The sequence below is a fragment of the Bos mutus genome, chromosome 1 (genome assembly GCF_027580195.1).
Source record: "Bos mutus isolate GX-2022 chromosome 1, NWIPB_WYAK_1.1, whole genome shotgun sequence".
In the NCBI taxonomy this organism is placed as follows: domain Eukaryota; kingdom Metazoa; phylum Chordata; class Mammalia; order Artiodactyla; family Bovidae; genus Bos; species Bos mutus.
The window spans coordinates 64,469,613-64,613,791 of record NC_091617.1 but is presented as its reverse complement, the minus strand read 5'-3'; the positions used below and the strand labels follow the sequence as shown (position 1 = coordinate 64,613,791).

Below are 144,179 nucleotides of genomic sequence, written 5' to 3'. Positions count from 1 at the left end.
CTTTTTGGCCAGAGACCTTTGCAAATCCTCCAGAACAGATTGAAAAGCATATGGTGCAATCTTTAGAATTAATAAAACTATCACACACACGCACAAAATGATACACAGACATACAGGTTAAGTAAATGCTTCATGCATGAAACATGTAATTTTTCAGAAAGTACCAGATATGTGTAACAGGATAGTAAGACTGCTTTTGGCCAAAGCCCCTGGGATAATGAATGCCAACCACTCCCACATTCCAATGTGAGGTGCTAGATCCCCTAAGCAGGGCTTGCTGTTTTGTAACCATTGGTTGATCAACCCTTCTCTGCCTAGGAAAATAAGGCTGGGGATGCTGAGAGAGTTCTTGGAAACTGAGAAAAAATTTCTTCTAGAGTGAGTTGTGGAAGTGTGGTAGCATTCTCCTTCCCCATCATGCCTACCTCGCAGCAACATGGAGCCCTGCACCTTACCTCAAGCCCAAGGAGAGGAGAGTCAGGAGAACACCAAAGTTCAGAATGCATCTCCAGATAAACCTTGAGATATCTAAAGGGTCAGATGCTGCTGGAAGTACCCTGAGGCAGTAGAATAGAGCACTGCAGCTGTAGGTAGCTACATCCCCACTGACAGCAGAGCCAAAGTGCTTGCTTGCTATGAGTCAGTTGTGGACAACACAGGAAAGAGGGCGCTGGCCTGGAACTGGTTGGAATAGTGCCCAGCAGGGTTTACTGTGAGCAATAAGACAACCTTCAGCTGAAGAGGCTCACAAGTATCAACAGGTATAGAAGTTACAGAGAGGTACCCAAAGAGGTTATCAGCAGCCAGGAGAAGGGGTTACAGTTGAGTATCCACCAGGGGGATCACTGAGAAGGCCACAAAAGCACCACTGCAGTTTGCCTTGGCTTCCCAGGTGGCGCTAGGGGTAAAGAACCCATCTGCCGATACAGGGGGAGAAGGCAATGGCACCCCACTCCAGTACTCTTGCCTGGAAAATCCCATGGATAGAGGAGCCTGGTAAGCTGTAGTCCATGGTGTCACCAAGAGTCAGACATGACTGAGCAACTTCACTTTCACTTTCATGCATTGAAGAAGGAAATGGCAACCCACTCCAGTGTTCTTGCCTGGAGAATCCCAGGGATGGGGGAGCCTGGTGGGCTTCCGTCTATGGGGTTGCACAGAGTCGGACATGACTGAAGCAACTTAGCAGCAGCAGCAGCCAATACAGGAGACTTAGGAGAAGCAGGTGCAATCCCGGGGTTGGGAAGATCTCCTGTAGGAGGAAATGGCAACCCACTCCAGTATTCTTGCCTGGAGAATCCCATGGAGAGAGAAGTCTGGTGAGCTACAGTCCTTGGGGTCACAGAGAGTCAAACTCTCTGTAGTTTGACTGAAGCACGACTGAAGCAACTTAGCACACACACACAGTTTGTTTGCATCTCTGCCCCAGCCAGAGGAAATTAAGATCACTACAGTGGTGCTGGTCAGATTTCTGGCATCCCGCTGTCCTCCTGTCTCCCCACATTTCACTATTAAAGGAGCCAGAGCAAGCCTAGTGATTGCTTGCAGAAGTAAAGGAAATAACTCACACCCACCTGAACAGCAAGCTTCCAACTGAAGCAGGTCCAAGTTAGGGGGGAAAAGATGATGTAACTTTAAATGAAGTTCAGAATTTTTACTATTACACTGGATGAAGCATATTAATTACTCAGCTAAGACTGTTTTAGGAAGTCAAATGACCAGAGGAGACAAGACTTTATGATCTGATTGTGGGCATGAAAGCTATTCAGTCTGCCCAAGATTTCATCTGGGAGCAAAGGAAATGTAACTGCACAAAACACAGGCAGTGAAGAAGAAGTACAAAGTTGTTTTCTGATGGCATCCTACTTTTTCCTCTATGTCCACAGGTCCTGCTGAAAGGACAAACCCGAGACAACCAAGTTTTACCCCTTGTAACTCCACTTCACTCCCAGTTCCTGGCCAAAGTTGATTAGGGAAGAGTATCTGTCCTCAGTCAGCCAAACAACAGCTCAGCCAGAGACTATAAGATGCTCTTAAGCAACAAGATAAGTAGGGCAATCAGTTTCCTTGGCATTTGAATATAAGAAAAAGAAGATAATGACTATCCTCAATCATGGCAGTTGAAGCTAAAATATTATTCATTGATTCAACAAATATTTTGTGAGGGTACTACCATGCTATAATAAGGAATGAAGTCCCTATTCTTGAGGAGCTAAAGTTCTAGTGGGGAAGCAGACAAAAAGCAGTTAAAATGAATAAATAAATTAGATAATGTCAGTACTAGTATTGCCATGAAGGAAGTAAATAGAACATTTGGATAAGGAATAGAAGAAGAAGGGACCCTAATCTAGGGTATGGGAAGGGCTTGCTAAGGTGTGATTTTTTTTTAACTGAGATGTGAAAAATGATACAGATCCGGATTTGTGAAGATTCAGGGAAATGGAGAAAAGCAAATGCAAAGCCCCTGAGGAAGGAAACTGCTCGGCACACTCCCAGAACTGACAGACGGCCAGGGCAACTAGATCAGAGTGAGGAAAGGGAAAGGTGAGCTCAGAGAGGGAGATAGGAGCCAGACCATGCTGAGATTGGGAGGCCACGGTGAGTACAATGTGACCTAGTGAAACAGAGTTGAAACCTGTGTGGACTATGGAAATAAAACTTAAAAAAAAAGAGCAAAGAAGTGACTATGAGCCATCTAGTAAAAAACTATAGCTAACAGTTATTGAGTTCTTTTGTGTCTTTTAACGTACTGTATCAGAGTTCGGCAAACCTTTCCCCAAAATACCTAGATACTAAGTATTTGAAACTCCGTAGGTCATACAGTCTTGGTCACAACTACTTAACCCTACTGTTTTAGTGCCAAAGCTGCCATAGACAATATGCAAAAAAATTTGCATGTTTATGAACACTGAAATTTGAATTTCATATGTTCATGTGCAGGAAATATTTTTTTGATTTTAAAACCATTTAAAACTTTTAAAAAATTATTCTTAGTTTCAGTTCAGTTCAGTCGCTCAGTCATGTCCAACTCTTTGCGACCCCATGAACCACACCACACCAGGCCTCCCTGTCCATCACCAACTCCCGGAGTCCACCCAAACCCATGTCCATTGAGTCAGTGATGCCATCCAACCATCTCTTCCTCTGTCGTCCCCTTCTCCTCCTGCCCTCAATCTTTCCCAGCGTCAGGGTCTTTTCAAATGAGTCAGCTCTTTGCATCAGGTGGACAAAGTATTGGAGTTTCAGCTTTAGCATCAGTCCTTCCAATGAACACCCAGGACTGATCTCCTTTAGGATGGACGGGTTGGATCTCCTTGCAGTCCAAGGGACTCTCAAGAGTCTTCTCCAACACCACAATTCAAAAGCATCAATTCTTCGGTGCTCAGCTTTCTTTATAATCCAACTCTCACATCCATATATGACTACTGGAAAAACCATAGCCTTGACTAGATGGACCTTTGTTGACAAAGTAATGTGTCTGCTTTTTAATATGCTGTCTAGGTTGGTCATAACTTTCCTTCCAAGGAGGAAGTGTCTTTTAATTTCATGGCTTCAGTCACCATCTGCAGTGATTTTGGAGCCCAGAAAAATAAAATCAGCCACTGTTTCCACTGTTTCCCCATCTATTTGCCATGAAGTGATGGGACCGGATACCATGATCTTAGTTTTCTGAATGTTGAGCTTTAAGCCAACTTTTTCACTTTCCTCTTTGACTTTCATCAAGAGGCTCTTTAGTTCTTCTTCACTTTCTGCCATAAGGGTGGTGTCATCTGCATATCTGAGGTTATTGATATTTCTCCTGGCAATCTTGATTCTAGCTTGTGTTTCTTCCAGCCCAGCGTTTCTCATGATGTACTCTGCATATAAGTTAAATAAGCAGGGTGACAATATACAGCCTTGACGTACTCCTTTCCCTATTTGGAACCAGTCTGTGGTTCCATGTTCAGTTCTAACTGCTGCTTCCTGACCTGCATACAGATTTCTCAGGAGACAGGTCAGGTGGTCTGGTATTCCCATCTCTTGCAGAATTTTCCAGTTTGTTGTGATCCACACAGTCAAAGGCTTTGGCCCAGTTAATAAAGCAGAAGTAGATGTTTTTCTGGAACTCTCTTGCTTTTATGATGATCCAGCAGATGTTGGCAATTTGATCTCTGGTTCCTCTGCCTTTTCTAAAACCAGCTTGAACATCTGGAAGTTCACGGTTCACATATTGCTGAAGCCTGGCTTGGAGAATTTTAAGCATCACTTTACTAGCATGTGAGATGAGTGAAATTGTGTGGTAGTCTGAGCATTCTTTGGCATTGCCTTTCTTTGGGATTGGAATGAAAACTGACCTTTTCCAGTCCTGTGGCCACTGGTGAGTTTTCCAAATTTGCTGGCATATTGAGTGCAGCACTTTCACAGCATCATCTTTTAGTATTTGAAATAGCTCAACTGGTATTCCATCACCTCCACTTGCTTCGTTCATAGTGATGCTTTCTAAGGCCCACTTGACTTCACATTCCAGGATGACTGGCTCTACATGAGTGATCACACCACCGTGATTATCTGGGTCATGAAGATGTTTTTTGTACAGTTCTTCTGTTTTCTTGCCACCTCTTAATATCTTCTGCTTCTGTTAGGTCCCTACCATTTCTGTCCTTTATTGAGCCCATCTTTGCATGAAATGTTTTCTTGGTATCTCTAACTTACTTGAAAAGATCTCTAGTCTTTCCCATTCTGTTGTTTTCCTCTATTTCTTTGTATTGATTGCTGAGGAAGGCTTTCTTATCTCTCCTTGTTATTCTTTGGAACTCTGCATTCAAATGGGTATATCTTTCCTTTTCTCCTTTGCTTTTTGCTTCTCTTCTTTTCACAGCTATTTGTAAGGCCTCCTCAGACAGCCATTTTGCCTCTTTGCATTTCTTTTTCTTGGGGATGGTCTTGATTCCTGTCTCCTGTACAATGTCACGAACCTCCACCCATAGTTCATTAGGCACTCTATCAGATCTAGTCTGTTAAATCTATTTCTCACTCCCACTGTATAGTCATAAGGGATTTGATTTAGGTCATACCTGAATGGTCTAGTGGTTTTCTCCACTTTCTTCAATTTCAGGCTGAATTTGGCAATAAGGAGTTCATGATCTGAGCCACAGTCAGCTCCCGGTATTGTTTCAGCAGAAGCTCTAATCTGTATAGAGTTTCTCCATCTTTGCCTGCAAAGAATATAATCAATCTGATTTTGATGTTGACCATGTGGTGATGTCCATGTGTAGAGTCTTCTCTTGTGTTGTTGGAAGAGGGTGTTTGCTATGACCAGTGTGTTCTCTTGGTAGAACTCTATTAGCCTTTGCCCTGCTTCATTCTGTACTCAAAGGCCAAATTTGCCTGTTACTCCAGGTGTTTCTTGACTTCCTACTTTTGCATTCCAGTCCCCTATAATGAAAAGGACATCTTCTTGGGATGTTAGTTCTAGAAGGTCTTGTAGGTCTTTATAGAACCATTCAACTTCAGCTTCTTCAGCGTTACTGGTTGGGGCATAGACTTGGATTACTGTGATGTTGAATGGTTTGCCTTAGAAATGAACAGAGATCATTCTGTCCTTTTTGAGATTGCATCCAAGTACTGCATTTTGGACTCTTCTGTTGACTATGATGGCTACTCCATTTCTTCTAAAGGAATCCTGCCCACAGTAGTAGATATAATGGGGGCCTTGAAAAACAAAATTGTGTGCAAGATTGGTCTATAAGCCATAGTCAGCCAACCTCTCTTCTACATGCTTTACTTGCAATTAACTCTTGTAATACCTCAACAACTCTATAAGATAGTTACTAATAATATACTCCCTCCTGGGCTTTCCAGGCAGCACTAGTGGTAAAGAACCTGCCTGCCAATGCAGGAGATGTAAGAGACATGGGTTTGATCCCTTGGTTGGGAATATCCCCTGGAAGAGGGCATGGCAACCCACTACAGTATTCTTGCCTGGAGAATTCCACAGACAGAATAGCCTGGTAGGCTACAGTCCATAAAGTTGCACAGAGTTGGACACGACTGAAGAGACTTAGCACACACACACAAGCTGCCTTCATAGAAGAGGAAAGTGAGGCAAAAGTTATCACAGCTAGAAATTAGCAGAACCAAACAAATCTGATTCTAGATTGCATGCTGTTAGTTTTGCAATCTTGTCTTGTGCTAACAAATAATTCAAATTTAACATATTCAGGAGAAGCACTTTTGGAATGGTGGAATAAGAAATGATAGAGTAGAATTCCGTTCCTCCATAAAAGCAAACAGAACACTAGCAAAGAGAATATTTGAAATCAACTTTTTCAGAACTCTGGAAATTAACCATACTTGCTACAATCTAAGAAGCATTTATTTACAAAAGTATACAAATCTTGGTAAGGATAGTGAGTTTTAAGTTGCCCTATTCCCAACTCCCTCTTCCCACTTCCTCAGTAGACTTGAATATTAACAGCCTTGTGAACACAACAGCTGTGAAAGTCAGCCTAATGGCCAATGGTAAAAAATTCAAAATTGATTTGGAATACTCCTATATGAGAGAATTATCATTGTATTACTTGTTTGATATCTCTTTGGAAGCCCCAACTCACAGGTCTTTATTTGATCTGGCCCAGACCCCATTCAGTATATATAGCCTTTTCCCTGGGGCATCTGTCAAAAATAATTCATGGTAATTGTTTAATGAAACAATTTTCTGGAGGGAAGATAATTACTGAGACAAATAAGAGGTTGTCAAAAACCTAAGAAGAAAAGCTGGGGAATAAGATATCCTTAGGGGGCTTTGAAGAGCTGCAACATATTCTTGAAAATCTAAAAAGCTACACACATGTGCAAGGGTCTGTACATGCCCACTGTACATGCCCAGGAAAGGCCTGAGAAGGTTCTAGTATCTTGATTCTGGCTGACATTGAGGTTCTACATAAATAGGAAGTGAGGGATAAAGCAGAGTTGTGAACTGCCAGGGAGTTGAAGGTACACCCCAATACACACACAGTGCTCATTTGCAAAGGCTAGGAGATACATTAATTCAAAGCATTTAAGAAAATCACTGTGCAATCATTAGTTGACCAGTAAGATAACAAAGCAGAGACTTTAATGATGAAACATAGTAAATAATGTAGAATTGACAGAATTAGTTCAGAAAAGTGTCAACTTAAAAAAATGCACAACATGAGATTATGAGTTACATTTTATTTGGGGCATTATGAGGACTACAGCTCAGAAGACAGCACTTCAGAGAGCTCTGAGAAACTATTTCAAAGAGGTAATGGGAAAAGACAGTAAATATGTGATTCTGGCAAAGCAGGAATACGTGCAACCAAGCACATATTTTTTGTAGAAAGCTTCTGCTGGCCTCATGAAGTTTCTGCTAGTTAAGAGAAACAATCATCACCCTGAAGGATTTTAGTGCTTTTCTAGAAATGAGGAAATATAAGAATTGGCCTCATAAAATCAGTTCCTGAGAATATCTATCTATCTAAAGACCTCTCCTGCCAGTTTCCCAAAGCAGAGAGTGCCTCATTTCTGTTCTCCACACTGAACTCCTTCAGGGGATGTTGAGGATCAGCAACTACAGCGGCACATGATTTAATCCTTGTAGAGGCAGATGGCAAGCACCCATGGCAAGTGCCAGTTTGTGACTGCCAAAAGTTACTAAACAAACAAGAAGCAATAACAATAATAAGGGGGAAAACAACAAACCCTGGGAAAGAGGGGCAATCAATGGCCACAATTAACACATTATATTATTTTAAATGCCTAGTTATGAATAAAAAATTAAGATACATGCAAAGAAACAAGAAAAAGCAATCTACAGAAACTGTCCCAAACATTGGACTTTCTAAACAAAGACTTTATATAAGCTATTATAAGTATGTTCAAAGAACTAAAGGAAAATAAGAATGTCTTACAAAATAGGAAACATCAAGAGATAGAAATTATAATTTTTTCAATAGCAAATATAAATTCTAGAGTTGAAAAGTACAATACTTAAATTAAAAATTTAATACTATGGCTCAACAGCTAATTTGAGATGGCAGAAGAAAAAAAATCAATGAACTTGAAGATAGGTCAAGATTATCCAGTTTTCAGAGAAAACAGAATGTATATATGCTTCTAGAAGTAAAGTGTCAGAAGGCTGTCAAAAATATCAACATCAAAAATATCAACATAGGAACATCAAAAATATCAACATAGGAACATCAAAAATATCAACATAGGCATAACAGGAGTTCCAAGGAGGAGGGAGGGATATAGAGGGGGAGGGGGAAAGAGGGAGTGAGAGAGAAAGAGGTCAGAAACAATATTTGAAGAAATAGTTGTCAGAAATTTCCCAAATTTGATGAAAACCATTAATCTGCACATTCATAATCAACACTCAAAAATTTCCAAGAAGGATAAACTTAAAGAGATCCATACTGAAATACATTGTAATAAAAATGTTGGAAGCCAAAGACAATGAATCTTAAAATCAATAAGACAAGCAATTTATTATGTACAAGGGAGCTGTAATAAAATTAACAGATAATTTCTTATCAGAAACTATGGAGGCCAGAAGACACTGAGCTGATATAATCAAAGTAGTAAAAGAAAGTCACAGTCAACCAAGAATTCTACCCCTAGCAAAATTTTCTTTTAAAACCAGTGAAATTAAGATAGTCCCAGATAAACAAAAACAGAGAATCTGTATCATTAACAGATCTGCCTTAAAAGAAATACTAAAAGGAGACCTTCTAGCTAAAATCAAGGATATGAGACAATAATTCAAATCCACATTAAAAAAAAAAAAAAGAGAGAGAGAACCAATAAAGTTAATTACCTAAGTAATTATAAAAGACATTATAAACGTATTTTAAAATTATAACTCTTTTCTTCTTCTATTCGATTACCAGCTGCTACCCGAGGGTCCAGCTTCTAATAAGCCCACATCTATGTATTGACAGATCCTGCCCAGAGCCCAAAAGAGCCAGTGGGCACTTCCCTACCTTCTCTCTCTGGCTCACTCCAACTGTAAAACCAAGTCACCAGGATCTTCCTGAAAGAAACTTGCCCAAAGTTTCTTCATCTAGCACCCCAACTTTTACAGTTGCCATCTAAGGGTGTCCTCTGTCACCAACTAGCAACAACTTTCAAAGTGCATACTAAGTTGCCTCAGGTGTGTCTGACTCTTTGTGACTCCATGGACTGTAGCCTGCCAGGTTCCTCTGTCCATGGGATTTCTCAGGCAAGAATACCAGAGTGGGTTGCCATTTCCTCCTCCATGGGATCTTCCAGACCTAGGACCTAGGGCTCAAACCCTTGTCTCTTATGTCTCCTGTAGCAGCAGGCAGGTTCCAGCAGCACCTGGGGACAGATCCCCAAATCACCTAGCTCTAATAACCAATCTGGCTTGCATTCATCCATGAGTCCCATAGGACTTTAGCAAACAAAGAAGCTGGGATTTTTATTTTGTTTGGGGTTATGCCACATGGTTTGCAGGACTGTAATTCCCCCACCAGGGACTGAACCTGGATCCTTGGCAGTGAACCCACAAAGTCCAAACCACTGGACCACCAGGAAATTCCAAAAGAAGCAGTTTTTCATCAGGCATGTGAGCTCTCCCTGCAGCCATAAGTGCAGGCTTAGTATAGAAGGGGCAGGCAAAATTTCCCATCTCCCAGTTTGCTCCCAGAAGGGGTTTACTGTGAACCTTAGTAACTGGTGCCTGAGAGGCTAACTTTTAATCAGTACACGTCTAGGCAATGACTGGAATCCTCCCAGGCACCCAAAAGAACTAGTGGGCTAGTAAACACTTACCCACATTTTCCCTCTTGCATATTCCAACAACACAACCAAGTTTTCAGCTTCTACCTGGGAAAAAGCATGTCCATATCTAGCACCTCAAATTTTGAGTACTATCTGAGAAATGGGCCTTTAAGTCACCTAGCTCTGATTGCCAACAATGCTTGGTATTCACAAGTCCCACAGAGTTATATTAATTTTTTAAAAGGAGTTTTCAAACAGGCACACAAGCAAAAGCGCCTATCTCCCATTTTTTTCCTGGAAGGGGTCTGACTGCATATTTCACCAGATGCTGCTTGAAGTCCTGGATTCTAACCAGCCTGCCTATGGGAAGCTGACTAGAATCCTTCCAGAAGCCCGAATAGGCATGCTCCTGCTGTAACCCCCTGGCTCACTCCAGTAGTAAACCCCCAGCTTCTCCCTGAGAGAATCTGGTCCACACATCTAGAACCTTAACTTTTACAGTGGCCACCCAAGGGAATGGTCCTCAAACCACTTAGTTCTGAGAGCTATCAGGGCTCAGCATTCACAAGTTCCCCAGAACCACACAAAACAAAGAGGTGATTCTATTTTGTTCATAAGCACTCCCAGAAGGCAATGGCACCCCACTCCAGTACTCTTGCCTGGCAAATCCCATGGACGGAGGAGCCTGCAGTCCATGGGGTCGCTAGGAGTCGAACACGACTGAGCGACTTCCCTTTCACTTTTCACTTTCATGCATTGGAGAAGGAAATGGCAACCCACTCCAGTGTTCTTGCCTGGAGAATCCCAGGGATGGGGGAGCCTGGTGGGCTGCCGTCTATGGGGTGTCACAGAGTCGGACACAACTGAAGCAACTTAGCAGAAGCAGCACTCCCAGAAACTATTCCCTCTGGCTCAGCAGAATTAGTAGCAAAGAAAACAATGTTCCCAGTTTATCTGATACAGCCTAAAGTGCATGTCTAATGTCCTGACTTTCCTGGACATTGCCTGAAGGTCAGGCTTCTTGGACTCTAAAATGTATATGGAATCACAAAAAGCTCCAAATAGCCAATTCCTGATTTCAAACTACATTACAAAGCCATCGTAACCAAAATAGTATAGTATTGGCATAGAAACAGAAACACAGACTAACAGAACAGAATGGGGAGCCCATAAATAAACCCTTGCATATATGGTATCAATTTTCAACAAAGATGTCAAGAACATACAATGGTGAGAGAATAATCTCTTCAATAAATGGTGTTAGAAAACCTGGAAATTCAGTATGGTGGTTCTCTACAAAATTAAAAATAGAACTACCATATGATTCACCAACCCCACTGCTGGGTATATATTCAAGGGAAATGAAAATAGGATATAGAAGAAATACGCACTCTCCGTTCATTGCAGTATTATCCTCCAGAGTAAAGGTATGGAAACAACCTAACTGCCCATCAATGGATGAATGGATTAAAACAAAAATGTGGTGAATATATATATATACACACACACACAATGGAATTTTATTCAGACCCAAAAAAGAAAATACTGCCATTTGCAATAACATGAATTAACCTGGAGGGTATTATAATAAATGAGTTTGACAGATAAAGACAAATACTGCATGCTATCAAATTGCCAACATCCGCTGGATCATGGAAAAAGCAAGAGAGTTCCAGAAAAACATCTATTTCTGCTTTATTGACTATGCCAAAGCCTTTGACTGTGTGGATCACAACAAACTGTGGAAAATTCTGACAGAGATGGGAATACCAGACCACCTGATCTGTCTCTTGAGAAATTTATATGCAGGTCAGGAAGCAACAGTTAGAACTGGACATGAAACAACAGATTGGTTCCAAATAGGAAAAGGAGTACGTCAAGACTGTATATTGTCACCCTGTTTATTTAACTTATATGCAGAGTATATCATGAGAAACTCTGGACTGGATGAAGCACAAGCTGGAATCAAGATTGCCGGGAGAAATATCAATAACCTCAGATATGCAGATGACACCACCCTTATGGCAGAAAGTGAAGAGGAACTCAAAAGCCTCTTAATGAAAGTGAAAGTGGAGAGTGAAAAAGTTGGCTTAAAGCTCACCATTCAGAAAACGAAGATCATGGCATCTGGTCCCACCACTTCATGGGAAATAGATGGGGAAACAGTGTCAGACTTTATTTTTCTGGGCTCCAAAATCACTACAGATGGTGACTGCAGCCATGAAATTAAAAGACGCTTACTCTTTGGAAGGAAAGTTATGACCAACCTAGATAGCATATTCAAAAGCAGAGACATTACTTTGCCTACAAAGGTTCGTCTAGTCAAGGCTATGGTTTTTCCTGTGGTCATGTATGGATGTGAGAGTTGGACTGTGAAGAAGGCTGAGCACCAAAGAATTGATGCTTTTGAACTGTGGTGTTGGAGAAGACTCTTGAGAGTCCCTTGGACTGCAAGGAGATCCAACCAGTCCATTCTGAAGGAGATCAGCCCTGGGATTTCTTTGGAAGGACTGATGCTAAAGCTGAAACTCCAGTACTTTGGCCATCTCATGCAAAGAGTTGACTCATTGGAAAAGACTCTGATGCTGGGAGGGATTAGGGGCAAGAGGAGAAGGGGACGACAGAGGATGAGATAGCTGGATGGCATCACTGACTCGAGGGACGTGAGTCTGAGTGAACTCCGGGAGTTGGTGATGGACAGGGAGGCCTGGCGTGCTGCGATTCATGGGGTCGCAAAGAGTCGGACATGACTGAGCGACTGATCTGATCTGATCTGATCATAATATGCAGTCTTTAAAAAAAAAAAAAAGTTTAACTCATAGTATCAGACAGTAGAGTGAATGTTGCCAAGGGCTTGGGGTCGAAGAAACGGGGAAAGATGGTACAAATTTTAATCTATGGGTACAAATTTTAATCTATAAGATGAATAAGTTCTGAGAATCTAATACATAACATAGTGATTACAATTAATACTGCATTATATAACTGAAATTTGCTAAGAGAGTAGAACTCAAGTGTTCTCACCAAAAAAATCAAGCAGGTGAGGTGATGAATGTGTTAATTAACCTTATAGGGTGAATTATTTGACATTGTATACACACTTGTATCAAATCATCACATTGTACACTTTAAGTATAATACAATTATTTGTCAGTTATACCTTAATAAAGCGGGGGGTGGGGAAGATAAAAGATCACAAATCAATAACCTAAACTTCTATCTTAAGAATCTAAAAAACTCAACCTAAAGCAAGTAGAAGGAAGAAATAATATCAGAGAAGAAATAAGTGAAATGTATAATAGGAAAATACATAAAATCAATAAAATCAAAAGTTGATTCTTTGAAAAATTCAACAAGTTGACAAGTTTTTGGTAAAATTTATCAAGAAAAAAGAGAAAGTATCTACATTTCTAAAATCGGGAATAAAAGAGGGAACATTCCTACTGACTTTATAGAAATAAAAAAGATTATAAGGGAACACTATGAACAATTGTACACCAGTAAAAGTTATTTAATGTTCAGGAAGATAATGAAATGAAGCCCCAGGCGGGTAAGGCTAATCCTAGGATTACAGACTGGACTCCCTGCACACCTGGTGCTTACAGATGTCACTTACCCACAGATACGCTCTCCCTCACCCAGGCTTTGTACTCAGGGGACAAACATTAATGTGTCCTAACATTAATGTCACACCACTCCAGTACTCTTGCCTGGAGAGTCCCATGGATGGAGGAGCCTGGTGGGCTGCAGTCCATGGGGTCGATAGGAGTTGGACATGACTGAGCGACTTCACTTTCACTTTTCACTTTCATGCATTGGAGAAGGAAAGGGCAACCCACTCCAGTGTTCTTGCCTGGAGAATCCCAGGGACAGGGGAGCCTGGTGGGCTGCCGTCTGTGGGGTCGCACAGAGTCGGACACGACTGAAGCGACTTAGCAGCAGCAGCAAAATACACATTACAGATGCAACTGGACAAATTCCTACAAAGACATGAGCTACCAAAATTGATTTAAGAAGTAGAAAATCTGAAAAAAAGAAAGACCTTCTGAGCCACCAGGGAAGCACCAAGAAAATCTGAACAGACCTTTAATAAGTAAAGAAAATGAATTAATAATTGACAAATTCCCCAAAAGCAAAGCCCAGCTTTCCAACACTTCATAAATTCTCCCAAATAATAGAACAGGGGGAAATATCTCCCAACTGATTCTATGAGGCCAGTAATATCAAAAGGAGACAAAAAAAAAAAAAAAAAAACTCAAGAAAGAAAAATAGAGACTAATATCCGTTACGAATACAGAGGCAAAATACAACAAAATACCAGAAAGCAGAATCATACATCACAACCAAATGGGATATATCCCAGGAATGTATAGGTAGTTTGACATATGAAAATCAGTGTATAATGCACCATATCAACAGACTAAAGGACAGAACCACATGAGGTAGTAGAGCAAAATGGCTAAAAGCACTGTCTCTGGAACCAGCTACATAAGTTTCTACACTAGCTCCACACCAGCTCCGTTGTGGGATCCAGGGCAAGTCAGAAATCTCTCTATGCCTATTTCCTCATAGGCTACTTTGAGGATTGAGTTAGTAGACTATAAAGCACTTAGAACAGTGCCTGACACAGAGTGAGTGCTAGTCAAGTACTTTCCTTTGTTATTATTTTATTCTTTTTTTAATTATTAAACTTGTTACAGAGAAGGCAATGGCACCCCACTCTAGTTCTCTTGCCTGGAAAATCCCACGGATGGCGAAGCCTGGTAGGCTGCAGTCCATGGGGTCGCTAGAAGTCGGACACGACTGAGCGACTTCACTTTCACTTTTCACTTTCATGCATTGGAGAAGGAAATGGCAACCTACTCCAGTGTTCTTGCCTGGAGAATCCCAGGGACGGAGAAGCCTGGTGGACTGCTGTCTATGGGGTCGCACAAAGTCAGACACGACTGAAGCGACTTAGCAGCAGCAGCAGCAAACTTGTTAAAGATCATGAAAATTATAACTTCTCTAACTCCAGATTATATTTGCCACTGTGCCCCAAGTATCTCAACTGACATACTCAAATTTACTATCTTTGTATGCTGTAGAAATGATGTTGAAAATTGACAGATGCTTTCAGAGATTAAAATAAACTCACCAGTATAAGAAAAAAAAAGTTTACCATAATCAAAATCTTGGTGTTCCCTACTCAAACCTATTCTTCTTTCATTGTTTTCCTTCTCAGAAAATAACATCACCCAGTTTCTAAGGCCAAAAAAAAAATATTTAAGTCAACTTTGCTTTCATTTTCCCCCTCATAGGCAATATCCAATGGACAAGCAAATTCTTCAAAGTTTATTCCAATTCATCCACTTCCTACCTTCTCAGCAGTAGCAGGTTTAAGCTGTCACCACCCCTTTGTGGATTACTATATTCACCTCCTGGCTGGCTTCTCTGCTTTCACTCCTGCTCCCCTACAGTCTAGCCTCCACATAACACTTGTAAATTGTAAATCAGATCACGACTGTTTATACCATGCCCTACAGGGCCCGACATAATCTGGCTCCAGGACACCTCTTTCCAACCCTGTTATCTGTGAATTTTCCCCCTGCTCTCAGCAACCTAGCCACAGCTAATATCCATGCTGATCCTTTCGCTGGCCAAGAACATTCTTGCCTTAGGATCTTCATACCTGCCATTTCCTCTGCAGGAACACCCTCCCCCACTTGGCTCCTTCTCTCAATTCATTTGGATCTGTGTTTACCTCTGAGAAATGCTTTGTCTGACTATCCTATCTATTATAACACAGCACCCTGCTCCTCTCTATCTTCTTATCTGGATTTATTTTTCTTCATAGTATGTATTGCTACTTGACATTACTCATTTATCTGTGTTTTGCCTGTCTTTTTCCATTCAAGTTGAACTCCATGATTCTGTTTTGTTCACTGCTGTATTCTTGGTGCCTAGAGCAGTACCCAGCATATGGTAAGTGATAAGTATTTGGTGAATGAATGAAGACAAAGCCGTCCAGAGAGCAAAAAGAAAGTCACGTAGGGAAGCCAGATGTCTTTGAGAGAACTGGAGAAAGCAGCCTGTCTCCAGACCTGCTTTGACTCCAGCCAGATTTCTAGCCTCACTGACAACCCAAGTATATCCTTAGAATGGCCACTCCCCTCATTTATCTCTGCTGCTGCTGGTGCTAAGTTGCTTCAGTCGTGTCCGACTCTGTGCGACCCCATAGACGGCAGCCCACCAGGCTCCCCTGTCCCTGGGATTCTCCAGGCAAGAACACTGGAGTGGGTTGCCCTTTCCTTCTCCAATGCATGAAAGTGAAAAGTGAAAGTGAAGTCGCTCAGTCGTGTCCGACTCTTAGCGACCCCATGGACTGCAGCCCACCAGGCTCCTCCATCCATGGGATTTGCCAGGCAAGAGTACTGGAGTGGGGTGCTATTGCCTTCCCTGTCATTTATCTCTGGTTCCTCACAATTGAAAGAACTAAACCTGAAATTGTTACCAGCATTAGGGTGTCAAATACTAGTCCCGAGGAAAGTGTAGCACTGACTAAGGCCTACAATCAGGGTGAGGAACAGTAGCATCTCCCCATTTTTGTATGAAAAGGAGGAAGTGTAGAGTTTGAGAAGGAAAGGCTGGAATTATAAGCCATGGACTGGGATAGCTTGAGCCCCTAAAAGATAAATCTTTCAGGAACCTGAAGGTCCCTGCCTTAGAGCATTTATGAGGAATAAAAGTAAAGAAGAGGGGTTTATTACTTTTCATTTTCTCAAGTAAAGCACAGCAGGAAAGAGGCAATCTTTTTTTCCAGACTGCCCAGCTAGTGGCAGACAAAGAAAAACAGGGCCTGTGTATGACCTTCTAGAGCCATCGTAACCTTCTTGCCTCTGTCCTGTGTCTTACAAATCAACATGTCAGGGAACACCCACACTGAGTGCAAAGAAGGAAAAGACAAATTATACTGCCCAGCACTGGAAAATCCCACGGACGGAGGAGCCTGGTGGGCTGCAGTCCATGGGGTCGATAGGAGTCGGACACGACTGAGCGACTTCACTTTCACTTTTCACTTTCATGCATTGGAGAAGGAAATGGCAACCCACTCCAGTGTTCTTGCCTGGAGAATCCCAGGGACGGGGGAGCCTGGTGGGCTGCTGTCTATGGAGTCGCACAGAGTCGGACACGACTAAAGCGACTTAGCAGCAGCAGCAGCACTGGAGATCAGGCAGAAGAGGACTGCTCTGTGGGGCTTCTGTGCGTAGCGAACTCCTACAAGGCAGAATCAAAACTCAGTCTGCTTGGTGAGCAAAAGATAAGCTTTTCTCCAAACAGTTGAGAGAATCAGCTGACAGCTATGGGGTTTCCTGGTCCTATTTTATATCCTTCCATCCCACAAGAAGCTGTGTTGTTTCTCAAAGTGGCACCTGATTGGGAAGAGCAAAGAGAGACCAAAGAAACAGGTAGATCATTTTGTGAAATGAAGTATTTCCTGCCTTATCAGTAAACAAGGATGTCAGCGATTTGGGGCCTCCAAATGTGAATTTCTGAGCCTGAAGGGCACCCAAAAGGGAGACAATACTTGTGATCCAACAGTTGTAGGCTGGGCTGCTGCCAATCCCTAGGAGGAACTAAGAATGTAAAAAAAAAAAAAAAAATCAAGACGCATGGTGCTGGCCCCCAGAGAGCTGAGATGCATATAAAAGAAATTATTTTAGTGAGCCTAGAGGCTTGTATCTTCCCATACAAAGAAGAGTGCTAAATTCCTTGAGATATCTGGTTTTCCTTAATTAACAATAATCTTTTGATATTCTTGCTGCAAACTTCTATATAACCTGACTCCTCCCCACGCCTCATGGCCTCCTCTGAAAAGTTCTCTCAGGATCACTTGAGATGCTGTCTCCTGGGCTCGAAGTCCTAAGAATTCCTACCAAATAAAACATAACTCTCAATTTCTAGGTTGTGACTATTGTTTTAGTTGACACATTCCAGATTGGTAAGTGGCAGTTTCAATAAGCAAGGGCGCTTACTCATGAGACTTACCTTGAGTAGCCACAAAACAAGTAGATTTCCATGCTCTCCTACCTCTCTGGCCAGAGTCTGAAAGTTCATATAGAGGCTTTAACCTGGTTAGTCATGTATCCAATCCAGATGGCTCAACAACACATTACTCTTTCAAGGCTGTGCCTTTGGAAAAGTTCCCACTGTGGGAATGGTGGGCAGAACCAACATTCCAAGGACAGGGGAGGGAGTGAGGAGCTTCTGATGCCCAGGTCCAGCTCTCAGGTGGGCACATTCTCTTGATTACCTCCTCCAACAAAATTGGCCTTAGAGTGCAAGCTTAGAGTGGGAGGGCAGACCTTGTTGCAGTTTGCAAGCCTGGAGTGCAAGTAGGAACAAGGAATGTAGAAGATGTACACCCTTAGCTCTTCTAAGAGGTACCGCTCTGTTCAGCACTCTGATGGTGTCCATTTAACCTGGTTATATATCAGTAGCATAACCTTTGCCCTGCTGCTTTAACAGTGTTGTTGAGAGAACAAACAGGCTCCAGATTCCAGAATATTAGTAAATGTTTCTCCATTGCCTCTCTTTGTTATTTGAATTCATAAGAAGCAAAACATTTACAAGCTATCATATAAACTTCCAATAAATTCAAAGAGATACCTGTGCTCTCTTCTGCATTTGACAATCACAAATATTCAATGATTTAAGACTAAAAACTTTATTGTTTTTTAAAAATAGTCATTTTAAGACCTACAGTGAAACTCATCTCAAAGTTCATTTCAAAAAAAATTTCCTTATTTAAAAATTTAAAGCAAGGTATTAATTACAGTTAGGTATGGCTGCAAGTAACAGTGACTTAAACAAGGCAAAAGTTTATTTCTGGATCAGGTCAAAGTAAGGTGGCCCGGGGCTGCTATGAGAATCCACAGTCTTCAAGTATTCATACCTTTTCCACATCACTGCTTTGACATTCTGTGACAAAGTCTCTACCCTCATGGACAAAGAGAAGAGCTAGAGTTTGGTCATCACGTCAATTTTCCAGGTGGAATGATGGAGAAAGGATGAAGAAGGGCAGAAGACACCCATCAACTGTTTTGTTTTTTTTTATGCTTAGGAACACAGGGTATTTTTATTTGGGTGATACTTTAAAGCTGAACAGTTGTATTTTTTTTTATTTTATTTAACTTTACAATATTGTATTGGTTTTGCCATATATCAAAATTAAAATGGTTTCCTGAAGGGTGCTGCACAATATTTCTTTTTACCTCACATTAGCAAGATCCTAATCACCTTGTCATGGTCAGCTACAAGGAAACTGGAAAGTGTCTGCATTCTGGGTGGCTAATTGCCTAAGTAATATTGAGGGTTATATTACTAGGGAAAGAAGAATAAACATTGAGGCTAACAACTGGCAATCTATGCCACAGTGCAGGATAGAGCTCTGGAAATTCTGTTTCCAGAGCAGCTTAGCCACAGCTGTTGCTAGGCATGAGAAGATTAATCCATGTAGCTATTAAGACATGCCTGGCTAGAAGTAGAAAAAATGGAGGTGGAAATTTCAGTTAGAAGGTAGAATAGAATGCTTTGATTTTAAAATACAAAAGGATCGCAGCCATTCTGACTGGTGTGAAATGGTACCTCATAGTGGTTTTGATTTGCATTTCTCTGATAAGGAGTGATGTTGAGCATCTTTTCATGTGTTTGTTAGCCATCTGTATGTCTTCTTTGGAGAAATGTCTATTTAGATCTTTGGCCCATTTTTTGATTGGGTCGTTTATTTTTCTGGAGTTGAGCTGTAGGAGTTGCTTGTATATTTTTGAGATTAGTTGTTTGTCGGTTGCTTCATTTGCTATTATTTTCTCCCATTCTGAAGGCTGTCTTTTCACCTTGCTAATAGTTTCCTTTGATGTGCAGAAGCTTTTAAGTTTAATTAGGTCCCATTTGTTTATTTTTGCTTTTATTTCCAATATTCTGGGAGGTGGGTCATAGAGGATCCTGCTGTGATGTATGTCAGAGAGTGTTTTGCCTATGTTCTCCTCTAGGAGTTTTATAGTTTCTGGTCTTACATTGAGATCTTTAATCCATTTTGAGTTTATTTTTGTATATGGTGTTAGAAAGTGTTCTAGTTTCATTCTTTTACAAGTGGTTGACCAGATTTCCCAGCACCACTTGTTAAAGAGATTGTCTTTAATCCACTGTATATTCTTGCCTCCTTTGTCAAAGATAAGCTGTCCATATGTGCAATGGCTGCGATCCAAAAGTCTACGAGCAATAAATGCTGGAGAGGGTGTGGAGAAAAGGGAACCCTCTTACACTGTTGGTGGGAATGCAAACTAGTACAGCCACTATGGAGAACAGTGTGGAGATTCCTTAAAAAACTGGAAATAGAACTGCCTTATGATCCAGCAATCCCACTGCTTGGCATACACACTGAGGAAACCAGAAGGGAAAGAGACACGTGTACCCCAATGTTCATCGCAGCACTGTTTATAATAGCCAGGACATGGAAGCAACCTAGATGTCCATCAGCAGATGAATGGATAAGAAAGCTGTGGTACATATACACAATGGAGTATTACTCAGCCATTAAAAAGAATACATTTGAATCAGTTCTAATGAGGTGGATGAAACTGGAGCCTATTATACAGAGTGAAGTAAGCCAGAAGGAAAAACATAAGTACAGTATACTAACGCATATATATGGAATTTAGAAAGATGGTAACGATAACCCTGTATACGAGACAGCAAAAGAGACACTGATGTATAGAACAGGCTTATGGACTCTGTGGGAGAGGGAGAGGGTGGGAAGATTTGGGAGAATGGCATTGAAACATGTGAAATGTCATGTATGAAACGAGATGCCAGTCCAGGTTCAGTGCACGATGCTGGATGCTTGGGGCTGGTGCGCTGGGACGCCCAGGGGATGGTATGGGGAGGGGGAGGAGGAGGGTTCAGGATGGGGAGCACGTGTATACCTGAAATTTTTTAATTTAAAAAAAAAAATAAATAAATAAATGTTGATAACTAAAAAAATAAAAATAAATAAAATAAAATACAAAAGGAAATTATTCTTCAGAAAATACTGATGAGGGGCTGGAAAGGAGGGCCATGCTCTTAATTGATATCTGCTCTGCCCTTCAGGCTATAGAAGTGGGAGAGTCTGAGGAGAGTCGATTAAACTGATGATTAAAAGCAGAAGTCAATAAACTATGGCCTTAGGATTAAATCCAGCTCACTGTTTTTGTAAATAAAGTTTTATTAGAAAGCAGTCATGCTCATTCATTTATATAACGCCTGTGGTTGTTTCCATGCTTGTAAAGGTAGAAACTGGTAGTTGCAACAGAGACCATGTGGCCTGCAAAGCTGAAAATATTTGCTATCTGGATCTTTAAAGAAAAAATTTGCAGACCTCTGGTTAAAACATCTGAGTGAAACCGTCCAATCTCTAACTTTAAATACTTGTTATGTTCTTAAAGCAATTTCACATGTAAAAATAACAGATTATAAATATGATCTGAGGTATAATAATAAGAATGCAATAGCTGTATATTATTGAGGGAGGGGCAAAATTGCTTTTCTTAAATAATGAGTTGCCCCTTACCCTGGAGAAGTTTCTACTCATTGTAACTAGTTGGGTTCTCTGGACTCTGAATTCTCTTGTTTCCATAAGATCCTTTGCATGGCTATTGGAGCAACTGTGTCTGGACCTCACCTCTGATAGGTAATGAGAAATGGAATATTTCTTGCCATATCAGTAAACAAAGGATGTCACAATCATCAACAATTGCAGCCACAATCAGAAGGTGAGCTGGTGAGAACTGAGGGTACTCGGGAAGGAATGAATACCTGACATCTAGCAGCCATCAAACTGCAGCCACTCCCTATGATGAACCCTGAGGAAGCTCAGGGTGCGAAAGACACAGGATACTGGCCCTACATAGCTGAGGTGTATTATCAAAGGAATGACTTATGTGGGAGGTCTCTTGCATCCTCCCATACACATAAAAGCTCTAAATTTCTTAACTTGGGATATCTGGTTTTCCTTAATTAAAAAAAAAAAAAAACTTTTGACATTCAACCTTCCTGCTCTTTGTTGCAATATTTGTATGTAACCTGGCTCTCCCCCCTGACCCCCATCCTCAAAGAAGGTCTCTCAGGGTTACTTGAGATGCTGCCTCTCAGGCTTAAGTCCTAAAAATTTTCATGGAATAAAACATAACTCTCAACTTTTAGGTAGCATGTACTTTTTCGGTCAACAATAACATATCCAACGAGTCACCTCACATGCTGTCCCTGAAGTTGCTATAATGCAAAATGGAGAGATTTAATTTTCTTAAGCTAATAAATTTACCTTTTCATATAAGGAAAACATCAAAGCACAGTGAAAAGGGAAAAAAAAAAACACCTCATCTTTCATATTCTAGATCAAATGTTACTTCCTCTGTGACAGTTTCTGTGCTCTGCTAGATGGAATTCATGTCAGACTCATCTGTCTTCTGTAGCATGTAGCTTGTACCTCTATTGAATCTGTCACATTATGCCTTATTTTGAGATTGTCTGTGAACAGATCTCTCTTCTCTTCCAGAATCTGAGTTCCTTAGTGGTATAACTCTTATCTTGGAGGCTTCTGAATGCCCAGTATCCAGCACAATGCCTGGCACCTAATTTAGGTGCTCAGTAAATGTTGAATTGAAATGTGAAAATTCACTCCAAACACATATTTTCTTTCCTGTCTATCACAGCAGCTAGCAGACCTGCCTCCAGCAGACCTTGTTCTGGCCATTGCATTGTTTTCCCCTTTCCCTTCTCAGTTTATTTGCTCATTTACAGATCTATGTAAACTGTATCTATGTGAAAAATGTATCTTTCCTGCTAAAAATTTCAAACTATGGATTTTATTCTTTCTTTAAAAATTCTCTTTCTGTGATACTTTTTCTTCCTCTGGACACTATTTTCCCTTGCCTCCTTCTCAACTCTTAAACATTCACCTTTATGTACCCATCAAGCAGTGAAGCAGAAGAGAGAAAAGGAGCTTTATTTTTCTATATTCCCCCACCTCCTTCCTCTTGCTCCATTGATCCAAAACATTTGAACCTGCCTTGGCAAGAACTGATTCTGGAAAGAAGGGCAGCAGCTTTCCTGCCCTGAATTTTAAAACTTATGGTAGAAGAGCCTCTTCCCACCCCCACTCTCATCAAAACATGGTCTTAGCTACAAGGACATAGGATTCCTTTATTTTAAAAACAAACACATGGAAAACCAATTGTGATGAAAATGAGAGCCCACAAGAATGGATACTCCCACAATGCCCTTCATGGGCCATGGAGTGGCTCTGCCTTTATTAGCAAGGGACCCGTGACAAGAGTCAAAGAATGGCTCCTATCTGGCCCCGGCCCTGTATCTGTGGGCCCTTTCACCTTTTGCTCATGCAGCTGCCAGGGCTGTCTCTTAGTGTTCTAGCTTCCTAGGCACCCACCAGATTCAGCTGCCAGGCTGAAAGGAAAGGAGAACTGATTTCAGTTTCCAACTTGAGCATGTCCTCACTGCTCTGACCTTGAACGGGGCTATTTCACTTTCTTGCCAATCTTTAGTCTATAGCCAGAGTTGTGTTCTCAGCATTGTTTTGATGCATTTCCCCAGGATTCTTTTCCTCATTTCTTCTCTGTGGCCTCTCATCTTGGCTGGCCCTGTGCCCTGACCCTCTCCAAACCCAGCAGGGCCTCCTTGCCAACCAGGATAATGATGGGCACTAAGAGAGTTGCGGCACTGGCTCTGGCAGGCTGAGAGGCACCAGAGAGGACCAGCAGCTGGAAGAGAACCAGGGCTACGTGGTCCATCCCTCCTAGGCTGAGCATTCCTTTGTAAATGAAGAGAGACTGGTCCTAACATTGAGGTGGTATGACCTTTGGCAGGATCTATTTTTGCCTCCTTTTTAATTTATAAGATGAAAACAACACCAGAAAGGCACAAATCTTCACACAGAGACACTCAATGTCAGCACAGTGGCAAGAGCTCCTTGAAGGAAAGCAGTGATTGCTCTAGGCCAGAACAATTAAAGATGTGAGGAAGCAGTGCAGGAGAACTCAGATTCGCTCAGACTTTGCAATGATAAGATCCAAACTACATTAGGTAATCTATAGTCAAGCAATTACACTTCTCTTGCCAGTGAGTGTATCTTATTTTCACAAGTCAGGCTTATCTAGAAAATACCGATTCTGGCACAGTACTGCTATTCTAGAACCCCGTATTCATTCCATCCCTTTCTCCCTGGGCCATATCCCAGCAATAGGGGGTTGCATGACTCTCTCTGGAGCAAAGTTTATCCTTCTTGCTAAGAAGCAAAATGAAGATCCATAGATTCTTCTGCAGCTGGCAGTCAGGAATGAAGAAATATGTGATCTAGTTTCAGTTCTACTTCAGCTACTTGGGCAAGTTTCTACACCTCTCTGGGTCTCGATTTCTTCCCCCTGTGAAATAAATTGGCTAAATTTTTCTCAAAGGTTCCTCCCAGGCTCTGCTGCAATCATTCATTCTTAGCTGCGTTAAGTACATCACAACTCAAGGCAAGAGAGAAGTGATTGGTTCTCAGGTGCACTATTTTCTCTTTGCACCTTTAATGGAAACTGCAGGGGACACTGCCTGGGGGGACAAGAATGGTGGTCAAAGAAGATTGTGCTCCAGAATCCTGGACATCGATTCCTCTTGAGAATCCATAGAGTTGACACACTCCTCTACTGGTATCTACAGAGGTGGCAAGAATCATCTTTAAGCATCATCCCTGCCCTCCGCTGCCCATCCAGTTTGCTGCACATGGAGTGAGTACTTCTCAGGGTCAATCACTGTTAGAAATACAAAGATTAATTTGGCAAGATAGCTTTCAAATCAAGCTTACAATATTTGATGGATCAAGAACCCATCAAGGTAAAAACCCAAGGGCCCTAGTTCAAGAATCATTTTGATCCTCGTTTTCACCTGAGCAGAAAAGGAATTAAGCATCAGTTCAGAAGATGTTTGACATCAGACATACCTGTATCCAAATTTGGGCTAATCTCTCAATTAGTTTCCTCATCTTCAAAATGTCACAAAAATAGAACCACTCTCAAAGGATTAGTGAGATAATAATGCATGTAAAAATGCTTTACTTTTTTGTCATAAACAGCTTTTAAGTGCCTTTTTGTACTCTGGAAGATAACTAAGCATATAATTTTGAGTGCAAAACTGGACCTTCCCCTCACGAATTTTTCAGTGTGGTGCAAACATCAGATATCATACAAATAAATATATCAGTTTAAAAAGCTCTAAGTACTATGTGTCATTTGGGTCCTCCAGGGAACAGTTGCAAAGACAGAATTATAAGCATAAGAGATTTGGTAGGGGTGGGGGGGGCGGTTAATGTTTGAGAAACATTAAGGGCAGAGGAAGCAGAATTGGGCAGAAGAGTCTTAGACTGCAATGCAGTCTCTCAAAAGCTTGGCCACGTCGAGAGGGACCTAGGAACAAAGGTTGCCCATTAGAGGAATTCCACGTTGGACAAGAATGACCAGGCAGTAGGACTACGCACTATGTCTAGTCACTAGATTGGGGCTACTGAAGAACGTGGCCTGGCTAGAAAGCTGGGGCAGATCCTTGATGCAATGAAAGAAGATAGTCAGTCAGCTATACTCTTTACAACTGCACAGCAAATTCTTAACAGGAGATCCATTTGGTGTAACTCCATGGCTGTCCATGCTATAAAGGAGAATTCCAAGAGAGATTAAGGCAGAACCTAGCTTAGCCTTCCCTGACAATGTCTCCTTTACATGGAGATGTAGAGGATAAAGCCACATTAACCAGACCAAGAGGTACTGGCAGGAGCCGCCTAAGATAAGCAAGAGCATCTGTGAAAGCACTCTGCCAGGAGAGGGCAGGACTTGGGTTATGGAACCAAAGGAGAATAAGATTTGAAGCTGAAAAGGCTGAAGCCAGATTGGGCAGGACCTAGTCATCCACGAAAAAGATTTTGGTCTTTCTCAGAAGAACGAAGAGAAACCAGTAAGAATTTTAAGAAGGATGAGGGAGGAGTCAACAATATGATCAGATCTGCAGTTTTTAAATATTACTGTGGCTACTCCGTTGACGTAAGAATTAAAACAAGAAGAAATTTACGGAGACCATTTAGGAGGTTCTTGCACCTGAGTTATTACTCAGACATAGTAAGCCCTCCAAAATCAAGACCAATTACCATTATTAATAATTATAAGCCTGAATTACATACTCTTGCTCCATGCATTAAATCTAGACAATTTTGCATTTGCCTTAAGCTCTTGACCAATTAACTCCAGGCTAGTCATTATTCATCACTGATTATACTATTCCATACCCCTCTATTTCATTGCTCTGTTTTTCATACATTTCGCTTTGTTGTAACAACCTTACTATTCCCTGTACACAATTTATACATTTCTGCTCCAAACCACAGTCCATGTCCATATGCATGCCTTTCCCCACCTTCTGCCAAAATTTTCTTCCTCTCTTCTCAAACTCCACTCAAGCCTACTCCTCCTGGCCTGATAGAACCAGAGGGTGAAGGGAGGGAGGAACTACCACCTCTATAAGGCAGGTGCATGTATATGAGGCATGTGGCCTGGCTAGAAAGCTGGGGCAGATCCTAGATGCAGTGAAAGAAGACAGTCATCTATACTCATTAAAACTGCACAGCAAATTCTTGATGGGAGGCCCACTTGGTGTACCTCCATGGCTGTCCATGCTATGAAGGAAAGTTCTTTTCATGGTATTTTTTCTCTTATGATCTTCTAGAAATCAAGAACTTGAGGAGTAATAGGCACTTTGAAAATGAAAATGGATAATTTATATTTCAAAAAACATCGTTTTTAAAAAGTCAGAAATGGTTAGTATAGATAGTTTAGGACGGAGAACAGGAGCAAATGAGGAATTGCTAGAAAAGGAAAAAAATAAATGTGATGTGCCAGGAAAATACAGCTAGTAATAACAGGAACTGAAATGTGTTTAGCACTTACAACATACAGTTACTATTCTAAGAACTTAATGAGCTATATTATATCACTTAATTTTTGCAAGAACTGTATGAGGGTATGATTCTTATCCCTACTGTATAATGTTGAATGATGAGTATCACCCCTGAGCTCTAAAGAGAAAGAACATTTTCTTGGACAGCTAATTTCTGAGCCTTAGTTGTGCCATGTGATCAGGAGGGGAGAGGGAAAAGCTGACAGAAGCCAAATGACTTAGAAGATGAAGCTGATTCCCAGAGGGAAAGACTGGGTAAGTAGACAGAGGAAAGGCAGGTAAGAAGGAAGTGGGATTCGGAAAGGTGAGAAGTTTACAAAATATTTTAAGGAAGTTTTGCATATCTCTTCTCCATGTCTTTAAGAATTAACAAAGACCTACACTGCCCTTTAGACTTTTCTGCCTTAGGCTTTTGTAGTCTTCAATAATGTGCCAAGTCTGGGCTTAACGAGAGCTGGATAGCCCAGCTCCTTCAGATTTACCCAAAGGTATGGTCTCTGGGAACTGTGGAGGAGTATACAGTACAGATATTAACTTTTTCAAGATTTTTTTTTTTGACGTGGACCATTTTTTTTTTCTTTTTTTAATTTATTTATTTTAATTAGAGGCTAATTACTTTACAATATTGTATTGGTTTTGCCATACATCAACATGAATCAGCCATGGGTGTACACGTGTTCCCAATCCTGAACCCCCCTCTCACCTCCCTCCCCATACCATCCCTCTGGGTCATCCCAGTACACCAGCCCCAAGCTTCCTGTATCCTGAATCGAACCTGGACTGGCGATTCATTTCTTATATGATATTATACATGTTTCAATGCCATTCTCCCAAATCATCCCCCTCCCCTCCACAGAGTCCAAAAGACTGTTCTATACATCTGTGTCTCTTTTGCTGTCTCACATACAGGGTTATCGTTACAATCTTTCTAAATTCCATATATATGCATTAGTATACTGTATTGGTGTTTTTCTTTCTGGCTTACTTCATTCTGTATAATCGGCTCCAGTTTCATCCACCTCATTAGAACTGACTCATATGTATTCTTTTTAATGGCGACCATTATTTAACTTTCTTTTTAACTCATAAGAGCTATAGGATTTAAAGCAGAGCAAACTGCTGAGATTGCGTGGTTATACACCCATGTTTCAGGGGCAAGGGCTGAGTAATACTCCATTGTGTATATGTATCACAGCTTTCTTATCCATTCATCTGCTGAGGGACATCTAGGTTGTTTCCATGTCCTGGCTATTATAAACAGTGCTGCAATGAACATTGGGGTATACATGTCTCTTTCCCTTCTGGTTTTCTCGGTGTGTATGCCCAGCAGTGGGATTGCTGGGTCGTATGACATTTCTATTTCCAGTTTTTTAAGGAATCTCCACACTGTTCTCCATAGTGGCTGTACTAGTTTGCATTCCCACCAACAGTGTAAGAGGGTTCCCCTTTCTCCACATCCTCTCCAGTATTTATTGCTTGTAGACTTTTGGATAGCAGCCATTCTGACTGGCGTTAAGTGGTACCTCATTGTGGTTTTGATTTGCATTTCTCTGATAATGAGTAATGTTGAGCATCTTTTCATGTGTTTGTTAGCCATCTGTATGTCTTCTTTGGAGAAATGTCTATTTAGTTCTTCGGCCCATTTTTGATTGGGTGGTTTATTTTTCTGGAATTGAGCTGTAGGAATTGCTTGTGTATTTTTGAGATTAGTTGTTTGTCAGTTGCTTCATTTGCTATTATTTTCTCCCATTCTGACAAACCCACAGCAAACATTATCCTCAATGGTGAAAAATTGAAAGCATTTCCTCTAAAGTCAGGAACAACACAAGGGTGCCCACTTTCACCACTACTATTCAACATAGTTTTGGAAGTTGTGGCCACAGCAATCAGAGCAGAAAAAGAAATAAAAGGAATCCAAATTGGAAAAGAAGAAGTAAAACTCTCACTGTTTGCAGATGACATGATCCTCTACATAGAAAACCCTAAAGACTCCACCAGAAAATTACTAGAGCTAATCAATGAATATAGTAAAGTTGCAGGATATAAAATCAACACACAGAAATCCCTTGCATTCCTATACACTAATAATGAGAAAATAGAAAGAGAAATTAAGGAAACAATTCCATTCACCATTGCAATGAAAAGAATAAAATACTTAGGAATATATATACCTAAAGAAACTAAAGACCTATATATAGAAAACTATAAAACACTGGTGAAAGAAATCAGAGGACACTAATAGATGGAGAAATATACCATGTTCATGGATTGGAAGAATCAATATAGTGAAAATGAGTATACTACCCAAAGCAATCTATAGATTCAATGCAATCCCTATCAAGCTACCAACAGTATTCTTCACAGAGCTAGAACAAATAATTTCACAATTTGTATGGAAATACAAAAAACCTCAAATAGCCAAAGCAATCTTGAGAAAGAAGAATGGAACTGGAGGAATCAACCTGCCTGACTTCAGGCTCTACTACAAAGCCACAGTCATCAAGACAGTATGGTACTGGCACAAAGACAGAAATATAGATCAATGGAACAAAATAGAAAGCCCAGAGATAAACCCATACACCTATGGACACCTTATCTTTGACAAAGGAGGCAAGAATATACAATGGAGAAAAGACAATCTCTTTAACAAGTGGTGCTGGGAAAACTGGTCAACCACTTGTAAAAGAATGAAACTAGAACACTTTCTAACACCATACACAAAAATAAACTCAAAATGGATTAAAGATCTAAACGTAAGACCAGAAACTATAAAACTCCTAGAGGAGAACATAGGCAAAACACTCTCTGACATACATCACAGCAGGATCCTCTATGACCCACCTCCCAGAATATTGGAAATAAAAGCAAAAATAAACAAATGGGACCTAATTAAAACTAAAAGCTTCTGCACAACAAAAGAAACTATAAGCAAGGTGAAAAGACATGGACCATTTTTAAAGTCCACTCAAATTTTTTGAATTTGTTACAATATTGTTATGTTTTGGTGTTTTGGCTCCAAGGACTGTGGGATCTTAGTTCCCCCATGAGGGACTGAACCTGCACCCCCTGCACTGGAAGGCAAAGTCTTAACCACTGGACCACCAGGGAAGGCCCCAGACATTAAATGGAGAGGCACCTCTTTCTCTCCATCTGGAGGGTAGGATGAGGGAACACGGTTGGAAAGCGTTTTTTTCTGTCACAGTGAAGGGCGATTTTGAAAGAGGAGTTTCATGGGATATCAGTGCCAAGGAAATGAAAGCAGGGACTTAGTGCAGAGGGTTTACAATTCCCATGTTGATCCAAGTAATCATGAAGGCTCACAGGGACCAAGGATCGGAGGCTGCACTGAGGCCACAGTGAAGGTGAAGAGGCTTAATTTCCACTAAATTGTGGCTAAATCTGTACTGTTCTGCTTTCTCTCCCTTAACATTTGGCTCACTGACTTCCCCACCCACCCAAGAACCAGAATTTTATGTCCTGATCCCCAAGTTACCAGTGGAAAGAAGAAGGAGCAAAACTTTGCTCAAGGAAGAGCTGTGTTAACAAAATAAGTATAATTAGTGTGGTAGTGCAGGGAGAGAAGCTCCATTTCTTCTGCTGAATTCCGGGCCTCATTTGCATTAGAAAAACAATCTCATTAGAGCAGTATATTAGATTATAAGATATTTTCCAGGACAATCTTTCAGAAGATCCATAGCAATCCCTTGCATATACGCACACAAACAGACACAGATGCAAATCCTAAATTTTCCAATTAAAAGTACATACTTTTTTTTTAATTAAAAATCATCCAGAAAGTAATATAAACTGACCACTGGATGCTTCTAAATTTAAGACAGGAAGACCTGTGGAGCTTTAAAGAGATAAGGACTGGGAGTTTGAAGGAAGAGACATTAAGGAAAACTGTATGGCAAGGTTAAGAGAATTGTGGAATTAATGCTGTTTAAAAAAAATAATTGTGTTAAAATTTTTTCTCAAGGAATTAGTCCATTTTATTGGCTTCAGATCAGATCAGATAAGTCGCTCAGTCATGTCCGACTCTTTGCGACCCCATGAATCGCAGCACGCCAGGCCTCCCGTCCATCACCAACACCCGGAATTCACTGAGACTCACGTCCATTGGGTCAGTGATGCCATCCAGCCATCTCATCCTCTGTCGTCCCCTTCTCCTCCTGCCCCCAGTCCCTCCCAGCATTAGAGTCTTTTCCAATGAGTCAACTCTTTGCATGAGATGGCCAAAGTACTGGAGTTTCAGCTTTGTAATTCCTTTTTTCAGGAATTTTAAATGGATGGCTACAACAAGGTACACCTGGGGAACCCCTCCTAGGGCTAGAATTGCAGTCAGCATGCTAAACCTGTTCCCATGTTAAGACTACTTGCTTACTTTCATTCCTCCTTACCCTTACCTTGCAAAATATTTCTGTTTTCTCTCTCGGTTGCACAATAACATAAAATAAAACTATTTAGGAGTAAAAAAAAATTTAATGATCATCTTGTCCTATTCTCTCATTTTCTAGGTAAGAAAACCAGGACAAGATAGGTTAATTTTCCTAGGATCCTACCACCAGTTAAAGGCAGGGGTGAGGAAAGACCTAGAACCCAGGTCCTCCTTCCAACAGGCCTCTGGCTGTTGCCTCCAGTAACCCTCCTAGGGCAGCTCTCTCATTTTCTAATTTTCCTTCCTGGGGGCTTTTGCTAGCTCTTTATGGAATCTTTACAGATGACATGTAGTCAATATAACACACACACAATATGTTTATGCAAGGGCAATCTCAAATGCCCTGGTCTGGTTTCTGAAACACATTTTTGTGGCCTTTTGGCTTAGTTTGCACACTGGACATATGTTTCATTTTAAGCAGGCTGGCCCAAATGCCTTCCCTCTACAAGAAGTATAACAGTAAAAAAAGAACACAACAGAAAATCCTCTATTTTTCTTTTTAAAAAAGTGGAAAATACAACAAATACATAACAGAAAACTGGGAAAGTCATAATCCCATCACTGTAGCCACCTCTGTAATCACTATGATGTTTTACTACTTCCTCCAGGCCTTCTCACAGGCATCTCTTTTTAATATCATTGTTATCTGTCCTTAATCTGACTTAGTTCTGACTTGTTTTTGGAAGCAGCTGTCTGCAAACTGTCTTGTTCTTCCTCAGAATCAGTGAAAGGACATCTAGAGAACACCTCAGAGCTTCACTCAACACATAGCTGGGAATTAAATAATTTTTCTGTCATATGGTTGGGGTTTGTGGTAGAGCCTGCTAATTGTGTTTAATATCCATAATTTCCTTTTATCTTATGAAGAAAACCCCAATTTTATTAAAAACAACTCAATACCAAGCTTAAAAAAACTCCTATTCCTACAGCCTCTCTTTTAGTTAGGACTGGTCAAGTAAAATAGATGGGGTTAAAAGATGTAAGTAGGGATCACAGTGGGGAATCTTACAGAGAATAGCCTTTAAAGCAGACTGACACTCTGTTGATAAGCGCTTGTTTGGTTCTTCCCCGCTTCCTCCCTCTTCCTACCTGTGTGGTAGATGTGAAGGCTGGAGTTGCAGAAACCCTGACGGTGAAGCAGTCCTGAAGAGGAAAACTGCAGGCCAAGGAATAAGCCCCATCCTTCGCGTTGTGGTGCTGCAGACCGGCTCTGACTACCAAGTTTCCAACTTTAGGTTGTTTGAGAGAAAAGTACATATCCATCTTGTTTAATCTACACTTTTGTCAGATTTTTTTAAACTTGAAACCCAAAACTACTGACGCAGGAGCCAAACAACCCTGAAACGCAATCAGAGAGCGTTTCCCTTGAACGCCTTGTCTGAATGCCCTAAAAGTTCCTCTAAGTCTGGATTCCTCGGTTACTTGCAGTTCTTCAATCCTCTCTTCGCACCTCCATCTCCCACACTGGTGCCCTGGCAAGGCCACAATCTCAACCTCTGGACTCTTTAAACCTGACTCTCTGGACACCCAAGGCTGTGCTCTTTTCCTCTTAACCTTTGCCTGAGTTCCCATTGCATCCGGGCCGTTGCTCCTTCTAAACCCCGCCCCTCCTCACTCCTACCCGCTCAATTAGTGTCTGCACCTGCTGGGGGGGCTTCCTGAACAACTTTCTACTAAATGCCTATAAAAGATTTATATGAGATATTTCTTTTTAGAACATCACCTAAGATGTGCTCAAATTTTATCTGCAATTTCCAGATTGTTTTTCCCCCTTTCCTAAAAGTCTCTATCAAATTAAGGACTAGTTCCCATAGTGCGAGCAAGAGGTAATCATGGCTAACTAGACCCAGCTGAAAAATCTATGCATAGGTGGGTGGAAGAAGAAGCTTTTGGGGGAAATTTTCCCCCAAGGGTTAACCATAGAATTAGAGAGGCCCTTGATCTATTATATTATTTTTACCCCTTAATCTTTCTCATTAAGTTATGATTCTAGCAACACAAAAGATCTGAAATCTTTAAGATATGAATTTACTTGATGGAGGCGATGGCACCCCACTCCAGTACTCTTGCCTGGAAAATCCCATGGACGGAGGAGCCTGGAAGGCTGCAGTCCATGGGGTCACGAAGAGTCGGACACGACTGAGCAACTTCACTTTCACTTTTCACTTTCATGCATTGGAGAAGGAAATGGCAACCCACTCCAGTGTTCTTGCCTGGAGAATCCCAGGGACAGGGGAGCCTGATGGGCTGCCATCTATGGGGTTGCACAGAGTTGGACACGACTGAAGTGACTTAGCTGCAGCAGCAGCAGCAGTAACTTTTAAGCCAATCTAAGATATCCAACTTGTGCATAAAAATAAGCAAAGAAAGTGAATTATTAAATAGTAACCTCAGTGTCTGGATTTTAGTGCTAAGTACAATTCTCCCCTAAACTATCCCTCAGCAACATTAGCTGTGACTATAACTTAGTCTGGTCAGGTATTAATATTTTCTCCTTGGATTCTTGTGGTTGTCCTTAATGCAAACCCTCAGGGAAGCAATCTATCTGGTTCAGATTCACTGCTAATAAAGCATTCACAGGACTGTTGCCTAATATAATTTAACTTGGTTTGTGTGTGCTCCCACTTGTCTAAGAGCCTGACTTTAGATAGAGAAAGACAGAAGAGGCCCCCTTGGCTGGCTCTGGGAGGAACTGTGCAGAAAAGAATGACTTGGAGAAGATGAAAGGCTACATAAGTGTCTCTTGGCATGAGTATCTAAGGCTTGGCTTTTGGAGACTAATTATTACTTTCAACAAATTGAGAACTGCTATAAAAACATTTATATTCCAGGGGAGATATTTCAAATCCTAAAAGATGATGCTGTGAAAGTGCTGCACTCAATATGCCAGTAAATTTATAATACTCAGCAGTGGTTACAGGACTGAAAAAGGTGTTTTCATTCCAATCCCAAAGAAAGGCAATGCCAAAGAATGTTCAAACTACTGCACAATTGCACTCATCTCACACACTAGCAAAGTAATGCTCAAAATTCTCCAAGCTAGGCTTCAACAGGTATATGTCAAGACTGTACATTGTCACCCTGTTTATTTAACTTATATGCAGAGTACATCATGCGAAATGCCGGGCTGAATGAAACACAAGCTGGAATCAAGATTGCCGGGAGAAATATCAATAACCTCAGATATACAGATGACACCACCTTATGGCAGAAAGCCAAGAGGAACTAAACAGCCTCTTGATGAAAGTGAAAGACCAAAGTGAAAAAGCTGGCTTAAAACTCAACATTCAAAAGACCAAGATCATGGCATCCAGTCCCATCACTTCATGGAAAATAGATGGGGAAACAATGGAAACAGCGAGACTTTATTTTCTAGGGCTCCAAAAATCACTGCAGATAGTGACTGTAACCATGAAATTAAAAGACACTTTCTCCTTGGAAGAAAATCTATGACCAACCTAGACAGCATATTAAAAAGGAGAGACATTATTTTGCCAACAAAGGTTCATCTAGTCAAAATTATGGTTTTTCCAGTAGTCATGTATGGATGTGAGAGTTGGACCATAAAGAAGGCTGAGCGCCAAAGAGTTGATGCTTTTGAACTGTGGTGCTGGAGAAGATTCTTGACAGTCCCTTGGACTGCAAGATCAAACCAGTCAATCCCGAAGGAAATCAATGCTGAATATTCATTGGAAGGACTGATGCTCAAGCTGAATCTCCAATACTTTGGCCACCTGATGTGAAGAGCTGACTCATTAGAAAGGACCCTGATGCTGGGAAAGATTAAAGGCTGGAGGAGAAGGGGACAACAGAGTATGAGATGGTTGGATGGCATCATTGACTTGATGGACATGAGTTTGAGCAAGCTCCGAGAGTTGTTTATGGATAGGGAAGCTTGGCATGCTGCAGTCCATGGGATTGCAAAGAGAAGAACACACAAAGAGCGACTGAACTGGACTGAACTGATAAAGACATTTCAAAGGTGGTCCATTCTGACAGGGGTAGTTCTAAATCTTGAGGCCCTCCATGTCTCACTTCTCTATCTTTATCAGGAACTGCTCAGAAGATCTAATCCAGAGATTAAATTATTTGTCCCCTAGGGAGTCTCATTTCGGAGAAGGCGATGGCACCCCACTCCAGTACTCTTCCCTGGAAAATCCCATGGATGGAGGAGCCTGGTGGGCTGCAGTCCATGAGGTCGCTAAGAGTCAGACACGACTGATCGACTTCACTTTCACTTTTCACTTTCATGCACTGGAGAAGGACATGGCAACCCACGCCAGTGTTCTTGCCTGGAGAATCCCAGGGATGGAAGAGCCTGGTGGGCTGCCGTATATGTGGTCACACAGACCCGGACACGACTGAAGCGACTTAGCAGCAGCAGCAGCAGCAGGGAGTCTCATTTACCTCCTGTGTTATGCAGAGTAATTCTGCAAACACATACACCCTAACATATACCTCCAAATTCCCTCTCTACCACCCATCGTGACTTGGCAAACAGCTACCACGACTTCCGCTCAGAAATATAAACAACAAAACATTAATTTCTCTTACACACAGATAAAAGACAAAACGAAAATAGCTCAAAGGGTGGAATTCTGGGTGGTTTAATTTTTTTTCTTCTTTCTACTTTCAGCCTTGCCATACTCTCTTTGATTATAATACATATTAATAAACGCTAACATTTCCTGAGTACTGACTCTAGGCCAGGTACTCTGCTAAGCACATTACATATTTTATCTCACTTAATCCTCTTTAAAAATCTATGGATATACATATAAGGAAACTAAAGAAATTAAGTAACTTATCAGTGAGTAGCCTGCGTCTAAGTTCAGGTCTAGCTGGCATTAAAGTCAGGGCTCTTAGCTACAACAATATTATTTTTATAACAGAGAAAGTACACATTAAATAAAGATTATAAGATGTTGAAACTAGAAATTTAGTCATGACTTTATCTTAAGAAATTGTACTGTTCTAAAAATGAAAGGGTACATGGCATAATAGTATATTTAGTATGGTGGTTAAGAGCCTGGGTTTTGGAGCCAGAACTCATGAGCTCAACTTTCAGTTACATAGTCTTGCTATCTCCACGACCCTAGGCAAGTTACATAACTTCCCCATAACATATTTTCTCCATTGACAAAATGGAGCTAATAGCACCTACTATGGGGTTATTGTGAAAACTATTGTATTACATAAAATGCTTAAATAGCATCTGGCACATAGTAAGTACTACACAAGTATTATTGCTGTTGTCAGTATTGTTGTTCTTATTATTGTTTTTATTCCAAGGTTTTTGAAGCCAAGCTATTATTCTCCTGAAAAGAAATCCGGGCTAAAATTCTCCTAAGCTCCTGCACGGAGGATTTTAAGAATGATTGCCTTCCTTTTCTAGTGGAATAGCAGTGAGGAAAGGAATGAAGGTATTATGGTGGTCAATCTCTTTGGGGGCTGAAAGGATGACTTTACAGTGAAAAGTCTCCTGGTGTCATCTCAACTACACAGTCAAGCCTCAGAGTAGAAACTTCCTGTTCATCTTTTTTTTTCTTTCATGTAACAAATTAAAACTAATCTATTATCAAAGATCTGTTCATCATTTTTAAAAGCAGGGGGAAAGTGTGTAAGAATTACCAAATGAAACTCAAAGAAATGAAAGTATAATATATGAAATAATAAAAATATTTCTCCAGCAGAAACAATTATTGCCTAACATGTTCAAAAAGCAAAGTGAGGATTTCTGTTACTAAGCTAATCGATGAGTACAAGAGCTTAAGTTTCACTGGGGAGAGAATTCCTAAGAGACTCAGGTTTTCCAAAGTGGTGGTCCCTGCTCAGAAAGTCACAGGACTTGAACCCTCAAGCCTGGACTCGCAGCAGATGTCAGTGGCTCCCAAATTAAGGCTGAAGAAAAAAAAAATGAAATATTAGGTGAAATCAGAGAAGTGAATCCAATTGGAGGAAAACAGAGAAAATGGTGGTTCCTTTGGTGTAGGGAATATAAATCAAATAAATAATGTTTCCTCCCTTCTCACCTCCCACTGCCTAATGGTAAGCTCTCCTCAAAGGTAGCCTCAGCAACATGGTACTTCTAGAACCTGGGACCCCCACCACTAGGACAGTGGCCCAGCTATTAAATAGCTCTGAATTCTGACTTTTTAGCTTCTATTCCTTAGCCTTGCTCTACATCTTGACAGGGAAGGACAAATTCATTCTGCCAGTCACATAAGAGCCTTTGAAATATTTGCAATGATCGGGCTGTTCCTTTGGTTGACTTTTTTTTTTCTTCTCTAGGCTAAATATGACCATTTCTATCAACTCTCTGATTTTCTGACTCTCACCATTCTATTTGCCATTGCTCTATTGGTAGGTATCCCACAAGAATTGTGGTACCTACCACGGAACCCAGTACTTCAGTGCGGTCTGACCACAGCTCACTGCAGTAGGACTGGGCTGCCTGTCATCTCCACCTCATTTCCCCTCTTGCAGTCAAAGGTTGGGTTGGTTTTCTTTAGCAGACACATCATAGTGGTGGCAAATATTCAACTTGTGGTTAATTTAAGTTCCCAGTTCTTTTATATGAATGAACACCGTCCAGGTAATCTCCTCCATCCTGCAGAGCTGGTTTTCCCTTTTTAGCCTAAATGTAGAATTCTGCTATTATTTCTGATACACTTTAACTTACTGAGTTAGACAAAACATTCTAGACTGTCTAGACAATTTTACATTCTGATTTGGTTCTGTGCTCTACTTTTCAGCTTTGTGTCACTCATGTTTAGTAAAAAAGGCCATAACTTATTGATATAAAAGTAAAGCAAACTTTTCTGACATTATTGAAAGTGTAGGCTTGAGTACATGTTGCAGAATGACTTCTAAATTAGTTTGAGCAATTTATAGACAGTCTTTTTCAATTCTCACCAACCCACCTGTGTGACATGTAATTCAAGGCACACAAGAGAAAGAGGACCCTTTCCTGTGCGTAGTGAGCAAGACAATGGAAGGAAGTAGGGACACTACCTCCATCTTCCTCCCTATTCTCCTATCTCTGATCCCAGGATTGGACACTCTTGTGGTTTGATTCAGGCATCATCCCTGATGAAGATGAGGCTGATAGGGTGGTTTAGGGTTAGGGTTAGACTGGTGTGTTTATGGCTCTTTCTAGACCACTGCTCAGACTAGCCACCTGACTTCCTGTCTAGGAAGATCAGAGGCAACAGGTAGGTATCAAGGCATCATTTGAAGAGGATGGAAGTCAGATGCATCCACCCCAGTCTGTACAAGACCCAAACCTTTGATAGTTCTCTATTTTCCTGCCAGTAACCATCTCTTCCTCTCTCTTCTTTTCATCTCCACAGGATCAGTAACAGACAGAAAAGGAGTTTTTCCTTCATTGATTTATTTCCTCCTATTTAGACCCAGTCAAAGGAACTGGGGCTAACTTTTATGAGCTTAATATTAGGAAAACAAAGGATACTAATTAAGCTAACAAATAGAACCAATTTTATAGCCAGGGTCTGCTGACCAGTATAATGTTTTCTCTCATACAGTTGAAATGAAAACATACTCTCTAAATCCATATTAAGTCTGACTTTTACAGCCCCTCTCCCAGGGAGAGATAATCATACAATAACAAAAGTCTCCAGGAAAATTCCGTCACAATGGTGTGGGCTGCTTTTTCCTCATACTTCAAGGTCAGGTAATGTCAAATGGAACTTTAAGAAATGTTCTATATAGTCATCATACCATTTATGGGAGCCATAAAACAAGAGAATAGAGGGTAGGAGGACCACATTTGAGAGATAGCTGTAGAATCAGTTCTAGATTTCAGTACTGGCTTCTCTACCCATTGGCCACGCTGTCCTGGGCAAAGTACTTCTCTTCCTGTTCCTCAGAGATGGATAAATAAAAATAGTTGATGTGATAAGAATTAATCAAAAGTCTGTAAATTAGTTATTATAGTCCCTGGCATCTACATAGGTCTTAATAAGTGTGTTATTTTTAAATAATTTTCTAATATATATGTTCCATTGGAAAAAACCCTGATGCTGGGAAAGATTGAAAGCAGGAGGAGAAGGGATGACAGAGGATGAGATGGTTGGATGGCATCATCAACTAACGGACATGAGTTTGAGCAAGCTCTGGGAGATAGTGAAGAACAGGGAAGCCTGGCTTGCTGGAGTCCATGCGGTTGCAAAGAGTCGGACACGAATGAGTGACTGAACAACGATAATATATATGTTCAACTTTCTTTTTTTCTATAATTCAATTGCTATGCTTTGATATAAAAACAATTAAGAAAGATGGTGACTGTTGTCACCAGATTCTTAGAATCCTAGCATGTTAGAGATCTAGTTCAACCCTAGATCTAGTCTCACCTTCATCTGACTAGATGAAAAAATTGAGGCCCAGCTAGGAAAAAGGAGCTTCTCAAGGCACACAGTGAGTACATGACTGAGCCAGGACTATAATCAGGTATCCTGACTCCCAATCCTGTCCCCGGCTATATAGCAGAAAGGAATCAGACTTAGTGCATCACCAAATGCCAACTTGGATGCTACTATATATATCGATATTTAAATTGGTATGGTGCTGTGTTGTTGTGCTCAGTCGTGTCCGACTCTTTGTGACCCCACAAACCATAGCCCACCAGTCTCCTCTGTTCAGGGGATTTTTCCAGCAAGAATACTGGAGTTACCATTTCTTCCTCCAGAGGATCTTCCCGACCCAGGGATCTAACCCGCATCTCCTGTGTCTCCTGCATTGGCAGGTGGATTCTTTACCACTGAACCACCTGGGAGTCCCATAAATTGTTATACATATATACATTATTATGTAGAGAGAAATTTTAAGTATTAGCTATAGCACAATGAATCTTATGCTCAAAACTTCCTAAACACACACACACACACACACACACACACACACAACCCTCTTTACTAAGCACCATGGGGTCATGGGGAAGGGGCATAGAACTTGGAAACTGAGTGGGCCTCGATTTTAATCCCAATTCTACCACTTACTGCTTGTATGATTTTTAGCAACTCATTTAACCGCTTTGAGGCTAAATTTCTTCATCTGGAAAAAGGGAATACTAACCCTTAACAGTAGCTTTTGTGATGCATAAGGCTTATCAACTATGGAGACAAAATGGCTGGTATACTGAGATACTCATCACTTGTTGGCACCCCTCCTTAGATGATGCTCATTTGATTCCCCTGATGTGGGTACTCTTACAGAAGCTAGCCACTGCCAGGTGCTGGTAAGATGAGAACCACGTTTGAAAGGAAAGACGATGACGTGTTTTCTTGGCCATGAGTGGGATGGATACATGGTCCTTAGAGTTTCCATCAGGGCCACTTGTGGGCAAAAGGTTGTTTCCTAGAGGACATCGGCTCAGGAAGTATACCAAGACCCAGCATTACTTACCACAGGGAAATTGTCTCTGGATCGTTTCATGTCAGGCCTTGATTTCATTGGCTGGCCTCAGAGTGGTCTATGCACTGGGATTATATATCCTAATCCTCAAAGTCTATTATCACCTAAAAACAGCTTTTGCTTTTGGCGCTTGAAGTGTTGATTGCCACAATCTTCTCTTGGTAAGCTTCCTTACGTATTGGGTATTTATAAATATTTATGGAAGAAAAGAAAGAAAGAAGACAGGAAGGAAGGAAAGAAGGAAGGTTGGTTCAAGGATGCAACACTGATTGGTCCTTGAGACCTAGGAAATAACATTCTGTTCTCAGAGTTAACCTATACAATCAGTTCAGAACAGATCAGATCAGAATATGCAAAGTCATCTTAAAGGGACAGTATAGATTCTTAGCCAAATAAGTGGTTCCCCAACCTGGCTAATGATCAGAGTCACTCGGAATCCTGTAAACATTCAGATTCCTACGCCCTTCCAGATCCAATAAATTAAGAATTTCTAGTTGAGGAAAAAAAAATCTTTCTTTGTAAATCCTTTAGGTGCTGTTGTGGCAGTAAACCCCAGCCTGGCTAGCAGACTGGCTCTGGGAACCATTGCAGGAGGTCTGAAAAGGATCAACATATATAAATAACAATGTGTAGGTCAGAAGAGGGCTGGTCGAGCAAAGGGAATGCTTGGCACATTCTGACTCATGTAAGCAAAATTCTAGAATTGGGTGCCTGCCAGGGCGTCAGAAACATCAGACTTTCTGGAGAGTGGATTCCTTTTAAGATAGCAAAGCCAAATGAGCAGAGCCTGATGTTACTCCCTTATCAAAGTTCCTTGCTCACTGAGCAACCTTCTGATACTTCCTCTTCCCTTGCAACTGGTCTATAGGGAGCAAAGGTACAGAGCAGGCTAAATGTTCCCCACTGTACATTAATAAACGGCCATTCTGGCTATTTATCATCTCCTGTGAGTGGGCATGAGTCAGCATCTTGAGGCCGATCAACTCAGAGTTTCTGCCAAAACTGAATTCTGATGCTGCAAAGCTGAGGGCCTGACTCTAGGCCCCATTGAATTCATCAGAGTAAAAGCATCCCATGTGGGCCCAGGAAGCCAGCCAGTTAGCCTCTCCTGAGGAGGAGAGTGAGAAGGGGCCCACTTCCCAGGGGAACACACTATGGAAGACTTTTTTTTTTTTTTATGTATGTGTTCCCCAACCAGGAATCAAACCTGGACCCCCTGAAGTGGAAGTGCAGAATCTCAACTACTGGGCCTCTCCTAGACTTTTTTTGATACTGTATGTGTTTTATTGGGTACATGAACTCAGAAGGGGTTAGGTTTTTACAGTAAGAGTCATTTAAAGTGCTTTGTCTCTTTCTCAAAGGACTTTCATATATATTAGCTCATTTGACATTTGAACCAACCTGGGAGGTGAGACAGTCATATATTATTATTATTACTATATCTGAGATGAGGAATCTGAGTACATATTCACTTACCTTAGATCCAAACAAAATGGTCCAGTTGGGACCAGAATCCAGAACATCTGACTTATATTCTTTTCACTTCTCCTCTAATTAAAAAATCACTCTAAACAAAACCCTAAGAAGCAATAGAATAACCCAAATGGGATAGAGTGGGACTGTGTTTCCATGTGTATATGCGCAGCTGGGTTAAGGACATGGGTATGGAGGGGCAAAGTTGACAGTTGAACAGAAGAGAAATCAGATCAGTGGTGATAATAAGAAAGCACATCACATTTTTTTCTTCTTAGCCCAGGAAACTGAGAAATGATTCATGTTAATTGAACAAACTATTTATTGAGCATCTATTGTGCACAAGGCCTCATGTCCTAAGTGTTATCAGAGGAATAGAGCTTCAGAAAGAGTATTTTTTAACATGTATTTTGGTGTGGTGAAGAGTGACCCCAAAAAAACTTTTTCTTTTTTTAATGTAGCACCAGAGAGTATGATCCACATCCAGGGTATATCAGGGGAGGTGGGAAAAGGGAGATAGTGTGGTTGGGAAGCTGACTGTAATTAGGACTCTGGCAGCCAAGACCATTTGGAAATGAGGGCTTGATGACACCTCATCAGGGATGGATGTCTGTGCAAAATCCTTCTTGGGGAATAAAAAGGTAGCTTCCTCAACACTTTTCCATCATTGTATTTTATCTTAGGTCTTTAAGTCCTTGCTGACTTCACCAGTGACAGTTCCCAAAATAAAGCTGTTTTTTAAAATGCTTTTTACAATTGCATGAAAACAAAATCTAGATTCCAGAGGTGCAAGAGTTATGGAAGGGGCAAGTCCCTAGGCTCCTCTTTCTCCTCTGACACACCCTTCAGCATGATCTGCAGCTGGGACGAAGGGCTCCAGCCAGATCTCTGTTGATTAGCCTACAGACACTGCCCTGTGGCATGCTTCAGTCTTCATATTTTGCTAACTGGTTTCTGTTTATAAATCTGTACATTCTGGCATAAGCACTCTGGGGTGGCAGAGGGAGACAGAGCTGCCTGTTCCCCACCCGATTGGTTCATGTCTGGCTGGATCAGCCTCCCACCTCTCTGGCTGATTCATCAGGCTCGGTCTACTCTAACAGATGGGACTTCTATTTAAGTATTTTAATAGCATGCATTTAAGATACCCTATTGAGGATCTGATCTGACAGGGGTTTGATGAAGTGTTGATGTACTGAAAAGCCAGGCTCACTAGGTAAAGAAGTTCTTCCCAAGCCAGATAATTTGAATCAATTCAATCAAGTACTTAACTAAGGTCCGACTGTGCCACAGTATGTGCCCAGCATTGAGTTAAGAGAGCCAGAAGACATGTAGAATGCTTGGCAGACAAGCACTCAGAAACTTCTTTCTCTAGGGAGAAATAGTGCATTAATGGATGTCTGAAATTTTACAAACATCTGTGACTGCTTACTATGTGCAAGGGGTTTGAGCAGGTAAGGAGATAAGTAGTCAGAGTAGTGGCCATAATATCTCTTTTATATCAAGCCTGCATCAAATATTTCAAGGGAAAAATGCTATTGTCTCATGATGAGAAAAAATATCTAACATTTATTGAGCACCTAAATTGAATGTACTGAATGTTCTTCAGTACACCACATTCCTTCTTGACACAATACTCTTGCTTGTTATTACCCTAACTTTAATACCCACCCTCCCACTCTGCTATGCCTATCTGTATCTGCTTTTGTTTTTTTAAAGAAAAAATCTGATTTTCTTCAAAAGCTTTTCATTCCCAATCTTCACCCAATAATGCTATCTTTTCTTCACAGCCTTTAACATGCCTTTTGGAACTTCAGTTTAGCACCTAACAGCATTTATGATGTCTTGTGTTGGTCTCAGTCTTTTAGGTTTGTGAGACCTGGATGGTCAAAATACTATAAGCTCTGTAAGACTAAAACTCAATTTATATTTGTTGAATTATTCAATATTTGGTTAGCATCTGGTTTGTACCACATCAGCACTGTGGGAGAAATAGATATAAATAAGAAAAGAGTTCTCAAGGAGCTCACACATATATTCTCTATTTTGAAATGGAATCAGAATCTGTCTAGAAAGCACTTAGAATAGTGCCAGACACATAAGTCTTCTATAAATGAACTATCGTTAGCTATTATTTCTCTGATACTACATAAATGAGTGAGAAGTAAAGATAAGAACTAAGAAAGGAAGTTACAACTGTTAGGTTACTTTTGCGGAAATATATAAGAAACCCAACTCAAATAGCTTAAACAGTAAAAGGGACTTATTGGCTTATCTAACTGAAAAAATTCCAAAGAGTAATGATCAGTTATGATTCCATCAGGGTTTTGGCACCATTTCTTTGAGATTCTTTTGATACCACTCTCCCTTGTTTTGGCTTTATCCCTATAGCAAGGTAATTATAGTAACTACAGGCTTCACATTCATACATAACATCAAGAGGAAGAGAGAATTTACCTCTTCTGGTAGCTCTCTTGTAAGTCAGGAAACTTCTTTTCTCAAGGCCCCAGCAAATGCCCTTCTCATTTCAGTGTACCAAGTGAGTCACAGCATTTTTCTCAACCAATTTCTTGACCAAGAAATGCCATGACTACTTGGCTTAGACTGGGCTTCCCTGGTGGCTCAGCTCATAAAGAATCTGTCTGCAATGAGGGAGACCTGGGTTCAATCCCTGGGTTGGGAAGATCCCCTGGAGAAGGGAAAGGCTACCCACTCCAGTACTCTGGCCTCAAGAATTCCATGGACTGTATAGCCCATGGGGCCACAAAGAGTTGGACACAACTGAGTAGCTTTCACTTGGCTTGGCTTAGACTAGGTTTTTGACCCAGGCAGTGTTATAAAGATGAGATTACTGTATCAGTTAGAATGTCCTGCTTATACTGCAAATCTCAGTGACATAACAGCACTTACTTCTTGTTCTCACTATATGCTGGTGTATGTCGGCAGGGGGAGCTCTACCATAATAGTCACCCTGGGACCCAGGCTGATGGAGGCTTCATCTCAACACATGCTTTAGCAATCACTCTATCTGGGAGGGGCACCTGGTGAATCGTACACTAGCCCTTAAAGGTTTCTGCCTAGAAATGACATATATCATTTCTATTCACATTTCATTGACCAAAGCAAGTCACATGGCCACACCTACCTTCAACAATCTAGGAAATGCAATTCTATTATGTATATAGTATAACTGGAATATTTGTGAAGAGCTACAATCACTATAAAGAAAGCTGAGTGCCGAAGAATTGATGCTTTTGAACTGTGGTGTTGGAGAAGACTCTTGAGAGTCCCTTGGACTGCAAGGAGATCCAACCAGTCCATCCTAAAAATCAGTCCTGGGTGTTCATTGGAAGGACTGATATTGAAGCTGAAACTCCAATACTTTGTCCACCTGATGCAAAGAGCTGATTCATTTGAAAAGACCCTGATGCTGGGAAAGATTGAGGGCAGGAGGAGAAGGGGATGACAGAGGATGAGATGGTTGGATGGCCTCACCGACTCGATGGACATGGGTTTGGGTAGACTCCGGGAGTTGGTGATGGACAGGGAAGCCTGGCGTGCTGTGGTTCATGGGGTCACAAAGAGTCAGACATGACTGAGCGACTGAACTGAACTGAACTGAACTGAACAATCACTACTGGGCTTCCCAGGTGGCTCAGTGGTAAAGAATCCGCCTGCCAATGCAGGAGACACAGGAGATGCAGGTTCAATCCCTGCATCAGGAAGATACCCTGGAGGAGGAAATGGCAATCCACTCCAGTATTCTTGCCTATAAAATCCCATGGGCAGAGGAGTCTGGTGGGCTAGAGTCCATGGGGTTGGACACAACTAAGCATGCACGCATGCATAATCACTACTACGACTACTCTTGGCCCAAGTAGGACCTGTACAGATGACTACATAGAAGACTATACAGGAACTGTACAGATGACTATAGAATTAGCTTCTCCTGAAGCACATGTACTTCCTTGGGAAAGGGATCTCTTAGCAAAAATTAGGTACTACTAGGAAAGGAGCAATGAATGCTAAACATGCAACTGTTAATGTTTACTATAGAAGTTACATAAAGGCAAAATGATCTCAGACATCAAACAAGTGGAGAAAACAAGATCATGAACAGACTGGCAAAGGCTGAGGGAAAGAGAAGCAACTGCTGTAGGTCTGTAGCCATCTAGAGATCTGCACAGCAGGAAGGGCCCAGATGGAAATAGACAGCAGGGCCAAGGCATGAATTAGCATCTTTGTGGCTACACTCCCCAGCCCCGCCATGGGAGCATAAAATGCATTATCTGGAAGATACGTAGGGATGGTGGATGATTTGAGGGGCTTTGTGTGAGGTCTCAGATTGTCAAAGAAGTTGAAGAGTTGAAACAGTTAAGAGGTTCTCAAATGTGCATGGGGGGCCAAAGTCATAATAGAACCCAGAACCAGTCATATTGGAGTTTCAGCTTCAGCATCAGTCCTTCCAATGAACACCCAGGACTGATCTCCTTTAGGATGGACTGGTTGGATCTCCTTGCAGTCCAAGGGACTCTCAAGAGTCTTCTTCAACACCACAGTTCAAAAGCATCAATTCTTCGGCGCTCAGCCTTCTTCACAGTCCAACTCTCACATCCATACATGACCACTGGAAAAACCATAGCCTTGACTAGATGGACCTTTGTTGGCAAAGTAATGTCTCTGCTTTTGAATATGCTATCTAGATTGGTCATAACTTTCCTTATAACGCTTTCCAAGGAGTAAGCGTTTTTTAATTTCATGGCTGCAATCACCATCTGCAGTGATTTTGGAGCCCAAAAAAATAAAGTCTGACACTGTCTCCACTGTTTCCCCATTTATTTCCCATGAAGTGATGGGACCAGATGCCATGATCTTCGTCTTCTGAATGTTGAGCTTTAAGCAAACTTTTTCACTCTCCTCTTTCACTTTCATCAAGAGGCTCTTTAGTTCCTCTTCACTTTTTGCCATAAGGGTGGTGTCATCTGCATATCTGAGGTTATCGATATTTCTCCCAGCAATCTTGATTCCAGCTTGTGCTTCTTCCAGCCCAGCGTTTCTCATGATGTACTCTGTGTATAAGTTAAATAAGCAGGGTGACAATATACAGCCTTGACGTACTCCTTTTCCTATTTGGAACCAGTCTGTTGTTCCATGTCCAGTTCTAACTGTTGTTTCCTGACCTGCATACAGATTTCTCAAGAGGCAGGTCAGGTGGTTTGGTATTCCCATCTCTTTCAGAATTTTCCACAGTTTACTGTGATCCATGTGGTCAAAGGCTTTGGCATAGTCAATAAAGAAGAAATAGATGTTTTTTAGAACTCTCTTGCTTTTTCAATGACCCAGCAGATGTTGGCAATTTGATCTCTGATTCCTTTGCCTTTTCTAAAACCAGCTTGAACATCTGGAAGTTCACAGTTCACGTATTGCTGAAGCCTAGCTTGGAGAATTTTGAGCATTACTTTACTAGCGTGTGAGATGAGTGCAATTGTGCGATAGTTTGAGCATTCTTTGGCATTGCCTTTCTTCGGGAGCCCCTTGGTAGACTACAAAGCCCTAGATAAATATATGTATGGGATTGTAACAGAGATGGGAAGAGTTGAGAGTGATTAGAATACAGGTGAGACTATCTCCAACTGAATAACAGAGGGAATAACAAAGTGAAGATGAAGTATAGATATCAGTGGGCTGATGGGCACTGTCTAGTAAGTCAAGACTTTTTCAATTACAAGAGATAGAAACCCAACCCCAATTGTATGCTCAGATAGTCAAGTCATGTCTGCCTCTTTGCAACCCCATGGAGTGCAGCCTTCCAGGCTCCTCTGTCCATGGAACTTTCCAGGCAAGAATACTGGAGTTGGTTGCCATTTCCTCCTCCAGGGCATCTTCCCAACCCAGGGATCAAGCCCACATCTCCTAAGTCTCCTGCACTGGCAGGAGGATTCTCTACCACTGCATCACCTGGGAAACCTCAACCCAAACTGGCCAAAGAATAAAACTAAACATACTGACTCACATAATAGAAATAATTACAAAGGTAAAAATGATTCAAGTACGGTAAGATTAAGGTGCTCAAGTGTTGTGATTGGAAATCACTCTTTCTCCATCTCTATAGTGTCTGCCTTCCTCTGTGTTGGTTTTATTTTCAGGCAGATTGCCCTGAAATGGTAACAAGGATTGTCCCCAGCTGCTACCAGCTATGCTCTACCAGTTTAGTAACCCTAGTAAAAAAGGCAGTGCCTTTTTCTCATTTCAACCAAAGTCCTGAAGTAACTCTCATTACCTGGCCTGGATCATATGCTCCTCTCTGAATCAGTCACTATGACTGGCATCAGTCCCAGCTGAATCACATGCAGGGAGAGTGGGGGAGAAATGCACACTGTGGGAGAACAAATGAAAACCTCCCACATCCACCATAGGAAGTAGGCTTAAGAAGCCTGTTCCTGAAGTGATGATTGTGGAGAAGAGGACACAGGAGAGAGGAGGGAAGAACATCAAGGGAGGATTTGAGGCAGAGGGAGAGTAGCATTTATTGCAGAAAGGCAAGTTTAAAAAAAGGGATTTACCAAGTGCACTTTGGGAGATGGGGAAGTAGTGTAATGAGACAGATGGTGATCACAGATATCTGTTGGTCAAAACACTGAGAATATATTTAAGAATTCCCAAAGTGGCCCAATACACTCTTTGAGAAATAGTAGTTTAGGAGGCAAAGCAGACACTGTCACAGACTTTCAATTGATTCTTTGCTTGCTAGGTATTTTTGTTGCTAACTGCTGAAGTGGGGGAGGGAGGGAAAAGGACTGTGTCAGTCTTAAAGGAACTAGACTAACGCAGGAGACATGGGCAGAGGTCTCCATATCATTGACATAATTTGATAGCTTAATGAATCTCAGTGGAAAAAGCAATAAAGAAATTATCCATAAAGTTGCTAAACTTATAGCCTGTCAGAGAGATGTGAAATGTGAGTGACATACACAGCACGCCAAGTCCTCTCCACCCACGCACTAAACATAAAGGCCCACCCTGTCTTGCCTTTTTTCTACCCTCCTACATACACATTATACCTGCACACAGGCACAGAACAGCAGGGAAGGATTCTCTTGGAACATTGTCAGAAATCATTCTTTAGACCTCCCAGGCAGGTCACTACCCTGAAATGAAAAGCTGCCAGCCTCCCATTTTTGAAGCTGGTGGAACAGGGCTGATTAAAGCTGACTTCATACTGAGCAAACACTTGTGAGAGGCAATTTAGTTCTGGATCCATCCTCTGGATCTTAACAATTACCGTCACCACCACCCCTGATACTGGCACACTTCCAAGCATGTTCAAACAAAAGGGCTTCACCTCGTGCTTGACCAAAAGAAGACATTAGCCCGCTATGACCCTGGACTTAAAGGATTGGCTCTGTGACAGAGAACTGGAGCACAGAGATCACAGCCCCAGGTGAGTACTCAGATGGCCAGACTGAGTCTATGTTATGACTTAAAAGTCTGAAACCCAGGAAAGGATATAAAGGGCAATGCAGAGAAGCTACTTCCTTCACAAAAGAAAATCCAGGATGCTTCAATTTTTACTTCATACACACACCTACTAGTACTTGGCCCTCTGTAGCTGTTGCTCTGGTCACCGACCCTAGAGCTCTGAATATTCTGTTGACTCTCACTTCCAAAACAGACATCTTGGTTACAAGGCCCTGTCTACTCCCCAAGGAGTGCCAGTAATTACTGCACACAGTGCTGGGAAGGTGGTATGTTAAAAGAAACAGCACATAGACATTATCACAGACTCAGCAATTTCACTTTTAGGTATAGGCCCCTCAAATTGAAAACAGGTACTCAAATACATGTATATGAATATTCACAGCAGCATTATTCACAATAGCCAAAATGCTGAAACAATTCAAATGCCCATCAACAACTGAATAAATAAACAGATCGTGGCATATACACACAACAGAATACTACTCAGTCATAAAAAGGAGTGAAGGACGGACACATGCTGCAACATGGATGAACCTCTAAAACATTATGCTAAGTGAAGGAGGCCAGATACAAAGGTCACATACTGAATGATTCCATTTATCCAAAATAACCAGAATACGTAAATCCACAGACAGAAAGAAGAATGGTAGTTGCCAAGGGCTGTGGTTTCCCCAGGAGAAAGGAAAACAACTGCTTAATGGGGACGGAGTTTGTTTTGCAGTGATGAAAATGTTTTGGAACTGGATAGTGAATAAACTAAATGCCACTGAATTGTTCAATTTAAAATGATTAATTTTATGTCATATGAATTTCACCACAATTTTTTTAAAAAGGGAGGGGGATACTGACTGATACTGATACTGTTATATACCTTTATCGCCTTACTCCCTCACTTCTACCTGAAGATGTAAGTAGAAAGATGAAGTATTGGCCATTATGGAACCACAAAGCAACAAACACTTGCCTCAAAAAAGAAAGACTAAGTATAAAGATAAAAGGAAGCTGGGTCTTTGATATCATGAAGGAAACCACGGAATCATCAATTTTAATTTATTAAGAGATAAATAAAATCTCCAGTTGAAGAAATAGCACAGTCTTTGCTCCTCACAATTTCTTCTGTAAAGAATGACTTTAACACAGACTAAGTGAACAAATTCCCTTTAGTTAGATGCATCTGTGAGATGTATTTTGGTTAGGTGGCTTCACCAGTTGCTGGGGAAAATGCACTTTGCTGTGTAGATCAGCACTCACCATCTGTAAGCATTCCAAACAGGAAGATAATTAATACAAAATAGCATCACAAACATTAGGTATACAATTAGGTATACAAACGGAAACTAGTCTTTTGTATAAAGGCCATGGATTACTCCTGGCCTGGAGTAAGTAATTACGAAAAAACGTAATTGTTTTTTCATTCAGTATTTATTGATGAGTACCTACTATGTGCCAGGCATATTGAGTCAGGGATATGAGCCAGAACACTGCAGTAAGCAAGAAAGATAAAGCCTTTGCCCTCATGGAGCTTACATTCTAGCAAGGTGAGAGACAGAAATAAACACATGAGCAATCTCACATACACTGACTGTTAAGATCACACATACAGAGCACCACTTTGGGCTTCCAACTCCTCTGACTTAGGACTGGCTCTGAGCTCCTCCGTCTCTGGCTTGGCTTCACAGGATGCTCGGGTTCCTCACTTACCCAGGAGTCAGCAGCACTTTCAACATCACAAAATTGGTTTAGGTAGTCAACAATTCTCAGTTCCTTATCTCTACTGCTGATGTCATCCCCAATATTTCATCCTACTTCAGGAAACACACAAAACAAAACAAAAAACTCCTCACCCCAACCATTTTCACCCATGAAAGGGGAAAAATTAAACCAGAAGCAAAATTCATTATTGTTCCCAAGAGAAAGAGTCTACCAACAAAACAAAGCCTACCTTTCTAGTAGAGGATAGGGAGGAGTGCAGCATGAGCACAGCATTCAGGTCAAAAACTTGTACACGAGGAAAAATGTATATAGTCACTAAGTACAATACATAATTCTAGCACCTGAAGAGAATGTCCTAGACTAGTGCTGTTCAACAGAAATACAATGCAAGCTACAAATGTTAGCAATATAGGCAATTTAAAATTTTCTAATAGCCATATAAAAGAAATAAAAACAAACAAGTAAAATTAACTTTAATAGCATATTTCCTCTAACCTAGCATATCTATAGTACTATCTTTTCAACAAATAATCAATATAAAAGTTATTAATAAGATATTTTACATTCTTTAATCCCACAGAGTCTTCAAAATTTGGTATGTGTTTCATATTTACAGCACATTTCAATTTGGACTAGATACAGTTCAAATACTCAACTGTCACAAGTGGCTAGTGGCTACCTTATTTGACAGGGCGGTTCTAGACAAAATACTCACTAGGTTCTCTTTTCCATGAACAATGAAGCAAATGGCTCCCCAGAACTAAAGCTTCTAGGCGTCTCATTGGTTGCACTAAAGAAGCTATATTCTGCTACCCTGGGGACACAGTCCTAGGTACCATGAGCCACAAGTAAACATAACTAATTGATTAAGAAATATATATATATAAATAAAATTCAGGCAGGAACAAAATGATATGCCTTGGTGGAGAAAAAGAGTATGCTCTCCTAGTGCCAATTCATCTGTCCATTCATCCATTCAACATTTGTTGAGAGCCTATCATGTGCCAGAATTAATTCCACAATGCTAGTATTCTGTCCTTAGTCTTTTGAGGGTGGTGATGGCGGGGGCGGGTAGTTTAGAGACACAAAAAAATAAACAAGTTCATTGTAAACATCAATGTTATTATGAAGAAAATAAAGTAGAAAATATCACCATGAATGGGAGAAGAGATTACTTTAAGAGAAGAGAAGGCTTTTCTGAGAAAGTGCCATTTAAGCTGAGAATGAAATAAAAGTGACAGGAATGGAGAAGAAAGTTCTATGCAGAGAATATAGTTAGGGCAAAGACCTAAGGCAGGAAAAACCTTGGCACATTTGCAAAGCAGAGAATGTCAATGTTGTTAGAGAGCAGTTAACAGGAAGAATAGTAGATGTGCTCATAAAAGTAGTCAGGGGCCAGATCTCTTAGGACCTACGGAAAAGGGTCAGGAGTTTGGTCTAGATGTTATTTAAGAAACAGTCAATAAAGTGTTTTAAGTGCAGGTAGGGGGAGGTATTAATATGGCCTGGGGTAGGCTGGTAGTGGTGAAGTATGAGGTGAGATTTCGAATATATTTTCAATTTATTAGCAAGTCTTATCAGCTCTACCTTCAAACTTAGGTTATATAAATTAGATTATATTTTGAGTCTGACACGACTTGCTGATGAACAGGATGTGATGACCAACTACTAGACTTTTGGTGTGAGGATGTAGGTGAAATGATGGTGCCATTTACGAGATGCGAGCTGAAAAAAGAATAAACTCTGCTCTCCCTCCTGTATTTCCAATCTTGATAAATGGAACAACCATTCAGTCAGAAGACAGCTTCATCCAGGGTAGTGCCACATTCAAACAGTCACCAGGTCCATTAATGCCACCTCTCCAAAGTTTCTTAAACCTGTTCCCTCTTTCCATCCCCACAGACTTGTGTGTGTGTGTGTGTGTGTGTGTTTTAGTCACTTAGTCATGACTCTTTGTGACCCCATGGACTGTAGCCTGCCAGGCTCCTCTGTCCATGGAATTCTCCAGGCAAGAATACTAGAGTGGGTTGCCATTCCCTTCTCCAGGGGATCTTCCGGACCCAGGGATTGAACCTGGGTCTCTTGCATTGCAGGAAGATTCTTTACTATCTGAGCTATGAGGGAAGCCCTCTATTACTAAGACTATTGAAATCACCTTAATAATCTCCAGGTTTCAATTCCAACCCAACGGCAATGCTACAAATTGCTTCCCTGCTTAAAATTCTCCAACAGTTTTTTTGAAAAGTGATTTGGATGACACCACCCTTATGGCAGAAAGTGAAGAGGAACTAAAAAGCCTCTTGATGAAAGTGAAAGAGTGTGAAAAAGTTGGTTTAAAGCTCAACATTCAGAAAACTAAGATCATGGCATCTGGTCCCATCACTTCATGGAAACAGTGTCAGACTTTATTTTGGGGGGCTCCAAAATCACTGCAGATGGTGATTGCAGCCATGAAATTAAAAGACACTTACTCCTTGGAAGGAAAGTTATGACCAACCTAGACAGCATGTTCAAAAGCAGAGACATTACTTTGCCAACAAAGGTCCTAGTCAAGGCTATGGTTTTTCCAGTAGTCATGTATGGATGTGAGAGTTGGACTGTGAAGAAGGCTGAGTTCCGAAGAATTGATGCTTTTGAACTGTGGTATTGGAGAAGACTCTTAAGAGTCCCTTGGACTGCAAGGAGATCCAACCAGTCCATCCTAAAGGAGATCAGTCCTGGGTGTTCATTGGAAGGAATGATGCTAAAGCTGAAACTCCAGTACTTTGGCTACCTCATGAGAAGAGTTGACTCATTGGAAAAGACTCTGATGCTGGGAGGGATTGGGGGCAGGAGGAGAAGGGGACAACAGAGGATGAGATGGCTGGATGGCATCACCGACTTGATGGACATGAGTTTGGGTAAACTCCAGGAGTTGGTGATGGACACGGAGGCCTGGCGTGCTGCAATTCATGGGGTCACAAAGAGTTGGACATGACTGACCGACTGAACTGATCAGTTTAAGATGGACATGTCCTTTGATTTGCTACTTCTCTTTTATGGTTCTATCCTATAGAAATATAGAATAAGGATATATAAGGGTAATTCATTATAGCACTTTAATAGTGAAAAACTGGACACTACCTAAATGCCATTCGAGAAGGGAAGTGTTATACAAACCACCATATAATTATACAATTCAACCTAGTCCTTATTTTAAAAATGAATCAGATTTAAATATACAGATATAGAAAGATCTTCAAGATATTTTAAAAACAAATAGCAATGTATGTATGGGCAATGTGTACATGATTGTATTCACTTAAAAAGCATCGCAGTGTATTTGTGGGTATGAGTGTGAGTACGTTGTTTCTAAAGGTCTAGAAAAGGTCTGGGATGATACACACTGTCAACAAAGGATATGGAGAGATATATATATATATCTTATTGGATGAATTTTTAAATAATATATTTATGTAACAACAACAAATTGTACAACTATTCTACATGCCTTCATGTGATTAAAGGCACTTTAGCACCTGGCACTAGCCTTTGTTTCCACATAAATTTCTCAGACTTATTTACATCAGGTAAGTGATAATGTACTTTCATGTGATGGGAAATGTGGGTTGATTGCTGAAATTGGGTCATGTTAGAGACCTATTTGCTTTGCAACTGGAATAGGAATGGCAGCCTCTAGTACTCAGAAGGACAGCAAGATCTTTCTGAAGAGAGGTTAAGGTGCTTGTTTCTTTCCTTGAGGACCACTAGAATTAGTTCATTCCTTTTAGCTCTTCAAAGGAAGAAGCAAAATTTCAAGGCATTTCCCATTTCAACCCATTCGGCTTTACATGTTTCAAGAATACCTGTACTTATCTTATTCACAGTTTATTTTGCTTTTATAATATAAAAAGCCAATAGAAAGGACAGTAAGTTTAGTGCCATAGTTCTAGTTCCTTTCTGAAAATCTTCCTCATTTCCCCAAGAGATTTAAAATAGAAAAATTTTTAAGTGATAGTAGCATAGCTCTCCTAGAGATAACAATGTGAAACAGCTTTCATGGAAACAAAATGCTTAACAAATAGAAGATGGAATTATACAAATTTCTAAATTCTAAAGATTTTCGTATTTGTTTTTTGATTGTCATCTCCTAGTTACTTTTTTTTTTTTTTTAAACCCAGGAATAAGGAGAACAAGAAACTATACGTGTAAGTTTTTCTACTGTAGTAATGGCTGGGAATCTAGCCAAACAGCCAACTGGTAGAAAGAAGAGGAACTGCTCTTCCCAAACTCATTCCCATTCACTGCCTAATTATCTCAAAATGACACCAAAAAGAGTTATGAAATATTCAATTATTTCTTTCTCAGTTATTGAGGTCAGAAATGAACTACCTTGGCCGGACCAGAAGACAAAAACCGAGTTAGTAATTGCTTATGCTCTGGTTTTCTACATTCTAAATCCTAAAGCTGCTATCTACACCAGCCCTTCCATTAAAATATCCTTCAACTGGCTTGAATTGCTGTAGCACATCAAAAGACTTCTTCTTGTTGTCTTGTTATTATAATTCAGCCTCACTTTAAAACACATTAGCTACCACTTCACAAAATATTAGAGCAGAAAGGAATATTGGTGATCCTACCATAATCCTCTCATTATTGACAACTGAGAAACTAGCCCAGGAAGATGACATCAGGTAATAGAGTCACACTGCAAGTGTCTAGTTAACTGGGACTAGAACCTAGTCTCCTGACTTCCAGGCTATGCCAAATTGGATATTTTCTTTTAATCATTTAAAGTTAATGCTCCTTAAGGTGTTCTGGAAAAAAAGTTGTATCTAAATGAGAAAAAGGCTTCAACTACAAGGGTAGATAGATTGGAAGCAATCTTCCAGCAGATACAAAGCTGTGGATCGATTACCTAGGGCAAAGTTGTTTACTCATCACCTGACTTTGGTCAAGTGTATGAGGAATAGTTATTTAGTGCAGTGAGAGGAAAAAAAAGTGGCAAAGTGGGGGAAGGGGGAAAAAGTGGGTGGAAAAATGGTTTCTTAGTTAGGGAAACATTCTGATAGACCACTTTGGATATGATAGGATCTTTCAAGGTCATACTTGGAACAGGAATAAAATAAAGAACTAAGTTATTTTTTTCTAATACATTTATAACTTTCCAAGGCCTTTGGAAAGAAAAAGGTGATGATGAGAAGGAAAAAGAAAGCTGAAATATTACAGCACTCTACTTGGGATGAAACCTGTGAGAATGGCAAAGACACTCTTTAAGAACAAGGTGTGTATCATAATCCTTGACTATTCAATGCTGAATCCCTCCCACTGACCATCCCTACTACTATAATCAAGACTTCAGTGAAAATCTGCCACACAGACTTGTGTCCATGGTTACTGTGAGTCAGTACAGATGGTGCAGAGGCAAGGTAAAGAAGCCACGGAAGCATGGAGGCTTCCTGAAGTAAGAAGAAACCTGGCCAATGTAATGGCTAGGATACCAAACAAAAAATGTTTCAAGGAAAACATGGGTTGAACAGCCAAAGAGCAGCCAAAGAAATTGAGAAATAAAGAAAATAAGAAATGACATTAAAAAAAAAACTGAACAATTTCAGCACAGTCATAGATTATAACACTGACTCCAAGAGGGAGATGAAAGAATAGATAACAGATAAGAAAAACAGAACAGTAGCTTTAGGAAAAAGAACATGCAAGTGAGATCAAGAAAAAAACAGCAAGAAATGAGTATTCGCTGAAACGAAGAGCTGACAGTTCACCTAGAACTACATTTCAAAACTTAACATCTGATTACTACTGAACTTCTTTCTAAACTATCAATGTTTAGAAAACAACGTTTAAAGTTGAATAGCCCTATTTGCACAAGGTACATACCTAAAGTCATTCTTCAGGCAACTTACGGCCAGAAAAAAGTTTAGATCACATACAATTGCATCTACTATGTGAAACAATGCCAATCAGAGAAAAACTTCTGAAACACTTTTCTTCATTGGGAAAAGTATTCATTTTAATTATGCTCCAAGATGTTACAGAGCTAGAAATTAACAAATTTAATAAGTCAGTACAAACTTGATTTATTGTCAATATTTAGTCATTAATACAACCCAGGTTAATGAAACATTACTTCACACAAGGCTCAGATGCTCTAAAATCTGTCTTAACTTTACACATGTACTAGAAAATGATAAATACCTAAAAATGACAATGCAAGGGAAAATATTACAAAAAATACAACTGTAGACCCTTGTATGAAAGTTCTTTAAAGTTCTGCCTTTGGGAATAATACCATGCTACATATCAGAACCAAAAATAAACTATTTTCCTTGAGGTTACAATGCTCAACAATATACTGGATGCACTCTAAATTACCATGCTTGACAAGAATCAAAAGAGAAAAAGAAGGCTTCAAAAAGGTTGAGAGAAAAAAACAAAGGAGCAATCAATTGTTATATGCTGATTTCTGCTGCGATGACCTCTTTAACAATTTATAGCACTGTGGAAGAACTGAAAAAGAAGGGTACCAGTCTCAGCTTTCTAAATCAGCACAAATTCAGATAATTGTAAGGGTACTGTTTCCAATGCTCTCGATTCTTCAATACTTTACATGGACTCCTTATCCTAAGCCCACATTTTTTCCTCTAATTTATTCCTAAGGATTTTCCAAACACACTTTCTGTTTTCTATTATCCAATATACAAACCACAAGGCAGTAAGCAAAACAGTAACATCTGTCAGTCAAGTCAGTTCTAAAGACACCAATTTTGGTTTAGATATTAGTCATGAGATACAGGAATAATCATCCTCCTTCCACACATACTCTCATCTCGAGCCTTACAAAATGACTTCATCTTCAACCGTGAGGCAATGTGAAGCTTTAAGATTTTTTTTTCCTACATCAATGACTTGCCTGTTGTGAAGCTGCTTGGTTGGCAGCAATATCAGGGGCTGTTAGGAATGCTTGGTCAGAACAGATAAAAAGGATGTGATCAGTGAAGTACTGTAACCTATCATAATGGGCTTCTTACAGGCAGACCGGAAGAATTTACCTTATAGACTCGTCACACTCATTTCAGAAGGGAGAAAAATGTGTCTTAAAAAGGAAAGGAAAATGATTAGATAAGGGAACACAGTAAAATATTAATACTGTAGTAATAGGTAAGGGAATGCTTATAGCTAACCTACCTTGTGGGGAAGTTTCTGGCATAAAATAATCAAACTTTCTCTCCCATTATTGTTTGCACAAGATTAACAGTTGCTTTACATCAAGAGGGGCAGAAAGCCATTAAACACATTTCTTCAAAGGTAAGAAATCTCTTTTTGAAATGAGCATTAGAGAAAGGAGGAAAAGGTAGGGAAAGCTCACTCAAAGAGGTCCTCAAACATGCGTTGTCCCATTGCTATGTATGCTTCCTTTTCCTCTGGTGTCATTTGGGCCACCAGCTCTGGCTTCTGGCTCACTTCACTATAGGAGAATGGACGGCCAGCCACCATGACAACAGGGTCATCTGCTACTTCCTCAAATTCATCGTCTTCCTCATCCTCTTCTCCATGATGTGCAGCCACAGTGGCCACACGGGGTGGAGAGTCATCATCTGACTCGCTGGTCTCACTCTCAGAGTCACTGCCGTTGGCAGCGGTCACGGGAGCAGCCGCCCCCACTGAACCTGCAGGGGCAGACGGGGTCTTCTTCTCGTGAATGAGCAATGCTCGCATGACCTCCTCATTATCATCTGGCCCTGCATGGCCTTCTTCATGCTCCTGAAATGAGTCTATATCTATGCCGCCTGGAAAGAGAAAACCAAAAAGTCAATATTCTTAAATAAAAAAGGGACTCCTTTACAGCTAATAAAATATAAAAGCTTAATATATTTAAATATAGGATAATATAGGATAACACAGACTTCGCTGGTTCCATTTTTTTGAGCTACTGTCCAAAAGATATTCAAAATGTTTCTCACAAACTAGAGCTTAAGTAACATAAACCTTTAAGTATAGCTGACCCTTGAACAATGTGGGTTTGAACTGTGCAGGCCCACTTACACATGGATTTATTTTTATTTTTATATTTTTTCTAATAGTAAATACTACAATAATATATGATCCATGGTTGGTTGAATCCATGGACATGGAGGAATTATGAATGTAAGTTATACTCAGATTAATCCCTGTGTTCAAAGGTCAACTGTACCTGGGTCTGTTTTGATTTGTTTTGTTTTTTAATATCTACTTACTGATTGGGCTGCATTGGTTCTTAGTTGGGGCACAATGGGATCTTTACTGGGCACACAGGGTTAGTTGCCCTGTGGCATGTGGGATCTTAGTTTCCCAACCAGGGATCAAATGCATGTTCCCTACATTGCAAGGTGGATTCTTAACCACTGGACCATCAGGGAAGTCCCTGCACATGGGTTTTAACAGACATATAGCTTGGATCTGAACCCTGGTTCATCCAACATGCAAGCTGTAACACTTTGGGCAAGTTATTTAGTCTCTAAACTTCGGTACCTTTTTCTATAAGACAGGATGATAAAAGTATTTGGCTTCTAGGGCTCTGGTTAAGAACATGAAGTAATGTCTGTGAAGGACCAAGTTTGTAGCTGGCATAACAGGACATCAAAATAAAGTTCCTCATCCTGCCTGGGGCAAAAGCCAAAGGTCTTACGATAACCTATAAAGTCCCACATCATCTGAATTCCTCCTGCCCCACTACTTATCCCTTCTCTTACCCCTTGCTCGTTCTGCTCCAGTCACAGTGGCCTCCATAGTGTTCCCCGTGCACACCACACACACATTCCTACCTCAGGCCCTCTCCACTGCCCATTTCCTTTGCCTGGGATATTTTTCCTCTAGGTACCTATACTCTCTTGCATCTTTCATGTCTTTACTCAAATTTTACATTCTTTCAATTCACCCCTACCTCTATATTCTTAATGCTCTATTTTTTCCATATAGCATTTATTTTCTAACATAGTACTTCATGCCTAATGTCTCTGTGACCTACTTTCCACAAATGTCAGTTCTCCACAACAGATACTTACCTTTTTTACGCAGTGATATATCCCATGCACCCAGAATAGTGACTACTGCTTGTTAGGTACTGAATAAATATTTGATGAATGAGTAAATAAATGGCAGCTTATTTTCCTGAAGCAAATTAAGTGTACTTTGGACTCTATCTAGGAATCTAGTATCAGAAAGGAAAACACACATCACACACTTCCTATCATTTTGTGTACACGTTACAAATGAAGAATTTAAGAAAAACATTTGCATCCTGTATTCTGAAAATAATACCAAATATAATGCCATTTAAAACACACAAAAGAAATTAAAATGTTGATTGAAACCTGACTCCTTTATTTAAATCCTGACTAACATTTATTGGATGTGTTATTTTGGCCAAGCTACTTCATCTTTTTCTGCTTCAGTTTTCTGATGTACAAAAAGGGTGGAAAATAGTATTTATCTCACTGGATTACCAGGGTGATTAAGTGAATATTTGCAAAGGTCTGGTACTTAGATTAGTGTTATCTATTATCATTATCAAGAGAAGACCCGTGTGGGCTAAGTTGCTTCACTCCTTGTGGCCGACTCTGTGAAACCCTATGGAGTGTAACCCACTAGGCTCCTCTATTTGTGGGATTCTCCAGGCAAGCATACTGGGGTGGGTTGGTTGCCATGCCCAATCCTGGCCACGGAAAAAGTGAAAGCATCTTCTCACTAACATATGAGAATGAATTAGTTGTAATCTTGGACATTTTTACAATGTTTAGATAGAACTCCTAAGATGAGACATATAGGAAAGAGAAAAGGAAATAGGAATTGAGAACTTAAAAAGTTTAGATCAGAGATAACAAGTTTTTGATAACATGGATGTAGACGTGAGAACTGAAATCACACTTCACGGTTTATTTAAAAATGGCGCCGGAAGCTGAACCTCCTCCTTAGGGTCCTTATTGCCAATGTAGTGTTTCAAGGGGAAAAAAGGACAAGTAATGTATGCAAGTCAAAACTAAATGAAGTCATGTCTAAAAGATTTCTGACAAGGTTCCTGAGAGACTTAGGCAAAAAAGGAATTGTCTTGTTATAGACAGAAGACAAAATATAAGGATAAATGAAATCTCTAAATGGTAAAGCAGAAAAACTAGTTCTAGGAACTGTCTTATTTAACAGAGTTATAAATTACAAAAAAGATGTGTACTGGGAAACTGTCAAGTTCACTGATGGGCTAAGCAATTCTGGGTACTTAAAGCCCAAACTAACACCAAAAAAATATAGGAAGAGCTGAAGGTTGAATAAGTGGGCATAAGAGTGTTAGATCTAGTTTGTTTTTCAAACCTGCTGAGTTTCAGGGATTTTTTTTTAGTTAAAAAAATTTTTTTTGGCTCTGCTGTGCAGCAAGAGGGATCTTGGTTCCCTAATCAGGGATCGAACCCATGCCCCCTGCACTGGGATTGCATAGTCTTAACCCCGGGCCACTAGGGAAGTCCCTAGATCTATGTTAGTACTAGCATAGTATAAGAAAATCTGCCTAGCAAAAAATAATCTAAAATATACTAAACAACCTGATCTAAGCTACCACAAAAAGGGAAGGAGAGGATCTGAAAAAAATTCCTGCAAATAATTCTCAAGTTGTCTTAATATGCTTCCAGAACCAAAGCAATAAAGAGTCATGTAAAACCTGAAGGATATTTGAAATAAAACTCAAATAATTAATAATAAAATCATTCATAAATAATATGTATTGTTCTGGTTACTAGGTCTCAAGTAAAGTATATTACAATTGGAGATAGTCCAGAAAAAGACAATTAAAATAAGACAAAAAATGTAGGTGGAGATGACTTGGGGGAAGAGAATGATTTGTAAGGAGAGTAAAAAAGAATCAGAATTATCACTAAAGTAATGAGGACATGATTGAAGTCTATGAAATTATTAAAGATATTAAAGTAAATTGAACTCTGAGGAAAATAAAGTGTAGGACAAATAAGACTCACTTTACAGTTCACTGGATAGAGTCTATTCAACTATCATAAAACCTAATGAGAGCAAATTTAGACCTAACAGCATATACTATTTTATACACAGAAGGAAATATTCACAAGAGGGAACCAAGGCTAGATGACTTATTTAAAGTCCTTATGATTTAAATTCCACCATTCTAGGAATTATAAACATGGAATGTTAAACTTATGAGCCTAATTGTATGTAACACTGGCTAATAATAGTTTTATTTCCTTCGATTTTGTTACTAAGTTCACAGAAAAAAAAGTTTGTTGCTTCAAGAATAGGCAAGACGCCAAGCTGGGGAAAACAAACCATTAAATAGTTGACAGACTAACTACGATGTAATCTAAAATAACTTGCATCAAAATAACTAAACATCACAGCCAAGGTAATCAAAGGGAAGAAGGGAGACTGAAGTATAACTACCAAGGAAAATTTTTTTCCAGTTGCAATTAAAAAACTAAAGAGAATCACACTAGAGGTATTACCTGCTTTACCATCACTACCCAACTCCACACTACTTTTACAATTCTTAGCATACATTTCTTAGTAAAAGAAATGCTAATTATGAAGGAGAAAGCACTTAGGAAAAAAGTAAACAAGTGGTTTTTAGTTACTGATGATTCCCTATTTCATCTGTTTCCCAGTTTCTGAGTAACATTTATCCAGTTTTAGCCTCTCATTTCCTACCTACTCCTAAACCATCATCATCCAAAGTCTCTAAATCCAGTAATTTGAGACTAAAATTTATAAAGTAAAATGGTGCAGCTCTCAAACTCCTGATTATTATGCAACTGTTAACACTTCAGGGCTTACAGAGATTTCTAAAACCTTCTGGTATAAAGTTCTGTCAATCTTCTTGGATGGTGAGATACTTGTTCTTTATTCATGTGATATCTTTTTACGTATTTCAAGCAGCACAACTCCTTTTTACTTATGAGGAGGCAACATAAAAAGTTTGGGCTAGTGTATAGTTAAGGTTCCCAATTCAAAGAAATAAAAATGCATGTAAAAAGGCAACAGAAGATTAAAGAAGAGATGAATCTGGCCACTTTGCATACAAGAGCACTTTTGCAAGAAATTAAGACAAAACAATGACAATTTCTAAAATCTAAAAACAGAGATTTAAAAAGTTGTCTGTTATTTCAACTAAGTTGAAGGATAATACAAGAATACTGGTTGGTTTTACTGCTTATTGCTCAATTTACTTTCTGCTATAAGGCAACTGTTTTATAAAACAGATGGGGGATGGTTTTCAATAAAACTAAGAATTGCCCAGGCAAAATTTCTTACCAAGTCAAGTTTATTTTCTACTGAACTCAAGACATATTCATCTTACTAACCTCTATTCTTACCTTCTTTCATCTCTTCAGAATTATATGCTCCTTGGACAGTGCTCTCTCTTAACCAAATAGGTCTCTCTTTGGCAGATTTCCCCTCCAGTGAGGCTCGATGAAGATCTTCTTGGTCATCCATGTTAATGACAACATTCTGAGTGTATAAATCCTCATAGGAGGGACCCTTGGTGGTCCACGCTTCCCGGTGGTGCCCACCTGCCAGGCCAGCAGCTCCAGCAGCAGTTGCTGCACGGTCCTTGCTACATAAAAAGATCAGAGGAGGAAAGAAAGAAAACTTGAAGTCTTAGTGCAAGAAAAGAAGGGCAGCTGGGGAAGTGGTTACTGAAGTATTACATATAAATATAATCATGCACACATGCTTTAATAATTCTGAGAATTTGCTCTTATACCTCTGGGTGAAGTTTACATTGGTTAGAAGAACACATCATATTTATATTTAAGTTCCTTAAACTCTGAATCCTTTGGTGTGTACAAATGCTTGAGGTTGGATAGATTAACATGTTTCAATAAATATACTTAGTGTGAGGAGATAAAGATATAGTGACATAGACCACTTAAAGACACTAGTCTGGCAAAACTCTATGCCAATAAAATCTTTGATGAGAATTTTGTTTCAAAACAAAAACCCAAAACAAAACACATGATATTTTTAAAAGCATCTTTTCAGCTGAATCCAGAAGAATTCAAAGTAGTTCTATGGGCTTTTCCCTGTCTTTCGTGTGCTGAGAAACTAAAAAAGTATTCTACAAAGCCAGACTTCAACTCAGAATCAATGTTCTTCTGCAACTCACCAAATAAGGCAAATCTTCATGGAGAGATTAGCCTCTTTTCTGTCAAGTTGTAACTTTCCATCTCTGCACCTACACTGACTCTCCATATCCAGCTCCAACCATTATTTCTACTCCATGGCAAACAATCTATTTCTGAGTCTATTTTGTTTAGCTTTTTACCTCTACTAGCCATGATTTTTTAAAAAATAATTTATTTATTTTTGGCTGTGGTGGGTCTTCACTGCTGCATGGGCTTTTCTCTGGTCGCAGCGAGCAAGGACTACTCTTCACTGCAGTGCAAGGGCTTCTCATTGCAGTGGTTTATCCTGTCGCGAAGCACAGGCTTCAGGGCTTGAGGGCTTCAATAGTTGCAGCATGTGGGCTCAGTAGTTACGGCGTGCAGGTTCAACAGCTGTGGCCCACGGGCTCAGCTGCTCCGTGGCATGTGGGATCTTTCCAGACCAGGGATCGAACCTGTGTCTCCTGCATTGGCAGGCAGATTCTTCACCACTGAGCCATCAGGGAAGACCCATGCTTCAGGCCAGATCACTCCTTATTTTTCTCTAGTCACTTAATGTTTTCTCACCTCTGTTAAGTTTTAGTCTTTCTGCTGCTCCTTCTGCTTGTTTTACTTTCAATCTGCTGCATACTCTTGTGAATATACCTGGTTTTCTGTGTCTAAGCTCACACCTTATCTTTCTTTGCCTGCTACTGATGCTTTCTGTATCAACATCTATGCATGACTCTCCCTCCCTTTCTGTTTAGACAACTCTGTTTTATTCCATAAATTATCTCATGTTTCATGAACTACCTGCTTACTTAGTACCTCCCCTATATCTTTCTCCATATCTTTTGCTGTGTTCTTTTCCATGTCTACTGATTCCCTTGCTCCATATTTCTCTAACGAAAGACAGGGAAAAGCCCATAGAACTACTTTGAATTCTTCTGCATTCAGCTGAAAAGATGCTTTTAAAAATATAACATGTGTTTTGTTTTGGGTTTTTGTTTTATTTTGAAATTTTTTCCCTAAAATTTTCCCATGGATCCTGAACTGTCTCCTGTGCAGCACCCTTTCTCATTCTGAGCCTAAGCAATACTTCATTTGTCTTTAAGTTCTGTACCACTTCTCTCAGAAGCCACTCACTATTTTTCCTTGTCTTTGATCCTACTGCATGTCTGCTTACTCCATTGCTCCTCATTTCTTCCTTGGCCCACTTACATCTACTTAACTTTTTTGTCTCATGTTTAATTAAGACTTGTCTGATATATATGGGGGTTGCAAAGAGCTGGACACGACTGAGCAACTGATATATACTGTGGTCCGTGTATCTGATTGGCTCATTACATCTCTTCCTGAGAACACTATGTTTCTCTGGAGGTAATCTTGGTTTCATCTCATACCTCCTTGCCTCTGGATATCTACAGACTCACTGCCATTTTTTCCCTCAAAAGAAAAAAAAAAAAATGTACCCTCTCTAGCTGTACGAACCATGCTGATCTTGTCACTTAATCCATGCCTTCTAACTACTGCCCTTAGCTGTACCAGGGCTGCTTTGTACATCATTCTTTCCCACAGACTTATTAGTTATCTCCTCATCCACTCTGAGTTTAGGCCTACGAGGCATCTCTCTGTACCCAATCCATCTACCTGTCTTGCTATAGTTTAAAGTCTTATGTTACAGTTGCAAATAACTGGTTTCCTTCTAGCTTTTATTCCTTTCTGAATTCATTCTAATGTTACTTTTTGCATTATTTACAATGTTGATCTCAATTTAATCCATATCTGTTCTTCTTCATTCCTTTTCTCTCTTCCGTGTTGTCTTCTAAAAGGTTGTGTTATTGCTTTCAGTATAATATGACTCTACTTAGTCTGGTGTAAGTTGTCTTTTTAAACGCTGGTCTCTCTTAACCATTCAGTCTTCCCTTCTCTCTTAGCCTGATTTGTGTTTTCATGTTTCTGTGCTTACTCTACATTCTGAGTCTCTCCTCTCTCACCCAGTTGTCTCCTTAACTCCTTTCAATGTCTTTTCCATCTTCAGCTAATATTCTTACCTTGTTGTGCTGAGCCTGTCCTATATGCCTGTCTGAGCCCACACGCGTCTCCCTGAGTGGGCCAGATGCCTTTTCTGTCTCTCTCCACCCACTCAATGTTTCCCTAGTTCTGACTTGGCCAACTCCATCCTGTCCTTTTGCTCCTTCACTCAGAATCTTAAATGATCCACTCAATCTTTCTGAAGCTACTATTTCTCCATATTATCTTGAACACATAGTTGTCATCTATGCTGTATCCTTAGCATTAACTCTGAAGACTATCTTCTGAAGGTTAGTAAGTGTTCAGTACTTTGGATAGGACAATTCAAATAAATGTGAATATAAGACTACTTTTAAAAAGTCTTTTGTTTTCATTACTCCATTACAGAAACTCAAGATTGGTTTTATTTTGGTTTGAGGCAGGAAAGATTTGGCCACAAGTTAAACAAATTATTAAATTTGGGAGAATTTTTTAAAGGATATTTTTAAACATGGATAATTGACTACACAGATTTTATTTATATTTTCACCAAATATACAGTCAAATCATCAGCAAATGTGACACTAAAGGAAATCCAGGTGAGAGATATCAGAATTTACTTCTTCTGCATGCTTAAATTTCTCCTATGGACAGAAAGTACACATTTCACTTAAAGATGACCAAGGTGACAATTTAGTTTTGAATCCTTTTACATTACTTAAACAATTGTAGAATGTTTAAAAGATATAACTCTTACTCACCACTTACTCAGGGGTGAGCGAAGAATATTATTTCAAAACTAAATTTTTAAAGATTTTTAAGGTGAGTGTTAAATAAGAGATGATGGAAAAGGAGAGGTTACTGGCAAGGAATTCCATTTAGGAAGGATAGGAAAACTTTAAATATCACCAGTGGGTCGACTTGCTGAAAGGCTGGAACTGTTCATCAGTTCTTGGGTTAAATCTACTGACAGTTTTGCAGAGGCAGCCTCTGGTTCCTGTTCTAGGGATTAACTAGAATTAATTGGTTACAGGAGCCAAACAATCATGCCACCAATTTTTTAAACAAAATAATGCATTACTATTGTCTGGGTACTCCCACACCACTCTATTGATGTTTTCCTTTTCTTGTGCTGGGGAAGGGTGGCTACTTCAAAACTGCTGTACTCTGAAACAAAGCCTATAGTACAGAAAACCTAAATAAACACCACTTCCAGGATGCTGGATACAAGCAGTGGAGCTTGTCAAATGCTGGTGAGGCCACCTTAGCCAGAGTAACAGCTTCTAACCTAGCTCTTAACAGTCTTGTTCCTAACTATGTAGAAGCAATCGTATTTTATTCTGGCTGGAAGTCAAGTACCCCATTCTATCTTTCTTGCCTGCCTTCATTTCCCTCTTTCTTCTTATTGACCAAGCTGTTGAGTAGCCTCTTTTTTGATTAGTATTTCCATCACTCCTAATGAGAAGCAGGTATTCTGATATACTGAGCTGCTGTTGGGCCTCTCACGTTGCTCAGACTTATCTCCAGCATGGACTGAGGGATACCTAAGTAAAGGTCCTGGAATGGGAGGTGGACTGTGGTAAGTGTGGAACAATAGAGGTTGAATGCCAATGGTGGTGGTGAATGAATATTCTACAGTGGGGAAGGATCTTAATAAACAAGAAGATAAACTACATTTAGAGGAGGAAACACAAGTATAATTCACAAATAGTATTAATATTATACACTGTACAGAAAGCAATCAGAGAAAATGTCTAAAGCACACTTCAATATGAAATAACCCATAAGCTTAAAATGTATGTATTTTTGTAAAACAAATTTCCCTCACAGGCTATTCTGACAGGGTTGCAGTATTATTTAAATGCACAGAAAAAGATATAACAAATAAATTCTTGATAAGAGACCAACAACCAGTAAGAAAAATTTTCAGCTATCTGTAATGTGTATGATACTGGCTGCCTATCAATTATGGCTCCTCTTCTTTATTTATCGATTTTATTCAAGTACTGATGGCTATTTGCTTCAAAGGACTCTGGGACCTTACTTAGTCTTAGGAGGTAAACCTTAACCAGTCTAAGCACCAGTCATGTGATCTCATTTTCTTTGTGGGACGCTGGTTTAGAAATAAGCAAATACGCAATCCTGGCCAGTGCGACATTGGTGGATACAGCAGGATGAAGGTGGCCCTCTGAGAAAGCTTTCTTCCATCTTAAAACAGGACACAAGGAAGGGATGGTCCCATTTTATGCACTTGAACATTTTCATCTATATGTGATACCTAGAAAGACATGGCCATCTTAGCTAGCTCCCCTGGTGGTCCCAAGAGGACAACCAACAGGCTGAGTTCAGCAGAGTAAATATGGAACAAATCTAGATCCTTGAAGATGTAATTGAGCTGTGAGATTAATTCTGAGCTGTGCTACCTAAGGACTTTTGGTCATGCTAGAATGTTTTTCTTACTGTTCAAGCTACTTCTAGTTGGTGTTCTATTATTACAGATAGAGGCATTCTAACTGACACATATGCTAGGAAAGAAAATTCACATTGATTTGTATAGATACAAAACCTTCTATATAATTAGATTGTTTTTAACCACCAAAATGAAATTCAGTTTGCTCAGAACTGCCCAGAACTGGCTTTTCAGCAACATCTGTACCAGAGAACATAAAATACTAAGAGTGCTCCCAAAATCTATACAGTTACAATTTGGACTATTGGGTTCTATGGAAGGGAGTAGATGGGTATAAACTTTAAGCCATCAGCTTGAAACTGGAAAGATGAAAGAAAAAGGGTAGAATAGGAGAGCACTCCCTGATCTCAATTCTTATTTATGCTTTTCAAAGAAGATAAACTGCTTTTTATGGCATGACAAAATGAAGGCTGCCTCCACAATTCAAACATTAGGATACACTGATAAAAACAGAGAGCCATAGAAAGAAGTATTAACCCATAGGTAACACCCACTTACACTTCACTCTCAAGAAAGTTCCACTGAAAGCTAAGGAAGGCAACAAAAGTGTGGTTAGAATGGTTCAAAAACGAATTTAAAAAGTGATTGATGTATTTCTTAAAGAACTTCAGGCTTCAGAACTTGATTAGGAAAAAAAAAAAAAATTCAGATATTCCCAAGAGGCAGAACCAATCTGGGACTAACCAACAATTAGCAAAGTTGCAGCAGGCCCAAGCTGATTGAGTACTTAAAATCAAACCTATTTAAAGATTTTTGCCTAAGGCCCACACTGTTCTGCATTCAGTACAAACAAATTTCATCAAAGGCACAAGTTAATACAACAAGTGTGGCAGAGCTTAGAATCCACATAATCTTATAGTTTTTAGTCTCCTAGTAAATTACTTACCTAATCCTGTTCTCCAAAGTACAGGCGGTTAAAAAAACGGCGAGCTTAAAGGTATTCTTGGTAAGAGTACAGAGCCTATACTCACCTCTGTTTCAGGGCTGGAATTTCTGTAGGTTCTGGTTCAAGTATTTCATAGGCCAAGTTTACATCCTCTGTCTCTCGAAGCAAGGCATAAATGGGCTCAATTTGTTCATTAAACCTTGCCAAAAGTGTGCGTGCATCTTTTTTGGGCATTGCTGATTCATCTTCTTCTACCTCTGTCTGGCAAAAGGTACAGCGGAAAGTTCCTACAGAGAAAACAAGTCTTAAGTCAGGGCACACAAATTCTTAAGACTAGTCTTTAGCAAACAGTATATATCTCCACTCTTCCTCCAATCTTTTATTATTAAAACTTTGAAAAATATTCAAAAGATTAAAGAATTTTACAATGAACATCTCTGTGCCCACCACTGAGATTTTAAAATTAACATTTTTCTATTGTTGGTTTATCATATATCTATTCATCTATCATTTTTTTGAGGCATTTCAAGTAATTTCACCCCTAACTACAGCAGAGCAAACAGATTTTAATCATAACATTTCTAACACATTTATACTTATTTTAACTTAAAATCAAATTCTTTACAGCTCCACTGAGACCTGTCCCCTGATATCAACACTTTTCTTTTTGCACTGTATACACTTGAGTCTACATTATGGGGAAAGCCAAATAAATACCTAAAACCGAAAGTCTCCAGTAATTCTGTACATTGCCGTAAGGCTATTTCTTCAAACTTACTTCTTCATCTAAATCAGTTCAGTTCAGTCGCTCAGTTGTGTCTGACTCTTTGCAAACCCATGGATTGCAGCAGGCCAGGCCTCCCTGCCCATCACCAAGTCCCGGAGTTTGCCCAAACTCATGTCCATTGAGTAGGTGATGCCATCCAACCATCTCATGTGCTGTAGTCCCCTTCTCCTCCAGCCTTCAGTCTTTCCCAGCATCAGGATCTTTTCAAATGAGTCAGCTCTTTGTATCAGGTGGACAAAGTATTGGAGCTTCAGCTTCAACATCAGTCCTTCCAATGAACACCCAGGACTGATCTCCTTTAGAATGGACTGGTTGGATCTCCTTGCAGTCCAAGGGACTCTCATGAGTCTTCTCCAACACCACAGTTCAAAAGCATCAATTCTTCAGTGCTCAGCCTTCTTCACAGTCCAACTCTCACATCCATACATGACTACTGGAAAAACCATAGCCTTGACTAGACAGATCTTTGTTGGCAAAGCAATGTCTCTGCTTTTGAACATGCTGTCTAGGTTGGTCATAACTTTCCTTCTAAGGAGTAAGCATCTTTTAATTTCATGGCTGCAGTCACCATCTGCAGTAATTTTGGAGCTCCCAAAAATAAAGTCTGACACTGTTTCCATTGTTTCCCCATCTATTTGCCATGAAGTGATGGAACTGGATGCCATGATCTTCGTTTTCTGAATGTTGAGCATTAAGCCCACTTTTTCACTCTCCACTTCCACTTTCATCAAGAGGCTCTTTAGTTCTTCTTCACTTTCTGCCATAAGGGTAGTGCCATCTGCATATTTGAGGTTATTGATATTTCTCCAGGCAATCTTGATTAGAGCTTGTGCTTCTTCCAGACCAGCGTTTCTCATGATGCACTCTGCATATAAGTTAAATAAGCAGGGTGACAATATACAGCCTTGACGTACTCCTTTTCCTATTTGGAACCAGTCTGTTGTTCCATGTCCAGTTCTAACTGTTGTTTCCTGACCTGCATACAGATTTCTCAAGAGGCAGGTCAGGTGGTCTGGTATTCCCATCTTTTTCAGAATTTCCACAGTTTATTGTGATCCACACAGTCCAAGGCTTTGGCATAGTCAATAAAGCAGAAATAGATGTTTTTCTGGAACTCTCTTGCTTTTTCCATGATCCAACAGATGCTGGCAATTTGATCTCTGGTTTCTCTCTGCCTTTTCTAAATCCAGCTTGAAAATCTGGAAGTTCATGGTTCACATATTGCTGAAGCCTGGCTTGGAGAATTTTGAGCATTACTTTACTAGCGTGTGAGATGACTGCAATTGTGCTATAGTTTGAGCATTCTTTGGCATTGCCTTTCTTTGGGATTGGAATGAAAACTGACTTTTTCCAGTCCTGTGGCCACTGCTGAGTTTTCCAAATTTGCTGGCATATTGAGTGCAGCACTTTCACAGCATCATCTTTTAGGATTTGAAATAGCTCAACTGAATAGATGAGACCAATCCATTTTCAAAATTAAAGTTTAAGAAGCTTGTGTTGTTTTTATTTCTATAGCTTCAACTTCAGCTAAATTATAACTTCAACTTGTAATTAAATTGTAATTCTTTAGAAATACCTCAGATTTTTCACTTCTACTATCATTTCACCTATCTGGGGCACCATTATCTACTTAGCCTGAAATTTAGCTTCCTAGATCTGGTCTTTGAACCTTTAGGCTCTGTCTTTCCAATTCCAAGTTCCTAGGCCACTGTTTTCTTTATCTCATCCTCCTGCTCTGAAGTCTGTCTGATAGCTGAACCTCTAAAGTCCACAGCATCAAAGTGAAATCTCTCATCCTAACATTCAAGATCCTATATAACTTGATCCAGAAACATCAAAACCCAATCACAGTCCTTTACTTGGCAAGTAAATTCAAACACTTGAGAGACAATATACATTAACATCTATTTTATTGTATATAAGTCCTTTCTTTCTAAACTACTTCCATGTACACTTTTTGATCCCTATACCAACCCTGTAAAAAGATGTCAGAACTGAGGATGTGAGTTTTATGATTTGTCCAAAGGCACACAGCCAACAAGAGAAATGCAGTAACAGGAGCTACTGTATACCCAGTATTTACTAAGTGCCAAGTATGGCCAATCATCTGAAGATGGTATTATTATTAGTGCTCATTTAAATCTGTACAATACAGAGATTCTAAGGGGTTAGGAAACTTGTGAAAAATCTTATCACTACTAATTGGGAGGTGATGGCAAGATTCAAATCCAACCTATTATGATGAAACTCATACTCTTAAACATTACTTAATACCACTGGCCTGACTCAGACCTCCAGTTTGGTTCTGACTCTCAAATGCCAGGGATAGCCATCCTTTCTTTCTAACCCAATCAACCCAAGAGATTAAGAGAGATCACACAAGCACTCAAGTGTCTGGCACACAGTAAATACCTAAACATTTCATTTTAAAAACCTTAATATATGATTGATATATAACCCCACCCTCAACCCCACTTCCCCTAGTAAAGAATAAACAATCTAGACATCTCTGCTTCAACATTAACACTAGGCTCTACTGATATATTTCAAGCAGAATAAGTTTCTCTACTGCCTCTCACACATAAAATATCCAATCACATGTAAATTCTTTGCTCATAAACCCTGTTTAAATACTCTTAATCCATCTTCCTGCTATCCATATGCTATCTCATCGTCTACATCTATTCCAAATAAGTAAAAAAGAGAAAACAGCCTCTCATAGCTAAGAAGTAGCCCAGCACTCATATGTTAGGCTGTGGCGCTTTTCTGACAAATGGAATCCACAGATCACCAACATCAGATAAAAGGTTCTCTGAGTCCACGATGGAAGTGAGGCAAAACCAAGTCAATCTGAGTCTGTCTGAATACAGATAAAACTAAGGTCTGCACAACCACCAAAAAAAAAAAATTCTAGCTAACACAAGTGACTGCTGCTTCTTTACCAATTATAGTTTTAGCCTCAGCCTGGTCATCTCATTTCTGGGATAAGATTTATTAAGATATCCAATTAAAGAATTAGTCTCACTTCTTATCTTTTTTTAAAGCCTGTATTGAATTTGTTAAATATTGTTTCTATTTTATGCCTTGGTTTTTTAGCCACAAGGCATGTGGGATCCCAGATCCCCAGCCAGGGCCTGAACCCACACCCCCAGCATTGGAAGGCAAAGTCCCAACCTCTGAACCACCAGGGAAGTCCCTTAGCCTCCCTTCTTGACAGTACCTAAGCCACAGCAAATCTCCAATTACCTGAATCCTCCCCAAAATTATCTAACAAAAGCCCATATTCTCTAAGTTTGTTTAGCAAAGTCATGCTGAGTCACCACATGGCTCCCTATGGTGTGTGGCTTTCTTGCTGCAGAAAACATCAACAAACCCGATTTTGTTTACTGTGAGCATATATCTGATGGTCTTTGACTAATGGACATCAACCCAAAGATCTGACTTAACTGAACAAGGATACTATTTACCAAAACAAAGAGGAAGAACAAGTTTGTTTTCCTTTGTGGGAGAAAGATAACAAGTTGCTTTAGATATCTGAATCCACTGCCCTTCAAAATGGATTTATTAGAAGTCAACTTATAACTTCTCGGAGAAGGCAATGGCACCCCACTCCAGTACTCTTGCCTGGAAAATCCCATGGACGGAGGAGCCTGGTGGGCTGCAGTCCGTGGGGTCACTAAGAGTCAGACACAACTAAGCAACTTCACTTTCACTTTTCACTTTCATGCATTGGAGAAGGAAATGGCAACCCACTCCAGTGTTCTTGCCTGGAGAATCCCAGGAACAGGGGAGCCTGGTGGGCTTCCATGTATGGGGTCGCACAGAGTCAGACACGACTGAAGCGACTTAGTGGCAGCAGCATTATAACTTCTGAGAGCCCAACAGTGCAATTTAAGATTAGAAATTTTGATGTGACAATCAACAACATATAGATGGTAACTGAAGTCATAAAGTAAATCAGAGTATCCAGAGATTAAGGAGAGTGAGAAGCACAAACAGTCAAGGTATAAACCCAAGGAAAGAGAAATCCTTGAGAGAGAGAATTTGGTACAATCAGAGGGATAGAATGGTGTTTCAAGGAGAAAATGGTATGGTGCCAATTTTCAAGGTCAACAAGAATTGAAAGCTAACTTTTATATTTCGTAAAGTCAAAGTAAAAGTGAAAAGTGAAGTCGCTCAGTCATGTCCGACTCTTTGCAACCTCATGAACTGTAGCCTACCAAGCTACTCCATCCATGGGATTTTCCAGGCAAGGGTACTAGAGTGGGTTGCCATTTCCTTCTCCAGGGGATCTTCCCAATCCAGGGATCTAATCCGGTTCTCCCACACTGCAGGCAAATACTTTACTATCTGAGCCACCAGGGAAGCTTTATATTTCGTTAACAAAAGCTAAATAGAGACCTTGGTTAGAGAGGTTTTAGTTTATATGCTATCTTAGGGTGTGTGCATGCTAAGACGCTTCGGTTGTGTCCGACTCTGCAACCCCATGGACTGTAGTCCACTAGGTTCCTCTGTCCATGGGATTCTCCAGGGAAGAATACTGGAGTAGGTTGCCATGCCCTCCCCAGGGGATCTTTCCAATCCAGGGATCAAACATGGATCTTTTACATCTCCTTCACTGGGAGGCAGGTTCCTTACCACTAGCACCACCTGGGAAGACCCTATCTTAGGGTCTTCTCTAACTGCTCCAGGCTGCCTCAGTTTCTTTACCATCTTTCACTCACCTCAAACAGGACCAAAAAGGCACATAAGGGAGAACATGCAATCTAGATCAAAGAATGTGCCAGCAGAGAGAAAATGAAGGCTACAAAGATTCTTTAGGCCAAGTTTGACAAATGATGAGATGAGGAGGAAAAGATGAGTTCAAAAACACTTATGTTTGATCATACACACCCATAAACTACACACACACACACACACACACAAATCTAAGAAAGCTACTTTACAAATAATCCCATGTATTCATCACAGTCAATCTGTGCAACAGTATTATTCAAATCTAACATATGCGGGAACAAAGACTCAGAGGAGTTAACCTTTATCAAGTCAGAGCTTAAAAACGAAAATCACAAAGCCTAGATTCAAATACAAATCTTTCTGACTCAAAAGCCTAAATTCACTGTACCACTCTGAATTACACATCCCTTTCCTAATCTATCATCCCTGCCAGCCACAATTTAGCAAACTTTTCCCATGTGTAGGAAAGGCTCCAATTTTTAAAAATATGGAGCAGGGGAGAAGATTTGTAACAAAAAAAAATGTATTTAACAAACATTAAATGTGTATCACATGCCTGGCATTTACTCTGCTGAGTTTTAATGTGCTGGGATTGGCAGCATGATTAAAATATATCCAGATGTAGATAATTAACAGGTATTGAAAATAGAAAAAGATTTTTTAAAAACAGATATTTCAAAATTATAATTTAGGGTTGTCCATTCAGTAGTATGTGAAAGTCCCAATTCTATGACTCAGGACTTTTCTACTGAAGGTAAGTTATTACTCCAAAATGAGAAAATAAATGGAGACCTACTTGTTGGGATGAGAAGAAAAGAAGAGGGAGAGTGAAAGAGTTTTATACAATTTTAACTTTCTCCCAAAATAATAAATGTAACAACCAAAATGAATCTGGGGCATGGGAGGAGGGGAGAAAAAGGACTGGGAACAAAAGGAAAAAAAAAAGTCATGTTCAACAAAATTCAAACTTAACACTTTCCTTTGCTAAACACAGAAAAAGAAAATTTAAATGAGGTCTATTATGCTGGCCAAGGTCTTCGACTTAACTGTTTACTCATTAACATACATGGGACTCATTTTAATTATGCAAGTATTTAATCAAAGGAACAATGATTAAGTACAAGTAAAACCAAAGTGAAAAAAATTGTTTATCCTCCTTAGTTTAACAAGAAGACAATGCTTTGAAAATTTATCATAATTGAGGAAAAGGGATGAGGACGTTATGAGTCAAATCCCCAAATAATTAGACATTACTTGGATTGTGTTTTTCCCTTCTTCACACAAACACACAATGAGTAAGTCATTGGCGAATGCTAGAGTTCACTGTCAAAGATCTGCCAAACATATTAATTGCAACTGGACTATTCAGTTCAGTCGCTCAGTCATGTCCGACTCATTGCGACCCCATGAATCGCAGCACGCCAGGCCTCCCTGTCTATCACCAACTCCCGGAGTTCACTCAGACTCACGTCCATCGAGTCAGTGATGCCATCCAGCTATCTCATCCTCTGTCGTCCCCTTCTCCTCTTGCCCCCAATCCCTCCCAGCATCAGAGTCTTTTCCAACGAGTCAACTCTTCGCATGAGGTGGCCAAAGTACTGGAGTTTCAGCTTTAGCATCATTCCTTCCAAAGAAATCCCAGGGCTGATCTCCTTCAGAATGGACTGGTTGGATCTCCTTGCAGTCCAAGGGACTCCCAAGTCTTTTCCAACACCACAGTTCAAAAGCATCAATTCTTCAGCGCTCAGCCTTCTTCACAGTCCAACCCTCACATCCATACATGACCACAGGAAAAACCATAGCCTTGACTAGATGGACCTTTGTTGGCAAAGCAATGTCTCTGCTTTTGAATATGCTGTCTAGGTTGGTCATAACTTTCCTTCCAAAGAGTAAGTGTCTTTTAATTTCATGGCTGCAATCACCATCTACAATGATTTTGGAGCTCCCAAAAAAATAAAGTCTGACACTGTTTCCACTCTTTCCCCATCTATTTCCCATGAAGTGATGGGACCGGATGCCATGATCTTCATTTTCTGAATATTGAGCTTTAAGCCAACTTTTTCACTCTCCAGTTTCACTTTCATCAAAAGGCTTTTTAGTTCCTCTCCACTTTCTGCCATAAGGGTGGTGTCATCTGCATATCTGAGGTTATTGATATTTCTCCAGGCAATCTTGATTCCAGGTGGCAAGAATACACAGAAGAACTGTACAAAAAAGATCTTCACGACCCAGATAATCATGATGGTGTGATCACTGACCTAGAGCCAGACATCCTGGAATGTGAAGTCAAGTGGGCCTTAGAAAGCATCACTATGAACAAAGCTAGTGGAGGTGATGGAATTCCAGTTGAGCTATTCCAAATCCTGAAAGATGATGCTGTGAAAGTGCTGCACTCAATATGCCAGCAAATTTGGAAAACTCAACAGTGGCCACAGGACTGGAAAAGGTCAGTTTTCATTCCAATCCCAAAGACAGACAATTCCAAAGAATGCTAAAACTACCACACAATTTCACTCATCTCACATGCTAGTAAAGTAATGCTCAAAATTCTCCAAGCCAGGCTTTAGCAGTATGTGAACTGTGAACTTCCTGATGTTCAAGCTGGTTTTAGAAAAGGCAGAGAGAAACCAGAGATCAAATTGCCAACATCTGTTGGATCATGGAAAAAGCAAGAGAGTTCCAGAAAAACATCTATTTCTGCTTTATTGACTATGCCAAAGCCTTTGACTGTGTGGATCACAATAAACTGTGGAAAATTCTGAAAAAGATGGGAATACCAGACCACCTGACCTGCCTCTTGAGAAATCTGTATGCAAGTCAGGAAGCAACAGTTAGAACTGGACATGGAACAACAGACTGGTTCCAAAGAGGAAAAGGAGTACGTCAAGGCTGTATATTGTCACCCTGCTTATTTAACTTATATGCAGAATACATCATGAGAAACTGGACTATTACTCAGCCATTTTCCTACCCCCCCCAAAAAAAATCAAGCCATCAATCAAAATAAAATAAGCTCAACTGTTTTGATATGCTACAGGAGCTGCAGTGCTGAAGCAGAAGTTATGCTGCAGCCCAAGTTCTCAAGGTTGGCCAAAGAAAGAGGTAGGATCAAATGTTTGCTGCTGCGGAGCCCTCACTCCAACACAGTGAAACTAATGTCCCAAGGATTTGCCACATTCTGCTTCCCTAAATCTTGCCGGTCATCTTCTGAGCTGCTTTTCTGGAGCTCATATTCTACTGGGGAGTGGTGATGGTTTAGTCACTAAGTCCTAACCAACTCTTGTGACCCCATGGACTGTAGCCCACAAGGCTCCTCGGTCCATGGGATTTCCCAGGCAAGAATACTGGAGTCGGTTGCCATTTCCTCCTCCAGGGGATCTTCCTGACCCAGGGCTTGAATCCATACCTCGTGCATTGACAGGTGGATTCTTTACCACTAAGCCATAGTCAATCCACTCTAGTATTCATGGGCTTCTGTGGTGACTCAGACAGTAAAGAATTTGCCTGCAATACAGGAGACCCGGGTTCAATCCCTGCATTGGGAAGATCCCCTAGAGAAGGGCATGGCAACCCACTCCAGTATCCTTGCCTGGAGAATCTGTATGGACAGAGGAGCCTACTGGGCTATAGTCCATAGGGTTGCAAGAGTTCATTAGGAGTTAGTGACTAAACCCCCACCACTTCCCATGGGGTCACAGTCAGACATGACTGAGCAACTAAGCACAAGCCATAGTCAAGACAAAAAAATATCAGGTGTTGAGAAGTATAATAAAGAAAAGCAAAACAGGGAAAGAGGATAAAGAAAAAGGAGGGTGGTAGAAAGGGGTTATTGTTTATTATACAGGAAACTTAGGGAAGGCTTCTCTGATACATCGATGTGTAAGCAGAGACTAAAAAGACATAAAGTAGCAAGACACAGATAAGATAATTCAGCAAGAGAAAACAGCATATAAAAAGGCAAGGAACAATAAAGGGATGTCTGATGAGCACAAGGTACAATGTGGTTGCTGTAGCGTGAGCTAGGGAGAGTGGTAAAAACAGTCTCTGAAATGGGGGGTAGGGTGGAATAGAAGGGGATGGAGGAGAAGGGAAAAAGAGAACAGATAAACCGTGTTCTAAGTTCTGTTAAGAACTTTGCCTAAGAAGAGAAACCTTTTAAGGGCTCTGAATAGAAGAATGACATAACCTAACGTGATTTTTTTTTTTTTCTATTTTCTACAGCTTTATTCAGATGTAACCCACATACCATACACTTCACTGATGTGTTTTTTAAAAGGGTCAGTGGCTGCTGAGACAGCTCACAAGCAAAGCAAGAGTGAAAGCAAGGAGACCAGTTAAAAGAGTAGTGCAAAACCTAACCAAGAGGTAATGGCTTAATGTTTCTCGACAATGCTATGAAAAAAAATTTGAATAAAAAGTTTTTACTTACCCTCACTCAAAAAGTTTCCAGGAAAAACAAAACAGAAGACAATTCACTTCATGTTAAAATCAAGTAACTGAACTAAAAATATTTCAGTGAAATAAAGAGGAAACTATAAAACTCCAAGATACAGTACTAACATATGGGATTAATTTTACCATTCTTTAAAAATTCAACCACTATATATTACATATTTTAGAAATCAAATTTGGACATGGGTTTCCCTCCCAATGACTATTTTATGGATTATGTATATATGAAGAAAGGAAATAAACTGAGGAGCTTGGGAAAATAATATCGCCCAGAATTCTAAATACTACTTTCCATTATGCAACAATGTGTTTCTGAAGACAGCCTAATTAAACAGAGCCTATTTTCTATATGAATGCTACTATAGGAATTTCAGTTCCTAACCAAGGCTTTCAAATTAACCAAAAGTGACTAACATTACCCTCTAAAAGCAGTGATAAAACATCCCCAAGCTTCTCTATACTTTTAAAATGTCAACTATTCTCCAAATAAAAGGGTGCTTTGAAATTAAGAGTTGAGAGAAATCATACATGGTACAGAATAGACTGATCTGATCATTTTACATATCCTTAAAAAAAGACCTACAATGATTATAGGATTTTCCCAAGGAATAGTTACTAATATAGTACAAGACTGGGAGCTAGCATGGCTCTGGAACTCAAATACAGGGTCACTTTGCTGTCTCAAAGGCACTGCTTAAAAAACAAAATGAAACAAAAACAACCTCTGAAAATGACATAGCCACTGAACACACTGATAATGCAAAAAGACTCAATGCATTAATAGTAAGTGCTCTGCAATACCCTTACAATATGAACCTAAGTTGGTCAAGCATTAATAACCACAACTGTTACAATAACAAAATATTTCATTAAATATCACTTTCCCCATTGAGGTCTGATGTGCAATGTCTGCAAACAGCACCCTCCCTGGTAGTGTATATAGTGTGCTGCATATATGGGTTGCCCTAAGGGACCCTAGAGACAGCCTTTTCCGGTGGACATTTGAAATATACTCTAGAATACAACATAGACGTATATGTACCCACACACACATTTGATGAGTTGAACTAGATAATCTCTAAGCTCCTATTTATAAGATTGTATTAAACACTCATTTATAAGATTCTTCTTTAAAAAATTAACTTATTTCAAGGTTTATTTAAAATGGGACTCCCCCCTTCTCTAGTTAAATTCAGTAATAGGGGCTTCCCTAACTATTTCTAACCCAAACACCTAGCAATTTTATCCAACCCTATAATAAAACTACATTTATATGCCTTTACATGTTATAAAACTATATTTTTTAACTTATTAACTTTTAACTTTTTAAACTTTAATTATTTAACTATAATTTTTAACTTATTTTTTCAACTTTTTTTAACATTTTATATATATATATATATTTAATGGGAATAATAGTATTCCCATTGCTAAGAATTCCTCTTAAGGAAAAAACTTAAAAAACAAGAATAAAAGGCTATATGCACAAAAATATTTAAAGTGTCATATCTATATCAGCCAAAAACAAGAACAATAAAAGTGCCCCAAAGGGGTGGAAAGGAAAATATGGGAGAAAAATCACACCTAAAAACACATTTAGAACACTAGAGAGAAACAGGAGAGTTGCTGCATTAAGAAACCAAGAGATCACAAACTATTCTTTGCTATGACTGCAATAAGAGATAATACACAAAAGGCTGGTGGTTTTGAGGTAATCTTTTTCTCTTCAGAACTTTTTCTGGCACTATGGCTATGTAATTTTTAAATTAGAAATGAAAAATATTTCCATATCATCTAACTTTTAACATCTAAAAAGAAAATATAATCTCCCCCTCCCTTCTAGGAAACATGTTGCTGAATTTAACTTACAAGCATCATTAACAATATCATGGTGGTTGAGACTGCAAAGTAGAAATGCTAAGTCTATCCTCATGGTCAGAGGCTTGCTAAATCTAAAATATGCACTTATGAACCACAAAACGCAATTTTGCTGATTGATGGGGTTTAATGCCATGCTACATTTGTTTTCATTACAGAAGACTCCCATATTTCAGGAAATAAAACAACTGGTTTTGTCTGATTAAGTTTCTGAAACCAGGGACTACTGGGCAAAAGCTAGACTATTCCACTTCAATAAAATTAGCTATTGGAGAAGGAAATGGCAACCCACTCCAATACTCTTGCCTGGAAAATTCTATGGACAGAGGAGCCTGGTAGGCTACAGTCCATGGGGTCGCAAAGAGTCGGACACGACTGAGCGACTTCACTTTCACTTTATACATATCAAGCATCAAAAATTTGGAGTTCAACCCCAGAACACCAAAGGCAGGATCTAAGCAGAAAGTATGGAAAGAGTCTACACTCTTTAGGAAAAAGAAATGGGGGAGGGAAAAGCTATAAACTAAAGTGAGAAATCACTGGCTTATATGTGAATTAACACTGGTAAAACAATTTTTGCTGGACCCAATTTCCTGAGCCCAGAATTTCTGGATACTCATCTAGGAGTCACTACTCTCTGTCCAGTGGCAGAGTTGCCCATACACAGTTAAGAACTTTTTATCAGGGAAGAAGTAAAACCTAGAGGGCCTCATCTTATTTCTGAGTACCATCTATTTACTAACATAAATCACAGTGTATAAACCTAAGAACTGTTGAAATGGGAAGGGAAATAAAAGCCCATTAGATAGTACTGTCAGAAATACCATCAATCTCTAACAGCAACCAAGAAATAAAATAGCATTGTACAGCTCTAGCTTAGAATGAAAACTGTACCAATTCAAATAGAGTATATTAACAGCAGAAAAACTCCCCTCCTTCTCCTCTGATACACATACCAAACATTTATTTCCTGTCTTCTTCAAAATGAGGGGGAGAGAAATGAATACTGGGCAAAACAGGAAGGAAACAGACTGGAAAAGACCAAGATTTCTAAAGGGAATATACAGAAGAACAAAGGAGGGTGTCCAGGTATTAATAGTGGAAAAACAAAACCAAACCTAACTGATAAGCAGGTTGAGAAGTCTAATATCACCAATCAGCGTATTCTTTCCATAAAGGAAAAGGCCAAATGAAAAACCGAATCATAATCAAAAGGCAAGTACTCTCTCAGAATGGGGATCCCCAATGATTAAGAATTTTCAATCATGGTGTTACAGGCTTCACTAAAGGGACATAACTGCCAATTAAGTTGACTATTAGTGTTGGCTGATCAGGGCATTCTCCCATGAGTGACACCAATGTAAAGGGACTTACTCTTGCTCTGCTGAACCCCTTCTTTTCAGCTTCATGTTGACCATAACCCCTGTATTAAGAATACAGTGAACAGAACAGGCCTCTGTTCACACTGGCCACAAACAACAGTTTCGGTTTTAGCTCTCTTTTATAAAACGTTTTCATGCTCTCTGCTGCTGCTAAGTCACTTCAGTCGTGTCCGACTCTGTGCAACCCCATAGACGGCAGCCCACCAGGCTCCCCCGTCCCTGGGATTCTCGAGGCAAGAACACTGGAGTGGGTTGCCGTTTCCTTCTCCAATGCATGAAAGTGAAAAGTGAAAGTGAAGTCGCTCAGTCGTATCCGACTCTTAGTGGCCCCATGGACTGCAGCCTACCAGGCTCCTCCATCTATGGGATTTTCCAGGCAAGAGTACTGGAGTGGGGTGCCATTGCCTTCTCCATTCATGCTCTCTACTCTATCTCAACTCCTTCACACAAATAATCTTGACTGTATTTGGTTAGGTCACTTCTTCTACAAGCCACCTGTTAATTCCAAATAATTTCTTTCAGACATAAACCCTAGGTAAAATTTGAAGAGCACCATGAATCAAACTCCTGAATACTGATAATATAAGCAGTGGGATAACTTCCTTTTAGAAACTTTCATGAAATTAAATGAGAATCAGGTTGAGTAAATGTAATAGAAGCATATTACTTTAAATTACCCTCTCTGAGGGACTGGATAACACCTTCCACTGCAGTCAAGAGTGACGAAGACGCCCACTGTAACACCAACATCTGCAGAAAATCACAAAACCAAAACCCAGAGCTCCTTTAAGAAATCTGTTAGAGTAAACAGCAAAAAAAATCATCAGACTTTCTAGTCTATTTTAAAGAGCTCCAGATATAATCTACAATCTTCCTCTATAGTACACTCAGCAGTACTCAGGATGGTTAAGATTTTCTTATAACTAAGACCTCTCCTAGTCAAGCCCTTTCAAAGTAAATAGTTAGGTTTAAACAAATTAAATATTTAACACAAATGTGAATTCTATAAATGATTTTTCATCCAAAATGACTGCTTCACAATAGATAAGGAAAAAAGTCATAGGCCATCATGCTCTTTTTGCTAATAATCTTAATTGATATTGGTATTATTTCCCATTAAAAATCTTTAAAAATTCTTTACCATGTACAATATATAATATATACACAACTAAACATGTACACAAACCTGTAGTTTTTTTTACAATAAAACATTTCATATGTGAAAAATTTAGATTATATTTTTAGACAGTTATTTTAAAGTCATATCTATGAATGAAAAAGTCACCTGTATTTCTGAATTCAGTCATAACAAAGGGACGATCTAACATAATAGCAGTGATTCTTTCTATAGGTTTTTACAGATTTTTAATACAAAATTGATCTACTGAGTAATTAGTAAAACCATAGTCTATTTTCCAATTTACAAATAGCAACACAACTATACAAGTCAGCAATTTAAAGTTTCTCATGTTAATGTTAGATGTATTTTAAGAAAACACATTTTTTAAATTTTGTATTGATCAGAAAAATCCTTAAAACTAAGTATTTAATCAAATGAAGCAATTTATAACTCATGTTAATTCTCTTCCATCAACGACTGGTTAAGAAACTAAATATATATTGTTAACCTAAGGGGAAAGGGTGCTTCCTCTTATTTCATCTGGTTAACTTTTACTTATCTTTTAGGTCCCTGCTATTTAACTTCTTTCAGAGGCCTTCCCAAAACCAGATTAGCTGCCCTAGTTATGTCCTCCAGAGAGCACTTTGCACTTCTACTAACCAAGTATGTAAGTACTAATAATAAGCATTTATTATAACTGTCTGGCAGTGATTGGCACAAGAAGGTGCTCAAATATTTGTTGAATGAAGAGGTCAAAAGTAAACTCAGTAAGTCAGAATAGCCTCAAAGTGGTAGGGAAAGTAAACCCTTTAGATTAGGCTGCAGTTGTAAATAAGGGATGGGAGTGGAAGAAGAGGTGGAAGGGCCATGGGTGAAAGAATAGTCCATGGATGAGTAAATTCCCTTGTAAAGGAGAAATGCTTTGCAATAGCTCCTAAAAGTAGTATGACAAATAGGACATTAAGACTAAGAATGACTATATGCTTACTTACACCAATATATTCCCTTTAATAATGATATAGCTTCCCTGGTGGCTCAGAGGTTAAAGCGTCTGCCTCCAATGCAGGAGACCTGGGTTCGATCCCTGGGTCGGGAAGATCCCCTGGAGAAGGAAATGGTAACCCACTCCAGTAATCTTGCCTGGAGAATCCCACAGACGGAGAAGCCTGGTAGGGGTCGCAAAGAGTCGGACACAACTGAGCGACTTCACTATACTATACTGTACTATAGAGCTTCCCAGGTGGCGCTAGTAGTAAAGAATTCACCTGTCAATGCAGGAGATGCAAAAGATGAGAGTTTGATCTCTGGGTCAGGAAGATCCTCTGAAGTAGGGAATGGCAACCCACTCCAGTATGCTTGCCTGGGAAATCCCATGGACAGAGGAGCCTAACAGGCTACAAGTCCATGAGGCCACAAAGAGCTGGACACAACTGAGCACACAATGATATACATAATCAGTTTAAAAACTATGTAAATCAATTTAAGATAAAGGATATACACTTTATCCTAAAAACTTACTTAAAAGAAAGATTCATTAACTGGAAAAATCTCACCTGTCATGGGATCAAAGAGCTGATTAGCTTCTAAGTCTGTAAAAGTACTACTACAGACAGGACATTTGAAGGAAGCCCGGTTGGTGGAATCTCTCTCATCAGTTTCAATCCTCCTTCTCATGTGGTCCAATTTATATTTTACCACATTAACAAGAGTACGATAATTGATAAAGTAGTAGTTGTGGCGAGTGGTTTTCCCATCTGCAGCAGTCTCTACCCTCATTCTGCATTTGATGAACTTGTCTCCCTTTAAATTATTCAAGACTGATCGAAGTTGCTTCCGATCAAATTTGAGAAGCTCCAGCATGTCCTCCTCTTTCACACAGGGGTTTCGGATCAAGATGTCCAAGGCCAAAGCATGCTCAATGCCATAAAATCCCCGGATCACATACTTGGCTAGCCGCTTCAATGCTGCAGGAACCTCAGTGAGGACATCTGGATCTGCCATCTTTAGCAGCAAAGTTCAACTTTAAATGTACTGTCAGAAAAAAAAAGAGAAAATTAGCTAGAATACAGACAAAGCAATCATTTTAAATCCAAAATAATTAACCCATTAAGTAGCTGATAACCAGTATTCTTGGAGTACCACAAAAGTACTCAAAATGTTGTTTTTAAAAGACTTATAAAGCCCAAGCATGTAACAGAGTACAAGATATTCCTCTAGAGTACACAAAAGATTACACCTAAAAAGCTTGACATATTTCTTAAATGGTTTTTTTCATGGGTCGCACAGAGTCCCACAGGACTAAAGCGACTTAACAGCAACAGCAACAGCACAGAGTGTTTAATTCCAAAAAGCAACATTATTTACACCAATGATACAATGATATATTGTATCAAGTCCACTTTATTTCAGAAAGAGAAACACAAAAAGGCTAAACAAAGTCTCATTCATTATTCTTAATGCTACAGATCTTTGGGAATGCTGGGGGAAAAAAACCCTGAGAAACTTAGTTAGCAGTTAGCATATTCTTTTAAGTGTTTTTATTTCTTTTCTTGAGTAAAATTTTTCTACCAAGATAGATTGTAGGATGTTCTACACAGTCATGCTCTCATAATAAATTCATAAGAAACCAATAAACACCTAAATAATGACCAGTTGGGGTGTTTGGCAAAATTACTGTTATAAATCTGAAAGAAATGAACAACTACATACCGGTTTACCAACCTTGAAAAGATAAATGACCAAATAAGCAAATGCTATTCAGTTCTCAAAAACAACAACAAAGACCAAGATACCCTTAAATACTGGATCCCCTGCAGGACAAGCAGAAGCTAAATGTACCCAGAGAACGGTCTTCTAGAAGCCTAAACCAGCATGAGCTAGACTTCCATGTGCTTGTTAAAGAGCCTGGGATTTGAACTTGTGGCTGTGTGATTCTAAGTGAATTCCTTAACAACTTCAAGGCACACTTTACTCTCTGAGAAATAAGGATAGTATCAACTGCCTCAATGAGGTTGTGGTGCATTAATGAGAATGTACTGTGCTTAGAGTGAAAAAAGTGAAGTCACTCAGTCATGTCCAACTCTGTGACCCCATGGACTGTAGCCTACCACGCTCCTCCATCCATGGGATTTTCCAGGCAAGAGTACTGGAGTGGGTTGCCATTTCCTTCTCCAGGGGATCTTCCCGACCCAGGGATTGAACCCGGGTCTCCCGCATTGTAGGCAGATGCTTTATCGTCTGAGCCACCAGGAAAGTCCAACGTGCTTAGAAAGCACTTGTTAATAAAGTGCTTAAATATCAACTTAGTATGTCCCTACACTACAAGGAAATTTCTAACAGACATCCTATTGAACTGTTTCAATAGGGAACCATACTGTTATTAATACTAATTTCTCCTGATCCTTTTATTTAAAATCAGTAGTTATTAACCCTATTAGATTTAATACCTCTTTTGTAAGAAATATATTTACATCCATAGTACTATAAAGGTATTTCTAAATAGCCAGTAACATACACATACAGGGGTAGGGATATAATACCTGACCTGTAATAAAGGAAAAATAAAAGGAAATAGTTATAATAAAATATATATTTTGGATTATAAATACTCAGGCATGAATAAATATGAGAGATAACAAAGTAGCACCTAGATCCAAACTTGTGGTCCTTGAGGCTTTCTGTCATCCCAAGGCTTAAGGATGCCAAGCAAGTGTCTGGGCTCAACACCAAAGCAGTATCATAATACACTAACAGACGTATTTTGTTCTCCTTTCCAACTTGGTCTATATGTCGTACTTGAACCTACTTTTGGAGGTTATGTTTTACATGCTCAACAATTGGCAGAACACAGTATGTGGTTTCAGAAACAGACCAAAGGATGGCAGACAAATGTGAAGATAACCTACTTTTCTAGCATTATTTCCTACTATTGTATTCCCCTCCCTGACCTTCTACCCCATATACTCCATTTTCCAGGCCAACAACTCTCAACCCTGGCTGTAAAGTCAAATCACCCAGGGAACATTTAAAAATACCCACCCTGGACCCGTTCCCAGAGATTCTGTTTTAGCTGGTCTGGGAGGGCCAGATAAGGCATCACACTGATTTTTTTTTAAAGCTCCTTAGGTGACAAATATACTGACTACTGCTACCAACAAACTGGGTACCTGGCTATTACATACCCCCACCAAAGCACATTCCATACAGGGAGAGCCCTGTACTACTTATCATTCAGCCTGTTACTTTTGCCTGAAACATCACAGGGGCACTAAAGATTTGAAAAAGGGAGTGACATGAGGACTCCAATAGGTTTAGGCTTTGAATCCCAGTTCCACCATTTCTTAGCCTATGACCCTGGAAAATTCTCAGCCTCCATTTTACCAGATTAACAGCGCCTTCCTCATAGCATTGATGTGTGAGATTAAATGAGAATTCATACGGAAGTATTGATATTAAGAGCTATAGTAAACAGACTTATACTATGAAAAAGAAGAAATTACCAGAGGACAGGATGAATAAAATTTATTAGAGAAACAAAATCAAAAGGCCCCAATAATAATTCCAATAATATACTGGAAATCAAGTATTTTTAAAATTTTAAATAGCTATTTGGGGGGTTCCCCCCCCCGTTTTTTAATAGAGATAAAATATACATAACAAAATTTACCAGTTAACCATTTTTAAGTAATAGTTCAGTAATGTTAAATACATTCTTAATGTTATGCACCTATCATCACCAACCACTTCCAAACTCTTTTCATTCTGTAAAACTGAAACATTATACCTATTAAACAATAACATATAGCTATTTGTTTTAAGGGACTGTAACTGGAAGAAAAAAGTACTACTATGAGAAGTACATTAACACCTGAAAGAAACAGATTTGGAAAAAATGAAGCAATCAGTGTTAGTTGCTTGTCTTTGAGGAAATACCACAGGATATTACTGTGAAGATACCCAGGAGGTAGCTGAACAAATGAAACTGGAGCTCAGCAAAGAATCACCTTGTTCAAAATCTCTACATTCTAAAATCCTCCTTCCTGACTATGTGTTCTCTCCTAACTGCCTCTGCTGCTGCTAAGTCACCTCTACTCCCCTAATTATGCTGAATCTCCTGAATCTCTGGATTTCATAATACTGAGGTTAGAGGTCTCAGTATGGCAACATCTACCATATCACTTGATTCAAAGAATGTTTTGAAAATTTCTGTATTACTGGTCAACAATTAAAAATCATGAGATTTCACATTTCAATTTTCAGACAGTCTTGAAAATTGGAAATATCTGAGGGAAAAATGTGACCATGTTCCCACATAGAAACAATTAACTAAAGAGCAGTTGACACTTCTAAACAGGGAAGGAGTTGGATTGCCAACTCAGAAGGAGTTGCTTCTGAGTGTGTGACCTCTGGGGACCAGCCCATGTTTCTCTTTTTTTAGCCTCAGAGTTCACAGGTTACCTCTCAGCCTCACCTATGACCCTACCCAGCCCAGAGCCCCAAAGGCAAGTCGGTTTTGTTTTTGAACCATATGTATTACAATCATACAAACACTGGGCACAGAGGTGGAGAAACAAAGATGAAATGAATGCACTCTGCACTTGGTCTATCCTCCTCAGTCTCATTTCCAGGCATTCTCCAATTCCACCAGCCACACATGCGTTCCCCACTTTCAGGCCTGTGCACATGCTGTTCTCTCTGCCTGTCCCCACAACTAAGCCCAAAGTCCCTTCTCCGAACAATCCTTCACATGTCGAATGACATTTCCTCAGAGACACAGTCTCAGGTTCCCCTTAGTAGATTAAATGAGCCCCCTTTCACAAGTTCCCACAGCAGTCTCCCCTTATTTTTTACAGTGAACAGAATACAGTGAACATACTTTCTCCATGTCTACCTCGGAGACCAGGGGCTTAATCTTGTTCACCACTGACTTTCCAGCATATGCCACAGCTGGTCAAGTGCCCCACAAAACTTTCAATAGATCCGCTAAGCACCTGTTCTTCAAATATGCCCACCCAGCTTCCCCTCAATTCACTTCCTTTACTGCGGCTTCCAGAGTAGAAAAAGACAGGGTATTGGAAATCCTCTTCTTAAACTTCAAATGGTTTTAAGCAGGAGGTGATAGCATCAAATTCGTGTTTTTAAGGGCTTATGCGGACTGCAGCGTGTAAAAGAAAAAATGGAAGGAGTGGATGTGGGGAGTCCTGTCAGATTATTTCAGTTTACTTCTATTCCACTTCCAGAAGAACCTGGATTTACACAGCCATCTGGCTTTCTCGGTTGCCACACTTCACGGTACTCTCCATGCCTTCGTACATAAAGTGGCACAATACCGCGAAACCTCCGGACCAGCTGGTCTCCACGCGCCCGGTAACGTTCTCCTCCTCCCCACTGTGACACCCCGACACCCTAAATTCCCTAGGACTCTACCAGCTGAGGACACACTCGGCGCAGTCAAGCCCGTCCTACCCGAGGTCGCACATGGGCCGCTCCGGGGTCAATGGTTCTTTGGAAGACCAAGAAGAGAACCGAATCAAGAAAGTAGCTAAGGCGGAGGAGGATAGCTAAGAAGGAAGGAGCGAAAAGAGAAGGCACCCTAAGAGGTGGCGCCTGGCCAGGGAACCGAGAACAACAGGGAACAAGGTTTACCAAAGCGAATCCTCGAACACTCCCACTACAGCTTCCCTCAGCGCCTCAACTACCGGCTTATCCGAGCCACGCCACTTGTGCGTCAAAGAAAACGATTTATTCCTGCGACCAGCTTTAGAAACCACCCGCTACTTTCAACCAGGCGGGCCAATCACCACAGTGAGGCCTTCAATCAAGAGTCACGCTCCTATTGGCCAATAACATTGAAGGCGCTACCTTTCAAACCCAGCTCTGATTGGCCTATAATCCCGGAATAGGCGTTAACCTCAGGAAGGCAATGACAAGATGGCGTCCCTGGATCGAGTGAAGGTACTGGTTTTGGGAGACTCAGGTGAGCACCTTAACACAACCCTGGGGCTCCCGACACTTTTGAGTTATCCGAAAATCCTACCCTTTCACTCTCCCTCCATTGACCCACCGACTAACTGATTCCGGCTCGTGCTGAATTCCTTCTTAAGTCTTAAAGACTACACTTCCCAGAGGACTTTGCTCAATTTAACGGAGCGGCAGCGTCGTCCGGGTGGGGGGCGCGGAGCCGGGGCGTTTTCTCTGCTTTCGCAGGTTTCTGCGTCGGTTTCCAGGGTGACAGAAGCCCAGAGATTCTTTGTTTTAAAAGATGTGCAGATACTGAGTGCTGAATTGAGCGCCGGGCTGAGACAAGCGCGGACCTTGCCTTTGGGAGATTTTAATTAAGGAAATCAAACATGCACTAGGAAGAATGACACTGTTCCAAGTATTATTGACACTGTTCCAAACTTTGCAGGTATTAACTCATTTAACCCTGAGATCAGTCCTATTATACCATCTTACAAATGATAAAGTGAGGCGGAGAGATGTATGGCTTATGATATTTACATTGTAAATGACGGAACTGGTTTGAGCTGCAAGTCTACGTATCCAAAACACCAACCCATACTATTTCATGAAATAACAGGTGGTAGTCCTGTTTTACTTTCAGCTGCATTTCTCTTTTCTTTGTTCTCTTTAATCTTAATTGAAAACCTATTATGTTTAGGTTTTTGAAACATATTATGTGCTAGGCTGTAAGAAATAGAAATTTTAAGATAGAGGCCATATTGTGAAACAGCTGGAACCATGCTGAGCCCAGCTTAATCCTAGTGTTAAAATTCTTACCTTGGACGCTTGAGAACTGGAATTGAAATCTGTGTTTCTCTATCCCCTTCACTATCTTTCTGTTTCTCCTAGCCTCCATTCCTAATCTTCGTAAGAACCTGGAATAGATGACATCCTTGCTTTTCGTGTGGTGGTGGTGGTGGTGGTGGTGGTTTAGTCGATAAGTTGTGTCCGACCCTTACTACCCCCGTGGACTGTATGTGGCCCGCCAGGCTCCTCTGTCCGGGGGATTTCCCAGGCAAGCATACTGGAGTGGGTTGCCATTCCCTACCCCAGGGCATCTTCCCGACCCAGGGATCAAACCGGCGTCTCTTGCATCTCCTGCATTGCAGACAGATTCTTTACCTCTGAGCCACCAGGGCAGCCTGGTGCATTTCATAGATGTACTTTTCTAAATTGACCTTTGGATATTTGCTACGAGCAAAAACATTGTGTCAGATGCTTGAAGGTGGAGAGGACGTACTCCAAAGAGCTTGAAAATTAGCCTTACCAAATGGAGTAAAATTGCTGTGGGGAGGAGTTTGAGTACCTTTTCAGATTACCTGAAGATTATTTTGCATTACAAAATATTTTACAGAGAGCATTATTTAATATTCCCTTCAGAAAGTTGCATAATGAAACCCTGTGAACATAATCCAGTTTATGTCAACTTTAGTTTTTTAGCTTTAAGTGATACTGAAGTTAATTTAATAAAAGCATTCAGTTTCACAGATAAAGAAAGCAGTGTTGGTCTAAATGGACCTCACAAGAGTATCACCAAGTAGGTTTTAGAAGAATCCAGAGTTAACACTTCCCAGTTGGCGCTTGTGATGAAGAACACACATGCCAATCCAGGAGACATAAGAGACCTGGCTTCCATCCCTGGGTCAGGAAGATCCCCTGGAGGAGGAAATGGCAACCCACTCCAGTATTCTTACCTGGAGAGTTCCCGAGACAGAGGAGCCTGGTGGGCCACAGTCAGTGGGATCTCAAAGAGTCAGACAGGACTGAAGCAACTTAGCACAGCACAGCACAGAGCTAACACAGTTTTTCATGACACGTAAAAGTGGGTGCTCTCTGTCATTTTTTAATTCCCTTTCTACTGCATGTAGCAACCCCTTCATGTTGACATCTTGTGGAAACTGTCCATTCCCCCACCCCAATTTTTAAATACCTATTACACATAACACTGAGTTAAGTGGTAGGGATATATCTGTGGAATCAAGGCATTATGCAACAGGGTTGAATTGGCTGCTCTATTAAATGTGGAAAAGTGATCCAGCAATTATCAATAGAAAACTTTTTAAAATTATTCTTATAGTTTAGTTGTAAAACAGAAAACATAGCCCTACCCACCAGGAAAGTGATTGATCCTGTCACACATTCACTGAAGTTAGGCTTTATTTGCAGTCAGTTCTTGTCTTTTTATAATTCCCTTTTAACAGTGATTTGCTATCTGACAGATTAGAATAGACTTTTTACACTTCATCTGCCTTTGTATTTAAACTTCAAAGTTTACTTTTGAATAAAGGCTTATTTTTCCCTGTGAAATTTTGAGGGTTTCACAAATATATAAAGGAATGACTTTGGATTTAGAAATCTGTTTGTATGCCATAGAGTTACTTGATAATTGAGTAAGGAATTCTGAAAATCTAACACGCGCATACTCTTTTCTCTTTGTTCCTTTGGTATAAGGAATGATCTTAACACATTACCAACTCTGTTTGGCCCTGGCATTTATTTGATTATTTTGAACTTTTTTACCCAGCAAGTCAAGTGCTTTCTTTTGATCTAAGTTAGTTCTATTGATGAAAACATAGAATTAGAACCTCCTTAAATTCTTAAAGTTAGCCACTATTCTTAGCACTTAAGTTGTTCTTACTGTGTAACAAGTTCATCCCGTGTTAGCTAACTCTTGTCACCCAAAACACCCAAAAGGTAGTTCATGGAGAGCTATAAAATATTATTGCATAGAAATTTTTACTTTGACAGAGTTAAATTTAACTTGAAATTCAAGCCTTGTATAAAGCTGATAACTAAATGCCTAGCTATGTGCCTCCAACATAAACAAGCCTACTTGTAAACACAAAAATCAATATTCCCTAAAGGTAATAGATAGCAGATGCAATGCGATGAATAAAGACAAAGCTCAGTTTGAGTATTCAAAATTCTTCCTTGCTTGTATATAAAAGTAGTAAATGAAAGGGAAATCTGAGAATATGTTTGGTTCAATTACATGAGCATCTATTATATGAAAAGGTCACTAAAACCCAGTAGATAAATGGGTAGAGCGTGTCAATAGATAATTAATAAGAGAGGAAAAGCAACTGGCTTGCAAAGATGAGCATGTGTATCTTTACCAGAAGGTAAGCAAATGCAGACTAAAACAAAAATGTCACTTTTTTTCCTCTTATAAACTAACAAAGATGAAAAAGCAACCGCACACTGTTGAGGTGCAGTAAGACCTGCAGTCTTGTGTATATGGCTGGTGGCAGAGTAACGAGATACAAGTCGTCAGTGTAAATCAAGAACTTTAAATGTTCATTTCCTTTTACATATTAATTTCATTTCTTGGAAGGTATACTAACAAAATAATTTTAAACAAAAGTTTAAACAAACCTTTTCTTAGTATAGTGAAAAGTTCAAAGCACCCTAATATCTAATAATGAGAAAATGTTTAAATCATTATGTCTACTCTCTGAACTTGGAGACATTAAAAATATTTCTGAAGATTCTGTAAGAACATGGAAATTTTTAGCCAATAAATAAGTACTAATTGAGACCCTATTCTTTGTACTAGAAATAAAAAATAAGTAAAACCCAGTCCCAGGCCTCAAAGAACTTAAAATTAAGCAGCAAGAATAAAATCTAAACAAGCAAATATCATAGTGTATTTTAAGTGCTCTATGGGAGAGTGAACAGTGGAGCTGCAGAGGATGATGAATGATGTGCTTAGTTCTGCCCGTATAGAATATGAAAAGACTTTTTATATAGAATGATGCTGAGTCTTGAAAGATTAATTCATCAGGCCAATGGGAGAGGGGAAATGGAGAGGCTGGGTAGAATATTTCAGACAAAACCAGCTGTGTAAACAAAGGCTTATGTTTCTTTTTTTTTAAGTACCTGCATTGCATCACTCAGTCTGACTCTTTGCGAGCCCATGGGCTGTAGCCCACCAGGCTCCTCTGTCTATGGGATTCTCCAGGCAAGAATACTGGAGTAGGTAGCCATTCCCTTCTCCAGGGGATCTGTCCTGGTTCTCCAGCACTGCGGGCAGATTCTTTACTGTCTGAGCTACCAGGGCACTTCCGAGGTGGCGCTAGTGGTAAAAGAATCTGCCTGACAGTGCAGGAGATGCAATAGACTTGGGTTCCATCCCTGGGTTGGGAAGATCACCAGGAGAAGGGAATGGCAGCCCACTCCAGTATTCTTACCTGAAAAATCCTAGGGACAGAGAAGCCTGGCGGGCTACAGTCCATGGGGTCATAAAGAGTCGGACATAACTGAGGGACTGAGCACACATGCACATATATATGTTCATAATAACAACCTGCTTATAGAAAACCTCTGCTTATAATATTAAATCTGCATGCTGACAGTAGTGCTCTTCAAGTGATTTTTTTCTTCTTTTTTCTATACTTTCTACATAGTCTGAAAATAAAACTTATAATAAAAAGTGATAGGTCCATATGCAATAAGGCACACAAAGAGGTATTTTATCTTTTATAACAACTAGTGATGCATGAAGACTCGCCAAATGTGCTTGTTATAATAGCATCCTGAAATGTGTTAATTGAATGAGTAACCCTGCACACAAACGTACATGGGATAGTTCATTTCCTTTCCTCTTCCTACGGATCTCTAAACACTAGCCCTAACATTAGTAACTATATTATCCTAAACCCAGGAGATCTATAATAAAAGAAAATACTGTCCTTTGAATGGGAGAAGGTATTTGCAAATGACATATCCCATAGGGGATATCCAAAATATATAAAGAACTTATACAACTCAATATCAAAAAACAATCTAATTTTTAAAAATATGCAGAGTATCTTAAAACACATTTTTCCAAAGAAAACATACACATGAAAATATGCTCAGCGTCTCTCATCATCAGGGAAATGCAAATCAAAACCACAAAATATTGTATCACACCTGCCAGAATGACTGTCATCAAAAAGGCAACAAATGACCAGTGTTGTCCAGGATGTGGATAGAAGAGAACCTCATGTACTCGTGGTGTAATTGTAAATTGGTGTAGCCACAGAGGAAAACTATGGAAGCTCCTCATGAAATTAAAAATAGTTGCCATATGATCCAGCAACTACTTCTGGATATTTACCTGAAGAAAACAAAACACTAATTTGAAAAGAGGTATCCACCCCTATGTTCACTGCAGCATTAATGACAGTAGCTAAGATCTTGCCGTTTATGACAACATGAATGGATCTGGAAGGTTTTATACTCAGTGAAATAAGTCAAACAGAGAAAGACAAACTGCGTGATCTCATTTATACGTATAATAGAATCTAAAAACAAAACAAAATGAAAACAGGCTCAAATACTGAGAACAAACTGGTGTTTGCTAGAAAGGAGCTGTGGGGAAAGGGGTAAAATAGGTACAGGGAATTGAGTTACAAACTTCTGGTTATAAATAAGTCACAGGGATGTATAGCATAGGGCATATCACAAATGGTACTGTAATAGCTTTGTATAGGGACAGATGATTACCAGACTTACTGTGGTGATCATTTTATAATGTATTTAAATGTTGTATACCTGAAACCAACATAATATTGTACATCAACTATACTTCAATAAAAAGAAAACTGCTGCCTGTAAAGAAAAAGGGCCATCATGTAGATGGAGAAAAGTTGTTCTCCTTTTCCAAAAGATAAGTCTAGGCCAAGTGATTGACTGCTTTCCAATGATCACCGTATGGGAGAACTGAAGTATCTAAATATGAATTTGTGAAATGGTGAATCCCTGTCACTGACAGTATTCAAGCCCAATCCAGAAGAGCAACTAACAGGATCTGTGAAAGGGACCTCTGCATTGGTGGTCAGTATAGAGGAGATTACCTCTAAAGTGTAAGAGTCTACAATTCTAAAATAAGCTGAATAGATGTAATCATTCCAGAGGAAAAGGATTAGTTAATTTGAAATTGCCCTGGATGAATAGTTCTCAAAGTGAGTTCCCTGGATCAGTAGCATCAACATTACCTGGGAATTTGTTAGAAGTGCAAATCTTTGGCTTCCATGACACACCTGCTGAATTGGAAGCTCTGGGGACAGGACCCAGAATTCTATGTTGTTTAGCAATTCCTTCAGAGGATTCTGATACTAAATTTGAGAGAACCAGTGTCGTTAACCATCTTCTCTATCAGTGAAGCTTATTAAATCATCGATATGGTATGAACACCCTTTAAACAACCATGCTTTGCATAACATTATTCCTGCTTAGTCTTTTCAGCATGTCTTTTATATGACTAGAGTGCTTGTATCTTTTACAGGTGTTGGGAAATCCTCCTTAGTTCATCTTCTGTGCCAGAATCAAGTGCTGGGAAATCCATCGTGGACTGTGGGCTGCTCAGTAGATGTCAGAGTATGTGTCTCTTATATTTTAGTTTTTCAGTGTCTTATTAAAGATAACCTCTTCAAACTTGTGGTCAGATTACGGCCATGTAGTCAGGACTAAATAATAAGAATAACTAGTCTTTATTAAATACCTACTGTGTGCTGGATACTATCCCCAATGTTTTAGATGTCTTTGCTTATTTAGTCTTTTTTAAACTGTGAGATATAGCTACCAAAATCAAGGCACAGAGAGGTAAAGTAACTTGATCAAATTCATTCAGTTCATAAGAAGCAGAGTCAAGATTTGATTCTCATTAGTCTGATTCCAGAGACTTCACTTTTAATTACTGTGCTATATATCTAGAGTTCACTTAATGTGCTCCATAAATAATTCTGCTTAAGCCTTTACCACTAAGATAGTCAACTTTGGCTAGAAATACAGTGTAAAGGCAAAATCTTCTAGGTCATCTGTTCCACCTCACATTTAGGAAACACAAGTGCTGTTTCCACTGCATTAACTGCCTTCCAGATATTTTGGTCTTGCTAATTCCAGCTAGTCCTGTCCAAGCCCCTATTATACTGGCATACCTTTCTCCATTGAGTTAAGAAATAATCATTAGCTCGATTGACAGCTATTATATTTTCCTTCAGTTCATTGCACCTGTTGTTCCATAGTCTGTGATATATATTGCTGAAGATTAGAAATCTTTCAGCCTAAGTATTCCTTTTAAAGATAACTTCTTCTCTCTAGTTTCTTTAGAAAAAAAATTTTTTTTTAATCTTTGATATTCTGTAGTTTTGCTGACCTATATTTGGGGGTAGGTTAGTTTTTAGTCGTCTTGATCAGAAGTTGTACACCTCATGTCTGTCTTCATTTTTCAAAATTTTTAGCTGTTGTCTGTTTGCCTTGCCTTGTTCCCTCTATCTTCTCCTTTAGAACTTCCGTTGGATGTTCGTCCTCACATATTTTAATTGCACTTTCATGTTTTCTTTTTTTTTTTTTGGATTCTTATTTATTTTATTTTTTTTTTTAGCTTTTTATTTTTTTTAAATTTTATTTTATTTTTAAACTTTACATAATTGTATTAGTTTTGCCAAATATCAAAATGAATCCGCCACAGGTATACGTGTGTTCCCCATCCTGAACCCTCCTCCCTCCTCCCTCCCCATACCATCCCTCTGGGTCGTCGCAGTGCACCAGCCCCAAGCATCCAGTATCGTGCATCAAACCTGGACTGTCAACTCATTTCATACATGATAGTATACATGTTTCAATGCCATTCTCCCAAATCTTCCCACCCTCTCCCTCTCCCACAGAGTCGATAAGACTGTTCTATACATCAGTGTCTCTTTTGCTGTCTCGTATACAGGGTTATTGTTACCATCTTTCTAAATTCCATATGTATGTATTAGTGTACTGTATTGGTGTTTTTCTTTCTGGCTTACTTCACTCTGTATAATAGGCTCCAGTTTCATCCATCTCATTAGAACTGATTCAAATGAATTCTTTTTAATGGCTGAGTAATACTCCATTGTGTATATGTACCATAGCTTTCTTATCCATTCATCTGCTGATGGACATCTAGGTTGCTTCCATGTCCTGGCTATTATAAACAGTGCTGCGATGAACATTGGGGTACACGTGTCTCTTTCCCTTCTGGTTTCCTCAGTGTGTATGCCCAGCAGTGGGATTGCTGGATCATAAGGCAGTTCTATTTCCAGTCTTTTAAGGAATCTCCACACTGTTCTCCATAGTGGCTGTACTAGTTTGCATTCCCACCAACAGTGTAAGAGGGTTCCCTTTTCTCCACACCCTCTCCAGCATTTATTGCTTGTAGACTTTTGGATCGCAGCCATTCTGACTGGCGTGAAAATGGTACCTCATAGTGGTTTTGATTTGCATTTCTCTGATAATGAGTGATGTTGAGCATCTTTTCATGTGTTTGTTAGCCATCTGTATGTCTTCTTTGGAGAAATGTCTATTTAGTTCTTTGGCCCATTTTTTGATTGGGTCACTTATTTTTCTGGAATTGAGCTGTAGGAGTTGCTTGTATATTTTTGAGATTAATTGTTTGTCAGTTGCTTCATTTGCTATTATTTTCTCCCATTCTGAAGGCTGTCTTTTTACCTTGCTTATAGTTTCCTTTGTTGTGCAGAAGCTTTTAAGTTTAATTAGGTCCCATTTGTTTATTTTTGCTTTTATTTCCAATATTCTGGGAGGTGGGTCATAGAGGATCCTGCTGTGATGTATGTCGGAGAGTGTTTTGCCTATGTTCTCCTCTAGGAGTTTTATAGTTTCTGGTCTTAAGTTTAGATCTTTAATCCATTTGGAGTTTATTTTTGTGTATGGTGTTAGGAAGTGTTCTAGTTTCATTCTTTTACAAGTGGTTGACCAATTTTCCCAGCACCACTTGTTAAAGAGATTGTCTTTTCTCCATTGTATATTCTTGCCTCCTTTGTCAAAGATAAGGTGTCCATATGTGCGTGGATTTATCTCTGGGCTTTCTATTTTGTTCCGTTGATCTATATTTCTGTCTTTGTGCCAGTACCATACTGTCTTGATGACTGTGGCTTTGTAGTAGAGCCTGAAGTCAGGCAGGTTGATTCCTCCTTTCCATACTTCTTTCTCAAGATTGCTTTGGCTATTCGAGGTTTTTTGTATTTCCATACAAATTGTGAAATTATTTGTTCTAGCTCTGTGAAGAATACTGTTGGTAGCTTGATAGGGATTGCATTGAATCTATAGATTGCTTTGGGTAGTATACTCATTTTCACTATATTGATTCTTCCAATCCATGAACATGGTATATTTCTCCATCTATTAGTGTCCTCTTTGATTTCTTTCACCAGTGTTTTATAGTTTTCTATATATAGGTCTTTAGTTTCTTTAGGTATATATATTCCTAAGTATTTTATTCTTTCCGTTGCAATGGTGAATGGGATTGTTTCCTTAATTTCTCTTTCTGTTTTCTCATTACTAGTGTATAGGAATGCAAGGGATTTCTGTGTGCTGATTTTATATCCTGCAACTTTACTATAATCATTGATTAGTTCTAGTAATTTTCTGGTGGAGTCTTTAGGGTTTTCTATGTAGAGGATCATGTCGTCTGCAAACAGTGAGAGTTTTACTTCTTCTTTTCCAATTTGGATTTCTTTTATTTCTTTTTCTGCTCTGATTGCTGTGGCCAAAACTTCCAAAACTATGTTGAATAGTAATGGTGAAAGTGGGCACCCTTGTCTTGTTCCTGACTTTAGAGGAAATGCTTTCAATTTTTCACCATTGAGGATAATGTTTGCTGTGGGTTTGTCATATATAGCTTTTATTATGCTGAGGTATGTTCCTTCTATTCCTGCTTTCTGGAGAGTTTTTATCATAAATGGATGTCGAATTTTGTCAAAGGCTTTCTCTGCATCTATTGAGATAATCATATGGTTTTTATTTTTCAATTTGTTAATGTGGTGTATTACATTGATTGATTTGCGGATATTGAAGAATCCTTGCATCCCTGGGATAAAGTCCACTTGGTCATGGTGTATGATCTTTTTAATGTGTTGTTGGGTTCTGATTGCTAGAATTTTGTTAAGGATTTTTGCATCTATGTTCATCAGTGATATTGGCCTGTAGTTTTCTTTTTTTGTGGGATCTTTGTCTAGTTTTGGTATTAGGGTGATGGTGGCCTCATAGAATGGGTTTGGAAGTTTACCTTCCTCTGCAATTTTCTGGAAGAGTTTGAGTAGGATAGGTGTCAGCTCTTCTCTAAATTTTTGGTAGAATTCAGCTGTGAAGCCGTCTGGACCTGGGCTTTTGTTTGCTGGAAGATTTTTGATTACAGTTTCAATTTCCATGCTTGTGATGGGTCTGTTAAGAGTTTGTATTTCTTCCTGGTCCAGTTTTGGAAAGTTGTACTTTTCTAAGAATTTGTCCATTTCTTCCACGTTGTCCATTTTATTGGCATATAATTGTTAATAGTAGTCTCTTATGATCCTTTGTATTTCTGTGTTGTCTGTTGTGATCTCTCCATTTTCATTTCTAATTTTATTGATTTGATCTTTCTCCCTTTGTTTCTTGATGAGTCTGGCTAATGGTTTGTCAATTTTATTTATCCTTTCAAAGAACCAGCTTTTGGCTTTGTTGATTTTTGCTATGGTCTCTTTTGTTTCTTTTGCATTTATTTCTGCCCTAATTTTTAAGATCTCTTTCCTTCTACTAACCCTGGGGTTCTTCATTTCTTCCTTTTCTAGTTGCTTTAGGTGTAGAGTTAGGTTATTTATTTGACTTTTTTCTTGTTTCTTGAGGTATGCCTGTATTGCTATGAACTTTCCCCTTAGGACTGCTTTTACAGTGTCCCACAGGTTTTGGGTTGTTGTGTTTTCATTTTCATTGGTTTCTATGCAAATTTTGATTTCTTTTTTGATTTCTTCTGTGATTTGTTGATTATTCAGCAGCGTGTTGTTCAGCCTCCATATGTTGGAATTTTTAATAGTTTTTCTTCTGTAATTGACATCTAATCTTACTGCATTGTGGTCAGAAAAGATGCTTGGAATGATTTCTATTTTTTTGAATTTACCAAGGCTAGCTTTATGGCCCAGGATGTGATCTATCCTGGAGAAGGTTCCACGTGCGCTTGAGAAAAAGGTGAAATTCATTGTTTTGGGATGAAATGTCCTATAGATATCAATTAGGTCTAACTGGTCTATTGTATCGTTTAAAGTTTGTGTTTCCATGTTAATTTTCTGTTTAGTTGATCTATCCATAGGTGTGAGTGGGGTATTAAAGTCTCCCACTATTATTGTGTTATTGTTAATTTCTTTTTTCATACTTGTTAGCATTTGCCTTACATATTGTGGTGCTCCCGTGTTGGGTGCATATATATTTATAATTGTTATATCTTCTTCTTGGATTGATCCTTTGATCATTATGTAGTGACCTTCTTTGTCTCTTTTTACAGCCTTTGTTTTAAAGTCTATTTTATCTGATATGAGTATTGCTACTCCTGCTTTCTTTTGGTCCCTATTTGCATGGAAAATCTTCTTCCAGCCCTTCACTTTCAGTCTGTATGTGTCCCCTGTTTTTAGGTGGGTCTCTTGTAGACAACATATGTAGGGGTCTTGTTTTTGTATCCATTCAGCCAGTCTTTGTCTTTTGGTTGGGGCATTCAACCCATTTACGTTTAAGGTAATTACTGATAAGTATGATCCCGTTGCCATTTACTTTGTTGTTTTGGGTTCGAATTTATACACTGTTTTTGTGTTTCCTGTCTAGAGAATATCCTTTAGTATTTGTTGGAGAGCTGGTTTGGTGGTGCTGAATTCTCTCAGCTTTTGCTTGTCTGTAAAGCATTTGATTTCTCCTTCATATTTGAATGAGATCCTTGCTGGGTACAATAATCTGGGCTGTAGGTTATTTTCTTTCATCACTTTAAGTATGTCTTGCCATTCCCTCCTGGCTTGAAGGGTTTCTATTGAAAGATCAACTGTTATCCTTATGGGAATTCCCTTGTGTGTTATTTGTTGTTTTTCCCTTGCTGCTTTTAATATTTGTTCTTTGTGTTTGATCTTTGTTAATTTGATTAATATATGTCTTGGGATGTTTTGCTTTCCTTCCCCATTTTAGAGAAGTTTTCAACTATTATCTCCTCAAGTATTTTCTCATGGTCTTTCTTTTTGTCTTCTTCTTCTGGACCCCTATGATTCGAATGTTGTAGCGTTTAATATTGTCCTGGAGGTCTCTGAGATTGTCCTCATTTCTTTTAATTTGTTTTTCTTTTATCCTCTCTGATTCATTTATTTTGACCATTCTATCTTCTAATTCACTAATCCTATCTTCTGCCTCTGTTATTCTACTATTTGTTGCCTCCAGAGTGTTTTTAATTTCATTTATTGCATTATTCATTATATATTGACTCTTTTTTATTTCTTCTAGGTCCTTGTTAAACCTTTCTTGCATCTTCTCAATCCTTGTCTCCAGGCTATTTGTCTGTGATTCCATTTTGATTTCAAGATTTTGGATCAATTTCACTATCATTATTCGGAATTCTTTATCAGGTAGATTCCCTATCTCTTCCTCTTTTGTTTGGTTTGGTGGGCATTTATCCTGTTCCTTTATCTGCTGGGTATTCCTCTGTTTCTTCATCTTGTTTAAATTGCTGAGTTTGGGGTGTCCTTTCTGTATCCTGGCAGTTTGTGGAGTTCTCTTTATTGTGGCGTTTCCTCACTGTGTGTGGGTTTGTACAGGTGGCTTGTCAAGGTTTCTTGGTTAGGGAAGCTTGTGTCAGTATTCTGGTGGTGGAGCTGTATTTCTTCTCTCTGGAGTGCAGCGAAGTGTCCAGTAATGAGTTATCAGATGTCTATGGTTTTGGGGTGACTTTGGGCAGCCTGTATCTTGGAGCTCAGGGCTGTGTTCCTTTGTTGCTGGAGAATTTGTTTGGTATGTCTTGCCCTGGAACTTGTTGGCCCTTGTGTGGTGCTTGCTTTCGGTGTAGGTATGGAGGCATTTGATGAGCTCCTGTCAATTAATGTTCCCTGGAGTCAGGAGTTCCCTGGAGTCAGGGTTTGGACTTAAGCCTCCTGCTTCCAGTTATCGGTCTTATTTTTACAGTAGTTTCAAAACTTCTCCTTCTATACAGCACCATTGATAAAACATCTACGTTAAAGATGAAAAGTTTCTCCGCCATGAGGGTCACCCAGAGAGGTTCACAGCATTACATGGAGAAGAGAAGAGGGAGGAGGGAGTTAGAGGTGACCCGGATGAGATGAGGTGGAATCAATAGAGGAGAGAGTGGGCTAGCTAGTAATCACTTCCTTATGTGCACTCCACAACTGGACCGCTCAGAGATGTTCACGGAGTTATACAGAGAAGAGAAGAAGGAGGAAGGAGACAGAGGTGGCCAGGAGGAAAAAAGTGGGGAATTAAAAGGAGGAAGACAGATCCAGCCAGTAATCAGTTCCCTAAGTGTTCTCCACAGTCTGGAACACACAGAAATTCACAGAGTTGGGTAGAGTAGAGAGGGGTTAGGGAGGAGACACAGGCGACCTGGTGGAGAAAAAGAAGAGTCCAAAAGGAGAGAGAGCAGTCAAGCCAGTAATCTCTCTCCCTAGTGGAAAATGGGTACTGAAGATTGGGTTCTTAAAGGTACAAAATTGGTAACAAATACATAAACGCAAAAATTAAAAATCTAGAGTAGAGTTTGGAATTTCAAAAATACAATGTTAAAGAAAAGAAGAAGGAAAAGAAAGAGAGAAAAAAAAAAAGTCGCAAAAATTATAAAGAAAACATAGGTATAAAATTGATAACAAATACCAGAAAGCAAAAGTTAAAAATCTAGAGTAGAGTTTGGAATTTCAAAAATACAGTGTTAAAAAAAAAGAAGAAAAAGAGAGAAAAAAACAAACAAAAACAAAGTCACAAAAATTATAAAGAAAATATAGGTACAAAATTGATAACAAATACCAAAAAGCATAAATTAAAAATCTAGAGTTGAGTTTGGAATTTCAGGTACACAATGTTATATAAAAGAAGAAGAGAAAGAAAGAGAGAAAAAAAAGTCACAAAAATTATAAAAAGAAAAAAATATAGGTACAAAATTGATAACAAATACCAAAAAGCTAAAATTAAAAATCTAGAGTAGAGTTTGGAATTTCAAAAATACAATGTTAAAGAAAAGAAAAAAAAAGGTCAAAAAATTATAAAAAATATATATATGAAGTTTGCTTTAAAAAAATAGGGTCTTTTTTTTTTTTTTGTTTGCAAAGTAATAGTAGGTTATAAAAGTGAAAATTAAAGGAATAATAGAGGACTTAAATTTTTTTTTTAATTTAAAAAAAGAAAGAAAGAATGATCGTAAAAATAGTAAAAATATATCTAGGACTTTCTCTGGTTTTGTTGTCGGTACTGTGAGTTCAGTTCATTTTCAGCTAGCTCCTTGGTCTGACTTATATTTCTCAAGATCTATAGGCCCCTTCCTATGTAGATGGTACTAACCACAGGGTTTTAATCTATTGCTTGTAGCTTCCAAGGCAGTTCCCTCTGTTATAGCTTCTTCTGTTTGCTGGTCTCTTCAGTGTCTGGTTTCCACCCTGACACAAAGGGGACGGTGGAGGACACTTTTTTTTTTTTTTCTTTTTTAGACTCACTTGTTCAGTCACGCTGTGGGGAGGGAGGGACGCTGCAAACAAATAACACTGGCGTGTGCTCACAGTGCCTCAGCCACACTGGGTCTGCCCCCACTCACGGCGCACACTGCTCAGGCTCTAGGTTGCTCCTCTGTGGCCCGGGAACCATCTGTGGCTGGCCCTGGGCTGCTTGCACCTCTCAGGTCCAAACCGCTCAGGTTCAGGCACTCGGGTAGTCCTCAGAGGCCTAGACTCAGTTGGGCCTGCGTTTTGTGCCCTTCCCAGGTCGGAGCAGCTCAGCTGATGAGGTGTTTGGCAAGAGCGATTGCTGTGACTTATCGCCTCCCCGCCGCTCAGTTATCTAAGTGTACAACCGGCGCACCTTCTCAGGCGGATGTTGACCGCCCAGACCCCCAAGAAATCTTAGTTAGCAAAGAAGCCTGGTTATAGTTTTATAGATAATGTCTCTCTAGGGCTGCAATTGCCCCCTTCCGGCTCTGGCTGCCTGTCACCGGAGGGGGATGGTCTGCAGCCGGCTATCTCTGTTCAGTCCTTTGTTCCGTGCTCGGGCCTGGCGGTGTCTTAGGTTAGGGCTGGCTTTTCGCGTGGTAGATATCCCACAGTCCGGTTTGCTAGCCCAAATTATTTCGCTCAGATAGCGCTCGGGGTATTCAGGCCAGATCCTTACTCTAAGCGATGCAGTCCGCGCTGCAGCCTCCCTGCCCAGCCCCCGCTTGCTAATGGCGTGTGCAGGCTGTGCTGCTTCTCTGCTGGGGGAGTTACTGTAGGGTTCATAATCTGCGGGTTTTAACTGTTTATTTATTTTTCCTCCCTGTTATGTTGCCCTCTGTGCTTCCAAGGCTCCGCACAGATTCGGCAGTGAGAAGGTTTCCTGGTGTTTGGAAACTTCTCTCTTTTTAAGACTCCCTTCCCGGGACGGAACTCCGTCCCTCCCTCTTTTGTCTCTTTTTTTGTCTTTTATATTTTTTCCTACCTCCTTTCGAAGACTTGGGTTGCTTTTCTGGGTGCCTGATGTCCTCTGCCAGTATTCAGAAGTTGTTCTGTGGAATTTACTCGGCGCTTAAATGTTCTTTTGATGAATTTGTGGGGGAGAAAGTGTTCTCCCCGTCCTACTCCTTCGCCATCTTCTCATGTTTTCTATTGTTTATTTCTCTGTGGTGCATTCTGGATAATGTACTCATATTCACTTTCTGGTTAACTAAGAATCTCTTCAACTGTGTCTAATCCATTTTTTAATAAATCCACTCAGTTTTTTAATTTCAGTAACTGTAATTTTTAATTTCTAGTTGTTCCTTTGGTTCTTTCTCAAACGTCAAAATTTTTCAAAATATTCTGATTTTTCATTATCTTTTTTTATTTTAATCATTTTCAACATAATATTTCGTGGTTTCTTTGGATTATTCTATTCTTTTTTCTGGGTGGATAGCAGATCTCCTACTTGCTGTATATGCTGACTCAGCCTCATGGAAATGTACCTCCTGTATGGTTTGTAACTCTTTGAAGATGACCACATCTTCAAACAGAATTTTTTTTCCCACTTCCCTTTTGAAGTCTTATATTTTATGTTTTGAGAGTACAGTGCCTTTTTGTTCCTGTTGCTGCAGAGCTCCAGAGATTTCAGTGGTCCCTGTAATTTCTTGGGTTGGAATGTCCATGCCATCTTAATAATGTAAAGTCCCCCAGTATCCAATTGTGGTGTCTATATTTTGTGGATCTTTCATCTGCTCTCTACAAGATCCCTGACAGAAAGTTTTTCCTGCTTTCCTGATCCAGTGAACTGTTTTTCCTACTCTTTTTCACTGACTGGGCTGCTCATGAAGGGTCCACATTTCAAGAAGCGAATCTGTTCTTTGTCACTCATCCACATATACTCTCGCTTTGAAAGCTGGAAAATGGATCCCTATTCTTGTCTGGGCACTGTAACTCTGGGGACCAACCCTTGAAACTATATCTGAGTCTGGGTCAGTTCCCAGTTTACATTCTAAACTTTTTTTCTTCATTTCTAGCATCTGGGAAATTTCCTTTTTTTTCTCTCTCTCTCTCCCTCTCACTCTTTCTCTCTTGAGCTTGTCTTTTTTATTTTAAAAATATATTTTTTGTGTGTGGCATTTCTATGAGTTGGAGTCAGAAGGAACTTGTCTGTGTCATTTCAGCCTACTGTGTTCCCAGATTCTTAGCTATGGGAAGAAAAAGAAATTGTAGATAATGAGTTCAGTGGCAACTTTAAGTTTGGTACACCCAGTAATAAGTTCTGGGCATGATTTCCCTTTGGACTTTTTCTAGCTCCTTTTCCTTGAGAAAGCATGACGTACTGAAAAGAAACTTAAATTTGAACTCCCACTTCCTTGGTCAGTCCCCATATTGCCTTTGCTTTTTAAAGAGAGACAGACTAATCAGCTTACTTCTCTGAGCCTTGTGTGTTATTTCCAAACTAAAGGTAAATAATACCTGTTTTATCTAGCCTACAGGTTTGTAGGGAAGATCAGAGAAGCTTAAAACGTGTGAAGTTACGGTCTAGTGCTTTACAATTTGAAATTGAAATTGAACATAAAATTCAATCTTCTGCCCTGCTTCCACTTGCCCCTCTTATCCATACAGAGCCCAGTCTGCTCATGTAATTTATGTTTTGTCTTATTTGGGGGTTTTTCCCCTTTTCTTATTGAATCGGCTAAATTTCCATTCAGAACAGTGTTAGTTAGAAGCAGTGCTAACAGGCATCCTTGTCTCATTCCCAGTCTCAGGAAATTTTTAATGTAATACCGTTAAATATGGTATTTGCTATAGGACTTATTGTAGATATACTTTATCAGATTAAAGTTACCTTCTCTTTCTATTTTGATGAGAGTTTGTATCACAAACTGGTGTTGGATTTTATCAGGTGCTTTTGCATGGTGATCATAATTTCCTTTCTTTATTTTTTAACTATGGTAAGTTTGTTGATTGATCTTTAAATGTGAAACCAACTTTGCATTCTTGGAGTAAATCCAACTTGGTCTTGATGTATTCTTTTCATAATATTACTGGATTCAGTTTGCTAATACTCTTTCAAATGTAGTGTGTTTAGTGTGTTAGTCACTCAGTCGTGTCTAGCTTTTGGCGACTCCATGGACTATAACCCGCCAGGCTCCTCTGTCTCTGGGATTTCCCAGGCAAGAATACGGAGTGAATTGCCATTTCCTTCTGGGGATCTTCCCGACCCAGGGATCAAACCTGGATCTCCTACACTGCAGGCAGATTCTTTACTCTCTGAGCCACCAGGGAAGCCCTCTTTTTTTTTCTAATATTTACATCTAAACTCATGAGAAACATTGGCCTATCACCGTTCTTTCTTATAATCTCCTTGTGGGATTTTAGTATCAGGATTATGCTAGTCTTGTAAAATGAGTTGGCAAGTTTTATTTCTGTGTCTGTTCTCTGGAAGACTTTATTTAAGTTTGGTTTTGTTTCTTCCCTAGGTATTTGGAAGAATTCACAATTAAAAACCTCCAGGCCTAAAGTTTTCTTTGTGGGAAGTTTTTAAATAACATTAAAGAAAATATGAAAATGACTATATATTTCTTCCAAATCAATTTTGGTAACATGTTTTTTAAATAATGTATCTATTTTGTGTAAATTGTCAAAAAATTTATTTTTATATCCTCTGTCATCTTTCATTATCTGTAGGATCTGTAATAATATTTCTTTTTTTTAATTTCTGATAGGGGTAATTTGTGGCTTTTCTCTTATTTTCTTGGTCAGGCTTTCCAGAGTCTATCAAGGACCAGTTTTTGGCTTTGTTGATTTTATCTACTACATGTTTATTTTCTATTTCATTAATTTCTGCTCTTTACTCTATGATGTCTATACTTTCTTTGGGTTTAATTAGCTGTGTTTTTTTCTAACTTCTTGCACTAGGTGGTTGTTTCGCTGGGTTTGTTTCGGGCTTCCTTTTAGAGCTCTAAGGCTCTAAATTTCTTTCTATCTAGGCACAGCTTTAGTTGCCTCTCTGAAATTTTGTTCATTATCATTCAGTTTAGAATACCGTCTAAATTCCATTATGATTTCTTCTTTGACTCATAGGTTGTTTAGAAATGTACCACTTAATTTCCCAGCTTTGAGAATTTTTTTTACCTTTAAATTATTGATTTCTAGCTTACTTTCATTGTGTTTAGAACATATGATATATGATTCCATTTTCTGAAATTTGATGACATTTGCTTCATTCCAAAGCAAATTCATTTTGGTAAATATTTAATTTGCACTTGAAAAGAATGCAGTTTTGTAACTGCTGGCACGCATTGTTCTAACTATATCAATTAGGTCAAGTTTGTTAATCTTTTTGTTCAAATCTTGTCTATCCCAACTGATTTTCTTTGTCTGCTTGTTTCATCAGTTGCTAAGGAATGAGTATTATAATCTCCAACTTTAAGTGTGGATTTGTCTATTCCTCATTTTAGTTGTGCCAATTTTTTGTTTATATATTTTGAGGTTTTTTACTAGATGTGTACTAATTTAAGATTGTTTAAACTTCCTGAAGGATTTAACATTTTATTATTGTGATATATCCTCTCTGTATCCAGTAATACGTTGTACCTTGAAATCTATTTTGTCTGGTAATAAAACAGCTAAATCCACTTTTTCCCCCAGTTTTATTGAGATATAATTGACATGTGACTTTGCATTAGTTTAAGGTGTAGAACATAATGACTTGATACATGTCTATATTGAGAAATTATTACAATATCTTTATTAACGTGTAAGGTTTTTTTCTTGTTTTCATGAGAATTTTTAAGATCTAAGTGTCATTAAAGAATGAATGGATAAAATGTATATGCAATGAAATATTATTCAGCCATAAAAAAGAAGCAAATTCTGCCTTTTGAAATAACAAGAATAGACCTTGAGGGCTTTATGCTAAGTGAAATAAGTTAGAGAAAGACAGTCTTTGTATTAGCACACTTAGTTGTGAAATCTGGAAAAAAACAAACTCATAGGAACAGAGAATAGATTGGTGGTTGCCAGAGTCAGGGGTGGAAAAAGGGGAGGGTTATTACAGGTAAAGGTAGTCAAAAGGTACAAACTTCCCATAATAAGATTAATAAGCTCTGGGGATATAAGATACAACATGGTGACTATAGCTAATAGTACTATATTATATAAACCAATTTATTTTTAATGTTTTGTGGTATATCTTACTTCTATCTCTTATGTTTCCTATACCCTTATATTTATAATGTATTTCTTGTAAATAGGATACAGTTAGGTTTCCTTCAGAAACCTCTGCTTTTGAAGAAAGTGAAATTAAAGTTTCCTTGAGTTAGCTTATGAAAGACTGCCGAGTTTTGAGCTCCCTCCATAGTTCCAGGAAACACTGGAGAAGATGTAAAACTACCCAAAGGGAGTCTGGAATAAAGGCCATAGTAGATGAAGATGGTGTCATGTAATAATGCGACAGATTTTACTGCAATGAATGTGTTGCTGCTGCTAAGTCACTTCAGTCGTGTCTAACTCTGTGCGACCCCATAGATGGCAGCCCACCAGGCTCCTCTGTCCCTGGGATTCTCCAGGCAAGAACACTAGAGTGGGTTGCCATTTCCTTCTCCAGGAATGAGTGTGTTACTGACTCCTTTAAAGCCAGGCTGGCCTGAATTGTATTACTATGGAAGAGTGGAACATGTGGGGATGAAAACGACCTTGCTTTTATTACTCTTTGTTGAATTGGGCCGGTTGATGTGTCTTGTTTGAGAAAAATGCATTTCTTGAGTGACAGCATAAGTAAAAGGCATTTTTAAACAATAATTTTAAGGAAAGTTCTGATAGACATATAACTTATTTTGACTGTTGTTATAACAAAGTGAACAGTTCTTCCCTCTAGCAAGAATGATTAAATCTAATAAGACTTTTATCCAGATAACTTGGAAGAACACATTCTTCTCTAGCAGCTTTTATATTGCAATTACAGCCTCTCTCTTATTGAAACCTATGATGAGGATATCCAGAATCAGTAAAGATCCATAAATATACACTCTTCAGAACTCTTAAAAACAGTTGCCCCATTTAGCTCATTTCACATCTGTTAAGAGCCAGCTAAAAACAGAGATGGTAAAGGTGATAATATAATTGTTTAATTCCAAGTGCTGGGTGAAGCTAATGATGTTGAAGTCTGTGAGTGAAAGTCAAAGTCGCTCAGTCATATCTGACTCTTTGTGACCCCATGGACTATGCAGTCCCTGGAATTCTCCAGGCCAGAATACTGGAGTGGGTAGCTGTTCCCTTCTCCAGGGGATCTTCCCAACCCAGGGATAGAAAGTATGTATTCAGTAATTATTAACATTTTGGATTTAGTATGCACTGCAGAAGTGTTCATAACTGAATTGAAGGAAAAAAGGAGAAAAGTTTTATTTTGTGGTATCCTTCATTCATTACTGTGTTCTTATTTTGTTGCCCGAAGTCTAATGGGACCAATATAATGCATGGCTGTGCTTAATTATGAAAATAAGACTTACAGAATTTAATATTTTCACAAACTATAAATAAGGAAATTGATTTGTCATTTCTAGTTTACTTTAATGGGATTTTTAACTCTAATTTACACATTGCATACAATCAATATTTATTGAATTCCTTTTGGGCAGCATAACAATATGCAAGCAGTAGGGAGAAAAAAATTTTTTAGAGGCAGTCTTGTTAACACTAAGAATATGAGCTGGGAACAAGTAGGTGGGCCAAGGGTTTATATAAATGATCTTTAAAATAATAGTATTATTGAATGATGGCTAACATTTTTTTTAGTGCTTACTTTGACTAGGCACCTATTTAATATATTAATCCATGACCCTTAATGCTCACAGTCTGTCAAGGTAGATACTGTTAGCTTCCCTATCTGACACATGAAGTAGCTGCAGCCCAGAAGTCTTAACTGCTTTGTTCATGTTCACACTGCCAGAAAGTAATGGAAATGGAATTCCAACGCAGACAGTCTGGTTCAAGAGCCTGTGCTTTTGATCACTATTTTGTATTACCTTTTGTTCCAGAATGGTGTTAAGAAAAAGGTATTCTGGTGTTGTTAAATATAGTAATGACTAGATTCATGTGAAGATTTAAATTTAAATGAACTAAAATTAAAAATTTAGTTGTCTAGTTAACTAACCACATTTCAAGTGCTCAGAACTCACATATTGCTGATAATTATTATATTTGACATTTCCATCATCACAGAAAGTTCTGTGGAATAGCTCTTGTATAGAATATAAGTGTTACAGCAGTTGATGAGAAAAAGTGAAGTGCTTGTGAGGAACAAAATTATACTGAGTGTTAATGATTAAATGGGTAGCCTGGGCAACAGACAGCTGGACTGTTCCTTAAGAAGGGGGATATATATTACAGGTGAAAGAGAAGGAAATGGAAATTCTACTCTGGACATGATGAATGGAGGGATCTATGAGCTATCCACCCGAAGCTGCTGAGAAAGCATTTGACATGCTGAAGCTTAAGAGAAAATTCTGAGACGGAATCATCTCTGTGGGGATAATCTTGAACCATGAGAGCTAATGAGGTTTTCAGAAAGGAAAATTTAGAAAGAGAAGAGCTGAGGGAGAGCCTTGAGGTATATTTAGGGAGTTGATGGTGAAAAGCAGGGTCAGAAAAAGGAAGAGAGAGGAGGAATAGCCAAGGTGATGAAAAACCACAAGAGCAAAAAAGAGACAAGACTCTCATGAAGGAGGGATTGATTTTTAGTGTGAAATAGTATAGAGAGATAATGACTGAGAGGAAAAACTGCATTTGGTAATGACACAGTGCTGACCTTTTAAAATGCAATGGAATGTTAATAGAAACCAAATGATGTGAGTAGGCAGAGAGAAAATATAGACAGAGGTTTAAATCAATCTTTCACAAAGTTTAGAAGTTAAGTAAAAGAGTAAGTGAGTACAGAATAGAAGGGGAAAGTGAAGGGTTTGTTTTTTTTAATAGAGGAAATGAACTTGGGTGAAGGCAAAACAGTTAGCAGAAACCTTCATGATATTATTCATTCATTCATTCATTTGTTCATTCAGTATATATATTGCATACCTCCTGGGTATCAGACACTGTGAAGAATGAGGCAAATTCAATTCCTGTTCCCCTGATACACTCACATTGTTGACTTTTTTCTGTCCTGTCTTTTCTCCCAACTGTCTCCTAAGACTCCTACCTTCCTGCCTGTCTTTAACAATAGTTTACAGGCACACATATCAAACCAAACTTATTAAAGAACATTTAAAACATACACTGCTCTTTCCTGGTGTGTGTCATTTTCTTTACTAAATTTGTTTCTTCTTTTTATAAATTACAAACAATGAATAAACTCTTCAAATGAGACAAAACCTGTTATACTTGATCTTGACTTGGTTTCCAATAAAAAGTAAAGAGGTGAGTAAATGAGAAGGACCAAAGTTACAGTATGGTTCCTTTTCCCATTTGATGATCAGCACATACTGTTGCTGCCTGTTGAGAAAAACCATTCCTTCTGAGCTGTAAAGTCTGTCATGACTAAGTATTGGATCCCTGATGACCTGATTTAAATATAAAACACATTTCTTAGAGTTTGGCATTACCCTCCATCATGTTGAACTCTTAGTGTAGCAGCAAGGTACCACTTAATGTGTCAAGAGCAATACTTGTTATAATGTCATGCTTTCCCTTGGAGATCACTTACCCATATAAAAGATACAATGTCATAGCTGCAAGCTGTGGTTTAAAGTTCGTAGGACTCGTTACATTTGAAGTAAGTTAAACTTAGTTTAATTCAGCAGTTTGGAAAGGAAGAAGGGCATCTTCTCTTCTAATTCTGGAAAGAAACATGAAAAGATTTGATTAAGAAAAGTATTTTGTGGTGAAGAGTATAGATGAGTAGGTCAGTCCAGTTTTGAAGTATGTACTGCCAGAAGGGAACTGCCTAACAGACTTGGTACATTGCAAGGCTAGGAGGGCATGCTACCTGCAAATTGTGTTACATGGTGGCTGTTATGGAATGAGTTACAGTCATTTAGGGGAGGCAACATTAGACATTTGAAATACCAGTAGAGACAAAAGTGATGTACTTAAATGGTTGTCCAAGTTAATTATGTATCAGAATCACCTAGGGAGCTATCTTTCAAAATTCAGATTTTTGAGCCCTACTCCGGAGGCATCAGGAGTTGTCCAAGAATATTTTTTTTAAATAAGCCTTCCTATTGGTTCTAATTTAGTTTGTTCTCAGAACTGTACTTGAGAAGCGCTGGAATTCAGTAAAATAATAAACAGAATATAATAAAACCTTAGAGGATGAGACACCCTGAATCTTTTCTTTGATTTAACCAAGCATATCCAAATATCTAATATGTGCTAGGTATTATGCTATGTTCTAGGCTTACAAAGTTGAATAATATAGTTCCTGCTTTTAAGCTCAGGAATCTAATAGAAGAGATACTGGCAGATAAATGACAGTGTGGTTAGTGAAATGATAGAACTGTGCAGCATATTATGGAGCAAATAGGAGGACTACCTAACCAGTCCTGGTTGGTTTTGGAGCCAGGGAAGGTGGCAGGATCAAGAGAGCTTCATCAAAATAGCTGAGCTTTTTGATACCAGATAACTAATGCCTTATAATATCTCATATTGTTCATTTCAGTGGTTGTGCTTAGAAATCTTGATCAAATGTATTAAACATTTTCTTGTTTTAAAAACAGAATTCATGTAGTTTAATCTTTTTATTGATGATTTAACATGATCCTTTATTATGTTATTTATGCCATATAATTGCAAAATAGTGATAACTTGTATCACATTCTACAGAATTACTTTCTGTTACCACAGTGGTCCACAACTACTGTGATTTGGTAATGTCATTTGTGTTTCCTGTCCTCTTTGTTGCCATTCTAATCATTGTCTTCTCTTAATGTCATTGTGGCTATCTGTAGAATATCTTATTTATTTAAAATTTTCCTTGGACATAATGATTTGGATCTAAAAGAAAGAATGTCATTAAGTAAAAAGTATGAAGCATTCTGTTAAATATAGTACATGTATTTTATGATATATATTTTAACTACTCAGCTATCTTTTTTAAATTAATTTTTATTGGAGTATAGCTGCCTTACAACGTTGTTAGTTTCTACTCTGTGCTATGCTCTGCTTAGTTGCTCAGTTGTCTTCGACCCTTTGCGACCCCATGGACTGCAGCACGCCAGGTTACTCTGTCTGTGGGATTCTCCAGGCAAGAATACTGAAGTGATGCTCTCCTCCAAGTGATCTTCCTGACCCAGGGATCAAACTCAGGTCTTCCATCTGAGCCTCCAGGGAAGCCCAAGAATACTGGAGTGTGTAGCCTATCCCTTTTCCAGGGAATCTTCCCAACCCAGGAATTGAACAGGAGTCTCCTGCATTGCAGGTGAATTCTTTACCAGCTGGGCTACCAGAGAAGCCCAATTTCTACTCTACAGCAGAGTTAATCAGCTATATGTATACATGTATCTCTTTTTGGATTTCCTTCCCATTTGGGTCACCACAGAACATTGAGTAGAGTTCCCTGTGCTATACAGTAGATTCTCATCTATTTTAAACTTAGTATCAGTAGTGTATATATGTCAATCCGAATCTCCCAGTTCATTCTACTCAGCTGTCTTACTTTTTAATTCAGAGCCATTTGATACACATAATATAACTTCTTCATTTTCATTTTATAAGCAAGTAAGCTGAGACTCAAAGATATCAGGGATTATCAGTAACAGTCAAGGAGTATGGTCAGGCCTCCTGATACCAAAATAGTTTCAACTTTCTATAAAATCAGTGATTCTTAATTCCTAGGGGTTATAGCAAAGTCATTTGAAGAATTTTCAAATTATGCATGCCAAACACTGGACCCAAAAGTAACTGATTCAGTAAGTCTGGCATGTATATTTCTTTTTTTTTTTTTTTAAGGACTTTTTTCAGCTTTGTTTAGATATGATTAATAAAATTATAAGATAAATGTATATTGTGATGATATTCTTATACATTGTGAAAGGATTCCTCCCATCCAGTTAATTAGCACATCCATCACCTCACGTGTTTATTTGGTGAGAACATTTACATTCTACTCTCTTAGCATATTTCAGTTAAACAGCCGAGTGTTCCCAACTACACTCACCACATTGTATATCCTCAGACCTTATTATTTTAAAGCTGAAAATTTGCACCTTCTTACCAAATTCTCCCTATTTCCCCCACCTCTGCAACCCCTGGCAAACACTTTTCTGTTTTCTGTTTCTATGAGTTTAGCCTTTTATTCAGATTCCACATATAAGTGATCAGATCAGATCAGATCAGTCGCTCAGTCATGTCCGACTCTTTGCGACCCCGTGAATCGCAGCACGCCAAGCTTCCCTGTCCATCACCAACCCCCAGAGTTCACTGAGACTCACATCCATCGAGTCAGTGATTGCCATCCAGCCATCTCATCCTCCGTTGTCCCCTTCTCCTCCCGCCCCGAATCCCTCCCAGCATCAGAGTCTTTCCCAATGAGTCAACTCTTCGTGTGAGGTGGCCAAAGTACTGGAGTTTCAGCTTGAGCATCATTCCTTCCAAAGAAATCCCAGGGCTGATCTCCTTTAGAATGGACTGGTTGGATCTCCTTGCAGTCCAAGGGACTCTCAAGAGTCTTCTCCAACACCACAGTTCAAAAGCATCAATTCTTCAGCCCTCAGCCTTCTTCACAGTCCAACTCTCACATCCATACATGACCACAGGAAAAACCATAGCCTTGACTAGACGAACCTTTGTTGGCAAAGTAATGTCTCTGCTTTTTAATATGCTGTCTAGGTTGGTCATAACTTTCCTTCCAAGGAGTAAGCGTCTTTTAATTTCATGGCTGCAGTCACCATCTGTAGTGATTTTGGAGCCCAGAAAAATAAAGTCTGACACTGTTTCCACTGTTTCCCCATCTATTTCCCATGAAGTGGTGGGACCGGATGCCATGATCTTGTTTTCTGAATGTTGAGCTTTAAGCCAACTTTTTCACTCTCCACTTTCACTTTCATCAAGAGGCTTTTTAGTTCCTCTTCACTTTCTGCCATAAGGGTGGTGTCATCTGCATATCTGAGGTTATTGATATTTCTCCTGGCAATCTTGATTCCAGCTTGTGTTTCTTCCAGTCCAGCGTTTCTCATGATGTACTCTGCATATAAGTTAAATAAACAGGGTGACAATATACAGCCTTGACAAAACTCCTTTTCCTATTTGGAACCAGTCTGTTGTTCCATGTGGCTTATTTCACTTAGCATAACTCCCTCAAGATCCAACCATGTTGTTGCAAATGGCAGGATTTCCTTTTTTCTCGTGGCTGAATAATGGAAGAATATTCCCTTCCCACAGTTTTATATCCTATCTTCTCTGTTCATTCATCATCCATTAACAGACACTTGAATTGTTGCCGTGTCTTGGCTGTCGTGCAGTAGAACGTGAGAGTGCAGATAATCTCTTTAGCATCCTGTTTTCATTTCCTTTGGATATATACCCAGGAGTGGAACTGCTGGGTTATTTGGTAGTTCTATTTTTAACTTTTTGAGGGACGTTTATTCTGTTTCCATAATGGCTGAACCAGTTTACTTTGCCATCAACAGTGCACAAGGGTTCCCTTTTCTCCACGTCCTCGCCTACACTCGTTATCTCTTGTCTTTTTGGTAACAGCCATATTAAGAGGTAGGAGGTGCTGTCTCATACCTTTAATTTGCATTTCCCTTCTGATTAGTGATATTGAGCAACTTTTCAGGTATTTGTTGACCATTTGTCTTCTTTGAAAAACTCTGCCCAGTTTTTAAATTGGGTTGTTTGGGGGTGTTTTTGCTATTGAATTATATGATTTCTTTATATATTTTGGATATTAACCCTTTATCAGATATATGATTTGCAAATATTTTATCCCATTTCATAGGATGCTTTTTCACTTTGTTGCTTGTTTCCTTTGCTGTATAGAAGCTCTTTTACTTGATGCAGTGCCACTTGTTTCTTTTTTTGCGTTTGTTGGCATGCATATTTCTAAAACAGACAAATTCTTGAAAGACTCTGGTGTACACCCCTGAACCATCATGTTATAATCTAGTTCTTGTCTGTATTCTAATAGATAAGGTTGGAGTATATCAGATTTCATTTCTGAGTAATAATATGGTACAAGCAATAAATGCTTATAAAGTCTAGACCACGAGAGAGAGATTTCAGAGTTTACTCTGAATAAAAGTCATTGGAGAGTTTTGAATTGAAGGGGAATATGATCTAAGTTGCATTTTGAAATGATCACCGTAGCACTACATGCAGAAGAAATGGAGAGTGGTGGGAAAGTGAGTCACTGAGGCTCTAGTGGGGAAAGCAGTTAGATGATTACCCTAATACAGGCAAAGAGATGGATAGAGGCTTTGAGGGTATTAATAGTAGAGATGGTGAGAAATGAATGGGTCTTGGGTATATTTTTAAGACAAAAGCAACAGGATTTGCTGATAAATCAGATATGTAATGTGAGAGGAGTTAAGTTTTAAGTTAAGAATTCAATCTTAAGTTTTTGGCCCTTCAGGTAACTAGAAGGCTAGAATTGCCTCTTACTGAAGCAGAGAAAATGGGAGAAGAATGGGTTTGGGAGGAAGACTGAGATATTATTTTTAGATATGTAAAATTTGAGGTGCCTTTTAGACATCCCAATTGTAGTATGGTGATATGGACTGATAAGTCTGAGGTGGAATGGATCCAGCATGGATGTAAATTGCAGACGGATTCTTTACCATTTGAGCCACCAGGGAAGCTCATCGACATATTTATGACATTTTAAATCATAAGGTTAGATGATATTGTCAAAAAAGCAGGTGTTAATAGAGACTCAAGAACTAAACCTTGGAACACTCTAACAATTAGAAGGTAGAGAGATGAGGACAACCCAAATAGAGACAGAAACGGATTAGACGGTGAGGTGGGAAGAAAAGCAGAACAGTATGATATCCTATAAGTTAAGTGAAAAAAGTACTAAAAGAGGAGTGATTAGTTTTATCAGACAGTAGAGTAAGATGAAAACTGTTCATTGATCATTGGATTTAGCAATATGGAGACTATTAGTGACCTTGATAAGGAATATTTCCGTGGGGTGATTGAGACAAAAGGTATGACAAGGAATGGGTTCAAAAGAGAATGTAAAGAAAAGAACCAGAGACAGTTGAGAAGAGACAACTCTTTGGAGGGCTGTTGTTATAAAAAGGAATAGAGAAGTGGTATGGTAGCTAAAGGAAGACATGAGGTCAAGTTTTAAGATGGGAAAAATTATGGCAGTGTTTGATGGTGGGAATTAACCAACAGAGAGGAAAAAAAATTTGATGATGAAAAAGAGAATTGATAGAGCTACCTCTTTGATAAGAAAGAAGAAATGGGATTTCATGCTTAAAAAGGGGATTTGGCCTTAGGGACACAGACAGTTATCTATAAGAGCTGCAAGGAAAGTAGATTATATGGGTACAGATGCAGAGAGTAGATAGATAAGGGAAGAGCAGGTTGTAGACATTCTTTTCTGTTTGCTTCTGTCTTGGGAAGCAAGCTTATTAGCTGTGCTTGAGGATAGGAGAGAGTTATTGGAAATTTGAAAAAGAGGAGTAAGTGTGAAATAGCTATCTAGGAGAGGAAAAGTAGAAATCGACTATGGAACTGACTAAGGGACAGCTTCAAAGGTAGACTGGAATTTGAAGTGAATCCAGTTAGCTTGAATTTATATTTTTCTGAACATTATATTCAGTTGCAGACATGGAATACAGGAAAAGGTGGATATAATCAAGGTTGAAATGTTTGGTGAATACTATGTTGGGGGGTGGGGAAGGAGTGACAAAAATGACAAATAGTGGAACTTTTGCTTTGTTAGGAAGGAAGTGAAGATTTGGAAGTGGAAGGGAGAACTTTGGAAGATGTTAGGAACAATGAACCTTAGGAACCTTTGGGGTCAGAAATTATTTTTAGAGTTGGAGTAGTAGAGAGAAGCTGAAAAGACGGGAGGTGGTAATCAGAGTCAGAGGGTAAGCTGCTGATATGGAAAGGCCCAGTGCTTTAAGCTGGAATGAGGAGGCTTACCAGTTTTCTTAGTGGCTATAATAATTATTCTGATGGATTGATTTGTTAGGTTCATGACTACAAAGAAGGAACTCCAGAAGAGAAGACCTACTATATAGAATTATGGGATGTTGGAGGCTCTGTGGGCAGTGCCAGCAGTGTGAAAAGCACAAGAGCAGTATTCTACAACTCTGTAAATGGTAAAGCTTTTTTTATTTTTACCATATTTTAGTGGTCTCAGATCATCTGATGTGGAATGCTGGACTCAGTTTAAGAAAGATATAGTACAGTCACAGCTCTTAAATCTGCATAACACATTCCAGTTTGTGTTTTCTAGATTCTGACTATGTATTTCAGAACATTAGATATTTGCTTTGTCTAAGTGCCTCTGTTTACATTATTGTCATAAACTAAATATTGAGACATAAAATTGTATTCTTGGTACTCGACATAAAACATAGAACTTTCAAAACACTGTCCCCTGGGAGTGCTTGCTGTTGCTTTAGTCAACTGAGTGTGTACCATTAGGAGTCTCATGGTCTAAGCCAGATGTCACAGAGATACTGAGATTTCTTTCATCTGCTCCTTAGAGAGAGGCCTATGTAATTATAAAAGCTACCTAAGGATGTTTTCAGGGGTGCAGAAATTTCATCCAGTTATGTACAAACACCTGGAGCAGACTTCCAGATAGAAGTGTGTAATAGGACATGATTGCAGTTCATAGAGTGCCTACTGTGTGTCAAGGAACTAAACTGTTGGCACCTATGATTTACCTCTAGTTGTTTTTTTTTTTTTAATATTTTTTAAATTCAGTTTTTACCTTTTTTTTTTTTTTACTGTGAAATATAATTTCAGCTTCTCTTTGATTGATATACCAACAGATTTAGCATCTTACCCTTCCTTTCTGATAGATGCTTAGTTATTAATTGGGCTTCATTTATACTATACTTAGATCTCATTCAATAATAGGTAAGCATTGTAATTATTCAGTACCATCTTCATTACTTATATTCTTTTTTCAATATCTTATCTCCCATATCATAAGGTTTTGTAGATACTATAAAAAGTAGAGAAGGCTCTTGTCACTGGATACATACTATAGAATACAGGATGAGTTGTGTTAGTTGTATCAGAACTGTTTTGCATTTAACTCAGAATTCTATCTGAAAGTGTCACAATCTAACTGAAGAAACAAAATATTCATAAATGAAACAAAATAGTTAAACATGGTGACTAATATATGATATCATAATACATGATAAAGTACATGATAATATCATGTATTAATATAATGTATATAAGTGAAAAAACAGCTAAGACTGGTATAGTGTTAGGTGACTAATGTTAAAGAGCAGGAGAGAAAGAAATGAGGCCTGGTTTATTATGTTGGTCAAATGACTTGTCAACATTGGTATCAATCTGATTTGGCAAAGAGAAGTTTGGATAAATGACACTTTTGCTGTTTGATCTTTTTGAGAAAGAATTAGGATAAAAATTATAAATAAATAATAAAGTTAAGGACTGTTCAAATCCTAGAAACTTCATGGAATTCTGAGTTGTGAACTTAGTAAATACTTAAGAAGTCCATCTACATCCATATTTATTTGGTTATCTTTTTTATACCTACTATCCATTAGTGATTTGTGTCTTCCTTGAATATTATTGAAGTAATTTCATACACCCTGTGTTAGTTTTACAGGTAAGACTGAGATACAGTCCTGCTTCTTAAAAAATAATCCCTGTTACTTGATGTATACCTATTTTTTCAGAATTTAGTGCTACTTTTGGAGCTAACCCATTGAAAGTGAAAGAAAGTGAAAGTGATTCTAGAAAGTACTTTTATTGTAATCATTGGTAATATTAGTTTATATAATAGCACAATCTTCCTCCATCTTCTTCCATGAACTATACTCAAGAACTGCAATCTTTGTTTCTATTATGAAGGATTTGGACACTTCAGTTTTTTCTGTCAAGTTGATGTATGGCAAAACCAATACAATATTGTAAAGTAATTAGCCTTCAATTAAAATAAATAAATTTATATTAAAAATATAAAAAATAATAACCCCTGTTAAGAACAATCTTAATAGGGATTCACAGACACAGAAAAGAAAATTATGATTACCAAAGAGAAAGGTAGGGAGGGATAAATTAGGAGTTTGGGATTAGCAGATACAAATACTATGTATAAAATAGATAATAAGGTCCTACTGTATAGCACAGAAAACTATATTCAAGATCTTGTAATAACCCTACAATGGAAAAGAATCTCATATATATATGTATATGTGTATAAATATATCTGAATCACTTTGCTGTACATTTGAAACTAACACAGTATTGTAAATCAATGATACTTTAATTTTTTAAAAAAAGAGAAAGATCAGTTTCTGAGTTCTTTGAGCCTGCCTCTGGAACATTTCTCTTATTAGAGGCATTCAAGGTTCTTTACTCAATCTACCATCCTTAGTTTTCTAAGAAACAGAGCATAAGGATCATTCCGTTCAAATACACAATCTGTTCTTAGCAATAACTTTCTTCCCTCAGTATCCTGCCTCTTCCCACTGTGATGACTGAGGCTGATAATCCCTAAAGGAGACCTGTAAAGTGTCTCTCGCTTTCAGTTTTTAAAGATTTAGCACCTATTCTGATCAGCTGTCACCCTGACTTCTTTCCTTTGGGCCTCACTGTGTCCCTTCTAGTTCATAGTCTACAAAGCATGGACTCTCAGCCCAAATGAAAGAAGGAACATAAGGAAAAGGGTGCTTAGTGCCCTTAAAAACTCAAAAGCCATAAATAGAGATCCTCAAAACATCTAATAACTCATTTAGGCCTTTGTAATTTTTTCACTGTCTCAGCCAAACTCACTCATATGTTTGTATTTATACCTAGGAAATAAGGAGAGGAGAAAGTATCTGCCATTCCTTTGCCCTAAAGTGACTTTATTCTGCTTTCCTCCAGTCTTTTACTGTCAGATTACTTGATTTCAAATCCTGGCTGCCCCACTTACCAACCTCTCTGAGCCTGTTTCCACATGTATAAAATAAAGATAATAATTCTTATTTCATAGAACTGTTCTGAAAATCAAATTAGATGACACACGGAAAGCACAATATGTAGTACATAAATACTGAATAAATATTAGCTATAATTTTTGATAGTAGCTCTTTATTCCTTTTTCAGTCTACCCTTGTTTCCTTAATGCGTATTGAAGCCCCTCATTGAGAAGGTAGAGTGAATGCAGTTGGACCGGGGAGCCAGTGTCAGATCTCTGTTTGTTCTAGATGCCAGGAGAAATGCAGATTTAACTTGAGCCACCTGGAACTAGTCAGCTATCACTTGCACAAGCACCTTAGTTGTAGTGTCCATAAAACCTAGAGGAGCCAAATCATTCTAACTCTCATGCCCTTCTTTTTTCATATCTATATATCTTACATCTTGAAGATGGGAGAATCGTCAGTTTCACATTCTTTCTTCACAGTAGAATCTGGGTAATATAGGAAAGAGTTGGGGTTTGTTTAAAAACATATAGTCTCTTGACCACAAAATGATACTCTAAATTTCTCTAGGCATTAAAACATTTCCTCTATTGTATATATTGTATCATAATTACCTGCTTTGCCTTTCTGTCTAGGATCTTAGCTGATTCTATTTAATTGTACTTCTCAACCTCATTATATTTTACAGTTTTGCTCAATCTCTAGAAAGTCCATCTATTTTCTACTATTCATACTTCTTAACTGTCTTTTCCTATCTCCTTATGGCATATTTCTTTTGCTGTGTTTTAACTAAATCTCTTACAGATTGAGCAAGCTTACATAGCTAGGCATTAATTCAAAGAACTAAATGATTAGACTTTTAAGTTGATTAGGTCCAGGTAACCTACAAGAAAACATCTTGTCAGCTAAAGAATAGGAATTTGTATCAAATTAAATCAATACCGTTTAAATAAATTTTTATTATTAAATATTTTAATAAGTGTAAATAATAGGTGTATGTATGATGTCTATGACAGATGCATAGTGTAGAAAAATAATCTTTTTGAATGAATATAATTTCCTATATACTTAAAGTAGTTTTGATTCTTTTCATTGATGAAGTAGTTGTATAATTAGGACCAGGCAGAGTAGGCACTCATTAAGTGTTTAATGAAGGGAAAAAAGACATTCTAAAAGCTTAATGAAATTTTTGTCAGCCCTTGTAGAATTTTTTTTTAGTTATATAACTGACAAAGAAAAAAATTTAGTTAATTATTTGCAAGAACTTACAGAGGAAATTTTTAAATAATCATGTCTGAGTTTGTTAGTCATACCAGAATGCATTCATTAAGGAATCTAATGCTTTGTCACTTGCAAAATGAAGAGGAAATGTTAAAATATTGACACTATTTTCTCTGATTATTTTAGGCATTATTTTAGTGCATGACTTAACAAATAAGAAGTCATCCCAAAACTTGTACCGTTGGTCATTGGAAGCTCTAAATAGGGATTTGGTGCCAACTGGAGTCTTGGTAACAAATGGGTAAGTCTAAATTACTTCACAATTGGTTTGAAATGCTATAGCAGTCACAAGAATGTACCTTCCAAAATAACCGTTTTGTAAGATGTTTGATTTGCAAATATTTTCTCCCAGTCTGTAGTTTGTCTTTTCATTCTCTTAGCAGTATCTGTCACAAAACAGTAATTTTTCATTTTGATGAAGTCTGGTTTCTCTGTTTTTTTCCTTTATGTATTGTGTTTTGAGAATCATGTATAACAACTGTTTGCCTAATCTGTGTTTCTTTTAGAAGTTTTATAGTTTTTGGTTTCCTTCTAGATCTGTGATTCACTTTGAATTAGTTATAACGTTGTGAGGGTTTAGTTGAGGATGACTTTTGTATCTGAGTGTCTCGTTCCAAATTATTTGTTTTTCTGAATTCTTATCTTCTCCAAAATGGTAGATAAATACAGTAGTCTGAAAGATGCAAGGTTTTTTGTTTTTACCAAAGTGGTATTGTACGTATAATACGAAAACCTGGTTATCTGTCTCTTTTGATGTTAAGGTGTTATCAGCCTTATCCATTCATGATAAAATTCCTGATTTGTTTTTTACCTAATGATTTAAAAAGAAAAAAAGGATTTCATTACCAAATTTCAAATTGGATATAAGATTTAATGAAAGAAAATGAGCGAAAAGGAAAGCTAAAAAAAGAAATGAGAGAACAGATTGTGTGTGTATATATTTATATATATATTTCATGTAACATATATGTTATGTTACATATATACAATAAACATATGTGTGTTAACTTGCAATGGATTATGAAAGACTGCAAGTGACAGAAATATATGTGTCAAAGATGATGTTTGTTAAAATACATACAAAAATTTGTATGTAAGCCAAAGTTAGAGTATGGGGCAGAAAAGTCCTAAAGGAAGACACTTTCAAAGCTTTATTCTTGGGACTTCCCTGTCAGTCTAGTAGCTAAGACACCACACTCCCAATGCAGGGAACCCAAGGTTCAATCCCTGGTCAGGGAACTAGATCCCACATGCCTCAAATAAGAATTCGCACACTGCAACTAAGACTTGGTACAACCCAATAAATAAACATGCACTTTTTTTTTAAAGAACTTTATTCTCTAATAAAGCAATTTTCAGTTTTGGACCATGTCTCTTAAGTCAGCATTGATGTTGGTAAGAAGAAACAAAAGCCTTGAACTCAGACTGTTATTGGTTTTGATGCAGTAATTAGAATGATAATATTTTTATGAAATGGGAGGTAAAATAGTTCAAAACAATTGTGCTCCAAGGCTGAACAGTAATTGAGGCTCTGTAAGGTTATCGTGAAGGGCAAAATGATTTGGTAATTTTGCACACACATACACACAAGATTTAGATTATTTAAAGAGAAAGAAAAGTAATACCAAAAGAAGGAAAAAGCTGTGCTCACCTGGTTTGTATTGGTTGGGTTATGCAATATTGATTTACTAACATAAGGTGTTGCAACCAGATTTTGCTGACTGTTATAAACTGAGCTTATAATATGTCAGAAATCCAAATCTGTTTTATTTTTCATACGTGAGTAGAATTTATATTAACTGAATAATATTGAGCTCTATGTTCCTTTCAGTAATAGAGTGACCCAAGGCCACCGACCCCAAGTGATTCTTACTGCCTGTCCTGTGACTCCATGGCTCTCATGTCAGGACAGACAACTATTTGTTGCTTAATTCTTTACTTTTACTATTCATTTCACATTTAAGCTGTTTCCTGTTTCTTTCCCTTTCCATTGGTTGAATCCATCTTTCCCCAGGATAGCATCAGCTATGGTTGATTTATTCTGGCCTCAGCATTCCTATTTCTTATTTTCCTGATATGATCTATTTTTCTTTGCTATTCACAGATAGAAATAAGTATGGTGGATGTAAAGTTTATGTGTACTCCAGAAGGTACCCAGAAGCTTGGCATTCCCCTCTGCCAAAAGGCTTGACTGTGTGCTAGGTTCCTGGATTTTCTGTCCACTGAGGCTTGAATCCACTCTGTATATCTCCTCAGAAAAATTCCTCAGCTATTAGCCTTAGAAGACAGAGAAGACTTTTTAGAAGTCAGTCAACCTATTTTCATATACCTGGTGGGCTCTCAGTTTATTCAAGTAGTCCTTAAAGACCCAGGGACAAATTTTGAGTAGTTGAATTAATAGTTGGAACTTGAAGGATGGTGAAGACTGATTGAAAAATGAAGAGGCATGTGTAAGAAATTGGGAGAAAAGTAGGTTTTCAGATGATGGGTGAGCAAGAGTTAGTGAAGTATATGTAAAATAGTATAAGCTAGTTACATTTAAATATTACACATCTACATCAGAAAATATAAATTCTGTTCACCTCTTCATTATTATTTATCACAGGGATTATGACCGGGAACAGTTTGCTGATAACCAAATCCCACTGTTGGTCATAGGGACTAAACTGGATCAGATTCATGAAAACAAGCGTCATGAAGTTTTAACTAGGACTGCTTTCCTGGCTGAGGATTTCAATGCAGAAGAGATCAATTTGGTGTGTATTTTCACTAATGCATGCTTGTTTTATTATCAGGAAAAGGCAAAATCAAAGACTTCACAAATTACATACTCAGAGAAGAAGCTTTATATTTGAATCAGGCGTTTGGGTTTTAGTCCAAACAGTAGTGAAGACTGGAGCCATACAGATTATGAGATGGGCACAGCCTCCTTGTGTGCTGATCTGTTGCAATGTTCAGACTTTGTTCTAATGTAAGTCACAGGCTTTTTCTTGAAAATATCTTAAAAAATCACACCAAAATCAAAATAATTAAGAAGACAAAGCGTGGTCACTGATACTGTGCGTTGTTTATTCTTGCTTTAGAAAAGCCTCTTAGCTTCTTAAACTAGAGAGTTTACCTTAAAGGGAAACAGACATATAAATGAGAAAATTGCAAACTGTAAACTAGGAGTGCTTCATAACCATTAGTTTATGTATATTTATATATATACCATTGAGCCCCTTCTTGAGATATTTAGCTCAATTAAAACTAGACTTTAAAAAGGCTAGGAAAGTTCTCATATAAGCCAGTTAGTGTTGCTGAGGGAATGATCCTGGCCAGCAGTTTCAGTCATGGTTTATATGTCATTGTTCACAAGTAGGATTTCTACAACATATCAGTGTACTGGTATTTCAGCCATGGTGGTGCTGGTTTTATACAACTAAGGGCTCACGTTTATTAAGCACTTATTAGTGCCAAGCACACTGTTTTAGTACTTTATGTACATTGTCTCACATGCATCGTCGTCACATCAATCCTAGAAGATAGGTACTATAAATACCTCCATTTTTAAAATGAAGACTAGAAGCAGAGAGGAGTAGCTAAACCAAGGTTACCCAGGTGGAACCAGGTGCTCTAACTCCAGAGCCTGTGCTCTACAATTAAACCTATTTTCCACTTAATTATCCTTCAACTAACATTTAGAATCTTGGATCTGAAAGAATTGTTAGAAATCATCTAGATCACCAAGTACCCAAACCTAACTTCATATTCATATTACCAACAGTATTTGAAAAAATTTTTGAAAAAGTGCCATACAACTGGAGCTTTTTATTCATAACGTGTGACAGAAGGACCTGGATTCTGTAATTTTAACAAACGACTCAGGTTATTCTGAGCCCTTTTCTGTGATTCAACATTGGTGAACGCTGCTAGGTTCAACCCCACCTCTACCCCTGTAACTGAGTAGCTTCTGCCTGACATTCCGCTGTTGTTGTTTTTTTATAATCTGCTTTGCAGTGGAGGTGCCTTTTTTTCCTCAGCTGCCAGCATTATGTCCCAGGTAGTGAGGACTGGACCATCATAGTCCAGAGAATTCCTATTACATAGAATATATAATGTCCTTCTTGAAGAAGCACTGAGGTTACTTTTTTTGAATATGGTTTCCAAAGGGAAATTTGCCATTGAATATGCTTAATTTGTTCCAACAATTACTTTTAATGTATTTTAGAATGTCTCTGTTTCTGTACCTGTGAGTTTCTATGACAATCACCTAGCTATGTGCTTTTCCTATTTTACGTGCAAAGGCAGGGCCATCTTTAATTGTTAACAAGATGTAAAGGTACTCAAACAGTGGTACTTCGGCACACGTGGCCTCCACAGTGTTCACATACAATGTACTTAAAGCCTTCGATCAGCATACTCTTTCAAGAGCACAGAAGAAACAAGAGGGTCTTGAGGATGCAGAGAAGAAAAAAATGAGGAGGAAAATTTGATAAGCTTTTCAAAAAAGATAGTAGTCAAAAAGACTCAGCAAGTATATATAAAGTCTCAAGTAAAAACTGATTTAACAGTATTAATGCTAACATCTTCGGTTCCTATATGAATTTACTTAACATTATTAAACAGTAAGAATTAACATAATTGTATACCTCAAAGATAGAATCAAAGCTATCTTGTGTTTGGGGGAGAAAAGGCAAATTGTTTAAATTATAAACAGGCAGGCAATTACTTACTGTTTTAAATCCTGCTAGGCTTCAGAGAATCCCAGGGACGGGGGAGCCTGGTTGGCTGCCGTCTATGGGGTTGCACAGAGTTGGACATGACTGAAGCAACTTAGCAGCAGCAGCAGCAGGCTTGTTGTGGGCTTCCCTCATAGCTCAGTCGGAAAAGAATCTGCCTGCAATGCAGGAGACCGAGGTTTGATTCCTGGGTTGGGAAGATCCCCTGGAGAAGGAAATGGCAACCCACTCCAGTATTCTTGCCTGGAGAATCTCATGGACAGAGGAGCCTGGCAGGATACAGTCCATGGTCGCAAGAGTTGGACACGACTTAGCAACTAAATCACCACCAGGCTTATCATGTCTAGCACAAATTTTTCTCTGTTACATGTTTACTTCAAAGTGATCATTCTGAAGCATCTTCCCTAGTTAAGATTTCTTTCTCAAGCTTAGGCAAGGATTTAGAGCTATTAGTTTTCAGGCTTTGACCTCAGTCATGATCAGTAGCAGATAGTTTATAGTTCTTTGAGATCTAAAATTCTTATCCTAAAATTATAGGATTTCTCTAATCTGGTCACCTTGAAATTGTTGAATTAAGTTTTGGAGGGGTTTTGTTTTTGCTTGATATTTGATTTAGTTTTTGTATTTAGTACTTTAGCTCTATGTGGAATCATCTCTGAAGTCTTAACAGTCTGACGATTATGTAATCAATATCCATTTTGTAAAATGTATCTACTTAAGGTTTGTCTTTTATATGCCCCAGCTACTATATAAATGTTCAAACATTATTTCAAATACAACAGATTACACAATATTTCAGTCTATTTAATCTGTATATAGAATTACCTTTTATTATGTTAAGTGCTTTTGTGTCTAAAAATTCAATCTGATGGCATTTTCTTGGGATGAAGAAAGAAGGAAACTAATATTTCAGTACCTGCTATGTGCTGGACATGCAATAAGAAAGTGAAAGAAAGTGAAGTCGCTCAGTTGTGTCCAACTCTTTGTGACCCCATAGACTATAGCCTACCACGCTCCTCTGTCCATGGGATTTTCCAGGCAAGAGTAGTGGAGTGGGTTGCCATTTCCTTCTGCAGAGGATCTTCCTAACCCAGGGGTCAAACCTGGGTCTCCCGCATTGTAGGCAGACGCTTTACCATCTGAGCCACGAGGGAAGTCCTGGACATGCATTATCTCCTTTAATTTTCACAAAAATCCTACAAGATGAGTATTTCACAGATTGGTAAGCTTAACTTTAAAGGTTTTGTAACCTAACCAATGTCACACAATCTAGAGATATTGAGATAGATACTCAGGTTCAGAGCCTGCTGGCTTCTGAGACTTCTGATTTTTCTTTTACTCTACAATCTTTGAAAAGTTATTGTAGTCTCTTTTTTCTTTTGTGGTTTTGGAAAATGTATTTTAGCTTCTAGCCAAAATTTAAAATGTGAGCCTTTAAATGTTGTATATTGGTAAAATAGATGATTGTTATAAAATATATTGGAAAGGAATCATGTGGGTATTTATCAGAATAAATTATAGTCAGAATAAATCTAACAATAATTAGGTCCCAAGGAACACAGATGATTTATAACTGAAAAATTAAATACTGTCCTTGCAAAGAAGCCTGTATCATATCCCCATGGTTGGGTCTTAAGTGGCATTTGAGGTAAAAATCGAAGTAGTCAGTCTATTGAGGTGGCAAGTCAGTATTGACACGTGAAGGCAATTCAACATTGGATTTCCAGAAAAAGGATAGTAAACCATTTAAGGTCTTTACTAATCATTGCAATGTACTATCATTATACTATTTCAGATTATTTTGTCTTTTCAGAGCCCCATTTTCTCCTCTTTTTTTTCTAGTAATATCTGTTGTTTCTTATTTAATTACTATTAAAAATAATAATGATATTTTGAAATAAACTTATTATCTGTTGTTTATTATTATCACAAGTATATCTATTGTTTATTATTATCTTTATGGCCCACCAAGGATGTAGTGCCTTGCATTGAGTGCGTGAGAAGCCCCTCGCAACTGTTACTCCTTTACTCCTAATTTTCATGCTTCCTACTTTTCCTAAGAACTTCACAGTACTTAAGTTAGTTGAGTACTAATGAAGTGTTATTTATTTTTGATAGCTCTGTTTCTGCTTTTCAAGGTAAATATAGGTAAGTCACATAAGTAGTATCTTGGTTTTGTTGTTAGTAAGACATTACCAATCCTGTCTTCCTTTATGAAGTTATTTGATGATGAATACATTGGTTCAGTGTCCTCTAAAATCGCCTAAATAACAAAGAGTAAGTGGCCTTATCTTCCTTTAGCACTTTCCTTTTTGCTCTGTGTATCATAATTTGAAAAATTACTTGAGAGTATGATGGCTAATATTTTATTATAGAAATGTGCAAGAGGAATAGTAATGACTAACAAAAAGCTTATGTTTCCTAACGTTTAATTGTGGATCTTACGTTTTATCTCCTAGGATTGCACAAATCCACGGTACTTAGCTGCAGGTTCTTCCAATGCTGTCAAGCTCAGTAGGTTTTTTGATAAGGTAATGGCTTCAATTAAGTTATTTTTAAACTTAATTTATGTACCATGAGAGTTTAAATTCTTTGCAGAATGCTTTGTCTTTTTATTCCTTCATCCTGAACTTCACAGCTTGAATAATACTTGTTTTGGGCTCTCTTATCTGTATAATTGCTCAAGACCTGCTGACGTGTTTATTCTATCACCAGTGTTCTCTAAGTGAAGGATGAAACCTACTAGATTCAAATAGTTTTTTTTTAAGATACCTAATTCCCTCCTTAAAACAATTTATGTTTCCATATTTCCTAGCTCTTTTTGTACTCATGCACTACCCTCAAGCCCCCATAAAATGCACTAAACTGAGGAGATTCTGCTTAAAGTCCTGAGTCATTTTGCTCACCCAGCTACTAATATTCTCCCACATAAATGTTACTATTACTTTTAAGGCTCTGTCATCTTCTTGATTCCCTACTTTTCCCTATCAGAAACCTTTGCATTCCAGTTATTGACTCTTACCAGCATCATCTTATTGTCCTGAACTGGAACGAAAATGTAGAATGATTCAGCATACTGGTAAATTAGAGGACTGTTTGTCTTTCCTTCACAAGGCCATATGTCTGCATTGTGTATAATATTGACCAAGTTAAATTGTTCACCCAGTGTTGACATTGTGCAGTAAAGTGAAATAGGATGTATTCCTGTATTATTATTGAACAAAGATTAATTTCTGTATTATATTTCCTTTTATAAGTAAATCTCCCAAGAAAAAAATTTCCCTCCTCATAGCTCTGTCTTATGAGTCATTTTTCTTTTAGCTATTTAGAGATCTAAATATTTGGCTCTTTTGTCTAATAGGTCAACATAAGATAGGCCCCACAGCCCGTCCCTGTTTAAAATTAGACCACTGGGAAATTTTTGCTTCATTGCATAAACTCCCAACTGGTGTGTGGCAGAAAAGGTACAGGTGTACTGAGATGGTGATCCCCTCAGTTCTCAGAGCAGCCAAGGCCCCTGGGCTGGCTCTACCATTTACCCCATGTCACACACAAATATTAGTATTCTCTAAATGTGCCATGACTGAGAAAAAATGGTAGGAAGCACTGCAAGGAACCAAATTTTCTTTCCACATTGCTTTCACAGTTAAAACATATGAGCTCCTGTTTGGTTTAGATCCATGACCACCTTGGTGACTCAGACAGTAAAGAATCCACCTGCCAATGCGGGAGACCCAGGCCCAATCCCTGGGTTGGGAAGAACCCCCGGAGAAGGGAATGGCTACCCGCTCCAGTATTCTTGCCTAGAGAATTCTGTGGACAAAGGAGCCTGGTGGGCTAGAGTCCATGGAATCAAGAGTCAGACACAACTGAGTGACCAACATATACCATCTGTGTCCCCTAGGAACAACATCTTATATTAATAGATCTGTATCTGACATGGAAAGATCCCACAATATATTGTCTTAAATTTAAATAATTTAATAATTTTATTTTTTACTTAAAAAAATTTTTTTCCTACTTTCTGGCCATACCTCATGGAATGTGGGATCTTAGTTCCCCCACCAGGGATCGAACCCATGCCCCCTGCAGTGGAAGCACAGAGTCTTAACCTCTGAGCCTCCAGGGAAGTCACTTAAATCATTTATTAATTTTAAAATTAAAAAAATAAAATGTGATAAGTTATATCCCAGAGAAACAATGGATTATAGGCCAGTGTGATTCAAGTTGTCAGGCAAAGCTTTACTTAAAAGAAAGATATTAGAGGGAATTTGGTTGGTTTTAAGAGGAGAGCAAGATTTGATAGGAGAATAATAACACAAGTTGAGGGCAGGGAATTATGAGCAAAAGGGAAAAGTAACTCCTCTTTTGGTTTCTTAAATCACAACAAAAGGTAGGTGGATTAAGAGGTTGGCCAGACCTCCAGATTGCAGTGGTTGGCTGAAAGCAAGGGACCTGCATCTTATCTTCCAGAATTCACAGGATTTCTTTTCCAAGAGGGTATCTAATCCTCTTCCACACTCCCTTCACTAATAGTAACTCCTCTCCACTCTACAGTAATAGAAGTTTCCTGTCCTACCCTGGAGAGAAGAAAGAGAATCAGTTCTGTCATAGTTTTTGTGGGGTCAAGTATTTTAGATGTATACTAATCACGAACCAGCTTTTCTGCCTTTGAGGCCAGTGAATGCAACCTTACCCTGAGTCTCTTGTGGCTAAAAGTAACTGAGCCATAGTCTTGAAGATAAAAAGAATCCAGGTGAGATGACTGTCAGGCCAGTGGGAGCAAGCTGGTACAGGCCTGGAAGAAGATACTCTGCTTTATTCAGAAGAAATTCCTAGCTTCATAATTCTAGACTCTAATCTCTTAATCTCCAAATAATCTGTATTCTAATCTGCTGAACTTTTCTTAATCACAACAGCTCTGTGTAAAGAAAATAATACTGCCTCTGTTGACATTGCAGTTTCTCAAGTGTTCATCATGTAGACATGTGGTACTCTTAAATTCATTATATTAAGGTGTATGTTTTGAAGACTTCTTTTCAGTAATAGTGATGGATTTTGCCTTATTTCTCCCACTGACCAAATAAAAACAGTTCTGAAACTGCTGAATTAAGGGTGCAAATTAAGTCTATAAGAAGTTAATTGACCGATTTTGATATTGTGTCATCTGTCACCATTAAGGACCTACAGAATTTACAACTGTGGTTACTGGAGGGATATGGCAGTTGACTATGTTATACAGACAGAGACCTCTTTAAAGAATAGTTGTGCTATTGCAGTAGCAAAAGTGCTTTGCTTTTTTTTTTTTTTTTTAATTGGAGGATATTGCTTTTAGACTCTTGTGTTGGTTTCTGCAATACAGCAGAGTGAATTATCTTATGGATTCGGTCTGGTACCTTTTGGGGCTGACTGCAAGAGAGTTTTGAACCAAATTTGCAGCCAAATTTCCAGATTTACACTGGGAACTGCATGGGATCAAAGGTCATTTTCTCTCGTTATTTAGTCATTTTTGTTTGTTCATTTATTTTTTGACTTATCGTTAACGCTTTTTGGAACTAGAGACAGGCTTTTATAAAAATACTTCCACAGTCCTGATCCCATCAGCACCAGGTTTAACTCAGTGTAGTAGATGTCTGTTGCTACTGAAATGACTCTTGGGTGTACACCTTTTAGTGCCATCAGTGGTCAGTGCACTTACTGCTTTTTCAAGGTATACATGCTAAGCCCTTAATATCTTTGTTTCTAACAGGTCATAGAGAAGAGATACTTTTTAAGAGATGGTAATCAGGTCTGTATCTATCTTTTTTGATAAAATGATTTCTTTAATTTGTGGAAAGGTTTGATTGATCTGAAATTAACTTCCAAATTCCTTTTTGAGGTTTTTTTTTTTTAAGAAGTTGGGGTGACGGGGGAGTACTTTGCAGGCCCAACCAAATGACTTTCTTCTGTCTTCTTAAATACAGAAGAAAAACTCAGATCAACGGAAAATAAGGGTCTTAGAAACAAGAAAAATCCAGAGATAAAGTTACATTATAAAATAATAGGAAACAATTTGCTTGGGACTGCAAAGGTACATATCCATAGTCTATCACAATGCAGATAATGCATATGAAAGTCCAGCAGGTGAATATTGTGAGTTTCACCTTCATCCTGTCTGATTTAGATGACACTATCACCAATTACTCGGCAAATGTTTTTCATTTTAGTAGAATTTATTTTTATTATTTAATCTGCTGTGGTTTTCTGAGTAAAACCTCAAAAAGATATTTCTTTAAAGAACAACAGCATAACATACAGAAACAAAAAATAAGGAAAACATTTTAAAGGCTGTTAGCATTTGAACTCTGCCTGTTTTGAGTCCTAACGTGATTATCTTTCTTGCCTACAGATTCCAGGCTTTCCTGATCGAAAAAGGTTTGGGGGAGGAACATTAAAGAGCTTACATTATGACTGAATTACACTCATCCTTTGGAAGAGTGAGCAAGCGGTGGCAGTTTTTCACAGCTTTCTTCTTGCTGTGTCGATTATTAATGTCTCAGCCTTTTAATGAAATCATCTTTAAAATGCCACCTTTCAGCCTCACCCTTTAGTGGAAAACTGAAAGGAAGTAACAGCGTGGGAGCTCCAGACTTGGTCCTCATTCTATTTTTCACCTTTCTGTCCCTGTTTATAGATTATATAAAAACCTTGTGGAAATATGAGATGTCAAAATGATGCAGTAAATGAGCAGTGACAGAATGCTGCAGAGAAAATTTACTCTTGCCTAGAACTGGAGGATTTTTATGGGTCTGTAATTTTCCCACACTCATTGCTGAAGGCTTAATTAAGTACTTCAGAAATGTATCTCCATTGTTTTACCTTCTGAGGGGAAAGGTTATGTTAACCAGCCTGAGTTGCCCACCCCAAACAATCTCTGTCATTTTCAAAGAAGCAAAATGGTGTTATTTAATTGTCTCCACCTTCATCACACACACAAGGATGCCTAATAATAGCAATTGTCTCTCTCTCTTCTCCTTTGCAAATGGCTCAGTGGCTGGAAGAGGCAGACTAATAGCTGGAGTTAAATATAAATAGATTAATAATACATAGAGAACAGCAGTACCAGTAAAGAAGAATTCTGCAAGAAATTGACAGCTCACTAAACCCTTCACTCCTTAGGTTCCAGCTCTGCACCCTATTACTGTTTTCTGTTTGAAAATAGGCAGGGTGAACTCTAAGACCTGCACAAGGGCAGGAAGAGGGATTTATACCCTCTTCAGTTTTTATTTTTATTTTTGAAGGAAAAGTCAACTCCTAAAATGTCCCTTAACTACAGTCCATAAACTATGAATATTATTCTTTGTGTTAACAATGCATTTATGGAGAGAAGTAAAAATAAGTTCCATAGCAACACATTTACATGAATTATGGACTAGGATTCTTGGATTTCATAATCTAAAGTTTTTTGGGGTGGTGTGTGTGTGTGTATATGCATAACTGTTCATCGTTACTTTTTTTACCCATCTTTTTTGCTTGTATAATTCCCTTTGCCCCAGTTCTTTATTAATATATAAACCTGTTTTACAGAAACTGTAATTTGCTGCCTTATTCAACAACACCTTTTCACACATATTCTCTTTCTAGCTTTGCTGTAAGACTCCACACTCCTGATTTTGCTCCATATTAAAGTATAATAATAGTAAATACACAGTTTCAGCTTCTCATTTCAAAACTAGGGGGAAAAAACACTAAATTCTCTTTCTGTTCGGTACTCTGGAAGTCAAGGTATGCTGAAAATGGATATCAAAATCACAATGTTAGTGCTTTTAGTAAGACAGTTTTGGGGATTTGAGAAAGGATTTTAAAGCACTTTTCATCAGCTAGAATATTCCCCAGTCTTTTTGCACATCCTCCCCCACAAGAGTTAGCCCTGATTTCTTTTTCAGCGTAGAGGAGAGCTATGTAAATCAGGATCTGCACGTGGAATCGGGCACAAGCGTGTTGTGACAGAGGCTGTGCAGTTAGGAAGTGGAAACCAAGTGCATACACAAAGACCGAGACCAACTGAAGTTCTCTGTGTTCCTTTTTAAAAAAACAAATCAATAGCCCTTTCTTCCTCTTTCTTTCCCTTAATTAAGAAAAAGATCTATTCCAATTTCTGTATTTTCTCCCTTATTGAAAAATAACCCATCCCTTGATGGCTTCAGGACCAACTTTGAAAAATTAACAGTACTCCACTCCATTTCTTCTTGCTCTCAGGCTTGACTCCTGAATTATAGTTTTCTAAGGAAAAATAATTTTTAATAGTCTACAGTAAGTTTGTTGTAGTATTAGTAGCAGCAAAATAAGGTTGTTTGCCAAAATGAATGTTATTAGCCAGAGTTCTTCTAAAAGAATCTTTTGAAGCATAATTTTTGCCAAGACTTCCTGAGACCTGGTCATAAAAATTGCTTTTAGGTAATAAACAAGTGTAAATACCAAATACTTCCTTAGAAGTGTTAATTAAATCTTCAGTTTTCTTGCTTTCTTGATGGAACAAATTGCTAGCAATAGAGAAAGTTTTTTGTTTTCCCCTGTTGTGATTCAGATGTCTAGCCAGTGTTCTTACTCACTGTGGAGGCAACTAGATATGAAAATATTTGTCCACTCATCTGTCCCTCAGGTTGCTTGATTTGCAACCCAGCTAAGGATATGGGTTGGTCTTTCCACTTTAGTGCTCTAAGGAAAGAGCTGCTCCCAAAGGGGTTGATCCATATCAGCTTTATTCAGGTTCTCAGAAGTCCCTGCACTTGAGGCATCTTTGATATAATCCAGGTGCTTTGACACTGCTGTTTTTCTGTCCATTCTGAAAATGGACTTAATAGAACTGATGTGCTGGGCTGGGCCATCAGACTGAGGTAAAGAGCTCCTAACCCGCCTCTATGATCAGAGGTTTTGAATCTTCATTTCAATAGTGTGTGCTTTAGCACCCAGCCCAGGTAGGGCCTTGTATGGATATCTAAATGCTGGTTTAAAGCACAGGTAGCAACTGTTTTAAGAACTTTGAAGGTCTAACAGGATGTCTGCATTGATTTAATACCTATTAAAATTCAAAGGAGGATACCCTTTGGGGGAAGGAGGAGAAGGAAATAAAAAATTCATTTCTTCCTAATCCCAAAACTGAGTTAAATTACTGTGGTAGGAGAGGAAGGGTTGTAGGAAGCCTAGTCCTGGAAGAACCCTGAACCTCACATATTCCCCAGTATGTTGGCCTGATGCAGAATTGGGAATTGGAGCTTGCCGGGGCTGCTCCATAGAGTAAGAAAGAGATCCAACTTTGAGTTACAGTTAGCACCTTCATTTAAGAACTCAAAGCAATGACTTTCAAACTCAAAAATGCATGAAAGGCCTCTGAAGTGTTTATTTAAAATGCAAAGACTCTGAAATTTCTTCTGCTCCCTTCACGCAAGTCTATGTATTGGGTTAGCCAAAAAGTCTCTTTGGTTTTTCCCATAAAGTCTTATGGAAAAAACAGAATGAACTTTTTGGCCAACCCTATTATATGACATAGGCCGGGATTCTGTATTTTTAACAGGCAAACTAGGTGATTTTAATGCAGGTAGTTCAGAATCCAGCCTTTGAAAAAAACAAATTCATATCTAAAAAAGTAAGAAATACATGGATTGTAGACTCTAATGGGACCAGTTTTGCAGAGTTCACCAAAGTTCATGTTTGGGTTCCTGTGCACAATCACCCCGTAATGAACTGAGCTATGCCTCCCTCTCAAGACTATCCACACCGCAGCAATCGTAACCTGATTGTCACATCCTCTATTCACAAAACAGGAGATATTTGTCTTTGATATACTGCTACCCATTTTTATTACTAGCACTTTCTACCCTCTGGGTATATCTATTTCTAATAAAATGCCATGTCATCTTATACATAGCCCCTCTCTTATACCATATTTGTTTTCTCAGCTGGCTAACCACTAAGCTTTACCAAGGTCATCAATAAGTCATGGTGAAGAATGAAACCCCTAAACTTCAACAAAGATCTAAAATCTTGCTCAGTTACATCAAATAGATCAGCTAATCTATCAGTTTCATTTTCTTCTTGGAGACATCAGTTCTGATGTCCTCCGTCCTCTAATTCAGGGGTCCCCAGCCTCTGGGATCTGAGGCCCGATTGTCTGAAGTGGAGCTGATGTAATAATAGAAATAAAGTGCACAATAAATGTAATGCTCTTGGATCATCCCAAAGCCATCCCCCTGCCTCATTCGTGGAAAAACTGTGTCCCACTGGGGACCACTGCTGTAACTGCATTCTGGAGTGACTCTTCTCTAGGCATGCCACTCATCCTTCTCGTTACCCTGTGACAATCCCCAGCTTCCTGGATGCAATGTTTTCCACCTACTTGGTGTGGATCATGGTCTTCCAACTGGGATGTGTGCATGTATCTCTTCCAAAAGGTACAAAGGCACAGATCGTTTAAGGGAATCATTTTCCAGATCATTAATTCCCACATGAATGTTTCTTTATTAACAGTGTTTGTGAAGCAGCTCAATAATGGTTCTTACTTCTCACCTCTACATTCACAATTGCCCTTTTCCCACTGCAGAAAAGGAGCATCTCCCTAGTAGTGCGATAGAAATCCGGCTTATTGCCCCAACAAAAGGGCATTTCTAAATACTAGTTTTATTTAAGGATTTTGCCTGTTCCACTCTTCACAATTACAAAAAAAGAAAAAAAAATGCAGCGCTCTTAAGGAATAGCTCCTGAGGACAAAGCAAAGAGCTTTCGTAAGAAACATTCATGGCTATATGGCACTTCTTTCATGTCAAGGCTTCTTACCATGAAAGAAATCTATCGAAGTATGGAAGTAACATTTTTATCAAAAATAATTATACAGGCAAAGTATGTATAATTAACATTTTAATTTTCCTAACCCTTCCTGAGTAAATGAGTTGGATAAAGCACCTCCAAGTGCAAAGGTGACAGTTACAGCAATGATTCCAGTAGCTGGTAACAAAGCTGATCCAAATCAGGTTCCCAGTTATTTGAGTGCAATAAAATTAACCTAGCTGAGTTGTTAACTGATAAGTCATTAAAATAATATTTAACAGTAGATCAGTGTGTGATTTTTGGTGTTTAATTTAGAAGGAATTTCAGTGATATAAAAAAATCCCTTCCATTCATAACCACTTATTTATGTGAACAAATTTTCTCAACATTTATGTCTGTAAAGGCAAGAACTAGGATTAAAAGATGGGGAATCCTGTGTCTTCCTAGAAATAAGAATTATTAATTCATGAATATATAAAGGTAGGAGGGAGCCAGTCACCTCATTAAAAGAAGCATTTCTAGAATGACTTTGTCTTCTATTTAATAAGTATTTATCAAAATGTATAGTATTTATGTAACACTGTCCTAGAGAAGAATCCTCCAGGGTCCTGTCTGGAGGGTAAGATGCTTGCTGGTAGCGTTCTGGAAGTGCAGTCAGAGAAGGAAAGTGGAGATTTCATCATCACTACACTTGGTTTTGGTTCTTCTCCCCACTCCCTGGTGTGTGTGAGTCCAGAGCCTCTTCGGAGAGTAAACCTATCTTGTGCCAGAATCCAGAGGTGGCCTATATCTGATGTCTCCAATTCCTGATCCTTTTCAAATTCTTCACTTCACCTGTTCCCCACATCCATTCACTGGATCCCTCTCCCTCTGCCTGGTTTTTAGCATCTTTCTTATGGCTCGCCACTTGGATACTGTGATTCTTCTCTGGTCCAGTATATGACTGCCTTACCCAGTATAGTGTGTGCCTTACACACAACCTGCTTCTTCCACTGACCCTCTTTGAATGTTAATCCCCCTGCCTCTTTCCCTTGCTTTAAATATCTGCCCAAACTCCCCTTTCTGAAAGACTTCCCTCACTAGACTCCACTCTATGCCATCAGTGCACTAAAAATAGGTCTTTGAATGTGCTGCACTTCTCTTTGTACACAATCCTCCCTTGATTCATCCCTTACTGTATGTGACTTGGCTCAGCTATCACCTCAGGAAGCCTTCCCTGCCCTGCTAGTCGGAGCTCTGCAGTCCCTAATCCCTCCCATAACACCATGGCCTCTTCTTCCTTGTCACAGGAAGAGTCCAGGCACCCCATTGTAATGGCCCATTTATTGGTCAATCTTCTCCAGTGTGCACCCTCCTAGAGGACCAGACTCATCTCTGTATCCCCCACACCTCACAGGGCCTGGCATTTAGCAGGTCCCCAATAGTTGTGAAATAAATATGTGATTAGATTAAAATAGAAAGCCATCAGACATAGAATCAAAGCTACGTGCTTCTGTGTTTTATGTGTTCTCATTTCTCCTGTGTGTATATGGCACAATACCTGGCGCATGGTGGTGCAAAGCAAATACTTGTCTTATTAAGTTGTTACAAAAACCGAAGACAGGAAATAAAGTAAACCCACTTGGGAAAAACCTCTAAATAGGAAATTGACAGGTTTATTTGGTTTTAAATATTTTCAGGCCCCTAAAATAATTTTCATTCTGTTGAGGATCTCTTACCACTTTCTTACTCTTTCAGAAATCTCTCACATCTTAGGAAAGAACTGAAACACCTCTTAAATCTGCCTTTAAAGCTGATTCAGAAAGAGCACATGAAGTTTATGGAAAATCAAAGCAGTAAAGCTTTTCCTTTGTCTCTTATTGGTTCTCATCCATTTTTCCCCCTAATCACCAAACTCTGGCTTCCAGGATCAATAGCAGTTCAAGAGCCAATGTACTCATAAACTCAGATATGCAAGAAATATTTTTCCTGAATTCACTTTTGATTTTGAGTCTGCATACTGCAGGAATAATAAAAACCTAGCCTCAGTAAAGCTGGGGTTTACACCTTCCCCCTTTCTCCCAGGTTTGCGTATAAATTCCAGGGAAGCTTATGTAATACCACAATGTTAGCTGTCTGTGCTGACATACGCTGAGATGTGCTATAAGTTCCCTGGTCTGCAGGCATCAGTCCACACAGTGTGCTTCCAACTGTCACTTGTTTCTATCAACATGGCGCCTTTGGGCTGGTCTTTCTGCACTAACACCTCAGACACAAGCAAATCATTCTGCTGCTACTGCAGTATGCTGGAGCCTGGGGACCTCTGGAAGATGCTTAGACCCATTTATCTAAAGCAGAAGGTGTCAAACTGACAGCCCATAGTCACTCACACCTATATGCATGCTTTTTTTTAACATAATTGTATCAGTTACCTATCACTGCTTAACAAAACACCCCAAAACTTTACTGGCATAAAATATGTCAATCTATTTGCTCACAATTCTGTGTGTCCACAATTTGGGCTGGGTTTAGCTGGTGGTTCTCCTGCTGGTCTCATTTAGGATCACATATGTGTCTGCAGTCATCTGGCAGCCACATTGCTTCATTCACACATCTGGCAACTAGTGCTGGTTGGTGAGTGCCTGGACAACTCAACAAAGGCAACATGGTATAAATTCTTTAAGAATCTTATTTCCTTATGCCTGTATCTCTCTAATAAGAGACCCAAAGGTTATTTTATCCGGATGATATCTCATTCTCTTTGTCCAGATGGTATCTCATTCTCTTTGTCCAGATGGTATCTCACTCTCAAGGAGGCTAGCCTGCATGGTGGTCTCAAGTAGCAAGAAATGGGAAAATCCTAAAGCACAAGCATTTTTCAAACCTCTGCTTGTGTTGTGTTTGCTATTAGCCAAAGTAAGATTCAAGGAGATAAGTTAAAGACTCCATTTCATGTTGGGAGGAGCAGCAAAGTCACATTGCAAAGGAGCATGTATGCAAGGATGAAAGGAAATTGTGGGCATTTTTTACAATCTGTTACAGTGACTTCATTCATTCATTCATCCATTCACTTATGTAAGTTGCCAGTGTTTAAAAATTGGAACTTCATTTATATATCTTTAAAACTTACTTAGCCTACCTTACCCATTTACATGTTCTGCCTGGTCTGCTGCACTTGAGTTTACAATAATAAAGCCTAGTTTACAAGATTGTTTTTGTGCAATTAAATGAGGTAATGTCTGTGGGAAAATCTGGCATGACAAGCACTCAATATATGGTTTCTTCCTTCCTGAATGCCATTAGCCATGAAGTTGATACCTGACCATGGCTAAGGAGAGTAGCCAAGATGAAGGACAAGGGAGTCATGGAAAAGTGGCTGGAAAATAACCCTTGGGTCTCTTGTTAGAGGGATACAAGCATAAGGAAATAATATTCTTAAGGAATTTATAAGAACACTAAATATATTTGAGAAATTAAGTGGAACAACAGTAAACATCTAAATTGGCTTTAACCCAAGTGCTTCACTCTGAGCTGTTCACCCAGCTCATCCCTGGAAGGCAACTGTGGAGAGCTGTCCAGACCCGGTCCAAGTTTCGGGCAGCTGTGTGAAAACACCTGTGTCAGGGCACAGCTCGTTTCCTCACTGCTCTCAGAGAGCGAACACTCCGCCGTGTTCCTTCCTGGCCTGCGTCAAGACTGAGTGGAGAAGCCTTTGCCTCACACACCAA

The 144,179-nt window shown here is 38.9% G+C and overlaps 2 protein-coding genes and 1 non-coding gene across 5 annotated transcripts; 2 read left to right on the top strand and 1 right to left on the bottom strand.

Annotated features, from left to right (window-relative positions):
• Positions 1-50,988: 50,988 nt before the first annotated feature.
• GTF2E1 (general transcription factor IIE subunit 1) lies at positions 50,989-106,715 on the bottom strand. Of its 3 annotated transcripts, none has more exons than XM_070369976.1 (5): positions 106,594-106,715; positions 85,704-86,181; positions 69,880-70,081; positions 63,655-63,896; positions 50,989-59,079 (listed from the first exon to the last, which is right to left on the bottom strand). In XM_070369976.1, the coding sequence occupies exons 2-5, from the start codon at positions 86,149-86,151 to the stop codon at positions 58,655-58,657; spliced, it is 1,317 nt and encodes a 438-aa protein (XP_070226077.1). In that variant the 5' UTR covers positions 86,152-86,181; positions 106,594-106,715; the 3' UTR covers positions 50,989-58,654. The 3 variants fall into 3 exon arrangements, with proteins under 3 accessions (XP_070226077.1, XP_005911491.1, XP_070226072.1); XM_005911429.2 differs by lacking the exon at positions 106,594-106,715 and adding an exon at positions 90,796-90,934; XM_070369971.1 differs by lacking the exon at positions 106,594-106,715 and adding an exon at positions 90,616-90,789.
• Positions 80,625-80,757, top strand: LOC138989478 (small nucleolar RNA SNORA70). Its single transcript, XR_011465777.1, has one exon. It is a non-coding gene; the product is annotated as a small nucleolar RNA SNORA70 (small nucleolar RNA).
• Positions 91,075-137,352, top strand: RABL3 (RAB, member of RAS oncogene family like 3). Its single transcript, XM_005911430.2, has 8 exons — positions 91,075-91,126; positions 97,424-97,515; positions 120,739-120,868; positions 125,075-125,189; positions 127,554-127,704; positions 132,129-132,200; positions 135,419-135,457; positions 136,058-137,352. The coding sequence occupies exons 1-8, from the start codon at positions 91,081-91,083 to the stop codon at positions 136,121-136,123; spliced, it is 711 nt and encodes a 236-aa protein (XP_005911492.1). The 5' UTR covers positions 91,075-91,080; the 3' UTR covers positions 136,124-137,352.
• Positions 137,353-144,179: the final 6,827 nt, after the last annotated feature.

Bases quoted from the DNA above. Each gene is read 5' to 3' on its own strand.
- GTF2E1 (XM_070369976.1), bottom strand. From the start codon at position 86,151: ATGGCAGATCCAGATGTCCTCACTGAGGTTCCTGCAGCATTGAAGCGG. The intron at 63,897-69,879 runs GTGAGTATAGGC...CTTTTTATGTAG, and splicing joins ATTCCAGCCCTGAAACAGAG to CAAGGACCGTGCAGCAACTG. The intron at 59,080-63,654 runs GTAAGAATAGAG...TTCTCTTTCCAG, and splicing joins TTCTGAAGAGATGAAAGAAG to GCGGCATAGATATAGACTCA.
- RABL3 (XM_005911430.2), top strand. From the start codon at position 91,081: ATGGCGTCCCTGGATCGAGTGAAGGTACTGGTTTTGGGAGACTCAG. The intron at 127,705-132,128 runs GTGTGTATTTTC...TTTATCTCCTAG, and splicing joins ATGCAGAAGAGATCAATTTG to GATTGCACAAATCCACGGTA. The intron at 135,458-136,057 runs GTCTGTATCTAT...TCTTGCCTACAG, and splicing joins TTTTAAGAGATGGTAATCAG to ATTCCAGGCTTTCCTGATCG.